Source organism: Primulina tabacum, chromosome 1 (genome assembly GCF_025594145.1).
Source record: "Primulina tabacum isolate GXHZ01 chromosome 1, ASM2559414v2, whole genome shotgun sequence".
Taxonomy (NCBI): Eukaryota; Viridiplantae; Streptophyta; class Magnoliopsida; order Lamiales; family Gesneriaceae; genus Primulina; species Primulina tabacum.
Genome location: NC_134550.1, coordinates 55359752 through 55478935, shown reverse-complemented (window position 1 = coordinate 55478935; position 119184 = coordinate 55359752). Strand labels below are relative to the sequence as shown.

General features: G+C 36.8%; 12 protein-coding genes and 3 long non-coding RNA genes across 17 annotated transcripts; 8 read left to right on the top strand and 7 right to left on the bottom strand.

Moving 5' to 3' along the window:
* The first annotated feature begins 5934 nt into the window (after window positions 1–5934).
* Window positions 5935–8291, top strand: LOC142519957 (malate synthase, glyoxysomal-like). Its single transcript, XM_075622960.1, has 4 exons — window positions 5935–6566; window positions 6655–6983; window positions 7069–7399; window positions 7520–8291. Exons 1-4 carry the CDS (start codon window positions 6168–6170, stop codon window positions 8174–8176), a joined length of 1716 nt encoding a protein of 571 aa, XP_075479075.1. The 5' UTR covers window positions 5935–6167; the 3' UTR covers window positions 8177–8291.
* A 350-nt stretch (window positions 8292–8641) lies between these two features.
* LOC142551526 (stemmadenine O-acetyltransferase-like) lies at window positions 8642–12292 on the bottom strand. Its single transcript, XM_075660808.1, has 2 exons — window positions 12187–12292; window positions 8642–11288 (listed from the first exon to the last, which is right to left on the bottom strand). Exon 2 carries the CDS (start codon window positions 10115–10117, stop codon window positions 8783–8785), a length of 1335 nt encoding a protein of 444 aa, XP_075516923.1. The 5' UTR covers window positions 10118–11288; window positions 12187–12292; the 3' UTR covers window positions 8642–8782.
* A 705-nt stretch (window positions 12293–12997) lies between these two features.
* LOC142551516 (elongator complex protein 3) lies at window positions 12998–17613 on the top strand. The gene is made up of 8 exons (XM_075660797.1): window positions 12998–13560; window positions 13715–13784; window positions 13878–14050; window positions 14608–14782; window positions 15446–15612; window positions 15727–15946; window positions 16027–16131; window positions 17054–17613. Exons 1-8 carry the CDS (start codon window positions 13091–13093, stop codon window positions 17363–17365), a joined length of 1692 nt encoding a protein of 563 aa, XP_075516912.1. The 5' UTR covers window positions 12998–13090; the 3' UTR covers window positions 17366–17613.
* A 6446-nt stretch (window positions 17614–24059) lies between these two features.
* LOC142551489 (MLO-like protein 10) lies at window positions 24060–33842 on the bottom strand. 3 transcript variants are annotated; one of them, XM_075660760.1, is made up of 17 exons: window positions 33475–33842; window positions 30433–30604; window positions 30054–30242; window positions 29233–29290; window positions 28935–29140; window positions 27581–27697; window positions 27051–27111; window positions 26836–26924; window positions 26594–26668; window positions 26424–26512; window positions 26111–26160; window positions 25940–25980; window positions 25695–25868; window positions 25214–25249; window positions 25062–25129; window positions 24876–24936; window positions 24060–24658 (listed from the first exon to the last, which is right to left on the bottom strand). In XM_075660760.1, the coding sequence occupies exons 3-17, from the start codon at window positions 30186–30188 to the stop codon at window positions 24257–24259; spliced, it is 1662 nt and encodes a 553-aa protein (XP_075516875.1). In that variant the 5' UTR covers window positions 30189–30242; window positions 30433–30604; window positions 33475–33842; the 3' UTR covers window positions 24060–24256. The 3 variants fall into 3 exon arrangements, with proteins under 3 accessions (XP_075516875.1, XP_075516883.1, XP_075516892.1); XM_075660768.1 differs by having other exon boundaries at window positions 30054–30239; XM_075660777.1 differs by having other exon boundaries at window positions 33581–33842.
* Window positions 30701–31313, top strand: LOC142551508 (uncharacterized). The gene is made up of 2 exons (XR_012821580.1): window positions 30701–30825; window positions 30868–31313. It is a non-coding gene; the product is annotated as an uncharacterized LOC142551508 (long non-coding RNA).
* Window positions 33843–36053: 2211 nt separating the features above from the next.
* LOC142551480 (lysine-specific demethylase REF6-like) lies at window positions 36054–44839 on the bottom strand. The gene is given in 9 exon segments (XM_075660748.1): window positions 36054–36953; window positions 37060–38001; window positions 38199–38852; window positions 39163–39782; window positions 41358–41508; window positions 41629–41696; window positions 41785–41863; window positions 43657–44116; window positions 44118–44839. Coding segments are annotated over 9 exon segments (3918 nt in total). The 5' UTR covers window positions 44499–44839; the 3' UTR covers window positions 36054–36390.
* A 757-nt stretch (window positions 44840–45596) lies between these two features.
* On the top strand, window positions 45597–49026 carry LOC142513635 (surfeit locus protein 1-like). Its single transcript, XM_075619734.1, has 4 exons — window positions 45597–46932; window positions 47697–47846; window positions 47947–48246; window positions 48745–49026. The coding sequence occupies exons 1-4, from the start codon at window positions 46700–46702 to the stop codon at window positions 48815–48817; spliced, it is 756 nt and encodes a 251-aa protein (XP_075475849.1). The 5' UTR covers window positions 45597–46699; the 3' UTR covers window positions 48818–49026.
* Window positions 49027–49289: 263 nt separating this feature from the next.
* LOC142551473 (uncharacterized protein At3g17950-like) lies at window positions 49290–50145 on the bottom strand. Its single transcript, XM_075660736.1, has 2 exons — window positions 49930–50145; window positions 49290–49847 (listed from the first exon to the last, which is right to left on the bottom strand). Exons 1-2 carry the CDS (start codon window positions 50011–50013, stop codon window positions 49374–49376), a joined length of 558 nt encoding a protein of 185 aa, XP_075516851.1. The 5' UTR covers window positions 50014–50145; the 3' UTR covers window positions 49290–49373.
* A 2521-nt stretch (window positions 50146–52666) lies between these two features.
* On the bottom strand, window positions 52667–54023 carry LOC142519946 (uncharacterized). The gene is made up of 3 exons (XR_012813836.1): window positions 53427–54023; window positions 53084–53247; window positions 52667–52820 (listed from the first exon to the last, which is right to left on the bottom strand). It is a non-coding gene; the product is annotated as an uncharacterized LOC142519946 (long non-coding RNA).
* A 3817-nt stretch (window positions 54024–57840) lies between these two features.
* On the top strand, window positions 57841–59006 carry LOC142519936 (uncharacterized). Its single transcript, XR_012813825.1, has 2 exons — window positions 57841–58435; window positions 58906–59006. It is a non-coding gene; the product is annotated as an uncharacterized LOC142519936 (long non-coding RNA).
* A 2823-nt stretch (window positions 59007–61829) lies between these two features.
* Window positions 61830–64309, top strand: LOC142551468 (small ribosomal subunit protein RACK1-like). Its single transcript, XM_075660726.1, has 3 exons — window positions 61830–62385; window positions 62672–63089; window positions 63981–64309. Exons 1-3 carry the CDS (start codon window positions 61916–61918, stop codon window positions 64080–64082), a joined length of 990 nt encoding a protein of 329 aa, XP_075516841.1. The 5' UTR covers window positions 61830–61915; the 3' UTR covers window positions 64083–64309.
* A 1897-nt stretch (window positions 64310–66206) lies between these two features.
* On the top strand, window positions 66207–68996 carry LOC142519928 (WUSCHEL-related homeobox 1-like). The gene is made up of 4 exons (XM_075622952.1): window positions 66207–66655; window positions 66763–67086; window positions 67293–67345; window positions 68523–68996. The coding sequence occupies exons 1-4, from the start codon at window positions 66484–66486 to the stop codon at window positions 68904–68906; spliced, it is 933 nt and encodes a 310-aa protein (XP_075479067.1). The 5' UTR covers window positions 66207–66483; the 3' UTR covers window positions 68907–68996.
* A 2026-nt stretch (window positions 68997–71022) lies between these two features.
* Window positions 71023–76172, bottom strand: LOC142551462 (phosphoethanolamine N-methyltransferase 1-like). The gene is made up of 12 exons (XM_075660713.1): window positions 75791–76172; window positions 75567–75682; window positions 74241–74378; window positions 74005–74142; window positions 73715–73858; window positions 73262–73372; window positions 72940–73081; window positions 72355–72635; window positions 71860–72021; window positions 71713–71766; window positions 71414–71488; window positions 71023–71315 (listed from the first exon to the last, which is right to left on the bottom strand). The coding sequence occupies exons 1-12, from the start codon at window positions 75798–75800 to the stop codon at window positions 71217–71219; spliced, it is 1470 nt and encodes a 489-aa protein (XP_075516828.1). The 5' UTR covers window positions 75801–76172; the 3' UTR covers window positions 71023–71216.
* Window positions 76173–76862: 690 nt separating this feature from the next.
* LOC142551453 (mitogen-activated protein kinase 9-like) lies at window positions 76863–83465 on the bottom strand. The gene is made up of 11 exons (XM_075660699.1): window positions 82980–83465; window positions 81884–82292; window positions 81653–81780; window positions 81499–81558; window positions 81224–81373; window positions 80920–81075; window positions 80697–80834; window positions 80524–80600; window positions 79456–79557; window positions 77822–78062; window positions 76863–77223 (listed from the first exon to the last, which is right to left on the bottom strand). Exons 1-11 carry the CDS (start codon window positions 83244–83246, stop codon window positions 77152–77154), a joined length of 1800 nt encoding a protein of 599 aa, XP_075516814.1. The 5' UTR covers window positions 83247–83465; the 3' UTR covers window positions 76863–77151.
* Window positions 83466–97050: 13585 nt separating this feature from the next.
* On the top strand, window positions 97051–118670 carry LOC142551445 (putative serine/threonine-protein kinase SIS8). Its single transcript, XM_075660686.1, has 13 exons — window positions 97051–98101; window positions 99261–99705; window positions 100582–100675; window positions 101038–102275; window positions 102367–102407; window positions 103193–103261; window positions 103795–103895; window positions 109345–109423; window positions 109521–109619; window positions 109693–109761; window positions 116016–116065; window positions 116159–116335; window positions 118118–118670. Exons 1-13 carry the CDS (start codon window positions 97631–97633, stop codon window positions 118203–118205), a joined length of 3021 nt encoding a protein of 1006 aa, XP_075516801.1. The 5' UTR covers window positions 97051–97630; the 3' UTR covers window positions 118206–118670.
* Window positions 118671–119184: the final 514 nt, after the last annotated feature.

Here is a 119184-nt window from a genome sequence, read left to right as displayed (position 1 = left end):
TGTTTCCAAAGAGAACACACACTCTCTTAATACAGGAGAACAAAACACCTCACAATATTATAGAACTAAGCACTCAAATGCTTATAAGATGAGAGAAAACTCGAAGAAGGGATGATTTCAGAATGAAGGGGGAGCTCTATTTATAGAGACTCTTGACCGTGTGAACACGCGTTAAAAACGCGTTATCTGAAATTCCACGAAGTTTCCTTGCCAACCCACGTTTTGCTTCATCTTCACATTATTCTGTCAATAATGCACCTATGGCCCCATTTGACTATTCTGCAGACATTTCTCCCATTTGGAGATTTGATTGAGAATCAAACACATCTCCACACATCCTTTCAATCTTGCCATTCCCTGCTGCTTACGTTTCTGCTAGGACCACTTGAGAATCTACACTACTCAAACTTTTCAATGTTTACTGGCTTTGTCAGAAAATCAGCTATGTTATCCTTTGTATGGATCTTCTGCATATCCACACTTCCTTCTTCTACTACTTCCCGCACAAAATGAAATTGGACTCCAATGTGTTTAGTCCTGGAATGAAAGGCTGGATTCCTTTGCGATGTGCAAGGCACTCTGACTGTCACAGAACAAAGAAACATTTTCTTGTTTGTGCCCGATCTCCTCCAATAACCTTTTAGTCCATATTGCCTCCTTGCAACCTTGAGTAGCTGCCATGTATTCTGCCTCTGTTGTAGATAACGCCACAACTGTCTATAGTTTTGAAACCCAGCTTACTGCTTTCCCTACAAGTGTAAACACATAACCAGTAGTAGATTTCCTCTTATCAGGATCACCTGCATAATCTGAATCGACATAGCCCCTGAGTGTAAAATCCGATCCTCCATAACATAATGCAGCATTCGAGGTACCCTTAATGTATCTAAGGATCCTCTTAACAGTGCTCCAATGCTGTCTTCCAGGATTCGCCATATACCGACTAACTGCTCCCACTGCTTGAGCAATGTCTGGTCTTGTACATATCATAGCGAACATCAAACTTCCCACTGCTGATGCATATGGTACTCGAGACATCTTCATCCTCTTTGCTTCACTGCTAGGAAACATTTCGGAGGATAACCTGAAGTTAACAGGAAGAGGGGTCGAAATTGGCTTACTATCTTGCATGTTGAAGCGTTGCAAGATTTTCTTCAAATAATTTTTCTGGGAAAGCCAAATCTGCCTGTTACTTCTATCTCGGTGAACTTGCATCCCTAGAATCTTGTTTGCTGGTCCCAAGTCCTTCATATCAAATTCTCTAGCCAACTGTGCCTTCAATCCTTGGACCTGATCTTTGTTGGGGCCTGCTACCAACATGTCGTCTACATACAACAGCAAAATAATATAATCATCATCAGACCTCTTGAAATACGTACAAGGGTCTGCACTCAGTCTGTTGTATCCAAGGCTCATGATATGGGAATCAAATCTCTTGTACCAACACCTCGGCGCCTGTTTGAGACCGTACAGAGATTTCTTCAACCTGCAAACCAAGTTCTCTTTGCCTTTTTCCGCAAAACCTTCTGGCTGGAGCATATAGATTTCTTCTTCAAGATCTCCATGAAGAAATGCTGTTTTCACATCTAGCTGTTCTAGATGTAGGTCAAACACCGCACACAATGCCAACACCACTCTGACTGTTGTAAGCCGAACCACAGAAGAAAATATCTCATTGAAGTCAATGCCTTCTTTCTGAGCATACCCTTTTACCACCAATCTAGCACGATACCGCTCCACTTGGTTATTGCCATCTCGCTTGATCTTATAGACCCATCTGTTACCGATGGCTTTCCTCCCTCGTGGTAGTGTAACAAGATCCCAAGTTTTATTCATGTGTAATGCCTCCAACTCTTCTTGCATTGCTATCATCCACAAGGATACATCCGAGCTTTGAGTAGCCTCGTGGAAACTCGATGGCTCACCATCCTCTGATAATAGACAATATGCAATGTTGCTTTCAGTGACATAATCTGAAAGCCAACCTGGTGATCTTCTGTCTCGAGTTGACTGCCTCACATTGGAAACCTCAGACTCAACATGCTCTTGTTCTTCGTGCTCTGGTACTGGTTCACAAGAAACCTGACCTTCATCCGTCTTATTTTCCACATGAAATACAGTAGTTTTTGAATTCAATGTGTCTTTGTCTCCCTTTACTTTATCTTCCTCGAAGATAACATCCCTGCTGATGACAAGCTTGTGGACAGTAGGATCCCACAAGCGAAATCCCTTTACTCCATCAGCATAACCCAAGAAGATACATTTTCTGGATTTCGAATCCAACTTCGATCTTTCTTGCTCATTGTACAGAACGTACACAGGACTTCCAAATGTAAGCAAATGAGAATAATCTGTCGGCTTCCCAGTCCACATCTCCATCGGAGTCTTCAGATCAATCGCCACTGAAGGAGAACGATTGATAATATAACAAGCGGTTTTGACTGCTTCCGCCCAAAATGACTTTTCTAGACCCGCAGTCCTCAACATAGCTCTTGTTCTGTCCAACAAGGTCCTGTTCATCCGCTCCGCCACTCCATTCTGTTGAGGTGTGTAAGCCGCCGTGAATTGTCTCTTGATGCCCTCATGTTGACAAAATGCATCAAACTCGTCACTCGTATATTCTCCTCCATTGTCAGTCCTCAGACACTTGATTTTCTTTTCAGAATCAAGTTCAACCCGCGCTTTGAATTCTTTGAAGACTTGAAGAACATCTGATTTCTTCTTGATTGGATACACCCAACATCTCCTAGAGAAATCATCAATGAACGAGATAAAGTATCTCGCTCCTCCTAGGGATACAACCGGTGCTTGCCAAACATCCGAATGAATCAGATCCAATATGCTTTTGCTCCTGGCAGTAGAAGTGCCAAACTTTAATCTGTGTTGTTTACTGGTAACACAATGCTCACAAAAGGGTAGTGACACTTTTGTAAGTCCCGGCAGCAGCTTCCGTTCTGAGAGAATTTTCAACCCTCGTTCTGACATATGCCCGAGCTTTCTATGCCATAACACCGTTAATTCTTCTCCTGAACCAATTGATGCAACAGCTAGTTCTGCCTCTTTGTGTGTTTTCCCCAAAAGTACATACAGATTTACAGCAACCTTTTCCGCCTTCATAACCACAAGCGCTCCCTTCACAATTTTCATGATCCCGTTCTCGATCCGAGTTTTGCACCCGATATCATCCAATTGCCCCAAGGACAAAAGATTTTTCGTCAGTCCCTTCACATGTCGTACCTCCTGTATGGTGCGAATGGTGCCATCAAACATTTTAATTTTGATAGTACCGACCCCAGCGATTTCCAAGACATGGTCATTTTCCATGAATACAGATCCTCCTGAGACTGGTTCATAATGATCAAACCATTCTCTCCGAGACGTCATGTGCCACGTCGCTCCTGAATCCATAATCCATGTATCACAAAATTTGTGCCTGCCTTCTGCAACAGTTGCTGCTTCGCTGAATAATATTTCACCACTGCCTGAAGTACTGGCCACATTTCCTTGAGAGCTTTTATCGATACTCGTACACTCTCTCTTGAAGTGCCCTTTACCGCCACATTTAAAGCAGTAAATATTTTTCTTCTTACTTCTTGACTTTGATCTACCTCGTCTTTGACTCCCACTGGAGTCACGGTCCATAAATCTTCCTCTTATCATCGGTAAAGCCTCTGCTTGCTTCGATGTTACCGACCTATCTTTCTTATTCTTGCGCCGACTTTCTTCTCCGAGAACCGCAGTTAAGATATCGTCGAATCTTAGAAAGCCCATCAGAATATTGTTGGTAATGTTGATGATAAGTTGATCGTATGAATCTGGTAGACTTTGAAGTAGAAGTTCCGCACGTTCATTTTCCCCTATTTTATGCCCCATGGAAGTGAGTTGGGCAAATAGAGTATTTAGTGTATTGATATGGTCGGTCATCGATGAAGATTCCGCCATCCGAAGAGTATAAAGCCTTCTCTTTAGGAAAATCATGTTGTGTAGCGACTGACCTCGTACATCTTTGTCAGAGTATCCCATATAACTTTGGCTGTTTTTATCTCAGAGATACTTGACAAAACTTCGTCAGCTATAGCCAAGTGTAAATTGGCAACAGCATTATCATTCATCTCGTTCCACTTTCCATCATCTGTAATCTCCACCGGTCTATCTCCAATAGCCGCCAAGCAATTCTCCTTTCTTAAAACTGCTTGTATCTTTATTTTCCACAGCATAAAATTGCTTCCGTTGAACTTTGTTATCTCATACCTTCCCGCCAGTATGTCTACAACAATTTAGTAGACTGGACAAAATTAATCCCGTCTTAAATAAAAAATCTCTTCTGATGTGGAAGATCAGTCTAGGCTGCAACCACAGAGCATACTTAGAATTTTAAGAAATTTTAAACCAAAGCTCTGATACCACTTGTTGGTCCCACGTACGGAATTTGAGATAATAAAACCCGAAAATAAAGAATAAAATGGACACCGAGATTTACGTGGAAAACCCCTAAAAATTATTAGGGTAAAAACCACGGGCAAGATGAAAAGATTTCCACTATAATATTTTGTGGTGTACAACTCACTCACTGTGTTTCCAAAGAGAACACACACTCTCTTAATACAGGAGAACAAAACACCTCACAATATTATAGAACTAAGCACTCAAATGCTTATAAGATGAGAGAAAAATCGAAGAAGGGATGATTTCAGAATGAAGGGGGAGCTCTATTTATAGAGACTCTTGACCGTGTGAACACGCGTTAAAAATACGTTATCTGAAATTCCACGAAATTTCCTTGCCAACCCACGTTTTGCTTCATCTTCACATTATTCTGTCAATAATGCATCTATGGCCCCATTTTACTATTCTGCAGACATAGTAGTCTATAGAACCTTAAGTATATCTAGAAGTTTAAAATTAAAATATTTTAATTTGGATAGTTTTTATTTAAAAAATATATATACATAATATTCAAATTAATAAGAAATAAAAAGGAAAATTAGAAGAAAAACTATAAAAACGTGACGAACTCATAAATGAATGAAATGTGAAACGAATGCTATTATTTTTTATTACAAAGGTTGGTTTTTTTCTCATTCATGATGATCGAATCCATATAATTTATGTATTTTGAATTCTCAACCTTGAGGAGCGCTAAATGATCCCACCCAGCAAAATACGGCTCACCCAGAAAAACCTTACAACGGGACAGAGCCTAGAGAATCAAGATTGGTCTCTTACTATCCCTTCTCTCTCTTTTTTGGTCCACCCCCCGGAGGGCATCAGTCCCTAGGTCCACTCTCCAGTGGATCATCTTTCGCTCACATTACTCTTAAATCACATAGTTTCGAAAGCAGGAGTATTGAATGAACTTATGAAAGCCTTTTTTTTTTCAAGTTTTTTGCTCAGAGAATTTTGTCAAATTTATTTTGTATCTTACGAGACAAGTGAGGTCAGCCAAATTGCAGTCCACTTTGTACGTTTGCTAAGAAGACCAATCAATCATTTTAGAAAAATGAAAGGAACTTCTCCAAAAGGAGGCAGTATGAACGAATGCTTGAAGCATGACACTGCCAACTCCCAGTTCTTTCTCTCTTTTTTTTTTAAAGTCATGATTAGAATGAAAGATCCGAAGCTGACTTAATTGAGTGAATTAGACTTTTCATTTTTTATGAAAAAGGGAAAGGGTTTTTTCAGCTTGTGCATAGGTTCATTTGAAAGATAAAATACGGTCCAGCTGATTTTCGAGTTGACCAATAATAGTCCGGAAAAAAACCCGTGACAGATCTAATATTTTCCTTCGTCGTTATGAATATTTTTTACCATGATATTTGTGATATTTACGTGGCCATACATGCTATGATTCGGAAACAACATATATGAATTCAAATAAGAGCCACTTGTCGTTGATAATCTTTTCTAAACCTCCTCTCCGAGGCAGGGCACATAGTTCAAAGCATACGCCCATACCACCTTCTTTTATTTTGCATCTATCCGCAATCTAGATCAACATTTTGCATCATCCGAAGCGCATAAATCCAAAAACATGTCCATTTTCAGGCCATAACGCATTTTTTACTTTTCGTATCTATCCCCCACCTCCTCAATATATCCTCGTTCCGCCACCTTCTCATGCGCATTTGCATCACACTCTAGAAATTTGAGGTGAAAGACCAAGAACAATGGTGGGTTTTGAAAGTAGTTATGTTGAAACATCTCCTTCGAAAGAAAGGAGGACTTTCGTGGGATACGATGAGCCCGAAGGAGTGGATATCAGGGGAAGGTACGACGCGGAGTTTGATAGGATTCTTACGAAGGACGCCATGCAATTTGTGGCTGATCTGCAGAGGGAGTTCAGGGGACATATTAAGTATGCGATGGAGTGTAGAAAGGACGCGAAGGTGAGGTATAATAGTGGGGCGTTGCCGGGTTTTGATCCGGCCACCAAGTACGTGAGGGAAGGGGGGTGGGTTTGCGCGCCGCCGCCGTCGGCGGTGGCTGATCGGAGGGTGGAGATTACGGGGCCCGTGGAGAGGAAGATGATCATCAATGCACTCAATTCTGGAGCCAAGGTTTTTATGGTGAGTTGAGTCACATCCAACTGTATGGATGATTATATGTTAAACCTTTGATTGATTTATTTATTTTTTAATTTTTTTTTATGGATAGGCTGATTTTGAAGATGCTCTGTCACCAAACTGGGAAAACCTTGTACGAGGGCACGTAAACTTGAAGGATGCTGTGAATGGGACCATAAGCTTCGACGACAAGGCCAGAAACAGAGTGTACAAGCTCAATGATCGAAACATAGCCAAGCTTTTCGTTCGACCCCGAGGCTGGCATCTCCCTGATTCTCACGTTTTTGTCGATGGAGAGCCTGTCACCGGTTGTCTACTTGATTTTGGCCTTTATTTCTTCCATAACTGGTCTGCGTTCCGTAGGAATCAAGGCGAAGGATTTGGACCCTTCTTCTATCTCCCAAAAATGGAACACTCCAGGTGAATGATACTCATTCCGACTCTATTTTAATGTCGTCCTTTTACTCAAGAAACCTTACATAATTGCATTTTTGTGTTGAGTCAGGGAAGCGAAAATATGGAACAGGGTGTTCGAGAGAGCTGAAAAAATGGCTGGAATCGAAAATGGCAGCATCAGAGCTACTGTTCTGATCGAAACACTCCCGGCGGTGTTTCAAATGGACGAGATTCTATACGAGCTGAGCGATCATTCGGCAGGCTTGAACTGCGGCAGATGGGATTACATCTTCAGCTACATCAAGACGTTTCAGGCTCACCCTGATCGCCTGCTGCCTGACCGAGTTCAAGTCGGCATGACACAACACTTCATGAGAAGTTACTCCGAGTTACTCATCCGAACATGTCACCGGCGGGGAGTCCATGCAATGGGAGGCATGGTATGTGTAAATTTCATGCTAGATCCCCGTGGATGCATCCTTTGGGCATTATTAACCGGATTATAATTGATTCGTCTGTATAGTAATTTGATTTATTGAAATTTGTGAACATAATATCAGGCCGCTCAGATCCCAATCCGAGAAGACCCAAAGGCAAACGAGGCTGCACTTGATTTAGTCAGAAAGGACAAGCTAAGAGAAGTGAAAGCAGGGCATGATGGAACATGGGCAGCTCACCCAGGCCTAATCCCGGCCATCATGGAAGTCTTCACCGACAACATGCGCAACAAAGCCAACCAAATTCACTCCATGAAACGTGAAGACGCAGCCCACATCACCGAGGCCGACCTCCTGCAAATCCCAAGAGGCGTCCGGACCATGGAAGGCCTCCGTCTCAACACCCGAGTGGGGATCCAATACATGGCCGCATGGCTCACGGGCACGGGATCCGTTCCACTCTACAATCTCATGGAGGACGCCGCCACGGCTGAGATAAGCCGAGTTCAGAACTGGCAGTGGCTGAAATACGGAGTGGAGTTGGACGGCGATGGGCTCGGCGTGAGGGTGAGCCGGGACCTATTCGGGAGGGTGGTGGAGGAGGAGATGGGGAGGATCGAGAGGGAAGTTGGGAAGGAGAAGTTCAAGAAGGGAATGTATGTCGAAGCTTGCAAGTTCTTCACAAGACAATGCATTTCACCTACTTTGGATGATTTCCTGACCCTTGATGCCTATAATCAAATTGTCATCCACCATCCCATGGGATCTTCCAAGCTTTAGATTACCTTCTTCATGTTCGTATTTGCACCACTCTCGTCTTCTTCCACGGATGTTGCGAGTTAATAATGTGTGTGTTTATTGATAATGAATCAATAATATCCTTGCATTTTTTCGATTTCAAAATGGAATATATAGTTTATTACTTTTTTGAATTGAAATACAAATTATCGAATTATTAAATAATAATCGTGATAGATGATCATCTCTTAAATAGTAATCGTGGTAAATTGATGAGTTTAACGAGGAAATATCACTTATTTTGAAAACCAAAAAAAGCATAAAACCCATACTAGTTTTAAGCAAACAAATAGTGTTACTGAGGAACTCGGATTATTCATGAAAAGCGATGAAGGTGAAGGAGTTGAACGGCAAAGCACTCCGAGTACCTCAATGAAGCTTTAGTTGGTACATAGGAGGAAAGATTTCACACATGTAAATGAAACTTGCAAAATATGTGATTTGGAATTATATGAGAATGGAAATATATGCATAAATTATGCACATACGTACAAATAATCAGTTCTCTGACATCTGCAAGAATAAAAACTTGATACATAAAAGATCTAGATCATATATAAAATAAAGCTCAGGTACTTGGTTAATTAATCAACCAGAAGAAGAGGATGAAAGATAACCAAGGAATTCCAATTTCTGATGAAGCCTCTGCATTTCTGGGCCAGCCATCACAAGCCATGCTTCAATTCCTCCATCAGATTTCACAGAATCAAGCAAAGTAATCACATTCTTGATACACGAACCACCAGTGCTCACCCAAACAGGATTCCCCCATCCAAAATCCGCAGCATGAAATGGAAATCTACAGTAACTGCTGAATCTGAAAATCTCGATATCCTCAAAACCCAAGAATTTACTGATCTCCACGAAGTTCTCCTTCGCAAGATGACAACCATTTTGACCCAACAACTCTGCCGTATAGCCTGTGTCGATTTTCCTGAATGCATCTCTCAGCTTTTGCACTAATTCAATCCAATCCGTTTGATCATCAACTGTGGCAACCGCCTTTGTCATTTGAAAAAGATTACCAAAAGAACATTCTGACAAGAATTGAATCCTTCCCCTTAAGTTAACAGGGTGAAAAGCGACAGATTTTCGAGGTTTCTCGACCCCTTTTGCCACCATGCAATGATACCACAGAAAACCAGATAGAACCTCGACCCTCGTAGGTTTTACTATGGAGGAGTTTTTTATAACTTTCTGTTTCAATTCATCTATTTCAGATGCAGTGAAAAGAAATCTCTTCGTGACGTACTTCACAACAGGTGGCTGCACCGATAGGTTTCTCGAATTTGGCTTGAAATCAGGAGCGTTTCTTGGTGGGAATAGCGTTGCTGCGTTGTACACAGGAGTCATTAAATCACTTTGACCCCCACAAGAAATGGCAGCCCATGATTTGATAAATGAACCAAGTGTAAAACCATCAGAAATCCTATGTGAAATGCATGTCCCAATAGAAAATCCACCACACTTGAAGAAACTAACTTGAATTGCTAATTGCTCTTCACAACTTGATATGGTTCCACTGGATTCGAACGGAACAAGCTTGTCTAGTGTATCATTTTCGGGGCATTTGGTCAACTCAAAAATCGAGCCATTGACGTATGCTTCTATATATAAAATCCCTTCATCGTTGCAACGAACTGAAGCCTGGTCACTAATCCTTCCAGCCAGTGGATAAAAATGGACTAAAGAATCCGACAAAGAAGTCCTTAGCCGGCTCGATATTTCGGATTGGGTGGTGTTCTTGTTGTCGTGGAAAGAGTAGTAAAGAATCAGAGCTATATAGGTATTTGGAATTCTTTCATCAATGAAAGAGAGATTGTAATCTTGGAGATGAAGTGGGGTCGGAGAAGAAGGCTTGATGAACTCTTTACAAACGATGTCAATCTTCATTTTCAATATTGGAAGAAGTGAAAAATTCATCGAGAGATCCAGATTACTTCAATATTTTACCAAATACAAATGATCGTACTACAAGAAATTAATTATTAATGCTACCAGCACCTTATTGGATCTCAGTAATATTCACAGGAAAAAGAATCCAATACCTTGTACATTAAATGACAAAAGCTTAGGACCACAACATGTCAGATAAACCGTGCAAAATGAAAAATATATTATTTTTTTTTATAAAAAAGTTGACGATTCACATTTCGAAATACAAATGCGGTTCATGGGTGTCATTTTTCATATGCAAACAACATAATTAAGAAAACAAATGATCAATATCTCGACTATATCATAAACAAAAAAATATCACAATCTTGAAGGGAAAAATATAAACCCACCATCTCTAAAGTCGATTCCTGCCATTTCAAAATAAAGCTAACTTGCTTCAATCAAGATATAAACCACGGCAGATTGACGATATACATATGTGCATATACTCGTGATTATACACATGAATCCAAGATCTGGACATCACAGAACGTAGACCAATTATAGAGATCGCGTAGCTAGTTTTGATGTAAAAAAAGATGGTTGTTGCTCTATCCAGTCTCCTCGTCTACGAGCACTAAATCGTCCTCAAACAATTGTTTGGACATTTACAATCAATCAAAGTAAGCAGATCGATATGTGGCATTTTTTTAACTAAACTGGCAAGAATTAGCAAAATTTTAACCAACTTGTGACAAGGAAACAAACAAGAGAGAACACTCAGGCACTCCAGAATTTCAGAAAACATGTCCAATATCGATCTGAGTAAAACCATTTTGCACAAGGCATTTTGATCTGTCTAAGATAATAAGATTATACCATCATGAAGTTCCGAAATATACATTTCACCATAAATCAAGAACTTGAGAACCATAAAGCTTTCGTATGACTGTAGGAGTCATTCCACCAACACTCAATGAACAACAAAAGCCTTCCTGGTTGCGAACAATCAGCACTGCTACCAAACTGGATACATTCCGCGAAGTTTCTGTTACAATTAGCAATATGCTTTCAGGTTGTTTTATAGTATTATGTATTGCAGGCTCAACAGTAGGGTAGATCCACATCAAAATCCTCCCAGTTATCATCTTCAGGATCGTCCTTCTTCTTTGGAACCTCAGCTTTGTCGTCTCTTGATGCCTTGGACTTTGGTTTCCTGGTTACCAAGAAACGATGTTTTAATATTCAGTAAATGAATGAAAAGTAAAGTAGATAAAATATGAATTAAGCGTTAAATTCAATGATAACAAATCAAGCATTTGGATTGTGGTCGCCTGGTTACCAAGAAATGATGTTTTAATATTCAGTAAATGAATGAGAAGTAAAGTAGATATAATATGAATTAGGCGTTTAAGTCAATTATAACAAATCAACCATAACTCTTACAAAGGTTGAAAGCACTGGAACACCTTAAAAAATATCAATAGTTGAGTCCATTTCGGCGTGTGATTTAGTTTACCAACCAATCTAACCAAAATACAGTATCCCAGAAAACAAAACCCAATACATTCCTTTGGCTGGTTTGAGACAGGACAAAGCCTAGAAAAAAATAAGTACCAAGTAAGCAGCAATAATCCAAGCATAGATGGTAAACTCAGTGAGAGCTCAATATTAAACCAAGTTAAAAGTTTATTAGAACCATTGAGCAGCTAGTGGCATACTAGGCTCACACACTTTTAATGAAAGCCAAAACCAAGTGTTTTAACAATGATCCAAACATGTGTCTCAATTCTTTAATGAGCACAAGATTGTTTAAGCCATCATTTTGAGCCCAAAATAAAAGTAAAAAGTTAGGAAATCTCGTCCTTCAACGACAATAGCTTCACAAGGTGGAGCAAAGGGATGGCCAGACTCCTCCTAGCCTTCTACCCCCATTAAAAACTTTTGCTTCAATTAGAAGTATGTGGTTTCTCTTATAAAATTCATGTAGATTTATTTTTGCTGTCTGTTTAAAACAGCCCCTGGTTCTGAGTTTTGCGTTAGTCCGCTAAAAGAACATCACAATACATGAATGCATGAATATCTTGTTTCAGTGACAATAAACGATTTAGAACTTCTGGTGACAATAATTAAGATAAGTCAGCTGTTATTTGGGCTTTTTCGGTGCTCATCATATTTTCACATCCCTGACTCCACAACTTGCTGAAGTGAACCATTTTCTTCACACGTCAATCCTTAAAATCAGCAATCAACACAACAAAACCCGTCAATCAGCAAATAAATTGCAGATATATGCATCACATCACTGACATCTTGTTCTCCAATAATCAGATAGAAAAACGGACCTTTTTCTGTTACGCCTGGCGGCCGCCCTGGCCTTTCTCTTCCTCTTCTCTTGAGTGGTTTCAAAAAACCTTCTCCGCTTAGATTCTTGTATAACACCCGCCTTAAGGACCTCCCTCAGGAACCTACCGATCAGACTCTCTTCAGGCTCACCACTACGTACTATCACCTGAACATTGTAGGCCGACTTAAAGAACAGGGTATTTGCGAATTCAAGTGCAGGAAAAGCAATGGATAAAGGACCGGGATTGTTTAAATGCTGAAAAGGGAATTCTTTGTCTTCTTGGTACTGGGTTTTGAGGGGATGCTTTAGCAGTCTTGTGTGGATCAAGAACTGAGTTTTGGGTTGGAGATATAGCGGGGGCGGCATGTGTTTTGATGGGTGGAGTGTTAGTAGTCGGGGGGATGGAGATGGGGATTTTTGCGTGGGGAGTGTGGTTGGGGGGAAGAAGAAGTTGGTGGAATGAAGTTTGGAGATCGCCATTGCTGTTTGCTTCACGGGCGGAACTGGAAAGGGGCCGAGGTTTTTGGAAATTATTTTTTATTGAGAATTTATTATTAGTAATAATAAAATAATAAGGTCTCGACTTTGATCGTAATAGCAAACAGTGCCCGCAAACTTCTATTATCATCAGCAGGGTTTTACCTTTACTAATTCCCAGCAGACACCGGAGCATGGCGGCGGCGGTCGTTGCCGAAACTCGAAAGCTCCCGCGGCCAGGTCGCGGCGGAGTAATAGCTCATGGACTATCAGAAGAAGAGGCCCGGGTCAAAGCAATCGCTGAAATAGTGTCCACCATGGTCGACCTCTCTCGCAAGGGCGAAAACGTCAACCTTAACGCCGTGAAGTCTGCCGTATGCCGTAGGTATGGCCTCTCTAAGGCTCCAAAGCTGGTAGAAATGATCGCGGCGTTACCAGAATCAGAAAAGGAAATGCTTCTGCCCAAATTGAAGGCGAAGCCGGTTCGAACGGCATCGGGAATTGCTGTCGTCGCTGTTATGTCGAAGCCTCATCGCTGCCCGCATATTGCGACGACGGGTAATATTTGTGTATATTGCCCCGGTGGCCCTGATTCGGATTTCGAATACAGTACGCAGAGTTACACTGGATATGAGCCCACTAGCATGAGAGCTATAAGGGCGAGGTAAGGTATTTTTATGTTTTTTTTTTGGGGTGTGCTTACAGTTTAGATGGCTATACCGAAGTTATTTGTGTGAAAATGTTCAAGTTTTGTCTAGGAGGTTTTTTCGTGTGGCTTGGATAGATTTTTCTGATTATTTTTTCTCTGGTGGTCATAGATATGAGCCTTATGTCCAGGCAAGAAGTAGGATAGATCAACTTAAGAGGTTGGGCCACAGTGTTGATAAGGTAACTTGGTTTTTATTTATCAACAACCTAAAGTTATTTCACCTGGTTAAAAAATTTCCTTATTTCATATTTTTATTTATGTTTCTTATGCAGGTTGAATTTATTTTGATGGGTGGTACATTTATGTCGTTGCCAGCAGATTATCGTGATTTTTTTATAAGGAATCTTCATGATGCTCTATCAGGGCACACTTCTTCCAATGTTGAAGAAGCAGTTTCCTACTCCGAGCACAGTTCCACAAAGTGTATTGGAATGACTATAGAAACGTAATTTGCACACTATTTTCTTCTTTCCTTCTCTTCTTAAGCCAAGTCCTTGTAGTTTGCCCTTGTGATATATTTGTTATTGGTGAATGCGGTTTGTGTTCAGTTACTGGGGTGCTTTGAAAACATGGGGTAAATGTTTGCATTGATTCTCACTCTCCGAAACCCCATATGTTTATATGTTATCAGGTTATTTTTCTGCACATTCGGAGAATAAGCACTAGAGATTCAGCGTATTTGTAGTTGGCCTGCGTTGGGGTAGATTTGACATCTGCTATTAGAAGTTTATATTTCGAATATGCTTAAGAATTTTCATCATCTAGATTTTAGAACGTCGTGACTTTTGTGCTCTCTCTTTATTAAGGCTTGGTTTTCGTTTTCATTTTGTGGCTAATTTCCAGGACATCCACACGCCTCAGTTCACCTATAGAAACCATGAGCACCGAACAAACGTTATTTTCAAACTATTTTTGTCATTTTTTAATTTTTGTGATTTTGATATTAGTCGACCAGATCAATTTGCAACCAATAACTCACTGTGATTTTATTTAAAAAAATAGAAGGCCAGACTACTGCCTTGGACCACATTTGAGGCAGATGCTGTCATATGGTTGTACAAGACTGGAGATTGGTGTGCAGAGTACATATGAAGATGTTGCCCGTGACACCAATAGGGGCCATACTGTTGCAGCTGTGGCTGATTGCTTTTGCTTGGCTAAGGATGCTGGTTTTAAGGTGTTCCTCTAAATTAAATTAAGTCATGTCTAATTAATTGTGTTCTATCCGCATAATTTTTACTTTCTATTTTTCGAGACCATTGCTGGCTGTGTTGCTTGTGTATAAGATGTGTCAGACTTGTTGACATAGTTATCATGTCATAATTCTGTGGACTCAGTCTTAATAGTTTGTTTTTTTGTCCTAGGAGAGCTTGAAAATGCCATTCTGAATTGATTTGTGCATTATATAAATTCCATTCACAAGCATCTCTGCTTTATAGGTTAAAAAAGCAGATCTTATAAGCTTTTCGAATGAATGAAAACCTATCAAGCCTAGACAATGAGGTAATTATCAGTATCCAGAATGTATGTTATCTTACTGTATTGAGAAAATAAGTCCTAATTTATTATTACTGTTATCACTATTATTTTGGTGATCTTATGGCTTTGGTGCCACTGTGTACTTAGGGCTAGCACAATTGAAGTCAGAATCACATGCATTGTGGTGTTCTTTCTCACAAATGGCTTAACCACTCTCGAGTATATTTCATCGGTTCCATGTCTTTTGTCCTGAAATAGTTCTACTGATTTCTATGACTCAGTGGTGTCAAGTATCTGGTAGTTCGCCTTCTAAGCTCCAGAATTTGATTTTTGTCAATGAATTCTCCTACCATATTTGTAGGTAGTGGCTCATATGATGCCTGATCTTCCAAATGTTGGGGTTGAGAGAGACATGGAAAGTTTTAGAGAGTTCTTTGATAGCCCATCCTTCAGGGCCGATGGGCTTAAAATTTATCCCACTCTAGTTATTCGCGGGACTGGTCTTTATGAGCTTTGGAAAACTGGCAGGTATGGTCAGTGAAAAGGTTTTCTTTTGACATAATTGCAGGTCCTGGAAAAAACTGTTTCTTCCAAAAAAAAAAAATTGCTAATCATGGTTGTGCATTTTCTGGTCAAATACAGGTACAGAAATTATCCACCTGAACAGCTTGTAGACATTGTAGCCCGAATCCTAGCATTGGTTCCTCCCTGGACTCGTGTATATAGAGTTCAAAGAGATATTCCCATGCCCCTAGTTACTTCAGGGGTCGAGAAGGGTAATCTTCGGGAGCTAGCTTTAGCTCGAATGGATGATTTGGGCTTGAAATGTCGAGATGTTCGGACACGTGAAGCTGGAATCCAGGCTAGTGAACATTTTTTTCCCTTTTGTTTGAGCATGATTTTATGCATTTGTAGCAAACTCAATTTGTAATATAAATTTAGGATATTCATCACAAGATAAAGCCAGAAGAAGTTGAATTAGTCCGCAGGGATTACACTGCAAATGGGGGTTGGGAAACTTTTCTTTCATATGAAGATACACGCCAGGTGCGTCAACTTTAATGCTTCTTTCTTCTCCTGACAAGTTGCGTTGCTTTTTATGTTCGGACATGTTTGATGGTGTGTTTCTCACTGTATTATCAGTTTATGTATCTATAATCTAGCATCTCTGGCCAAAATTCACAGTGCCTATACTTGGTATATTATATTTCTCACCCTTCATTTCAAGAACTTTACATAAATGGGTATATAATTGTATTTTTTTCAATCATCATTCTATAAATTGTTTGAATCTGTTGCAATCACACGCCATTTCCATAACGTCTGAGCAACTTGTTAGTTATGATATTTTCAGATTTGAAATTTGGATTGGTGGTAAGATGGGATGTGTTTCTAAATGGCTTTGCTGTTTTACGTTGCGGCACTGAAATCTTGTGTTTTCATGACATCGGTTTAAGGAATCAAAATGTTGTATAGTTATCAATTGCCCTTTGTTTCCTTTCCATTTGTTATTATTTTTATTTGCGGTCTGTATAAAAACCATTCAAGCATGCGAGTTATGAGCTTGTTTGTTTGGTTTTATTGGATATTTTATTTTTTTTATAATATTATTAGGAACTTGTATAGAACCAGCATGATTAGCTACGAACATTGTATGTCACGCCACTGAAATCTCGTGTTTTCATTAAATTGAATCAAGGAATCAAATGTTATCAAGCTATCAATTACCCTTTTTTCATCTCTGTACTATTGTTATTTTTATTTGCAATCTGTATCAAAACCGTTGAAGCATGCCAGTTAAGAGCTTGTTTGTTTGGTTTTATGGGATATTTTTATTTTTTCACAACCTTGTTAGGAACCTGCATAAAACCAGCATGGTTAGTTATGAACTTTGTTGTCATATTACATGCAATTTTTTTTTAATATTATAGAATTAAAGCTTCCCTACATTTTTGGTTCCTGATATCAGGACATACTCGTTGGGTTACTACGGTTGCGTAAATGTGGACGGAACGTAACTTGCCCGGAGCTCATGGGGAAGTGTTCTATTGTCCGTGAGTTACACGTTTATGGGACTGCAGTTCCTGTACATGGGCGAGATGCCGATAAACTGCAACACCAGGGTTATGGTACTTTACTAATGGAGGAAGCCGAACGGATTGCTCTTAGAGAGCACAGGTCGACGAAAATAGCTGTCATCTCTGGTGTTGGAACGCGACATTACTACAGAAAGTTGGGGTATGAACTTGAAGGACCTTACATGGTGAAATTTCTAACTTGATGTACATAACTCGCAAGCGACATTAATCTGTGGGATTGGAAGTATAATTTGGGTTATGTTGCTTGTTTCCAAACTACAGCTGCTCACTTTTAAGCCATATTTAAAGTTTTTATGTTCTGGAATCAAGTTTGAGTGTATCTCTGTTATGGTCATTCCATACCGATGAAAGGGCAATTTTGCTTGTGTGAATTTAAAATTCTATAAACTTTGGAATGGTGATGAAATGTTACAGAGTTTTTGTGTATTCAGATTTACTGTTTTTACGGATATAATCGTTACATGAATTTTATACCATGGAATGCAAAAATTGAAGTTAATAATTGCACGCACAATTTATGATAGTTTGTATGAGTAACGATTTTATTAAAATTTAATCCATAATAAAACATTTATCTTACCACATGAACTAAAGGAAATTTTGGAAAAAGCTTCTAACTTGACTTCACTGCCTAAGTTCTCCTTGACTCGGTTGGATAAAATTATTGTGAATTGTATATTTGGCGTCGACAATCATCTTTTCTTGAGTTAGTTTTTAAGATTAAGTTAGATTTAAATATCAATTTTAACATGATATCAAAGTCAGATATTACTGTTATATGTTAGACAGTCCAAGGCATGGTCGAGTTTCACTGTTATGTGTTGAACTGTTCATAGATATTTCGGTTAGATAAAATTATTGTGAGTTGTATATATAGAATCATCTCCCCTTGAGCTAATTTTTGGGGTTGGGTTAGATCCAAATCTCAATCTTAACATGATATCATAGTCAAATTTTACTGTTATGTGTTGGATTGCCCATAGCATTATTGTGTTTCACTGTTATGTGTTGAACTGCTCATAACATAATATCAGAATCCAAATTTCACCGATATATATTAGATTATCTATAGTTGGACTATATGTTCTGCTATATTTTTGTGACATTTTTTGTTAGGACAATTGAAGTACAAAGGATACGTTCTTCTCAGGTGAAGGAAGAAATTTAGCAACAATATTTTAAATTATTTGAAGCATCAAATTATATATAACAATAAAAACATGGAATTAATTTTACATAAATCAAATTGAATCAAGCAAACTGATTCTCGTGCTTATGTTATATATCCATATTCTTTGATGAAAAAGTCTCGTGAAAAATCTCACAAATTTTTATTCGTGAGATAGATCAACTACGTTTATATTTATAATAAAAATTTTTTAACTTAAATATTATTTTTTCGTGAGTTATTCAAATAAAATACTTGAATTACAAAATTGATCAATGAAACCGTCTCACACAAATTTCTCTTGTCTTTGATTTATTTGGAAAAAATCTGATTAATCAATATTTTTTTAAAACAAACGATAAATAGTGTAGTGGAATAATGTAATAACTCAATATTATAAGAGTGCCATTAAAATTCCTTAGCAAATTAATAAATCAAGATTGTCCGCGGGGGGAAGCCACCCGCCATGTTCAACGCCGGGAGAAGATACAGTGTCGGAAAAGAAACCTTTGAATTCCGACGATAAATAGCAGAAAATTTAACTGGGATAGAAAAAGCCTAATGGTATAAATGGAGAATCCCGAAAAAGACCCGTAGCATTACTCTCCTTTTAAAACCAGCGATGGATAATTCCATCAATTCAATGGACCAAACCCGAATCGACGGCTCAACACATAAATACATACATGGAAGGGGGTGTTTATGTAACAGCTTCGATGAAGGATACAAATAGCAATTCATTTATGTCGGCAGAATTTAATAGGTGTGGCCAACAAGTTGGCAAATTTGAATTGAACTGGAAAAAGAAACGTGCTGATGGAAATTTCGTGGAATTTCAGATAACGCGTTTTTAACGCGTGTTCACACGGTCAAGAGGCTCTATAAATAGAGCTCCCTCCTTCATTCTGAAATCATCCATTCTTCGAGTTTTCTCTCATCTTATAAGCATTTGAGTGCTTAGTTCTATAATATTTGTGAGGTGTTTTGTTCTCCTGTATTAAGAGAGTGCGTATTCTCTTTGGAAATACAGTGAGTGAGTTGTACACCACAAAATATTATAGTGAAATTCTTTTCATCTTGCCCGTGGTTTTTACCCTAATAATTTTTAGGGGTTTTCCACGTAAATCTCGGTGTCCAGTTTATTCTTTATTTTCGGATTTTATTATCTCAAATTCCGCACATGGGACCAACAAGTGGTATCAGAGCCTTGGTTTGAAATTTCTTAAAATTCTAAGTATGCTCTGTGGTTGCAGCCTAGACTGATCTTCCACATCAGAAAAGATTTTTTTGAGATTTTTTATTTAAGACGGGATTAATTTTGTCCAGTCTCCTAAATTGTTGTAGACATAATGGCGAGAAGGTACAAGATAGCAAAGTTCAACGGAAGCAATTTTATGCTGTGGAAAATAAAGATACAAGCAGTTTTAAGAAAGGAGAATTGCTTGGCGGCTATTGGAGATAGACCGGTGGAGATTACAGATGATGGAAAGTGGAACGAGATGAATGATAATGCTGTTGCCAATTTACACTTGGCTATAGCTGACGAAGTTTTGTCAAGTATCTCTGAGATAAAAACAGCAAAAGTTATCTGGGATACTCTGACAAAGATGTACGAGGTCAAGTCCCTACACAATATGATTTTTCTAAAGAGAAGGCTTTATACTCTTCGGATGGCGGAATCCTCATCGATGACCGCCATATCAATACACTAAATATTCTATTTGCCCAACTCACTTCCATGTGGCATAAAATAGGGGAAAATGAAGGTGCGGAGCTTCTACTTCAAAGTCTACCAAATTCATATGATCAACTTATCATCAACATTACCAACAATATTCTTATGGGCTTTCTAAGATTCGACGATGTCTTAACTGCAGTTCTCGGAGAAGAAAGCCGGCGCAAGAATAAGGAAGATAGGTTGGTTACCTCGAAGCAAGCAGAGGCTTTACCGATGATAAGAGGAAGATTCATGGACCGTGACTCCAGTGGGAGCCAAAGACAAGGTAGATCAAAGTCGAGAAGTAAGAAGAAAAATATTTATTCCTTTAAATGTGGCGGTAAAGGGCACTTCAAGAAAGAGTGTACGAGTATCAATAAAAGTTCTCAAGAAAATATGGCTAGTACTTCAGGCAGTGGTGAAATATTATTCAGCGAAGCGACGACAGTTGCAGAAGGCAGACACAAATTTTGTGAAACATGGATTATGGATTCAGGTGCGACGTGACACATGACGTCTCGGAGAGAATGATTTGATCATTATGAACCAGTCTCAGGAGGATCTGTATTCATGGAAAATGATCATGTCTTGGAAATCGCTGGAGTTGGTACTATCAAAATTAAAATGTTTGATGGCACCATTCGCACCATACAGGAGGTACGACATATGAAAGGACTGACGAAAAATCTTTTGTCCTTGGGGCAATTGGATGACATCGGGTGCAAAACTCATATCGAGAACGGGATCATGAAAATTGTGAAAGGCGCGCTTGTGGTTATGAAGGCGTAAAAGGTTGCTGCAAATCTGTATGTACTTTTGGGAGACACACACAAAGAGGCAGAACTAGCTGTTGCATCAATTGGTTCATGAGAAGAATTAACAGTGTAATGGCATAGAAAGCTCGGGCATATGTCAGAACGGGGGTTGAAAATTCTCTCAGAACGGAAGCTGCTGCCGGGACTTACAAAAGTGTTACTACCCTTTTGTGAGCAATGTGTTACCAGTAAACAACACAGATTAAAGTTTGGCACTTCTACTACCAGGAGCAAAAGCATATTGGAGCTGATTCATTCGGATGTTTGGCAAGCACCGGTTGTATCCCTAGGAGGAGCGAGATACTTTGTCTCGTTCATTGATGATTTCTCTAGGAGATGTTGGGTGTATCCAATCAAGAAGAAATCAGATGTTTTCCAAGTCTTCAAAGATTTTAAAGCGCGGGTTGAACTTGATTCTGAAAAGAAAATCAAGTGTTTGAGGACTGACAATGGAGGAGAATATACCAATGACGAATTTGATGCATATTGTCAACATGATGGCATCAAAAGGCAATTCACGACGGCTTACACACCTCAACAGAATGGAGTGGCGGAGCGGATGAACAGAACCTTGTTGGATAGAACAAGAGCTATGTTGAGGACTGCGGGTCTAGAAAAGTCATTTTGGGCGGAAGCAGTCAAAACCGCTTGTTATATTATCAATCGTTCTCCTTCAGTGGCGATTGATCTGAAGACTCCGATGGAGATGTGGACTGGGAAGCCGACAGATTATTCTCATTTGCTTACATTTGGAAGTCCGGTGTACGTTCTGTACAATGAGCAAGAAAGATCGAAGTTGGATTCGAAATCCAGAAAATGTATCTTCTTGGGTTATGCTGATGGAGTAAAGGGATTTCGCTTGTGGGATCCTACTGTCCACAAGCTTGTCATCAGCAGGGATGTTATCTTCGAGGAAGATAAAGTAAAGGGAGACAAAGGCACACCAAATTCAAAAACTACTATTTTTCAGGTGGAAAATAAGACGGACGAAGGTCAAGTTTCTTGTGAAGCGGTACCAGGGCACGAAGAACAAGAACATGTTGAGTTTGAGGTTTCTAATGTGAGGCAGTCAACTCGAGACAGAAGACCACCAGGTTGGCTTTCAGATTATGTCACTGAAAGTAACATTGCATATTGTCTATTATCAGAGGATGGTGAGCCATCGAGTTTCCACGAGGCTACTCAAAGCTCGAATGTATCTTTGTGGATGATAGCAATGCAAGAAGGGTTGGAGGCATTAGAAAGGAATAAAACTTGGGATCTTGTTACACTACCACGAGGGAGGAAATCCATTGGAAACAGATGGGTCTATAAGATCAAGCGTGATGGCAATAACCAAGTGGAGCGGTATCGTGCTAGATTGGTGGTAAAAGGGTATGCTCAAAAAGAAGGCACTGACTTCAATGAGATATTTTCCCCTGTGGTTCGGCTTGCAACAGTCAGAGTGGTGTTGGCATTGTGTGCGGTGTTTGACCTACATCTAGAACAGCTAGATGTGAAAACGGCTTTTCTTCATGGAGATCTTGAAGAAGAAATCTATATGCTCCAGCCAGAAGGTTTTGCGAAAAAAGGCAAAGAGAACTTGGTTTGCAGTTGAAGAAATCTCTGTACGGTCTCAAACAGGCGCCGAGGTGTTGGTACAAGAGATTTGATTTCCATATCATGAGCCTTGGATACAACAGATGAGTGCAGACCCTTGTACGTATTTCAAGAGGTCTGATGATGATTATATTATTTTGCTGTTGTATGTGGACGACATGTTGGTAGCAGGCCCCAACAAAGATCATGTCCAAGAATTGAAGGCACAGTTGGCTAGGGAATTTGATATGAAGGACTTGGGACCAGCAAACAAGATTCTAGGGATGCAAGTTCACCGAGATAGAAGTAACAGGCAGATTTGGCTTTCCCAGAAAAAATATTTGAAGAAAATCTTGCAACGCTTCAACATGCAAGATAATAAGCCAATTTCGACCCCTCTTCCTGTTAACTTCAGGTTATCCTCCGAAATGTGTCCTAGCAGTGAAGCAAAGAGGATGGAGATGTCTCGAGTACCGTATGCATCAGCAGTGGGAAGTTTGATGTTCTTTATGATCTGTACAAGACCGGATATTGCTCAAGCAGTGGGAGCAGTTAGTCGGTATATGGCGAATCCTGGACGAGAGCATTGGAGCACTGTTAAGAGGATCCTTAGATACATTAAGGGTACCTCGAATGCTGCATTATGTTATGGAGGATTGAATTTTACACTCAGGGGCTATGTCGATTCAGATTATGCAGGTGATCCTGATAAGAGGAAATCTACTACTGGTTATGTGTTTACGCTTGCAGGAGGAGCAGTAAGCTGGGTTTCAAAACTGCAGACAGTTGTGGCGTTATCTACAACAGAAGCGGAATATATGGCAGCTACTCAAGCTTGCAAGGAGTCAATATGGATTAAAAGGTTATTGGAGGAGATCGGACACAAACAAGAGAATGTTCCTTTGTTTTGTGACAGTCAGAGTGCCTTGCACATCGCAAGGAATCCAGCCTTTCATTCCAGGACGAAACACATTGGAGTACAATTTCACTTTGTGCGGGAAGTAGTAGAAGAAGGAAGCGTGGATATGCAGAAGATCCATACGAAGGATAACATAACTGATTTTCTGACCAAGCCAGTGAACACTGATAAATTTGAGTGGTGTAGATCCTCAAGTGGCCTAGCGGAAACGTAAGCAGCAGGGAATGACAAGATTGAAAGGATGTGTGGAGATGTGTTTGATTCTCAATCAAATCTCCAAGTGGGAGAAATGTCGGCAGAATTTAATAGGTGGAGCCAACAAGTTGGCAAATTTGAATTGAATTGGAAAAAGAAACGTGCTGAAGGAAATTTGGTGGAATTTCAGATAACGCGTTTTTAACGCGTGTTCACACGGTCAAGAGGCTCTATAAATAGAGCTCTCTCATTCATTCTGAAATCATCTCTTCTTCGAGTTTTCTCTCATCTTATAAGCATTTGAGTGCTTAGTTCTATAATATTTGTGAGGTGTTTTGTTCTCCTGTATTAAGAGAGTGCGTGTTCTCTTTGGAAACACAGTGAGTGAGTTGTACACCACAAAATATTATAGTGGAATTCTTTTCATCTTGCCCATGGTTTTTACTCTAATAATTTTTAGGGGTTTTCTACGTAAATCTCGGTGTCCAGTTTATTCTTTATTTTCGGATTTTATTATTTCAAATTCCGCACATGAGACCAACAATTTAAATTGTTTCTGTAAACTAAGAATATACCAGGTTATTGAAGCAAAATATAAGGCAAAGAAAGCCAACTGACACGACTGGCATAAGATACAGGGAAGAGAGTAAAAAACAAATCAAGGGATCAACTCTTTCTACATCATTTCTGCAAGGCCAGCTTCACAAATGAGGAGTCGTCTTCCTTTTTAGTTTCTTGTTCACCACGTATGCTTGTCTCATATTCTATATCATCACGATCAGTTCTTATGATCAAGCTGGATGTAGCAGTCATGTGCGACGATGGCTCCTCGATATCAGATATATCATTTTCTTCATGTCCAAGTGAATGAGTAGAGTGCCCAGTAGTTTTGAAACGTTGAAGTGTGGCACCTGTCGGGTGAAATGGAGATCCCATCAAAGATATGGGGCTTGCGTCACCTAGAGTTCGAGTAGGAGACCTTCCTTCTTGCCCTCTGTTCTTCTTTTTCACAGCCATATGCCACTTCTTGAGGGCCTTTGATGTTTGTTCATCAAAGATTGATTTCTTCATATTTGAACCCATCTGTGTATGTATGGCAATAAAATTGCCAATCAGTAAAGAGTAGAAAAACTCAAGGGCGAACCCAAAATTTCGTTCAAGGGGAGCGATGCCATTGATTTTAGAGAGAGGAAATTAATTTTTAGATTTCAACTTTTTGGTCGTTTCATAGGGCTGATCGCCACCCTCATTCCGCCCCTAAATAAGTTTAGAAATATCAGTATGTTTCTTGTGAAGGTACCTGAGCAATAAGGGCATAGAGTGGAAGTGTAATATAGCTGCATAAGCATAAAACAAAAACCCTGCAATATCATAACAAGATCTAATCAGAAAAAAAGGCGTTTCTTGTTCCAAATGCTAAATCTCGTATCTCATATATCATTCATATAATTCAAATGTGCCACAAATGATGCTGGATACGACTTACCCCAAAGCAATTTTGACAACTAGTAGGTTGATATTATCATGGAAGCAAGAATCTATTCCGTATTCGTACTGCACAAGACAAAATTCCTTTCATTAATTATGTTGTGCGGGATAATCTGGTGTTCAATGTACTAATTAGAAGAGAATCGTTACCCAAATCCAGAAGAAGTATGTTATTTGGAATGCATTCTGCACGGATGATTAAATTGATTAGCACGTTTATTTGCCTAATAAGATATGGATGGCAGGGATAAATCCAAATGAACAAACAAATGGTACACGGATAATTTTCAAAATTATCATACCCCTTAAACTTAGTTAAAGCATTCCCACTAAAATTTTGGCCATTATTTGAAACATCAGCGACGACGACAATTGAGATATTTTTCTGAATGACTATAACCCACTCTTGATCAATTTCTTTTTTCCCTTTTACCAATCAATATGGTGTCCGAACACAAGGTTCACCATCCATCAGAAATATAAGCCATTATAAACCGTGATAACAATGAGTTGCAAGTCGATTTTACTTGTATAACAGAATTTACACGAACCACCACATTGAAGTTAGACACTGGTAAAACATTGAGTTAGGCTATTCTCAGTATCTCTTACCTGAAAAAAAGAATGTTACCTGAAACAAGGAAAAGTGTATAAGATGCAACACCAACTGAGGCCGACCAAACCAGAAATATTTATCTGACCCTTGCACAAGAGGCATGCCCTGGACTACTGCGTGTCTATCTGTTATATCGAGGGCCATCCTAGTCAAAATAGCTTGTAGCTTCGTGCCAACAGCTAAGATTATCTGGAAAACAACATATGTTATGTTTCTTGTTCGTGTACCTAGAATTTATTTTTACAATGAAGGGATCTTACAATAAGAGGAATTAAGGATGCCCAAAACAGTGCCCTCCAACCTGACAAAGTACAAGAGAAAAATATAAAGGCTTAACAAATAACAAAATTGTCGGGTTCATATTGATGGAAATACTGCTGCAAATATTTCATTAGAGGACATAATATTGCAATGATTGAACAGTAACTTACCACTAACATTTAGGAGCAAGAATATGACAAATGATCCCCAAAGTACTGGACTGCCATCCAAAAATCATATAAACATGGGAGGAAGAAAAGAGTAAAATCAGCAACTTAAATTTGGGTTTGATTGAACAAAGAGTCGATTGGTCTAAAAAATAAAAGAAACAAATGATCTACACAGTAAAGGATTGCCATCTGAAAATCACACTAAAAAAAGTGGGAAAAATGTAAAATTAGCAATTTTGATTTGGGCGTAATTGAAAGAGTCTATCGGTCCAAAAATTCAAAGAAAACTAAGAATTTAGTCTATTGTAAGTACCTTACTCCCACAACAATCTTAAAGTCGTCCTCCAGTGACCTTTTGATATACTTTTGGAAGTTAAATTTGCTTCCTGGTGCCAAATGAACCTAAAAGGTTAAAAGGTAAATCCATAGTTAAAAGAGAAAAGAAGGAAATATAACTCATATAAAGGACATAAAATTACTCACAGTAATGAAGCCATTGCGAAGGGTCAAGTAGTCAGATTTGCCAACAGACCTAAAAAATTGACGACAAAAGCATCCCTGCACGAAAAAGATAAAATCACCAGGTTAGCGAGTATATGGGTAGCAGCCTCGAAGCAACAAATATGAAAAATTGTCGCATATGATTACCCATCTTTGTAACAGATATAACCACGTCAGTTTATGCAAAAATATAAAAGAAGAATCAAGTAGACAAAATGGCTCACAATATAAAAGAAAAATGGTATTCTGGTCCAGAAACTGGAGTGTGCCATCACAAAAGATGTCTCATGAGAAAGCCTGAACCTTGAAGGATCTGCCAGTTCCACAATTAAAGTTCTAATCTGTTAAGACTTAAGACCTTGTCTGTGGAGCGTTAAGGTAAAGACAAAATATTGAGTTATGTTATGGATAGAAAAATGTAACTGATGCATGAATATACCATTTGAAAATTCGTAATCATGAGATAAAGTTTCCTGCTCCCATTGTTTCCAGCCACGAATCTGGAAAGCATAATTTATTTGATATTTCTAACATAAATAAAGAAAATGACTACACTAATAGTAATATATTTAGTGGTGGGAAGACCATCCCATTGATTTTTTGTTCATCATCACAGATGATATCAAATGAGTTACAGAAGTGGATAAACGGTATTGGCAAACAAATAGTTTACGATGGTGATATGTAAAGCTCAAAATATAACTTCCACCAAAGTGTTAAATGGAATTCTCTTATGGAGAAATTTTTTTAAGAATACAAAAGTATATCTTGGTGGTCAGATAGGAGATTCAAACTACTAAAACTAGAGATGAATAAAACAACAAGACCCAAAGGTACTGAAGAAAGGTTTCCGGAAAAAGACGTAGTTAAAGTGACTGACATATTGCCTCGTGTATTCTCAAAATTTCATTTTTCATAGATGGATGAAATATATAAAAGCAAATAAATGATTAGAGGAACTAGAATCACCTTAAGTCTTCCGAGTGCCATTGTTACAGCACTGTAAGTCACATGCAAGACTGCTAAAAAGAATATCAGGATGTGTATCTGATGCAGTCCATCAACCGATATAAGCGAGACATGCCCCTGATTAAAAAGCAAAACCAGATTAGAATGATGTAAACTGAAGGTAGAGTCGTATAATGTTGAATAATTAGGAATTTTCTTCCTCCTTGAGAGAACATGAAATAGCGCAGGCTACAAAATATTAGCAGATCACAAAGACATAATCAGGATTGATTTGATGCTCTGGCTGGGGGATCCATGGAAGTTTTAATATTATTAGCTATTGCTAGAGTTTAAACCATATTCATCAAGACAGATGCTTAAAAAGGCCACCTTTAGTGATGAAATTTATGGTATTTATAAATTTTATGCCTCGTCTGCTCCTAATACATGCTAGACTTTCAATTTTAATACAGCTTTGCATATTTGTCTACATCCTTTTCAAGAAGAGAAAATGTGAAACATTTTCCTTTGAATGCAGGATACATTGCCAATCTGTGGAGTTCATGTATGTTTTTTTGGTTGGCATTAATGTGAAGTTTTCGCATAATATGTTGGAAAGCTTATGTCCACAGTTGCCAACACATTTGGTTGGTTCAGGTGTTTTAATTCAATTTTTAATAGTTCTCGACCAGAGTATTTTGATGATTGAACATTATGATAATTTTGACTTAGATAGAAACTCAGTTCCATTTTTGTTGTATAAATAGTGGGTTTGTCGTTTCTTACACTTGAATTTAGATTATTAAATTTAACGATTGTCTTGTTGAGAATGAGGAGATGAATGTGAAGTTGAATCGACTATCCAGTCGGTGCGGTTTATTTCAATTCTAAGATGTTGAAAATTCGAAGGTTTTTTATTATCTTGTTGAGAATGAGGAGATGAATGTGAAGTTGAATCGACTATCCAGTTGATGTGGTTTACTTCAATTATAAGTTGGTAAAAATCGAGGGTTTTTTAGATTAAATCAAAGCCATCGGTCAAGTCTTAGATTGAACAGAGTCGAATTTAGGTTCAAACATATCAGGTTTGTTCGAGCTCAATAAGTTAAATTTTACAATCTTTGAGCAAGCTCGAACATGTTTAATTACATTCAAACTTCAAATTAACACTAAAATAATGCTTGTATTTGACTCGATCTGATTTTTTCACCATAATTGTGAATAGAGATGTATAATACACATGTATAAGCAATTCAAAGATATGAGTGCATGCGTGCTCATTGTTAATGATAAATCCTATACAGGAGAAAAAGTCAATGTGAAAGCACAAATGGATATTTGGTGACCTCGGCCTCATAGAAAAGTAAATAATTACCTCCTTGCAAGAAGGCTCCTTTTTCCCAGCTAAGACTCTACGCTCATAAGACAAAAGCCTGCGATGGTTTCCTTCCTTGTTTTCATTTTGGTAACCCGCAGGACAAGGCAGCATGGTGTCAGCGACATTGATAGGTATGCAGATGTCAGCAATATAATACTGGGAGAATACTAGAATTAGGGAGATGAAACCAAGTATCATCAACTCTGCCAAAACAAAAAAAATTCAGAATCTAAAGCAAGGACATTTCATTGGAAAAAAAATAATAAGGTCAGATGAGATTCAAACAAAAACTCACCAGCTTTGACCTTCTCCAATGCCTCATAAAGAGCTTTCTTGTGCCTCTCAGTTAACCACTGCAGAACTTTCAGAATATCAAGTGGAGGAACGCAATTCACTCATACACGCCAGTAAAGCATGATTTAAATTGTAGTAGGATGAATAAAGAAAAATATTACAACTGAAATGGAGTTAATAAATGCTACAACGACCTAACAAGAGGACCCCAACTATTGAAATCACATAAAAGCTAACAAACGAAAGCAATATGGACAACTCATAAGAGCCAAACAAAAGGATATAAGAGCTATCTCAATTTCATATATTTAACTCGATTCCTTAAAGAATGTCTATCGAGACTTAAATATCAATTAGTAACACGCAGGAAGTTAAAAAATAAAGGACGTCACAAGGTCATGATGTGAGAAGAGGACTATGTTGATGACATGCAAGTAACAAACTTTTACCAAGATGAACAAAATAGATTAAAGATTGTGAATAGCAGATGATGAAAACCTCAGACCCTTTCTCCAAATTATCTATATCAACAGTAGAATAAGAATCCTGACAAAGAAAGAATATCAACTTATCAAATAATTGGTTGATAAGGCCAGAATCCATTAACTTAGGAATGATTCAAGGGAAAAATATGGAAAAAAAATCAGGATCTAAAACAATAGAAAACAAGTATTAACCATAAAAGAGATGACACACGGAAAAACAAACAAACAAACAAAATTTCACAAAGAAAGAGCAGGAAAATACTTTGGCATCCAAAATGTGAATGACAAAAGGACGGAATGTTCTAGGCAACAGCATAGGTGCTAACTAATTTAATACCGTTCCAACTTTGTGGAGTATCTTCTCCAAGGCAATAGAGATGAGAATAATCACAGCACAAACACCAGCAACAGCCCACGTTGACGTCTGATCAAGATTTCTTGATGAGCCTTCTTTGACTCCTCCACCAGCCATATATATTTGCAGAGGGACTAGGGACTGAAAATGCCCTTTTGACAGTAAACACTTCTGCACAGAATAAGCATATTTGAGGGCAGGAGATTTGGAGCTGAAGAAGCATAAGCTGCTAGTTGTCCAAAATTTTCAGAGAGCGGTTATATTCTAAACCGATGTCTTAAATACCAGTATACCTCAATCATCTGTATAATGTCAGTGCATGATTTTTTTAAAGATAAATAATTGTTTATGAATTTCTTACGCTGCAATGGAAATATATTCAATGCCACATCTATTAGAGAATTAGTAGCAAATGAACTTTCTTCCTTCGAAGAATTGGTCAAGTGTCAGAAGTCTACAGCCTTTCGAAACAATGCAGCTTCTCGTTACTTGATTTGACTGAATACCTAATGGCAGGATGTCTTGATATTATCCTGCATTGGAAAAGATAACATGATAATATAAGATATAGTTTCGGGTATGACTAACAAAGAATATCAGCATGGAATGAAAATCTCGACTGGGCTCACCCTTGCTTTTCAGTATACTTGACATTTTGTCATTGTACTAAAATTCAACAGTTTCAATCTGGACTTGCATAACATGTAAAATTTAAGATTCAATGACTCTATATCAAATTACAGGGAGAAAAAGTGTTGCAAGAAAAATCACAATCTGTTGTTAGCGAAAGCTAAAGAATGTCGACTTTGTGAAGGTTAGTAGACATTAGTTCAAGCTTTTTGCTAAACCAGCACTCTTAAAACAAATATTTTATATCTAATGCTACTCTTGAAAATAATCACCACTTTAACATCCTCTACCACCCAACCTTTTCCCTCTCTCACCAAAACTTTGTCCAATCTCCCTGGTTTGCAAAAACCCTAAAATATTAAAAAATACTTATTATATTCCTGTGCTAAAAAATGCAGATCGCCTTCATATATTGCATACACTTAAAAAAAAGGACCAGAGAAAACTCTTATTAATTAATAAAACTATCAATTCAACCATGAATATTTATAGATTCTAAATCTGAAAGCTGAAATTTGATGATAGAAGGTAAATGAACCAAATTTAAGTTGTATGAACCCTGAACAATGGACAGAATTCTTATAAATCATCGCTATCAACCAGGAATTTTTATACAAATAAATAAATTTATTAATATTAATAAATTCAAAAACTGCAACTGAAGGATAAGACATCCTTCTAACTGGATTTACAGAAAACATATTGATAGCACAATTTTGGGCACCTCGTCCAGAAATTTTTCTATTTTCAATTTTAAGTAAACCTTTAAGATTTCCTTTGTGATCCATCAAAAAGGTTAAATTTATAATTAGATAAGCTAACCAATGTAATCAGTCGCGCACAGCCAAAGGGGTTCAGTGCACTTATATTCACAGTCCCTGAGCTCTCAGAAATTAAAAATCAGACCAACATGATGCTGCATGGAGGGTGGGTCATCATTTCTTGAGGTTGAAACAGGAAAAAAGTGCAAAAGAAATGGTGGATCCTTGTGCATTAAACTTGGCTAGTAGGAATGATAAAATGGTAGGGAGAGACAGAGAGGATTTTCAAGAACTTGAACAATTAGAATCTTGGGTTCAATTCAAGATTCAGCCTGTTCTTGGCTTTCCATAATCTCTTAAAACTTTTAGCAACATTGTTAACAATGGCAGAGGCCAAATAGGATGAGAAAGTCAGTGGTGTGGTAAATAATATGACATATTTGTGATCACAAAGTAAAGTTTGGTTGGAAGTTATGTTATTAAGGGGTAATGCTACAAAACATTCTCATTTGGCATATATGTAATTCATCCTAGTAGGCACTTGCCTATACATCCTTTTACATTACAAATGGCATCTCAAATCAAGCTTCGCGACATCTCTTAAGGTCTAGAATTTGAAAATCCACGTAGTATTTCTATGAAGAAACATCTCTCTTATATAATGCACCTAGCCTAGTCTACATCACACTTTTTACAACTTATTATATTATTACCACAATTTGACTTCATAACCTTCTGCATCTGCTCACTAAAGTTCCTATCATTACATGAGATAGGTTGCTATAGTCCACCTTTGTGAGGCTAGCTTGAAACTATACTTGAGGTCAATCAAATTTTTATTAAAAATCTATTATATAGAATGTGAACATCTGAAAAATAATTTTCCACTTTATTTTAGCATAGTTCCCTCCATGGACTCCAACTGAACCATGATTTGAATGATCCAAGTAACAAGTTGAGTAAGGTCACATTTGTGATTACATCAGAAGTGACCATTAAAATGATGTGGTGATCTTTTGCAAAAGAATTTTTTTATGTTATCTAACAAAGTAAACCCAAAGCCTAGCAACCTTCTTCTCAAAAACCCACCCTGACTCGTCAATCAATAAAATATTTAAACCATACAAGTACTTCAAAATTCTAAATGCTGCAAACTTCCCCATATCAGCATAGATGGCACCTGATACGATTATATAATTCACCTGCATCTTTTACACCATACAACATTCACGACGACAGAGAAACAGCAACAGATATCAAGCGGATGCAGTCTCACATACAATGAAAACATACAAGACAGTCATTTCTACATATCAGTAGAGAATCTAACATCAATTAAACTAAATGTGATAGATCCAATGCACCATACCAAATCCTTGAACTGACTCTAAAAAAACTGAGTTAGAAGTTTTCTTCATAACTTAAATTTTTAGAAAAGTGAACATAAAATTTGAATATCTTTATTTGGGTTGGCAAACGCCCCAAGACACAACATTGGACCGCCCTTGCCTTTAAATCGTTTACTCCACCATTTAAATTCCAAAATTTGTTAATATTACCGGAGGATAATTAAAAGGTGACAATTTTTCATGATACCAAATCTCGCAATCCTTTTCGTCCAATCATTCACCCACGTTCCCAGCATCCACCACCCCCCACCCCTCGATCAACCAAAAATTCTTTCAATTCTGCTGCCGCATAAGACTCGCTGCAGCCACTGACATGATATGGACGATCAGATGATGGGTTCCTATCTACGCCAGAGGCTTTGCTACCAGCGCCAAAAAATCCAGCCGTTGCTTGATTATGGAAAACGCCCGTTGTGGCATATAAACAACATCTTTTCATCCATCATTTCGATTACAAAATCAAAAATAAAAAATTTGCATAGTTGACTGCACTACTCTGTGAAAACCAACTTCAGTGGCATTCCCACGTACTTCCATATCAAAATTCTGAACAAAGATTTCAACAGATCATTAAAATATAGCACAGAGAAGATAGAAATTTACATTCATCGTAGGAAGAGGAAGAAAGACGGGTGAAAAGGAGTTTCTTTTTTTCTTTTTGTCCGAACAAAAATGGAAGAAAGAAACGCGGAGTGTTTTGACTGCTCACGTAATAATATTATCATATCTTTGTCTAGATTCCGTCAATTCCATAGTCGGCAACTTCGGTTTCAACATCCTTGGAATTAATTCTACGTGCTTTGTCAAAAGCGTCGCAATCAAATTCACATTCCAGCCTGCAAACCCACTTCGATTAGCTGCCTATTACCATTAAAATCGAATCATATCAAGAAATAGACTTCAATTCCATAGTTAAAATCGAACAAGATTACTTATTTTTCGGTTCAAATTTCTAAGCTTGGGAATTTGTAAAGGAATGAAATATTAAATCCACTTTGAGTAGTAATAATTAAAGGTAATTAAATGTATTTGCTTTGTATTATAGATAAAATTCGCATATGCTTTTTTTCTCCCTGATTTTTTTTTAAAAAAAAACTAAATTATTTATCTTTTTTTATTATTTATTACAATTTGTGATCTTAAATTAACTTATTTTATTGCCTAAAGACATCCACAATAGTGAGTGTTATAACACTCATCAACTCATAAAAAATCGTAAAGTCCACTGTCACATACTTATTATAACAATATATCTCTTTCGCCCACATTTTTTTAACATTAAAACTCATTATTATGGATCTCACAATCTACTCAATCATCTTAAAAAAATTTCGTATTAAGTAAAAATATTTTAAAATATTTAAATCATTTTCTAGATGTTCCAACGGTTAGTTTCCAACGACTACTTTGCAATGACTAGTTTCCAACGACTACTTTACAATGACAATTTTGTAAAGATGATAATAATTGAAAATCATATTAATCGAAATGAGAAATACAATAATTAAAAATTACAATCACTCGAAAATACAATAATACTAGAAAATACATGTCGAGTAAATAGTTTAGATATTCCATCTCGACCTAATATCATGGCATAGATATTCATGTATGATAAGCTGCTCCTCTGTCATATGTGAGGTGTCTTTGTTCAAGATTTCGTACTCCTCCAATCTCAAGCGTTGATTCTTAGCTTCAGATTTGGACAAGGCAGGTTTTGGCTTAATCTCCTCTACTTCGAGTTGTATTTGTTTCAGATCGACTTCGGACTTCTTCACGCTGTGTATTCACTCAACTTTACGAAATTTTGTTGTAGTTTATTGTCAGATCTGGACATCAATGGATATTTTATAAAAAGGATTTCAAACTAACCTTTAACTAGTCGTTAAATTTTTTTTGGATTTTTTAAAATTTAATTCGAATTTAGTTTAAAATTTTAAAAAATAATAAAAAATTCCACAAAAACCGTTAGAAAAAAAAAATTAAAAAAATACTTAAAAAGATAAAATTTTAATTAAAAAAAAAGGAGTGTGACAATATGTGAGTATTTTATCTCGCCAAAATTTAATGGAATAACCGTCAGATTGGAAAATTTCAACTTAGCATAAAGACAATATTCTCGTGTGAGGTTCAACTTCCGACTTCGGACTTGAATCATCTATACAAACTCATATGTGTTTAACGAGGTTTGAAGCGATTATTTAAAATTGAGAGTAAAGTTCAGTTAATGAATAATAAATATAATAAATAATACATAAATACATCAGAAATAATATATTATATTAAATAAAATCAATAAATATTTGAAATAATTACATAAATACCACTCATCTAGCTTTTTGAGAAACAAAAATATTTTTATCAAATCTGTATAATACATTCGTCGGACAATTTATTTTGTCAATCAACAACATATCTAACGCATTTAGTCTATCTTGTGACGTTAATTGAAGATAAGTCTTCATTAACTTCAACTTCAATAAACTTCTTTCCGCTGATGCAACTGATACTGATATGATTAACAAAATCTTATAGACAGTATTTGAGAATAAATCATTAGTTTAAACGCTGTAGCAATTTTGCATAAATTTTTCATAAAATGATTGAAACACAGTATGAAATTGAAAAAACAAGAATAAAAAAGGTTTAATAGACTTTGATGATGGCATATGTTTCTTAAATTTGATCGATTAGTGGGATATATTAAAGAATGTTAGAAGAGAGATTGCAACTAATAAAGCATGAAATACTATATATATATCAAGTTGATTGACTATATGGATCGATTCCAAGAAAGCAACAAACTTTATCAAGTCATGAAATGAAAAAAGAAAAAAGAAAAAAAAAGGCTTTCCATTACATAAAAATAGTTCCATGATTATTGTCTTTGAGAAACAAAGATTATCTTCAAAGTTGACAATATATTACAAAGTTGTACTTATGCATTACATTTGGATCCCTCCTCAAATCTTATGGTATTTTTCATACTACCCACATGAGTGATAATATCATTATCCATTCATCACATGACATTAGTGCTAAGTAGATAAATCATGGTCATTCATTCAATCATGATATATGAATCAATACACGTGTCATATACTGAGTGAATGATAACACTATCCATAGATAACTGTCAAACCCTTGTTGATGTTTTCAATAAATCAAAATATTGTACACGAGAACTTAGACAATGAAACCCCCCCTAATATTGAAAGCATTAATAAGATTTGGGTCCAATACAAGAATGCAAAAGTACACTACAAAAGCAAGTATCTCGCATAGGCAAATATTAGCATGTTAACTTTCTGCTTTTTTTCAACCAATTCTCTCATTCACATTTAACCAATTGCTCGAGTTAATTTTCTGTCCAATAACGAACAATGAACAAACCATGATAATCTGTAACCCTGACGAAAAGTTCCAACATTAAGCTAACTGATCTACTAGACCTACATCAATCTGAGTCAGTTGAAATTGCTAATCAGCCATGTTAAGAAAAATTCATCTGTAAGATCATCATCTAGGTTTCTTTGGATTATGGCCTGTCTTCCGTTTGTGGCGACTGAAGTCCGACACGAACCGAAATGTCTGGCCACACCCTGACACGTTGCAAATATAGGGTCGAGCCCCCGTGTGAACTCTAATGTGTTCGGTCCTTGCCCATGCCCACTTAAATGACATCTTGCAGCCTTTCCAGGGACATTTCAGAGGACGGTCATCGAGATGAACACGTCGGTGCTGCACCAAATACTTGTGCGAAAAGAACTTTTTCTCACATCCCTTCACTGGGCAGATGTTTCTTTTGTGCATGGTCAGCTCGTGTTTCGATCCAAAACTCATGGTGCACCCCTCTACGTCACATAGATGTTCGTTTTCCTCATCTCTTGTTCTTGCTACCTTGTTAGGAGAAGTGGCAGAAGATTTCATGGTTGGACGTTTCTTTGTATTTGTATCTTTTCGCAGCTTCTTTACTGCTATTTTCGGTTTACTCGATCTGGGCTCTATATCTTTACGAGTCTTTGCAGCTCTTTTCCTTAGTCGTGTGCTGGGACCACCATCATCCTCATCTAACAATGAGTAAGTTGGACCATTTCCCGCTGTTCTCGTGATTTTTCTTATGCTCGCGAGTCACCATTAGCCTCGTTCCAAAATTACTCTTAGTTAGCTTGCAATAGATGCTTGGTGGGATTTCTTGTGGCGATTCATCCAAATTTTTGGAGTTATTTCTCTCTTCCTTCAATCTTTTAATTCCACGCTTACTCTTAATTTGCTTACAAAAGTTGCCAATTGGAATGTTTTCAAATGATTCATCAAACTTTTCATCCTCAGAACTCTCTTTCTCCACTCGCTTGGTTCTACTCTTACTCCTAATTTGAGTCCAACAGTTACTGAGTGGAAATTCTTCAGCAGATTCATCCAAATTTTTGGCCTCGGTAGTCTCTTTCTTCAATAGTTTAGTCCCACACTTATTTTTAACTTGCTTACGGCTTTTACTGAGTGCATGATCTTGAGGTGGTTCATCCACATTTTCCACCTCAAGAGTCGTGGCTTTCAAACGTGAGCTATTTTCCACCGTGCTTTTCCTCTTTCCTCTTCTTTTGCTGGTTTTAGAAGTTGTTTCAGCAGCTTGGTAGCAGTCCGACAGCTTCTCGAATCTCAGATCAGGCAAATCTACCAGGGCAGTAATCCCCTTTTCCTGCTCCATTTCTTCTAAATTCTGGTCAACTAACAGCGGATGAGCCTGACTAGACATCCACACTTTGCCGCACCATTTTCCGGCAACAACTATCTTTTTCTGCCTGCCTGATCCCTTTTCTTTAAATTCACTATTAGATGATGGACCATTAACTGGGATTCTGCGTCCAAAAGCACTATAAAGAACAGAGTTGTATGGCATCTGTTTACAGTAGAGAGGGGAGCGACTAAGATTCGCACTGTAGAAAAGGTTGATGCCCATTTTCACAGCCCAGTCTCCATTTCCATGTATGGCGTTTTCACTATCTAAAGCTAATTGTATCCTTTCTTTGTCGTCCTCATTGGCCTCCCTGAATGGAATTTCATTCCAGAGGTAGTCGTTTTCCAGTTCTTCTGCAACTTTTTTTGCTTGAGATTCTAATCTGGGATAGTCTGCAACAACAACAAAGATGCTCATGAAAAAAAATCTAGCCGGAAGCTAGTAATGTAGTTTCTAAAACACAAAGTATTGTCCACTGTGAATATCTTCAAATTCTGATTTTATTAAACATAGGGGTACCAAGTTTAAGAACAGGGAAATTTTGATAGGTCAAGAGTACTTCAAAGTTGTGAATGCAAAAGAATCTCACCAGGATGACAGACAAGGAAAACATGGGCTCCACCAATTGAATTAAGCTGTTTTTCCACTTCCATGGCATGATGAAGGCAGAATACGTGGAATCGAGAAGAGTCCTCATCAGATCTAGGGTAAAAGGATAAAGATGTTTCTATTGATACAGAACCAGTGCTCATTGTTGCTTTGCTCTCATGGGCCACAGGTTTACCATTTAGCACGTCAAGTATTCTTTGATGTCTAAACCTGTCAATTAATGAGTTTGAGTCAATCACTGCAGTGTCTCTGGTTTGAACTTCCGAGTCAGAACTTCGGTGATTTGTTTCATTGCATGTTTCTCTAGCTAGACCAAAATTTGTGTAGGAATCAGAATTGTGCAAATAAACTTCTTTTCCGCAACTGATATTTGAATTGGTATTCTCACAAGCATGTCCACTGTCCAAGTAGCTGCTTTCTCCAGTTCCCATGGCTTTGGCAAGAAACTCTTCTTCATCCTCATTCTCCTCGGAATCGGAGGAATTACCATATGCCAAAGCCAATAGGCCAAGAGAAGAAGGGCCTTTACTTGCCTCATTATTAGAATCCATTTCTAAGCTTTCATCATCCAAAGCTCGAACTCGATTACCAGTACATGGTGGGATATCAAGGAGTCCATATTTCTGCACCATCCCTACAAAAGAACACAAGAAGCTCACGACATAGGCCACAGATAGTCGCCAAAAGTCGCTCACTATTATTTGGTTTGGGATCATCAACAAAATAGGCACAATTTTATAATGGTTTTGTTTTTCCACCAAGTTATAAATATTGTTTACACAAAATAGAACTTCACTTGCATATCCACATAAACAGAAACAACACATGACAATGCAACACCAAGTGAAAAAATTGAGACAAAACATTAGATTTGCACGATTACTTTTACTGAAAAATAAAATAAAATAAATTATGTATTATAATAATTTAACCTGTTATATTACCTGAACAAGAATTCATTTGAGGGTTTGTAGCATCACTTATGGGATTGTGTTCGCTACAAGCTATACCCCCGTCATTAAATATGCTACAATCAGCTGACTTCAGGTACTGAGCAGTGGCCTTCGTGGGTTGAACTATAGCAACACATGTGAAACACAGAATTCCACAAGTGACACATGTAAACAATCCCTGCTCATATTGAGAAGCCTTCTTTACATCGGAATCAGTAAGCTCCGTATAATGCGTGTCATTACTACTACCTAAAGAAAAAGGGGTTTCCTTTACATCACAGAACCTCTCTTTAACCTGCATCCTGTCTAGAGTAAAATCATCATGAACATTACAGCTTGACGTTTTCGAGTCAACATTAGGACTGCATAATCCAGGGAACCTAAACTTTGTTGTAAAATGCAATCCATCTTGTGAATTTGGGGACGTTATGAGATTCAGAGAATTTTGAGGAAGAAGGACGATAGATGATCCTTTCCCAAGAATGTGAAGGATACTGTTATTCTGCATCATATCCCGGCAAAATAGCTCTTTGATCAATATTTCTCCTTCATCCTTGTTTTTCTCCTTTAATCGAGAACTCCGTGGTTTCATGGCAATGCTCTTTGGTACTCTACAGCAAAATAAATACAAATGCTGAAGAAAGATAATCCACGTGCCATATTTTAAAAGATGTCTTTATAACAAACGACATAACTATAATTGCTTATTGTAAGAATAGTGACCCTACATTTTTATAAGGACGATACTAGCTGGAGTATCTGACAGGACAAGCCATATATCATACAATAATAAGAAGACACAGAGCAACTCAAACATGAAAGACCAATTATTGTAAGAATGCAGTGTTCGCTTCAATTCTTTTACTGATGACTTAGAGCACATGGTTTCCATTATTGACAACCAAGTCGTAGTGCAACAATCTGTCGAAGCAGCATTACCAGAAGACAGTTTTAGAAGCGAGTCCATTATGGCCTGGTATGTTTAGTTACTTTTTTTGGTGGGGGAGCAAGCAAGAGGATGAGCATAATAATTGGAATCACCAGGGGAGAACATAGAATAGAACTGTACTCTAGCACGATAAATAGTAGATAGAACTGAATTGGAAAAATGTAGAGCAGCCAAGCAAAACAATGATGGCAAACTGATTTCAAGCAAATCTCAAGTAAGCACAACTAGAAGAATGTCCATCTAGCTCATTCAACATAAATATCCCAAATTAAATGAAGCATTCTCTATCAAATAAAGAGAGAACAGAGATAAATCTATTAGGTTGCTTTTTAGAATTTGAAATATATATTGTTAATTCAACATCTTGAACACAGCATAAATCTTTTTAACAATGAAAATTGAGGATTTTCAAATGCAATCTGAAGTTAAAACATATAATTTTGGTTTTGCAAAAAACATTAATATTGATTTGTAAAATCAACATGATTGATATAGAGGATTGTAAACCATTAAGGTATTCCATATGCAAAATTAAAATTTTAAAAACTACAAGAGTTGCAAAATTGGGAGGCTGTAACGACGGAGAGCGAATTCTATCAGTACAAGTGTTCGGTCCTGCAGGCATTCTAAGGGATAGCATACTATATCTAATTAAAAAACAACCACATGTTATCTAATATGGATGTTACGAAGTCTTGAATGATTATAAAATAAATATTCCTTTGCATACAAGCACAAATGAAAAATCTATACCTTGCAATTCACTCGAAATGCATCATCACTACATTTAAGGCATGCATAAAAGGCTTTCAGCCTTTAAGGGGCACCAAGGCTCGTGCTGTAAATTTGAGGCGCACACTTCGTTGAGAGGTTGCACCTTGACTTACATCTAGGTGCACCTCTCGAAAGATTTTTATAACCATAATTTGGAGTGAGAGAGTTAAAAAAATGCATTAATGGTGCATTTTGCAGAACACAACATTCAAAAACCCCAAATGACTGTCTTATCAATAAGTGTAGCAGTAAGGGATTAAGATTATAAGGGCTTCTTTTTCATCCAAATTTATTGATGAGCAAATGCACGGGTTTATGAGGTTCAAATTTAGAGTTCCAATTCATGAAAGTACCTAAACTCTTATCACTTAAGATGAATCAGGTTTTAACACAACATTATTTCTGGAAAATTGTATTTGGCTATTTCCTGATATGAATCAAAAGGACATGATAGAAAACAAACCTTGAACATAACGAAAGTGCTAGATCATACAGTAACTGGAAGTGAGAGACCATAGGAGGACAATTGATTGATGCCCTTCGAATTGCGGCCTCTTTAGCAAGCCTCAACCATTCAGGAGTAGCAATATTAGCTGCCTCTCCACAATTAAATCCTAAAATGATAGTATTGTGTAAAAATGAATAATTTTACATTTCAAGAATATAAATCTTTTGCAACTTCTCTTGACAGTTGAATTCAGAGATATCGAAATTGAAAAGTGTAAGTGTCTTACCATGACTGAACCCTGAGTGATAGGCTCTTGGAAAAGTCACGACAAATTCTCCAGCATTTTGCACCAACCTAACTCAAGATAGTATAAAAGTAAGGATTACATGTTCAGATGAAGAGCAAAAGAAAATAGGGACATGATAATGCAGCGAAGTGTCACCTGCAGCATGGAACACCAGCATTAAGAAGTACTTCAGGAGACATGACTGTTGTCTTCTCACCAAGTGTAGAAAATGTCACTGGATGAAAAGATATAATGATAAATATACACATTAAATAGATAAAGACAAAAATTCAGGGGCAACCAAACAATGAGAAGTGTCATGAATAAACACACACACACACACACACACACATACAAAAACTGCTCTGAATATAACAGAAGGCGTTAAGCCTCCAGTTGTGTGTGTGTGTGTGTGCGCGATCGCGCGCGCGCGTGCATATATACATAAAATCTCATCTATAACCCGCTCAAAGAAGCATTTGTTGTTCCTCACAACTAGAATAACCCCTAAATTTGGATCTTCTTTCTTTGGGGGTGGTGTGGACTGTGGAGGGGTAAAATGAATAGGCTAGTAAATTCCATCTAAAATGTGATAATAATCTACAAACCGAAATCAGCATTCCAAAATATTCCTTGAAGAATATCTGTTTCCAGAATCCATCAGCTTTAAACATCACATGCGAAAACTGTATGGTGCGTAACACGGTTTGGCCTTTAGAGATAGGGTTGACACATCAGGTTTTCAAACAGTAAATAGCACCAAAATGCACAAGCAGTAAACATCCATTTCTGTATTTTGCTTGATACACGTTAATTTTGGTTACAAATACAAAATCTCCTCGATACGTCCTGCAATCTGATGAGTCCATGTTATGCCAGTTCCTGGATTCAAATAACAACTACAAACAGAAGACAAGAATGAAGAACAAAGGTACATTCAAGAACTGAAATATAGAAATAATACTGATAGTGTTTTCCCAGAGACAAAACAGAATAACAAATGAACGGAATGAATAACTAACTCCTCTCCCTCACTCTTTTATTCCCCCTTCCCACGTGATACTTCCTAAATGGGACTCCGAGTGTAAACAAATCTTATCTTGGGCCTTAGATTATCTTCCAGGCCCCTAACAATAATTACCAGATCTTCTCTGGGAAAACACTATCAATATTATTTCTATATTTCAGTTCTTGAATTTACCTTTGTTCTTCATTCTTGTCTTCTGTTTGGAGTTGTTATTTGAATCCAGGAACCAGCATAACAAATTAACGGAATGAATAACTAACACCCCTCCCTCACTCTCTTATTCCCTCTTCCCACGTGATACTTCCTAAATGGGCTTCCTAGTGTAAACAAATCTTATCTTGGGCCTTTAATTGTCTTCCAGGCCCCTAGTAGTCCATAACTCACAAGAGGATCAATTATAATAGTTGGAGATGTTGGAAACCATAGACAGCTTATTCCAGTACCGAAATCACAATTTTGTGTAAGCACCACTTTGATCAATAGATTAAGAGAAGTCAATCAATTGTCCTCTTTCATGATAATATGTTAAAAATGGATATATGTTGCCGAAAGAACAGAAACTTATGATATTGAAGTTATCTATTGCCAGTCAAACGAGGGGAATCACTTCCAAAGTAAAGGCCAAAAAGAAAACTGCTTTCTATTTTCAGCCATAAACTAATATTTAACATCTTTTCCAACACAGCTTCAGAACTAACAAATAATTAGTAAGCATATTTATCAATCATAGGTTGTGGGGGATGATGCATCAGTTACCAGCACTAATATAGATATGGAAACACGGTTTGGACATTTGAATGAAATTCAGCTCGAGAAAGGCTTCGCTGCTCAATTCAACAATCATGTAAGATTCTAAAAAGGGGATTTTGAAATTTGGAAATACTCCATGAGCTCACAACAATGTAAAACAGAGCATCCCATTAAAAATGGCATGCAAATTTTCTTCAAAAAATCTGATATTCACATTAATCTCAATTTTTATGCGTCAACTATAAACTTACCAAGTGGATTGATTTCTCCACCGTAACCATGTTCCCTGATCACTTCCTCAAAAGCAAAAGCTGCCTCATGTGGCACACCATACCATGTCTTTCCGGCACCCATATGTAAATAATTCAAACTATGAAAATCATGATCCTCTACATGCCACGCAAACCAGCTAAACATCATTGCAACATAAACCATAGGCGAAGTCACTCCCGGAATCTCCTCCTTCATGAACCTCAATAAAGACACGCTCGCCCTGGACACTCCCCTCATGTTCCAATCGGTCTCTCCCACAGTCACCACACCCTCACTCTTCTTGACATTACTCCTCCTTGTCACAAATGCCGATCCTGGCATGTCATTTGCGTACTCCACCGAGAAGGGCTTATCTACAGTGGCATTCCAAAAAAGGGTCTCCATTTCCAATGCATTTAAATCCTTTTTTGCATACTTTTTCAAGTAACTCTTTTCAAAAGCTCTTAGCCTTTGCCTCAAACTCCGACAGAGTATACTTCTCACCGCTCAACCACACCGATTTCTTCACGGGGCGGTGCTTCCTCGGGCAGAACCCGATTTGCTGTTGCCGTGTGGTAAAAGTAGAGCCCGGATTCAACTCTTTTGCCCGAGCTAGAAGAGACCTGTTAAAATTAGCAATAACAGTTTTCTTGGAACCTGCAGGCACAGGGGGGACAATTTTGCAAATACCATATTTAGCGGCCTCTTTTTCAATCTTGAAAATGTACCCAATTGGATCTTGAAACTCAGCTAAAGTGGGGTGATACTCTAGCGCCACCGGCATAGATTTTAACCATGGAGGAACCTCAAAACTTGCACCACAGTTCACTTCAGCCGCCATTAGTGAGTAAAACAAACAACTAATAAAATTACGAAATCATATCAACGAACCAATAAGGATACAGAAACAACGGTGCAGCAAAAATTTGAATATGCATGTCACCAAATGTGAGATCTGGGGGGTTCACAAGGGAAGCATTAAGAAGTATAGAATGCTGAAATTAGTCGAAGAATGGATTTTGAGATTCCCTCTCTCTCTATTCTATCATTTTTCTGCTATTTTGTTGGGTTTAACGGGGGAATATATAATTTTTTTTTTGGGTGTTGTTCTTCTCTCCTCTGTTTTTTGGTAAGAAACGAACAGAGGAGAGGAGAAAAGGTTAATGCGAGTGTGGACTGTGCAGTGGTGGTTTAGTTCAAGGTTGGGCAAATGACTGTGACTTTGGATACAATTACTGTTCTGCCATTGTATTTCTTTATTATTTGTGGGTTTTTTTTTTTACTAAAATTCTAAAAAGTTAATTTTTAACTTGTAACTGGACTTTTCTGAATATTCGTCTATTTTTAAAAAAATCTTAAAAATAATTGAGTTTGAGTTCGAAATTTTGTTTAAATTTATATTATTATCAGATGAACTTTGAGTCATCGAATTTATCTTCAAATTTCAGCATTATATATTTTTTTGTGTGTAGAAAAATCATGTTTGTTTGAGTTTTTAGTAAATTAAATAAATTTTGTATTACATATCTATACTATTTTATTAAGTTTGAAACACTTAGAGTAAATAATTTTGATGTCTTGGTCTGTTTTAATAATTATATATATTAATAAAATGTTAAAATTTTAGTGCAAGTTATATGTAGTTTAGCGGTTAGAGTCTTTGTTCTTAAGGGTTTAGGTTAAAGTTCTATTTCTATTGAGATCATTTTTTTATTTTTCAATTTATATAGCAAAATTACAGTTTAATTTCTTATTATTTTTTATAATTATATTTTGATCCTCATTTATATATAAATTAAATGAATTATAAAAAATATTATACAACCACGCAACACATAATTTAGTATATTAGTATATATTATACATCCAATCTTTAGGTACATATAATATGTAGTGGTTAAAAAGTTTTTTTTTTTTAATATGCGACATACTACGGTAAAATAAATAAAAACTTCTTTTAAGAAAAAGGTGGAAAATATTATTTTTATTTATGAAAAATGAAATATTTGAGAAAAAAATAACTAATTATAAATATTTTATTAGATTTTTAATTTTATTTATTTATTTATTCTTATTTTTTCCATTTTCAAAAATCATTAAACCCTGTGTCCAGTTACACGCCAAACCTCCACCAGCTGCACTGATCCAGCGTTCTTCTAGTGCCCAAAAAGAACGAAGATGTTCCGGATGTCATCGTCGCCATCTCCGCTATGTCAGCACCTTTCATAGAAAGGAATCTCCGGCGGCGGGTGCGTCCAGTAGTCAAACTCAAGTGGGCACCACAACTATCCCTGTATTCCACTTCCGCCCCAGCTATTTCTGTGCCTGATGTAGAGCAAAGTTGAATAATGATATTCCACCTAAGATTCGATATTTTTCCTGTTTTTGCATCTGGGGTTTATGGGTTTTTCCGGGAGTGGTTGATATCATGAGAAAATTGGTTCTTTTTTATTATGGGACGGGAAATGATCTCCTGTTCTGCAATGGTGTTCATTGATTTATGGATTTGCAGAGAAAAGAGGGAGGTCAACATGGTCGAAGCTGCTTCTTTTTATACCAGGTGCCATTAAATTTGGCCTTGGCACTTGGCAGATCTTCAGAAGACATGAAAAGTTAGCTTTTGTTTCTTTTTCATTTATGGATCGTGCTATCTTACCTGCGGATATATGTTCCACAGAAGTGTTGGATTGTTTTCACTGAATGAGCATGTTTTCTGCTGTTTTAAAATATTGTCCAATTTGGAAGATATTTGGGAGTGTGGTAGTAACAAACTGCAAACTGTGATTATTTTTTAGTTAACGGACAAAATTGTGAGAATAGTGAACTGTTATTGCTCATTACTTTGTCACGTAGTTATTTCATATTTGACAATCATCGTGGAACCTAACCAAACTGTCTGTTGATTTTGATGAATGCGACAAATTTCGTTGCATTTGGATTTTTAAGGAAAAATAAATAATCACTACATAACTCAAATGGATATGGGCCTTGGTTGAAATCTGGTCCCTCCCACTCCCTCTTGTTTTGTATGTACAGATAAAAATGCTAGAGTTTGGGCAAAGTAGACTTGGAATTGAACCACTTAAAGGCAATCAAATTTCGTCTTCCATTGGCAACACTGATTCTTTGGAGTTCGGGAGAATACAGTGTAGAGGAGCTTTTGATGACAAGAAGTCAGTATATGTTGGTCCAAGTTCAAGGAGCATTTCTAGACTCACTGAAAACGGATACTACCTTATAACACCCCTCATTCCGGTTCTTGGTGATCTTGAAAGGCAAAATGTTGGAGAGAATATTCAAATAAGCAAGCCAATAAATATTATCCGATGTTATCCACCTTCCAGCTTTGCTATTTAATTATGTTAAGTAATGTAAGTTTTAAAAGAAGATTTGCATTGTGATGCAGAATTTGGTCTCCAAACCATGATCTGTTTGCTGGACAAAATTTTTAGTTAACATTTAAAACATCTTGACAATGTTTGCATGTATTTGCATAAAGCTTTTTCTTTCTCCTACTAACACAATAGTTCTTTTGTAATTCAACTAGTCATCACTCAAAAATCCTTTACCGTTATGCTTTAACTTTTAACTCAATATTTCATATTTAAGACTCTAAAATACCCCATAAACCAATAAATTAGCTTGATATACGAGAGTGTGACATCACCAAAACAATACATTTTTTCATGACGTGACATCTGCAATAAAAAATATATCATTTAAAAGTTAAAATCAAGCATATATTCCAAAACGCATTTTCTCGCAATGTTTTCTGAAAACATTAAAAAACAGTTCTTTATTACCACGCATTCCGATGATAAGGGGCAATATTTTTTTAGTTCACAAGTGTTTTGTGCTGTTATCACTAAAGATTTCCTTATTGTTCTTATGACTATGATAGTGGCAATCCTTGATTTCTACTATATTCGTTATAAATTATCCAGGGTTGTTTGATGTATCAATATACATTGTCAATTATTTTCATGGTTTCTTGAGAATACAGGTAAGTTTCTTGAAAATATCCTTGAATTTCTTGCAGTCTGCAATCACCGGTGTTAGTCAATAGAGGGTGGGTGCCGCGTAGTTGGAGAGACAAGGCGTTAGATGTTTCAGAGGATGATAGCCTGTCAAGTAATTCATCCACCCCAACTCGACATTGCAAAAAATTCTTGGTGGCAGTTTTGGTCTAACAAACCAAAAAAACTTGAGGTTGTAAATTTTGTTTCTCTGTGTTTTGACGAGTTTTAATGGATGACTTAACTATGAAATAAAATTACAATGTATTAAAGCCGACAAGAGCATGATGCATCTGTCGTCTCTGTAGAAGTCCTTAGTGCTATACGTGGTAGTGAGAAGCCAAGTATATTTGTGACACCAAATGATCCCTGGTACGGTGGTACCTCTCAGTGGTTTTATGTTGATGTTCCAGCAATTGCTCGAGCTTGTGGGCTTTCTGAGAAAGCACTCTATATGGAAGCTATCAATGACAATATCAAAGCGATCAGCCCGTACCCTGTTCCAAAGCATGCCAATGCGCTTAGCCGTAGCTCAGTTATGCCACAAGACCATCTTAATTATACATTAACTTGGTATGTATCATTCTGTTTCCCTTTTGTAAGTCATTCACTCAAATTTGCACCCTTTTGTACTCGGTACATCTTTTATCAAATGAACTTGATTTGACTTTCTCTTAGTATTTTTCTCATTAAAATCCCAAATTTTCCAATATATGAAAAACTTTTATCTTCCCATTATTTCTTGGTGCCAATAGTAATATTCATATTTTAGTAGTATTATGGTTTATGTCGGAGAACTTATTTTCAGAATGTATTTCATATTCCACGCAAGTGCCCAGGGTGAAAAGACTTCGTTGCTGCTATTTTGCAGTAGCAGCATTACATATTTGGATGGGGGTGGTGTTTTCTTTCATGTAGGCTGTTACATGTACGAGTCGATTTTAGGACATGTGCTGTTACTTCTTTGAATTTCGAATTTTTTCCGATGGGCTTTATCTTGATTTCTTTTTCAGTTCTAATCCCCATTTTAGTCTCTTCACTAGTGATAATAAAAATGCTTATCTGGTGCAGGTACTCACTTTCAGCTGCAGTAACATACACGGCTATCAAGAGACTCAAACCGAGAAAGAGTAGGAGATATTGATTCCTCCCTCCCATCCATCAAATTTTGTCTTGCAGTCTTGCGCATGCCACCAGGGAAGTAAACCTTATTCTTCTTTTTACAAGCTTCAATGTTCTCTTCACAACACGTAAAAGTTGACGAGGTTCGATGATTCTTGAGCTACGTTTTTGTTACAATATGCGGATGCAAGTGTCTGTAATCAATAAAAATATCATGCCTCGTTTCCTGGACGCAAATAGAGGCCAATGTTAACACTACCACCTCCATGTATTCTTGGCTTCCATTTTATTCCCATGATTTGTCGCATACTACACGAAAATATGGGTTAATTGCATTAGGCACAATGTGAGAAAGTCTACAAAGCATAACCACCCCTAGAAAAGAATATTAGCAGATTAAAATTTTCTCCGATGTTTGGTAAGGGTAATGCATGTCAAGTCAAGATGAGAAAAAATATTTATCTCAAAAATCAAAGATAAAATTAAAAAAAAAATGAAAAGAAAAGAAAATGGACCCATATGGTAAATGTTGAAAAAAAAAAGGACGGGCAAAAGATGATAGCCCACTGATCATTATCCTAAAACACGCTGCACAGACTGCACCACCGATCCACCGCCACCAACGCCGAGAATCTACATACCCCCGACGGCGGAGTCGGCGGGGACTCTTCCACGACTTCCGCTGGGGGTAGGACCCTCCCCTCAGCAAACAAAGCCCGCCCATTACGCGGCTGTCCTAGAACAATCCCTTCTTCCAGCTCCACCGCTACACTGCCCGACTCTCCAAACCTCCTCTCCACTTCCAGATACTCCCCCAAAGACGCCCTTCTGGCGGCGTCACCCTCTTCCCCACACAACATCCACCACCTCCGCCTCTTCCGCACCACAACCCCTCCCCTGACTTTCTCCGGTTTCCTGCTCCTCCGGCCTACAGTCACCGCGGAGATGGAATTCTCCCGCTGGGACGCGGCCCTGAAGGTGATGGCCTGGAGTGTCACGCCCATAAGGGTGCCCAGTGTGGTACTTCCATCATGGAAGAATGATCCTGTTGACTGTAAAAAAACACACCTTTCATTTTCAAGATAATTTGCGGGATTTTACTGGAAAGATCAAAAGAGTGAACAATATTTCTACCTCGGTGTCGAGATCAGAAGAAGACAGCGAAGAAGCGGAGGGGGAGGAGGGTGGTGGCACCATATCATTCGCCGGATCTAACATCAGTGCGTCACTCTGTGTGAGTGAAAATGGTGTTTTGTCGGTAGAAATAGAGGAAACAGCAACTATATCATGGCTACAAAGTGAAATCCAACGTAGAACAAGTTTTTTATTATTATTATTTTATTTTTATAATTTCGAAATTAATCGTAGTTTGCAAATCACTGCTCAATTAAATTATATTGGACAAATCACAAAATCGTTTTATAAAATGTTGATAAAAAGATCGACACACTTCTTTTAATAGAGAATAAATTTTTATTTCAATGTAAGATGAACATCTTTGATTCATCATTTGTTCGTACTAGTCGATAGTTGTATTTTTAATATACATTATCCATTTATTATTTGTCAGAAGTATTTATAATTTTTTGTAAACGGATTTTTTCTCCTACTATTAAATACATATATATAAGTTTTTTTGCACATCTTTTAGGTTAAAATTTACCATTGATTTATATTGTTCTTATTAATTATAAATTGAAGAAGGCTCCACTCCACACACCTAAAGTGAAAATGAAACTTTCCACCTAAGTAAGGTGAACAATAATTCTGTGAAATGTTGAATGGAAAGCAAATGGACCACTCGATGTCGACAATTGAGATTTGATATCTAACAAATTTTATAGTTGGTTGGAAGCAGTGTTTTCAAAATCGATCGGACCAGTTCACACATTTTAATTTTTTTTAAAAAATTCATTTTTTAATGTTTTTATGTCTAAATTTAAAAAAAAAATTGTTATATATATATATATGATTATTTTGATTTTGAACTTTATTAAAAATATTATTTTAGTAATGTTAGTTTTTTAGTTTTATTTTTTATTAGCAACTTGTGTGAGACGATCTCACGGATCTTATTTTATGAGACAAATCTCTTATTTGGGTCATCCATAAAAAAGTATTATTTTTTATGCTAAGAATATTACTTTTATTGTGAATATCGCCAGGGTTGAATCGTCTCACAGATAAAGATTCGTGAGACTATCTGACAAGAGACATGCTATTTTTTAATTTAAAATTTATATATTTATATTTTATTATATGTATTGTTTAGATTTTAAACTTAAATAAATATTTTTATTATTATTTATATATATACACATTTAAAATATTTAAAATATATTATTTACTATATTATATTGTCGCTAGATCCAATGACTTGAGCTTGTAGGGTCCAATAAATCTACGGTTGTTATGTATGCATTTTTGTGAAGCTATTTGATTGACTTAATATTTAATTTAAAAATTAATATTTTTGATATAAAAAATAATATTTTTTATCAATTAAATCAGATAAAAAATATGTCTCACGAAATTGAATCAACCTTGTTACACCCTCCCTCTTTTGCTTATATATTTATCTTAAATGAAACCGTCTTTATTTATTTTTCCGATAACACGTTCTTTAATTATATACTCCTGAATAAATATCTTTTTTAGGTTTAGAGAATTTTAAACATGCTATTTTCTATCGGATGATAAAGTTTAAAATAAGCATATATTTCTAACCTATAGTTTATGTAAAAAAGACATATTAAAATAAGATTGTTTATTATATTTAAATGAAAAATATTATAATATATGTAAATTTGTGTGACAAATATTAATTTTTATATCAAAAATATTATTTTTCATGTGAGATTTATCATCTTTTATCTCATGTGTTATTCGTCATTCATCCATGAGCCAAAATATTGGGATTACAAACAAAGATATTTTATCTTCATTTAATTGAATAGATATCATAAAACCTATTTAAAAAATATTTCAATTTATGTATGACAATCATATCTCAATAAAAACATTTATTATATCATCCGTAAAATAAAAAAATATTTTGGAATTTTTCTATCTTAATGTAATTTATAGACGAATATTATTTCATATAAATTCGAGAATGTTTTACGATCACGCATGAAAAAACTATCTTGTCATTTTCATGCCGAACACATTGATAAAGCTTATATGATCTAAAACTATCATACCTTAAACATGACCAATAGCCTGAGTAAATTTTTTACCACGATCTCTCAGTGTCTGAGAGACACGTTTGACAGAAATCAGAAGCAACAAACACACTCAAGGCTTCAACAGAAAGCTACCACTACCGGAAAAGAAAAAGAAAAAAGAAAAAAAAGCTAGCGACAGTTTTAACCGTCGTTAAAACCGTCGCTTAACTCTTTAGGCGATGGTTTTAGCGACGGTTTGGTGGTCCATAGCCGGAGGTCACTTCGCCTTCTATCAACGACGGTTTCTCAATAACCGTTACAAATTAGCGACGATTTTGTTGAAAAATACCTTCCCTAATTAGCGACTGTTTAGTTAAACCGTCGCTTATATTAGCGATGTTTACATATAAACCGTCGCTAATTTAAGCGACGGTTATATATATGCCGTCGCTAATTTAAGCGACGGTTTAACTTAACCATCGCTGAATGAAAGCGACAAAATTGTCGCTATATTAAGGGACGGTTTTTAATCAAAGCGACGGTTGATCTTTTTTTTTTAATTTTCTTAAATACGTAGTGATATAAAATTATATTTTGTCCAGTATAATTGAAAAAAATTAACAACAAAATTTGAGAAACGTAATCATATTAGTGATCTACAAATAATAATACAAGTGTTTTCTCTGTCAGAAAGAAGAATTTTAAGTAAACTTAACAAGGTTGAGTTACTTGAGTAAGCAGCATCAGAGAATAATGATTTACACAAAGCCAAATGATTTTTGAACCTTCAGTACGAAGAGTGAACCGTCCAAGTTGAGGAAAATGGGAAAATTTCTCGATACATATCAAGTCATTCACCTGAGAGGCAAAAATGTAGCAACATAAATTATGTCAATCCCCTAAACACAAAATTCAGCAAGATTAGGAAATATGAAAACACATCAGATAGCACATACATCATAGAACAATCACCTTTTTTTAAGCATGTACATCTCATAAATTAATAGATCAGTTCGACTCAGATCATACAAACTTTAGAAAGAAACTAATACATTTCTCAATTATAAACTAACAGCACATACAAGTATTATTACAAACGAAAAATGCGAAACTATGTTAACCTGAATCTGGCATACAACAACTGCAACATTCTTCACGAAGAGATGTTTCATTTTCTTCTTCTTTTTTTAGTTTTGGGATCAATCTGTTGCATCAAGTCAACAATTCAATCCTCCACAACTGCATGGATGAGCAAAACAGCCTTGTATCCAGCAGTAAAAATTGCCTAGCACGAGAAGCATACCTCTTTAGATATGACGACTTATATATCGGAGTAAATAAATGGATAGAAAAGTAAGTAAATGAATGAACAACAAATATGCACATGAATAAGCAGAAGAATATGCACATGAAAAGATTAATAGTAAAGAAACATAGATAAATAGATCAAAGAAAAAACTACACATTGTCGAGCAGCTCCAGAATCTGCAACTGGGCAACAAATTCAGAAGCAACAGCTATATTTGCTTCGATGTAAACACAATCAAATAATTTGGTCAAAAATAAATAACTCACAAGCTTGAGAATTGAGCAACCAAATTCAGTACATGGAGCCAAAACTTCCACCATTGAACTCATTCAGACATCTGAATGAAAATGTGAGACTAATAATTATCAACACTAATAGAATCGCTATCATTGAACTCGGAGAGGAACACTGTCTATGTTCTGAGAGTCTGTCTCCATTAACTAGTAAATAATGACAATGAAAATTTCTAAAAGAGCCACCTCATCGATATTTAGAAACTTTGTACTAAATTCTCTGTAGAAAGCTCTTGATATGCATGTCATATTTGTAATTTTCAAACCGAAAAAGGGAAGAAGAGATTAAAGCACAACACAGAGTAAAGACTATGAATGATCAACCAATGAGAACTTCAATTCAGCATAATAATACATTTGATTCCGATGGGACAAGTTGCAACATCCCAATAGAGCAACAATGCAACAGATCCCCACAATTTGTGTAGCGCAAAATCACAACACGGGTATAATACGCAAAAGGATGAGTACTGAACAAAATTCCGGATAATCTACCTACTTTACCTACCAGTGCCGCATAAGACAAAACAAGAACGCATCATCTTTGTCCAAGTAACGCAACCACATAAGTGGAGCCACATTCCACCCATCGCAGACTCAATTCCTCCAATTCGATTCGATTGGAAACTGAATGGAGCGATTAGTCACCCTTAGTTTTAAATTTTATTTTTATTTTTCTTCATTTTGAGAATATTTTGAATTTTAAAATCAAGAAAATTTGTTGATAAATAAACCATTAGGAGTTAGCATGCTACGGTTACCTAGGGTTCTTTTGTAGTTGTACATGTCTTGATGAGAAAAACAACTAACGGGATAATTAACATGCTACCTATCTGTTTTGCATGAAATTGCGGGGCGTGTCAGACAAGTGATCGTGCCAAAGTTGTGAAATAATCTGACTTCTTTAATCAAAAGTTGTGGATCTTGATTTTGTCGTATGTTCTAACTCCTTAGAAATGACTCCAAAAATGAAAACATTAAATGATGAATATGATGAAATTACAGGAGGAATCAATTAACAACATCAAATCTAATTATGTTGCTATTAACTTGATCAATGTTTGACAAGGAAGATTGATAAACATATGGAATATTTAGAAGACTTTGCTACTGGAACTAGAAGTTGAAATAATAACAGACATAAAATTGACATAGAATTCTGCAGAGCTGTAGCTCATTGTGTTGATTTCTCGATGTCTCTTCTGATTCTTTTCCTTGCTTTGTGTCACATTCTGCATGTTAGTTTAGACTGTATTCCACGATCTTCCATGTTGGTAGTGGCTTTGACTCGTCACATCATGCTTTTCTTGGGCCAACTCTGTAAGGCCCGAGAATTTGGTTATCATAATCGGACATGTTTTGCTGATAATTAAGGTGATTATAGACGCATTGTATCGGACCGGGAAAGACGAGAAAATATATGAAATGTGTGCGAGGAAAGTACCCTCGCGCATATGCGCGACACTGATGCGCGCATATGCGCGAGGCAGGCAGAGGACCTCGCGCGGCGCGCATATGCGCGAGATAGGGCGCGCATATGCGCGAGAAGGTGCATAGTCAATTGTTATGTCCAGAGAACCTCGCGCATATGCTGCGACGATGGTACGCGCATATGCGCGAGATGTTGAAAGGAAGATTGTCGAAACCAGTAGGTCTCGCGCATATGCGCCGATTGAGGTCGCACATATGCGCGAGACGTGTTGTGTTAAGGTGAAGACATTTGCCCTTGCCATGCATATATGATGTGTTGTCTCTCATTTCATCACCATTTTCAGCAGGCAGACCGAGAGGATTTCTCTTGACAAGTTCATGGTTTCTTACATCTTAGAACTTAGATTGTGCAACATCTAATCATCCAAACTTCAATCCAAGTATAGATTCTTGCTCCTCTCATCAAGGGCTATCTAAGGATGTAAGTATTGTTACATTTCAGCATGAATTGAAGTTGAGATGTTGGGGAAATCAGATTTTGATTCATATTATGTGTTCTTATGATGATTGGGAACTTATATTCGCAACCGGATCGAGAAACGGATACATTATGCGGTTATTATTATTTTCAGCATGTATTGTGATTGAGAATATGCAGATTTCGACATGGTACATTGTATTCTTGAGGACTTTGACTTGTTAAGATGGATATGTGAGTTATTGTTATTGATTGATGTTATTTGAGTTGATCGGTATCGAGAAACTACGCCGTTATGCCGTCGAAATGTATCGAGATTGATTATTGATTAGTATATGTATTGGCTTGAGTTGTAGATTGATATTGTATATCTCAACATTGCCATTTCAGATTGGTATAGACAAGCTTCGACAGATATAGACTTCGATCTCGACAAAGATTATACGACAAGAAGGTATAATTCATGTTGATTCGGGAAGATACAACTCGAATTAGATTTGATTTGAGTTTCCCAAAATCACATACTAGATTGTTTATATTTTGAGCTATTTGTGCTTTGTTTATAGATTTATATTCAAGCATTTAAAATAGGAGAGTCATTAGCAGATTTGCTAAGTTTCTAGATGTTCGGTGGTATCGACGCATAGGAGTAGATTTACTCCGATTGTAGACATTCGATACAGACAGGACCGAAGTCTAGGAATAAGACGTACCGCCACCACGATTGGGAGAGTAGGTGGGAGACTTGTTACGTCTTATTCATACCGGGATCCCTAGAGTTAGATACGAGTCGAGTCCAAGATATGAATCGATTTAAGTTACTTGACTTGTATTGTTTATGTTTCATAGACTATGGGACATATGGTTATTGAATTTATTCATGATAGTATGCTTCATGATTTATCTTGTGTCTATGCATGTATACATGTTTTATACTGGGATTTGTTCTCACCGGAGTTTCCGGCTGTTGTTGTGTCTGTATGTATGCATAACAACAGGGGGGACATGATCAGGGTCCAGAAGAACTTGACGAGATGAGAGATCGAGATAGCGTGGTGATTTCGGGCGTAGAAGATTACTAGTGATTTTACATATGATCTGTAGTTTGTTTTGAACACTAGTTTGTATGAATGTACTGAAACAAGACATGTATTTATGTTTGTTGAAATAAAATAGAGCAAGATCTTGTACTTGATTTATATACACTTGATTTAATGTTAAAAGCAAAATTTTGACCCACATTTTCTAGCAAAAATCCAATTAATCCCAAAAAGAATTGAGTTAGAGCCCGGGTCCCCACAAACTGCAACTCTCATGAGCTTTCATCTGGTGGGCTTTTGCTTATGGGCTTCCAAGATTTGGGCTAAACAATATCTAAGCAGACTTTGAGGCATTGATTATATGGATGGAGTTAGATCAATCCTATTTAATCTTTGACATATCTTGTCCATGTCCCTTTTCATTGACTATTACATTTTTAATAGACAATTTTCTAGGTGAGCATGCAAGAATAGTAAAATTAGTTTCGACTAGAAGACATAGTGTTGTGATAAGATTTAAAATCGATAATTATATCATGTGGATCAAAACCAAATTGTTATATATAACATTCATTAATCGAGGAATGTTACAAAAAGTGAATGTGCAAAAAAGTTGGATCCATGAACAATCGGAATGAATTCAATCACATGTCATGGTTGGAAATGCAATTGATAAGATACAAGTATATATCTCGACTATGTTTATCGAGCAATACATTCAAGAGACACGGTTTCTTGCATAAATATCAATACATGTAAAAATAACTTTGTCAAAATCATTTTGATTCAACAAAGAGAGGGATGATGTTATTATATCTTGTTAACACATACAACCACACACATATACATGGTAAAAACCCAAATGAATAAAAGAGATGTCTTGATAAAATCAAAATGAATCAAGGATCAAGACTAGACCGGGCTTGTAGTCCAGTGATCTCATCATCTGTCGGATTAGCCGGTTCCCCAGATTCGATCTCCTCCTCGCGTGAATTGTAATAAAAAAAAGAAAAGAAAAAAATCAAGGATCAAGACATATTGTGGCTAGTTATCCCATGCATGCATAGGAACTATATACGAACCGCACCAATTAAACACAACTGCAGCAACCGGACAATGGAATACAGTTGGAATGGGCATTGACAGCACATACACTTTCCCCATTCCATAATGTTGGACAGACTATTTAATGGTAATTTTTGGGTGTCCCTCCCCTCTCCCAGTCAAAGCTAGCTAGGCCTAACTTTACAATTAATAAATAATTATAAAGCTCTCTCCTTTTCTTGTACACACGCATGTGATTTTCAAGCAAAGGGAATCTAATCAATTAGCCCTATTCCTACCTCTTCCCAATTTTCGCCAAACTTTTCAGTCCTATGCAAAGAGTTCTTTTTTAAAATATTTAAAATAATATAGAACATACACATAAAGATATCTACGCAAATATATTTTTTATTTAAAATAATATAAAATATAAATACGCAATTAAACAACTTATTGCGTCATCTGGTTGATATAAACTTGTATAAGTAGGGAGATGGTTGAGTTCTATATCAACTGATTGCCCGCATGCCTACCCCTTCCCACTTGCTATTTTTCTCTCCACTCAAGAGGCTCTCGCCCACCCTATCTTATCAGCAATCTCTTTCCTTTATATATAGTCCTTGCATCTTTAACTGGTCTTTCTTCTTGTGGTAGCTAGGGTTTCGTCTTCTTGGATGACTTTGGATACGCCAAGCGTCCATAGATAGTCACTGGTGTAGCTGTTTCCAAGTTTAAACTCTTGTCTTTTCAGGCACAAATTTTCATTTGCTCATGGGATCTGTCCTATGGGTCTTTCTCATGAATATCTTCACGGCCCTAGCTAGATCTGGTTTATACGCACTAATTTCACCCAAAACATGTGATTTTCTTGCATTCATGTATGGATGATTCTTCTAGCTAGTTTTTTGTTTTCTTTTCTTTCTTGGAGATTAAAGTTGAAGAGCGGAGCTCCTTGAAGTCCAATAGAGGATTTTTCCGGGAAGATTAAGCTGCTGACCTATGGATCCCTCAGCCCTATCCATTATCCGAGATGTTGACTTTGGATGGGTTTGTGGTTTGCATATGTCAGGAGCTTGAATCCACCCATTTTCGATCCTTCTTTGGATTGAAGGGAGCTCTACACTTCTAGCTTCCCCTCTACTCCTGAATCCGGTTTGATTTTCCAAGATCCGCTAGCTTTGAAATATATGGTGTCAGATAAATTTTGGTAATTGTTTCTTGTTCTTTAATTGATCATCTTTCTTGTTTGGTTATGTGATATTATATATATATATATATATATACACACACACACACTCACACACCCGTGGATCTCGCTAACTGCATCTTTTCCTGATTCTGCATGCAGACGAAGGATGAAATGGCTAGCTGATGCAAGTAGAGTTGTGAATCTATCTCTAGATTTGCTTTACCATTTTTGGTCTCTGAAGAAAGCAGCGTTCTGTTGAAGCTAATTTACTCGACCATTGGATTCTATTCTTTTCATATATATTTATTTATAAATGTTAATTAATTCAAATTTAGGAAGATTTATTTATCAGTAAGGACGGGTTGGATCGGTATCGAATCGACGCTATACTTTGTTATTACCCAAAGATTGGTTGTATTGCATTACATCATACAATGTAGGTAACTCCGAAAGGATGAATGGACCACATTCACCCGATGTAGGGTAACAGCATTGAGTCATTTGTTTATTATGTGGTGAAAATACAGCCAATATACTTAATTATGGGGTGGGGGGATCTGTTGTAGGGGTCGTTCGATAATGGGGTGGACATATGAATGGTTGGATTCCACTTGAGGGGAAAAAAAAAAAAAAATTGGGCCAGAAAAATTTCATGTTCCCCTGCTGGCAGTGCCTGCACGGGTAGGATGGAACTGCCAGCAAGAGTAGGATGGAATAATCCCTGTTGTAGGGCTTATTTTTTACAAGATGGTAGATCGATCATCTCATTTAGAAACAAAAAATGATAGATTTATAAGTATTTTTTAATTTACATTGATATATCATCTTATACAAAGGAGTACAACTCCCGATGTAGTACTCATCTTAATTGCAGAGTCATACTACACATACAACGAGATTTGTATAACACAAAAATTTAATACAATTTTTTCTTTTATTGTCTCATGTAAACTCAATACAAAATATGACAAGATAATATCAAAATCTCATGATGTAATTGTTGTAAATGATATATTTGTTTTATTTTTAGTATTTCTTGATTATATATGATATTTAGAGAAAAAAAAATATGTTCGTAATTGAAGAAGGTAAAATGCAAAGAATGATATATATTGATTTATCTGGTTTATCTATAATGAACATGAGTAGGATGTTATTGTTTGAATTGTTTACACGTGCAATTAGAAAAACAATTTTAACCTTAATTGCGATAAATATTATGTATCCAATGACTTAATTGTGAGACCCTTAGTGTAATTAGGAAAATAAAATATAATTGATTTCATAATTAATTTTCTTACCATACAAAAAACCTCCTCAAGTCAATCCATATTTTACGTAGAAAAAACATAAACAAAACTCCTTTTTTAAATAGAACAACTCTTCTAAATTGAAAATAATTTTGTGTTAATTGTTTAGTATTATTTGATCAAATTAAAAATAATAATAATACAGTATTCACGTGTACATCTTTTATTAATATATATTATGTGTGCCTGGTTATTCTTTTAGAAATTTAAAAGCTAAAATAAATAAAAAAAAGTCCAAATTCATGAATCATCATGAAAACATTTTATCTCTCTTATTTGTTTCGATTTTAGTATTTTATGGTTTTTTGTGAACGTTACGGTTTAAATTTTTTTGAACTAAGAATGTTACTCTTCTTTTTAATAATCAGGAAAAAAACAACGGTATAACTAATAGTGTAAATAAACCGAGCCGGTTAGAGAGCTTTTCGAACCGGTTCGAAAAATATTTGATTCATATTCGAGCTTATCGAATTCATATCGAACTCGAACATGTTCGAACTTTTTTCAAGTCCAACTCGAAACCAAATTATTTTGTCGATAGTTCGTAATGTGCTCGAGCTTTAATGATTTATTATAATATAATTATATATTAAATAAATAAATTTCGAGTTTTGTGAGTATTTTTTTTAACAATAATTCAAATAGTTCGCGAACATGTTCGAATCTTTCGAGGCAAATTTGAATTCAAGCTTTAATTCGAACTGAATTCGAGCCAAGTGTTTTAAAATTTTCGTACTTCGAATCGAGCTCGAACTCGATCAGAACCAATTCGTGTCTTCAAATTTTCGTCGTATTCGACTCGATTCGGTTCGTTTAGACATCTAGGTATAACTTATGAATAATAATAAAATATTAAAATTAAATGTTTTGATACTATAAAAGATATACGAGTAGGTATCTTGTGAGACAGTCTCACAAATCTTTATATGTGAAACGAGTCAATCCCTACCGATATTCACAATAAAAAGTAATACTATCAGCATAAAAAGTAAAACTTTTTTATAGATGACCCAAATAAAATATCGTATAACAAAATACGATTCATGAAACCGTTTCACACGGATTTTTGCCAACATATACAATGTACCTACGAGAAAGAAAAAATCATGTGACATTTCATGTTTTAGTAATGATTGATTGTTATATGTTGGGCTTTTATTGGTGTAACAATCTTTTAAAATATATTGAATCGGAAAAAAAATTAAAATTTGATATACGTAACTATTAATTATTAATGTAATAATAAAGAATGCTATCTGAATTATTATAGGATAATTCTTCCCCACTTTTGAGATCTACAAAGAGTTTTTTCAAAAAAATTTATTTAAGGATTTGATTTGATTCCTGATTATGCTTTCTTGCGAACTTTGCATATAAAACTCAACTATATTTTCGTCCTATATATAATATCCATATTATATTTCGTTTTTATTCAATACAAAATCATAATAACTTATTTTAGTAAATCTATATTTTATCTATAACTACAATATCCTAATAAAAATAAATATTTATATTTATCTATATTTTAAAATTTTAAATGATCTTATAATATAAAAAATTATCATTTTAAAAATTTTAATTTTAATATAATCTCTATGTGCTGTACGTCCGAAACTCGCCCAGGCATGTTTGCTTAAAAAAAATGTGATCCCGTTGGGCCATTTTTCTATTACCATTGGGCCGATTTTGGGTCCAACTCGAGTTCAAGTTCCAAACCCCTGAAACCCAATGTTGCCAAAAACCCTAATTTTCCCGACTGATATATGCAAACGCACAGATTCACCACACTATCCTCGTCCCCGCCTCCTGCAAACGCCATCTCGCATTTTTGCTAAGCAACCAGTGCGGCGGCGAGTATGGCGCAAGAACAGTTGATCCTCCGTGGCACGATGCGAGCCCACACCGACTGGGTCACGGCCATCGCCACGCCAGTGGATAACACCGACATGATCGTCTCCTCTTCCCGTGACAAGTCCCTCATTATCTGGTCCCTTACTAAGGAGGACAAGACATATGGTGTGGCACGCCGCCGCCTCACGGGACACGGTCACTTCGTTGAGGACGTTGTTCTCTCGTCCGATGGCCAGTTCGCCCTCTCTGGGTCCTGGGATGGAGAGCTCCGTCTGTGGGACTTGCAGACTGGGAACACTGCTCGCCGCTTTGTGGGTCATACTAAAGACGTCTTGTCTGTTGCTTTCTCCATCGATAACCGCCAAATCGTCTCGGCTTCCAGGGATAAGACGATTAAGCTTTGGAATACGCTCGGGGAATGCAAGTATACGATTCAAGATCAGGATTCCCACTCCGATTGGGTTTCTTGTGTTAGGTATGGTTACAAGTGGTGTGTATTTTGTTGATTATAACTGGTAAATTTATTTTATTCAGTTGCTGTGGGATCGATCATGTGGAATATTTATGTCTTTTCAATGGATCGGTTTTGGTTAAATTTGCGTTCTTTGAGCGATTTTGATACATTTCCATTTCCTTGCCATGGGAATCGTGAATTTAAATTCCAGAAGCATGATTGAAATTCTTAGATTGTTGTTAACTTTAAATCTTAACGATACAAACAGTATTCTAATTCCCGTAGCCTTTATCTTGTTGTGTTCAAGATTTTCTCCGAATGCCCTCCAGCCCGTGATTGTTTCTGGATCTTGGGATAAAAATGTGAAGATTTGGAGCTTATCTAATTGTAAGCTGAGGTCAACACTTAGTGGCCATAGTGGATACGTAAACACTGTAGCAGTGTCTCCTGATGGGAGTTTGTGCGCGAGTGGTGGGAAAGATGGGGTGATTTTGCTCTGGGATTTGGCGGAAGGGAAGCGTTTGTATTCATTGGAGGCTGGATCGGTTATTCATGCTCTGTGCTTCAGCCCGAATAGGTACTGGTTATGTGCTGCAACAGAGAGTAGCATCAAGATTTGGGATTTGGAGAGCAAGAGTGTTGTTGTGGATCTTAAGGTTGATTTGAAACAGGAGAGTGAGATGACTGCTGAGGGGACTGATCAAACCTCTGCTTGTAAAAACAAGGTACACATGAACTCCCTGCATATTAGTTTCATTGTTGCACTTTGTGCCATTTTTGGTTGTATTTCTTTAGTATTTTAGTGTTTTTTTGTCTTCTGTGTTGCTCTTTGTGCCATTTTGTATTTGTAATTCTTGACTTTGGTTCACTTGCTTAGTGATTCAACTATTTCTTTTCTTAGTGATTAATGATGCCATTACTTTCGCTATCTAATTATTACGGAGTTGTGAAATCAAGCCCTGTGGAAACTAATTTAGGCTGAGAAGAGCGTAAGGAAGATAATACTTGAAATTTTGTCGACCATTGATACCTAGTTTATATCTGCACATTTTTGCATGATTAGTTCCATTAAAAATCCTTAATTCCATGTCAAGTCGATCATTGCCTTATAGGTCATCACCTGGTCGTGGATTTTGTATAGGAACTTGTCAATGGAGACTATGCTTTGTGAGGTCTAGCATGTTGAATTTTTGTGGTTTTACATTTTCCTACTTTGTTGGAGGTTAAAAGTCCTTAATTCTATGTCAAGTTGCATTATAGGTCGTCATCTGGTCGTGGATTTTGTATAGGAACCTGTCACTGGGGACTATGCTTTGTGTGGTATTGCGATCAGTGTCTTTAGCCGTCCTCGTATGGGTTGAGAAGGTGGATTGATTAAGTGGATCATAATTATAATAACTTAGACTAAAGGCTATCTTGGTACTGCAAAAACGAAACTGGGATTATTGTCTTGGTTGTTGCAACAGTTTTTTACTGGAACATTCTTTTCACGCGTCCTTTGTAAAACATGTTTGTTAAACATGCCATAAGAACGCAGAAAAGCAAAAATATATATTTGAGAAACAGATGGATGGGATGTGTTAATGATGTCTGATATTGTCCATGGTCTGATGTAGATCAATTTCTGCACTTGCCTCAATTGGAGTGTTGATGGAAGCACACTTTTCAGCGGTTACACGGATGGGGTCATTCGAGTTTGGGGTATTGGACGTTACTGATAGAGGACGAACTGAAGTTGATATTTTGTATCCCTGGAAGGGATTCAATGAAATCTTTGTTGCCATGGTGTTTGATGTCTACTGTTAAATTTGAGTTTTTTTATTGGTAGATAGTATATTTGCTAATTGTCGGCATCATGTCATTTACTTATTCTGTATAAGCAAGACTTCCGAATTTTTGCAATTTTTACCTTCCAAGAGTGGTGATGTGGGTTAAAAATTCATTTCGATCAAATCTTCATCCATACTTATACTAAACACTTGAAATTCGCCTTAACAATTAACTACGACCAATTTTTTTACATTAAGAATTATTGTTTCATAACTTTTTAAAACAACAATCGAGTAGAACACACACAAAATCACAAATAGTACATTCAGTAAAAAATAAATATAGTTAGGGGAGGGGCATGCAGGTGGAAAATGTTAAAGATGGTGGGGTAGAGCACGGATGGATAGTGGGATCTTATATATACATGGATAAATCTTAGCCATCCATCCTATCATGGAGGCAATACCCACATAGGTAGGATGAAATAAACCATTACAATATTAATGAGATCTTACCTATGTGGGCACTACCTTCACTTCATTATAAAAGGTAAGATCTTGCCACACATACAATTTCAAAAAAAAAAGTGGGTCCTATATATACATGGGCAAATCTTAGTCATCCATCCTATCATGGAGGCAATACCCACATAGGTAGGATGAAATAAACCATTACAATATTAATGAGATCTTACCTATGTGGGCACTACCCTCACTTCATTATATAGGGTAAGATCTTGCAACACATACAATTTCAAAAAAAAAAGTGGGTCCTATATATACATGGGCAAATCTTAGTCATCCATCCTATCATGGAGGCAATACCCACATAGGTAGGATGAAATAAACCATTACAATATTAATGAGATCTTATCTATGTGGGCACTACCCTCACTTCATTTTAACGGGTAAGATCTTGGCACACATACAATTTAAAAAAAAAAGTGGGACCTATATATACATGGACAAATGTTAGCCATCCATCCTATCATGAAGGCAATACCCACATAGGTAAGATGAAATAAACCGTATTTATGTTAGCACGAAAAGGTGTTACATTGTTTGCATCATTTAATTGTCGAACAACCATTTTTTCACACCAAAATTGACACAAGCCTCATTTCATCACCCTCCCCAACATCATTTTTATTTTAGAGTTAAGTTCCGTTGAACCGCACTTCATGATTAAAAGTCGGAAAATAAATTTTTTTTATCACTCATATTACACGTATTCGTCTATTAGATATATAATATCGCACACGATTTCTTAATTTTTATGTGTCGTCTGATCAACCGGACAAATTGATAGATTTATATTCTTTAATTTTAATAAACAAACAAATTTTTTTCTGACTCTGCCATGGAAATATACATATGTACAAATAATAGAAGATTTGGTTTTTTGAATTTTAATATACATATATATATATATAAAAGAATAAGGGATTGAAATGGGGACAAAAAGTGTGGTTTGTGTGGAAAGAGCAGTTGGGATCGAGAATAAGTATGAAAGGCACGAGAGAGACAGAGTCAGAGACAGACAGAAGAACAATAAATGCGGTGATGAGCCTTATGATAACCCTCATCATCGTCACGTCGTTTTTCCTTCACTATTATCCATGCACTCCCCCTCCCACAATTCCAAGCCTTTCTTTTAAAAAATATTCAATAAAATGAAAATTACATATTTATATATGATAAATGAGGGAGAGATATTTTTTTAATCATGTTTTCGATTAATTTACGGTTCGGTCTATTAGTATGTAAATTTTTTTAATTTTAATAATTTTTCATCTGATTGATTGTTGATGTAAGACTTGAGAAAGGATAATATGTTCCGCGAAAACATTGATGATACTGACATCATTGTCAGCATTTCAGTAAAAAAAACTAAAACTAGGGAAAAAAGATATAAATTGGTGGACTAAAACTATGAATTGATCGATGATACGATAAAAAATGAAATTTCCCGATTAATAATTAATAATATTACATTTGATTCGTTGACTGCCACTTCCCCCTCTAGCCTTGGTCAACTTAATGAATTTAAACAAAAGAACACCCCTACTCCTCCTTTGTTTCCCTCTCTTTGTGGGTTTTGTTCAATCTCTTTCTCTGAAATCCATATAATCTTTTTTTTGCCTAGCTAGCTTACCTACTACGTTGCTTCTCCATATGAAACCCTACTTTATGATCTTATAATTAAACTTGCATACAAATTTCCAATTACTTTTCTTGAGTTTTGATCATGGATAATTGCTAGTATTAATTTGCACTGGTTGATCATGGAACCACAGTGGCACTGAAAGCAAAGAACAATATTCTTGGTTTTCCATAACCAACTTGTTCGATGTGGATGATGGGATATAATGATGGGGGAGACTTCACCACCCTTCAAGATTCATTCAGTGGTCGAAAGCTCCGAACCCTTATGCCGAGACCAGCCGCCGCCACCGCTAACTCTCCTCGTTTAAACCTCGTCCACGGCGCTGACTTTCTTTCCCTGAATCATCATCATCTTGGCAAGTCATCAATTCTCAGTCTTTCATTAATTGTTTGTTAACACGTGATATATGTAGGTTAAATGTTTATTGAGTAACTATTTTTTGTTTATTTCTTGTTGAAGCAGTGATTTCTACGGAGCAAAATAAGAGAGAGTTAAGTAGTACACAACAAGTTGCGGTGAGTTCAAGATGGAATCCAACTCCGGAGCAACTTCGAACCCTTGAAGAACTATACAGAAGGGGCACTCGGACGCCTTCTGCCGAACAAATCCAACACATCACCGCGAAGCTCCGTCGATACGGCAAGATTGAGGGGAAAAACGTGTTCTATTGGTTTCAGAATCACAAGGCTAGAGAAAGGCAGAAATGGCGCCGGCAGCTCGAATCTCCCACTGGTAAACAACCCCCCCACACCAACATGGAAAATGGCGAGAAGAAAGAATCGGAAGGTAAACTTCTTCAAAGAAATACATAGCCCGCAACTCAGTTTCAATAAGTTGGTTGGCACTTATTTCTGGGCGTTACTAATCAATATCCAACCAACCAGTATAAACCTTCACGATTAGATTCTTTCGATTTCGGACCTCTTGGATAATTGTTTCCATTTCCAAGAAGTTCTTGACTTGTAATATAAAGTTGAAATATTTTTGGGCAGGTGAAGAGACCAAAAACTGGGCACCTCCCACAAAATCTACTACAAATACAGAGGTCTGTTTTCTGCTGCTATCTTTTACCCTTTGTCTTACTTGATGTTCCCTTTTTTTGCAATTCAGATTTCTAAAAAAGCTATCCCATTCTCCCACTAATCAGATCAGAATAATTAAGCACATGATTGATTATTACATTCAACTTTTGGTGGTTTCAGGTAATAATAATGATTACTATTCTAACATTTTAAAAGAAAACAATGTCGTTTTTTGTTTAGTCATTGATTTTGGATTAAAAAGAAGCGTCAAAGGCTGCATGCATACCTTCCTTCCTGTCGAGGGGCTGCTGCGCTATTGTTATGAAACATTGCTAGGGTTTTTGGGTGTCGTGCTCATTCATTGCAATATTCGAATTTTGAAATGGCCAACATTTACATACATATATACATATACATCATATGCATGTATGTGTGTGTATAGGGCCAAATGACACTTTCACCCCTCTGCATGAAAAAACTTTGGGTTGTATACTTATCAAGTTAAAAGGCATATAAAATGAAGACAACCGACTTTTCATAAATGTGTATATATAAAGCCTACACACATTATTTTAGTAGGCATTGGGTCACTAAATTAATTAATTGCCTGTCAATGTTGTTATTTAAAATATCTAAAATTCACAAGGGTTCAATTATTTCAAAGTTTTAGTAAATTTGGTCCAATCATTGTAGGACCGAATGCTTACCGCTTTACCAAGAGCTATAGCTAGTGGTAATGGTGCAACTTAAATCTTTTAAACAACACAGCAGCTCAAGCACCACGGTTCGATCGCTCTACCAAGCAGGGACAATTATTTCATCCAACAATCTCCCTCTCAATAATTGTCTCTCAATAATTGCACTCCTTGCAGGCAATGAGAATCGAACATGTGACCTTGGCTCTGATACTTCTACGAAATATATATATATATTTATATATATATATATATATATATGTATATGTATTAACTATGTATAAATTTCTTGTGGAAATTACATTTTAATTTTTATAATTTACACGTTTTTCATTCTTTGTCATATTATCGACAATTCCAGTCTCGGTCTGCTTACTACTATTTTTTTATTTTATCTGGCGTGATGTAAACCACTTGAGCACTCCCCATATTTTCTCATATTTCATTGATAGCAATGCTAATCGATAAATAGTTAATATATTGACTTAATGCAATGAATTATCAGAAAACTTCAAGAAATGGGTCAGCGAAGGTGACAGAGACAGAATGTAAAACAGATGGATGGTTACAGTTCGATAGTGATGACACAGAATCACAGAAGAGGAGGACCCTTCTCCAGAGGAATGCCACGTGGCATACTATGCATTTGTCTCCTTCATCTCCCACGCTACCTGATGCAGCCACCCTCGTCTCCGCTGACGCCCGAGATCCTCCCCACCCGGCCGCCACCGGCATTGGTGTAGGAGAGGCACGAACCCTTCAGTTGTTCCCTGTCGGAGGTGATAAGAAGGATATTGAAGATGATTTATCTGGTGCAGCCATTGATACTGCTGACATTACTGCTGCTACGCCTTTCCAATTTTTTGAATTTCTTCCTTTAAAGAATTGAATTTATATTTAAAAAGAGTATTGCATGCTTCTTTTTCTTTTTTCTTTTTTAATGTTATAAAATATAATTAATTAGCCTATCAATGTAATGCAAGGAAAATGGCTTTTGTATCTTTCTGCAGTTTTGTTTTGTTTTGTTTTTATTATTATTTTTGGGTTGGTTTTGATGCATCAAGGCAATCAGATTATTCCACAGTAATTTGGAGAAAGGAGAATATAATGTTAATTATACTTTTTCTGTCAAACTCTTTCATTCTTACGATATCAAATTATTTGAGAAAGACATATTCTTGAAAAATCAACTTACTAAAAAATTGAAAATGAAGTAAAATTTTAAATTTGGGAGAAAATTTTGGACATGCATGGGAATGAAAAAGGATGGCATTGAAACGAATGTTTGGGTAAATTAATGAAAAGTGAGGCAGGGCGTAGTGTTTTTGACAGAAGCAATCGCAGACCTATTATTTAACAAGATTTGTCGCAAGTTTTTAAATATTTTTCAGGGACTGGTTGGGGGTATCCCAATGAGAATCTGACATCCGGTTTAATGAAAGTCTAAAATAATAATAATAAATATATTTAAATCTTTATCCTAAATAGTAATGGAAATGCTGGACAGTGGTGAAATATTTGTGAAGATTTTTGCAAATAATAATATTGTAATTTGTAACAAATTTGAACGTACTGTTTTAAGTTTGAAATTTAGGACCAGAATTTTGTTTTCAAAATAGAGGACGGATTTTGCTCCAATCAGTCTTCATATCTGGTCTTTTTTTGGACATTATTCTAAATATCACGGTAGGAATGGAGCATAGGTTTTTTTGCTGGATGACATAAATTAGGAAAATGTTATCCTCCAAAATTACATAATAATCTTTTTTTTATTTTTTTAAATTTATGTTTTGGTTCATTTTATTTTTTTATTCACCACCCCATATGTTAGCATGACAGTTAACAAGCATGCTCAATTTGAAAAAATTTTTGTGAGTAATTTTTATTGATCATTTGTAAGAGGAGTACAATAATTCATAATATTAGTATTTTTAAAAATAATTAATGTGTTGTTATTTCATGAATTATATGTTTTGTTTATTGATATCATTTTGGAAGATAAATGATGATGGAAAATAGAAGATTTTAATTCGAGATATTATTAGTTTGTAATCCATTTTAAAATAGTTGGTGAATTGTTAATTTATTATAATAATATTCTTCTCCCGTTCTCAATATACATACTTAATTTATTTTATTTTTATTTTATCTTTCTCGTCTCAAATACATGATCTAACATCTACTTTTTTTTACCAAGTGTTGAATATATGTGTAACATTTTTTTTAATGAATTAAATAAAAAATAGGTCTCTTGTAAAACTGTCTCACGAATCTTTATCTTTGAGATGAATCGACGCTACCAATATTCACAATAAAAAGTGATACTTTTAACATAAAAAATAATATTTTTCATTGATAACCCAAATAAGATATTCGTCTCAATAAATACGACCCATGAGAACGTCTCCCACAAGTTTTTACCTAAATTTTAAAACAAAATAGATAATTTATTTGTAAAATTTGTTTTTATAATGATATTATTAACTTAAAAAATCTATTATGAGATTGTATACATCATGAACCAATGAAAAATTGTGAATCTTATGATCGTCTCTCTACTCTGTCCTTGCAAAACATGACCGATGCAATTGGCAAAGTTAGAACTTGAAAAAGGTAATTGTCGTTGTCTAACGAATCTTCATCGGATTGCACGCAATTGTTTGTGCGAGCAACACAACTATTTTGCCAGCAGTTTCCAAAAGGGAAGACAAGGGGTTCCAGTTCTTGTAATTTCTTGAATTTGGGGCCTCCAAAACATGTTTTTTGGTTAAAGAAACTGGATGGATACAACACCAACTTCCCTGCATCCCCTCCGAAGAGTTTCGAATGAAAACGGCGGTCAGGGAAGAGGCGATGAACGGAGATGTCGGACAAATCTACTGCTATCCGAGTAGAGAGATTCATGTTCAGAGGCGCGTACGCCTACGTTTGATGAGTGTTATCGTTCGCGATGTTTATCTTGCGTACATTAAATAATATTTAATACAATGTAGCACCGGCATAAGTTATCCGAATGTGGAGGCACGGAATTACTATTACATACTTAAACACAACAGAAAGTGTTTATTTCAGACCGAAATGTTCACGATTTGCGTTATTTTTATTGAACACAAATAAGAGACTCGTAAAGGAAATAGAATACTGAAGAAAGATTTCACTCTCTTTTTTTAATGAAATTATGCATTTTGAAAAAAAGATCTCACTTTTTCTTGGCAATGAAGAGCCCCCACATCTGCTCCCCAGAAGAGCTCCTCACAAGCTTAGCCTTCCAACCTCCAACTATTTCATTGTAGTCTTCCTGCAGACGAGAATCGGGCAGCAGAAACACTAAGTGAACGGGCAAAAATCTAGGAATGAATTACAAGGTACGGCAAGTGCAAAGGGATAAAAACATACTTCGGAAAAGTCATTCGTAAATGCTTCCTTATCCTTCTCCACAGCATTCAATTCCTTCTCAAGAACTTTGACAAACTAGAAACCAAGAGAGTACGAAGTTTAACTATGATTAAGGTTTGAGATAAAAATATTGATATGCAAGGAAACGAGGTATGAAGCACTAGAGTTTGCTCCCAACAACAATAAATTTGAAAAATAGAAAGCGTTATTGTACTTCCAGAAAGAAAAAAAGAAGTTTCAGAAAAAAATTGAAAAAGGAAAAATAATGAGAAATAAAGAACGAGGAGATCAATGAGCACCTGATCAGTTCGGTCCTCAGCAACAACCTCATCAAAGCCGGCGTCACGAAGCATCTTCAATTAAAAGAAAAAATACAGCAATGACTTCTGTTAGATTATTATATTATAACTTGTGAAGACAATGAATATCGCTGCCTTTAGACACACCTGGCCATAAGCTTTAATATCATGTAGATCATATCCCCTTTGCTCAATATACTGAGAAAATTCAGCAGATGGAGACCCAGTACTTCGGCAATAGTCACTGATGAGGACTTTGCCTCCTGGCTTCAACCACTTGTAGAATGATCGAAATAATGCAAGTTTGCTCTAAACAAAACAACATTTATACAGCAGATTTAGAAATAACAGAGCCTGGAACTTCATACGTAAAATTCAATATTTACAAAATTCAAAATGATATAATACCTGTAAATCACTCCAAACTTTCAATCAAATTGGTCTTAGAATCTCTTATTTTAACCATGTTTCAAGTAATTAGGTGAATCAATGAAAAGTGAGGCAGGGTGTAGTGCTTTTGACAGAAGTAATCACAGATCATTTATTTGACAAAAATTTTCACAAGTTTAGATTTATTTAAATGAAGCATATCATATTGATAAGAATGATATGGCTTACAAAAGTTCAGAGTAAGAATGTTACTTGAATGTGAAGAATTGTGTCACGGCTATAGATCACATCAAAGGAGCCATCAGGATATTGTTTTGTGGTGCAGTCAGCAACCTCGAATTCAACAGAACATTTGAGACCAATGGCACGCTCAAGAGCAAAAGAAACCATATTGACAGAGAGGTCAATGCCAACAACATGAACATCATACTTATCAGCCATGTAAAAATCACCTCCTCCAATGCCACAACCCACGTCTAAGACTTTCTGACCAGGCTGGAGATTCAATCTAGATACAAATTCTTTTGTGGTATCTGCTCATAAACAGAAGATCGGTCTATGAAACTATAAATAGCATTTAATTCTAATCTTCCAAGTATTCATTCAAGAATTTTTGGCAACAATGTGATAATTTATCATAATGGCAATAAGTACAGGAAAATATCATATCCTTTCAATGTTGTTTTAAAAGATTGGCGATGAAAGAACGAACACAACAGATTATATACACAGTAAGAGGTACACACTCTAGATCCTCAATGCTAAAAATATTATCAAGTTTAATTTCCGCGCACAAAACAACCAGCTGGTTAGGAAATTTTGGTAGAGGAAACATACCAATCCCTCCAGTGCTCACGAAACCATGTCCAAAGACACGCTCGTAGCGTAATATGCCACTGTATTTATATTGGACAGTATCCAAGAACTTCTGGAATCCCCTGTCAGTGTCTGAGCTAATCTTCTGCCAAATCCAGCAAATCTGCCAAATGCAAATATACATTAAACATCAATTTCTATTCTTACGTATTTTCATTTCTATAAACAAGGAGCAATCTTTGTGAACAGGTCCTGAGAGTGGCAAAGGATGGAATTCCAACACGTATCAATTTCTGGATTTAACACTGTGGTACCACAAAAGGATTCGGAGGCAATAACAAACCTGATTTTGATTCTTTTTGTTTTTGACATAAGCTCCAATGCACTTGCAACCAATAAGAGCAAATTCAAACAAGTTCCCAGAATCATCATACAAATGACTTTCTTTAAACACCTGCAAGACCGATACATTTGGGAAACAATATCATGCTTGAATCAAGAAATCAGCTCAACAGTGCTGAGCCCAATTTCCAAAATAATATTCAGCATACAGTCATAAACATGCTCCTTCGAATGATTATTTTCCGGTCAACTGTTGAGCCAAATCAGACATAAAGGCATGGACCACAAGTCAATTTGGGACAAATACTCCATTAGTTTCCTCATGAAATTTTGTGACAAAGATGGCAGCAAAAGCACAGCAGGTTCAAGTCATATAGGAATGCAAAACTATAAGAGTTCATGATGATATATCAACTGTTGGTTACGAACAAACAAATGTAGATAAGACTGAAACCTTGGTATAAAATCTTGGTTCACGGTAATGAGTAGGGTTATTCTTTCTCTTGTGGTCTCCAGACCGATGGAAACATGATTCTCTGAAAAATATATAGCCACCGACTTTTAACCATTTGATCATTCTCTCAGCAAGACCCTCAACCTGCAAAAGAAAAGAACAGAGCAAGTTCCAAATAAAATTCAAACAGAAAATGAAGCCACAAATTTAATGATAAATATTCCAAAAATAAACAAAATTCAGAAAGGATACTGTGAAAGTCCCAAAGAAACGTGGGCTAAAAATATTACCTCCTTGTCTGAGAGATACATCAGCAGCCAGTTTGAAAATATTAAGTCTAAAGATTGTTCTGAGAAGTTCAGTTCTGGGGAAGTCACATCAGCACATATAAACTCGACATTCTTATGATGTCCGTTCACGCTTTCGTTCTATAAACAAAGAATTAAAATCTTACTTCCAATATAACTAAGAGAAATATTTGAAAGTAGAAGTACAAAAAATTAAGGTTTTGCACAAGGTTACATACCTTTTTTATGACACTTTCAATGAAGTCAAGTGCAACAAGTTGACCAGCCTTATTAACTAACTCACCAGTGAAACGACCAATACCAGCACCCAATTCCAGAACTGACTTTCCCTCGTACGGTGGAAGAAGAGAAAGTACCTGATAAGAATTACAAGCAAGATGAGTTTGGAATTACAATTTCCTAGTCTAATGGAAAAGTATGACAACTCAGTTTACAGGAACTCAGATGAGTTCGTATTTAGCAAGATTAAACATAATCTTTTGGAAGGAAATATCTGTAGATTATATGTAAATTGATATGGTAAAAGTAAAACATAAAATCGTGACGATGAAAAGGCTAACTATAATTCTACAAGATAAATAACTTCAACTAAAAGAAAACTCTCAGGTTTGCATTTCTGAAGCATGCAGAGATAATGTGAGTATGGGAACTTATTAATACATAAATATGACAAAGCATGGTAATTGCTTAGCCTAAGAGGCAAATATAAATCATATAATAAGAATCACTACCAGATCTAAGAGGCAAGAACTAGACTGGATGTGTAAATTGCACAGTCAACATTCAGACTTCATGGCAAAGTACCATTTGGTGCCATAAAGTTTTTGGCATTGTTGAAAGAGGCTGAATGTAACCCGTTAGCATTGTTACTTTATATTTATTGGTCTTGGAGAAACCAAAAGGCTGTAAGACACCCCCCTAAGCTAATTTTTAGAACCAGTAAACTTTTACACATTTAAATTTAAATTTCATTATTCTTGCCGTTCAAAAAATTTCAAAGCAAAAGCTAATGCAATTAAAAAAGAACAGGAAGATTTGAGATTTAGAGCAAAACAGACCAATTATGACAAGAACAACGCATATGAATAACCCACTAAAATAAGACCACTCTGACATGTAGCACCTGTTTCATAACTAAAGACGCAAAGTATCATTATTACATCAACTCCAAACTGCATAAGGATACTCGTAAGATAAATATTTATGCATGAAAAATAATTTATATACACCCAATTTTAGTTCCAATAATCCAAACAGAGCCATTGAGCTGAAAATGCTAGCAACAAGGATATCCTTTAGAAAAACAAATAAAAAGATTGTAACTTTGAACTATCCTGCATCAAAACTCAAGAAAAAAAAGCACATAAGAACTTATGTCGGCAAAGAGTTTGCTTAAAATAATAAAATTCATAAATTTGATGCGTGTCCGTTCCCCTGATACAAAAACAACAAACATCGCAATATCTAATCCGCTACACGTATCATACGCATTTTACAAAAATTGTATCAAATGAGAGTTGGACTTCCAAAAAAATACATCAAACCTCTGGTCTCTCTTCTTTGTCGAGATCAGACGCTTTGGAATCAAGCATCATAGCCTCCACAGTCAGATCCACGGAGTGCTCGATCCAATAACTCTTTTGCATCTCACGCTCTTGCTCTGTAGTTTCAAATCGCAAAACAAGCAGGAATTTCTCTTAATATCAAACAAACCCAATGCATCAAACCCCTAAAACATCTAAAAATCTTGGAGTTCGTAAACATCTACCTGTAGCCATGATTATGACAATATGTAGCAGTACTAGCTCCAATTAATGCAGACGAGATATTCAGTAATCGGGATTTTCTTCTTATCCAGATGGGATCAGAAATAAACGGTAAATGGAGGCTAAAACCCCTCAATGGCAACGCGTGATCTCGAAAATGACCTTGATCTTCGGTTATGAGATCTCCCTTTTTGATGCATCCGCTAAAGTTGCTTGATTAATGGGATTTACAGATACAACGGGAGAAGGAGCAGATCATAGAAAAAGGAAGATCGGGTAGAGAGACCGATGGGCAGCGTTTCAAGATCGAGCATTTATTATTTTATCATGAATTACTATTTTGCATGCTGAGTCATGAATTACTTCTGTATTTCACCTTTTGTACGTGTTGAGACGATGATACGTGGGAGAAAACCAAGTAAAATGACTAGGTTTTTCTTTTGCTGCGTTGGGTGTCGGATTTTTCTTAGCGTAAGCCTCTTTTGAGATGTTTTACTGATTTTTACCTGTGAGACAAGTCAACTCTACCGATACTCACAATAAAAAGTAATATTTTTAGCATAAAAAATAATATTTTTAGCATAAAAAATAATATTTTTTCATGAATGACCCAAATAAGAGATCTGTCTCACAAAATACGACCCGGGAGATCGTCTCCCACAAATTTTTACAGATTTTTTATAATTAAACCCGACAAATTTCATAATATTTTTATAATTTATTTTCAATATATCTTTGTCAGTGTAACTAACTTCGAACTAACGATTTGAAGTCGAGATAAGATAAAATTTAAAAAAAAAATCTTGAGACGATTTTTTGTTTTGTTAAAATCATTGATTATATAATCTGCTCAATTAATAAATATTATATCTTTTATGATTCAGATGGTCATGCATTAATTTAATTTTTCTTAAAAAAAAATTTCCTGGTCTTGCAATATTTAACATGGAAAAACGTTACATGTTTTATGTCTATTCAGAACATCAATATTTTCATAATAAACAAAGGTCAGTGCAAAGAAATAGATGTTACTAGATTGTATGTATACACGCAATATTATAAACCAAAATCCCAGAGCTAAATTACTTGTATAACCTTTACTCATATGATCTTAAGTGGCAACAATGTCTGCTTCTCAAATCATTGTATCCAAATATTTAATTTCGAGCATATATATTCTCCTGCCTAACATACAAATTTTCATCACCCTTTGTTGCAACAACATTCAACCTGATGCTAGTATAACCACCTGAAACAAAGCAAGTATCTTCAATGGCTAATACAAGAATCATGTTGATCCATGGAACAGTGCTGAAAAACAACCAAGGGCAATGCATTCGGAAGGTAGATATGACTTTGAATATCAAGCATGGAGAGCAGCAACTCTCTCGGACAACCCATCAATCTCTTCGTTTTGCTCTGTAATCGGCTCTCCCTGTCAAAAAAATAAAAAGGCTGGTAACGTAAATATACAATGCATCGAAAGCCAAAAAAAAAGTGCAATCTGCATGCAACATTTTGTTTAAATTTGTAGATTCTGATGCATGCAAATGATTTATTTTCACATGCTGATGTTCACTAAGCAGTAGAGCGACAGTGAGGAGGCCGGTACAGCCACATAAAACATTGGCATTTCCTTGTGTTTCTTCATATTGTAGCAGGAAAAAGAAACACGGAAACCATTATCAAAATGCCTCAATTAATCAAGAACTCGGGGAAAAGAGGTTTCCATTTCAATGTCCTGCTGATCAATGAAATTTGTTAATGCTTCCACCCAACACAAGAAATCCTCAAGGAAATGCTTTATGTGCAGCTCTTTCATTCTAATTAATTAAATCATGGGAATGTGGGGCAGACGAGGCAATCTCCTAAAACAAAATAAGCAACAAGTTTGAAGTGACTTTTGTCCCCTAAAGCAATTTTACTTGGATATATTATAAATGACAATGTTCCTCTCCCTACAGTATAAAGATTTAGGCCCCGTCCTGTCAAATTACCTGTATTGAGTACCAGAGAAACCCAAAGAAAATTACCTCTGTCTCTCTTTTGTCTCTGGCCCCGATACATTTAGATGCACTGATACTAGCACTCTTTAACAAACTCCGAGCACTGTAGTTTGATTTATTCTGGCCATTTTGAACAACTCCATTTACATTTACTGGTTCTTCATCTTCCCTTGGAGGACTGTGAAGAGTTGTAGCCACGGAAGCGGAGGTTCTCTTTTCAAAATTGTTAACTTCAACAGCGTCATCTTTGGGTGCAGGGACACGCTCTCTGAAGGCATGGTTAAAAATCAATAAGCATGCTAGATAAAAGTAGACATCTAGCATGATGAACAAGAAAAAACGCCAATCAAATTGCAAAATCAATGGTTTGACCATTGTCATTGTAATGCTCCATTTCATAGCGTAATTTAACCGAGGAAGGTTCAAGCAAAAGGACTACTCAATCAAAACTAGTTTCATAGCATATTCGTTACATATCATGCATCAACTTGAAAATATACCGAACCATTGTTGAATATCCTGAAAAAAGAAGTTGGTAGAAGGTAGAACACAATTAGAAGTATCTCCTAAAACTGTAAGTTATCATGTTCGTTGCGTATAAGAAAAAACAAGCCAATAAAAATATCTTCCTCAATATTTTTGCAAGAAAATCCGACACGCAATCGAAATGTCAAGGTTATTACATAACTTTGACATGATGGGTAGATACTTGTTTTTATAGCCAATACATGCAAGGAATTAGGGGTGCAAGTGAGTTAAACTACTCGTGAGCAGCTACATCAAAACTTGACTCGAGCTTGATGTGATCGAGCTCAAGTCGAGATTTAGTTGTGGCTACTCGAGTGGCTAGCGCTCGAGTAACTACATATATATTTTTTAATTTAGAGGATACAAAAATTTGAGAGATATTTTTATCCTAAAACTTTAAACCCTAAATATTTTTGTCAATATGCTACAAAGAATTTCAAACTTTTCGATCATGAGCTCGAGTACCTCAACATTTACACGACAAGCCCGAGTTTGACATTGATCACTCGATTGAGTTCGTGCTCGAGCAGATAGAATTTAAATCGAGTCGAGCTCGAGTAGTATGATACTCGACTCGACTCGTGTGCACCCTACTCTGAACTATCACATTTTTTCACTATCATTTGTAACATGATTAATGAAAACCTTCTTGAGGCAGGACACTCACAAACCACGTAGGGTCAATATTTTGACTTTGGAAAAGATTAACTACGTGTACTTGGCATGACCACTAACAAAATATTCATGTCATTTTAAAATTAAAATCACATTTCAATAAAAACATAAATAACTAACAAGAAATAACAAATTAGAATTTTTTATTCAACATCAAAACTTGTAAATACATAGTTTATAGGCAAAACCATCATCTTTGCTGACCAATGGAACTACCAAAATTCTATAATCGAATTAACAGACTACATTTGTATTACATATTACCATCATATCATGCAATGTCAACTGCCAAATAACCAATTATCTAACTGTGTATAATTAGGAAGCTACTAGCATCAAACCAAATTTTTTTACTGGAAAGGATGCAAAGGAGCATGATAGAACTTAAATGTTCAATAGGTTTGATAAGACATGTATCACCTGTAAGGATGATATTTGATTACTAATAACCCACATACCTCGGTAATGAAGCATGTTGTCGTAGGAGAGGAGATCCTCTTTCACCTTTTCCATAATGTTCCTCAAGATGGGCAAACTGTCTCTTGAACCGATCAATACCACTGAGGAATATTAAACAGAAAATTAACCTCATCAAGAATCTCATTGTACAGATATGCCAGACACGGCACTCAATTTCCACAATACCAATCAAAAGAAAAAGGTCCATGCACCAATCTTACAAGAAAACTATCAGTACCCAATTCAACGAAGAGAAAAATGTTAGGACGAGGGGGTTCGCTCTAAGTAAAATTGTTTCAATACATATTATATGATTATATTTGATCACTACGATTATAACAAACCGAAAAAGTTCCCGGTGGACCTCCAGAGGCGTGTATTCATCTAACAACACAAAAACGTGCAGCAATAGGATAGACTACCTTCCCAAAGCATGACCTAACAAATAGAGAGTGTTTGCCTAGTTGGCAGGGATGAACAATTAATGGAAGTGAACAACGAGCTAGAGACATGCTTATCAATTAGCCCGATGGTGTGTTATCCCCAGGGCCTGTTTAGCGTAAGAAATATCTATAGAGATATTCCAAACTCACCGTTAGACACACTATAATTGACTCTGCTCCCTTTTATCGGACAATAGAAGGCAATGTAAAAATTACATCACTGATTTACGGGGGGATTAAATGTCATAAATTGCCATTTTCTATTATACAAATGTTTAACAGATTTGGCAATTGAAACCCCAACGAGCACCTCGCAGGGTCAACTCAATTTATTCATGATTCATCAAACTTTCCAAAGGTAGTGGAGCAGAACACAGGAATGAGAGCTATTCGTTGCTGGTGCGACAATTGAGAGATATAGAAAAGGTCTGTGACTAATTTACTATCGGCATCTTTTCCATCTATTAATGCAAATACAACTATGGGATTGTGTTGCATCTGCTTGACAGATGTCAGGGAGGCATTAGAAATCATATGGCAAACCTTAGGTATACACATTTGATTTACTTCAAAGATAACTTCTAGCCAAAAAAGAGATCATTCAAAATCAATTACTGGACAAACCTTGGGTACATAAAGCCACTAGTCTGATCTCCACCACGTAGATATTCCTGAAGCATCTGAGGGTGATACTCTAGAATCTGTTTGCTTAAGATAAAAGTAGTCAAGATGAATACAAGTTCATATGTACACCAAATTATGCAATCAGAAAATTTGTACTATGTTGGAAGGCCTACCTCTCGATAAATTAACTCTCTAACATCATCTTTTGTCAACTTTCTCCTTTCAAACTCAAACTCAAGCTTTGATATGGGTTGAGTTGATGGCTCACGTTCAACATTTGCCAACCCACGAAAATAAGGATCTGCCAATGCCTGCAAACATAAACGTTCAAAAATGTTTTAATGAGGTACAGTAAAGACTTTGATACGAAAACCAACAGGAGGCCATTAAAATTACTTCTTCAGCACTTGGTCTATCTTTAGGATCAAAAGCAATGAGCCGTTCCAGTATGCGCAGGGCAAAAGGATCAACATTGGGAAATTTCTGCACAAATGGTACAGGCTGTTTCTTTCGCATGTTGTTGAGATATCTCCTTGCCTTTTCATTTCTGATCTGCCATTTTAATTACAACAAAAATTATATTCAGAAGTGATTCCACAATGGCAAACACCAAACAGTTTAAACAACAATGTTCTTTTCAGAAATATGGATTATAAACTAAACAAAAGAAAATAACACGTTGCAGAACCAAATATCTAACCCTTGCAATAGATTCAGGAGGAGGAGTGCCAAGCAAATCTGTTATCAAATCTAATTGGTGGACCACATTTTTTCCAGGGAACAATGGCTTTCCAGAAAGCATCTCAGCAAATATGCATCCAATGCTCCAAATATCAATAGCTGGAGTGTACTGCAGACAAGAAAGTTACACAATCATTGCATGTTGAAAGCACAAATTCATGTTACTAACATAAATAGCACAACAATTATGAAGGAAAAATATGCATTCGGACATGAGCAAAAATATCTGCTTACTTTGGAAAAAAATGAACCACATAGCTCGGGTGCTCTATACCACCGAGTTGCAACATAGTCCTTCAACATATGAATAACAAAATAATAAGGTTAGGAAATGAAACACCGTATTTAGATTAATATGCTATGATATTTTCACCGGGATCAAACTTACAGTCCAGAATATGGCTGATGGGGCATCATTAAATGAGACACGGGCTAAACCAAAATCACAAATCTTCAATTTGCAGTCAGCGTTTGCAAGTATATTTTTAGGCTTTAAATCTCGGTGAAACACATTTGCTGTACAAAAAAATACATATCGATTACATGGAGGGAAGTTCCTCACATAGTTGACGAAATTAGAGATAAGGAAGCTTTATGAGTAATTTTAGAAAATATCAACCTGTGTGGGTATATTTTAAGCCACGTAGGAGTTGGTATAGAAAAAATTGATAATGCTCCGGAGTTAAATCATCATTTGCCTTGATTACTTGGTGAAGGTCAGATTCCATTAGTTCAAAAACAACATAGATATCTTGAAATTCTCTCCGAGAGGGGGGAAGCATTATATGCTTTATTTCAACAATATCCGGATGATGAAGCAGCCGAAGGAGCTTGATTTCTCTAAGGATTCGAGTAGCATCAGAAACATGCTCAAATACATCATTTATCTTTTTAATTGCAACTTTTTCTCCGGTATGGGTGTCGATAGCAGAAGCTACAACACCATAACTACCTTTGCCTATAACTTCTTGAACCTGATATCTACTTGCCTCGCCATACTCTGTGAAGAAATCTTTTTCCAGTGCAGTCTGCCAAAAATAAAGATAAAATCAATATCACAACAAAGATAACAATCAGAAGCTAAGACGAGTGCTTACTTTTACCGCATAACTACTTTCACCAATGAAAAATTCAAAAAGAAAAAAAATCACAAAATTGTGATTAAAATATCTAGGTCCGTATTCTGATAATTCAAGATCTATTCCAATTCATCAAAGAAGAAAGAACATGAAAAAAAAGAGAGTGAGTTTTGAATAATACTACACCATGCTTCATAGAGTGTGACAGCAACTTTGTTTGATGCAATACAATTTTCACCGACCACACCACTGAATAACAGGGCACCAATATGAAAAGTTTCTTTCTACTATCTTTCTTAGAATTTCTAGACAAGATGTTCAATTTTTCCCCAGATTATATCCTATCAGAGATTCAGAATAGACAAAGCGGGAAAAAGGGTGGCCAGGTACAGCAAACTGAAAAAATTATATTTACGGACGATCAACCCGAGTAATTTAGACAAGACAAAACTGCAAAAAACCAATGTCCACAAACGTTATGCAAATCATACGACAATACGTTCAGCCCTCTCAAAACCAATAACCCATAAATTAAGACGCCACTGCAATAAAAAATATCCAAGAAAATACATGCCGATCTACGCCATTAAATCTCAAGAAGCAGAATAATAAGTCCCACAAAAGGGGAAAAACAACCTTTTTCTGGGGATCCATTGGTGAACTGGGAATAGGGAAGTAAACCCTCTTAGGAACTTTGATTCGATCAAGTCCTGAGATATCAAATTCTTGAATAGCATTAATCCCTTCTTCTTGTTTTTGTTTTTCTAGAGAATCGTTCGGAGCAACTGTATGCGGGTTTCTCTCATAGTTGCCAATCTTGGAAGAAGAATGAGAAGAGACAAACGATGAGCGACGCTGAAACAGGTTACGAATTCCATCCACAAATGCCCCACCACCTCCCATATAACTAACTAACTGTAAACAGCACCAAAGAATTAAGTCCACTGCTTCGATTCCCCCTTGTTTCTCGATCAGATTCGTGATTCTAATCCACTCACCCTCAGTAATGCCCGCGGTCTCTCTCTGCCTGCGAGTGGATTTTTTTTGGGGGCGCGTGCTGCTGCCTTTTCAGAGCAATTAACGGAAGGCTGTATTCAATGTTCCACGCTAGACTTGGCAACGGATGGCATGGTATTTATTACAAGTGGATATTTAGGAAAATGAATCTTTGACATGTGATCTCTTAAGTTTATTTGAAATATATTATAAAATATTATTTTTTGACATGTGATCTCTTGAATTTATCTGAAATATATTATAAATTAATTTTTTTTTGAAAATAATAATTGATTAGAGTTAGATAATAAAATATATGTGATAAGTTATTTCTTGTGTTTATAAATAATTAAGCTGCAAAGTTTTATAATTAATGAGACCAGATTTTGGTAGACTGTCCTAACACATATTAGCGTGTTTTGATAATCGGTTTTGGTAACTCGATCTATTTATTTTATGTGATTGCTTGCTATTTTGGTAGATTAAAACATTATCAATTCAATTTATCTATTTTATATGACGAGCATGTTTTGACAACTTTGAATTTGATTGTGAGTATTATTTCATATTTTAAATTTAAATATAGCCTAAAATTATTGAAAGAAAATTTTTTATGTTATAAATCTTATAGGAAAAATGGTGACAAAGTATATAATAAATAAAAGTATAAAAGAGTTGTCGGATATAGAGTTGTCGGATGGATCAGCTCGTCAAAATCCACCATCTGATGGGGTGGGCTAGAAATTCACAACATATTTCAACTCAAGGTAATATTTATAGGTTAGGCGAGACAGTCAAACAAAACATAAATAAATAAATATACATATCATTTAAAAAAATTCACAGATTTCGTTATAAAATACATATATCATCATAATAAAAAAAAAAAACTATAATTTTTTCTCTTTCTCAACTCACGAGCCAACCCAAGCTCACCCCAACCCGCCTGGACCCATGACTGTTCGGGACGGCTTGTTAAGGTACGCTTTTAAATAAGTTGATAAAATTTCAACGCAACTCATTTATATTGTTTGACGAGACGGGTATAATACTTTTACCAATTTTTATTCAATAAGTTCAAATTATAAACTAGTTTAAGTATTTATGATGATATTCTAAAAATTTTTATGTATCAAATATGTTCAAAAATAATTATTTACAATGTTTTCGTAGCACCTTTTGTTTTGTAACTATAATAACAAAAAGTTCTTATACCACCAAGACAATTTAACAAGTTTAGTATTATAAACAAACACCCTATAAAAAAATGCAATCCAAGCTATAATTTTCCAAAAAAAAAAAGGACTATAATATAATAATACATACTAAATAAGGCAATGGAAATGTAGGTTATACAATTGACATTCCAATTTATTATTTAAAAAATCTATTATTGTTGATATTATTAAATATTTGGCATTGACACTTGGAAAATTTAATTTTTAAGACATCAATTATGATTTTTTTAGTACATCATCATCGTTTGGAGAACCAAGAAAGAATCTCTTATACCCGAAAATTAATATGATCTCAATATAATTTTTTGTATATTATATATAAAATATTTTTCTACTATTTTTAGTTCAAAACGGAGAAAAAAAAAGGAAAGCTGGTTTTAAATAAGTAAAAGAATAATATATATAAGAACGTGTGTTGCGTATTTTCTGCTCGCAAGCGCACGATTGTTAAGTTTTGATATATGAGAGTAAAATATCATTTTCACGAGTAGTGTATTAATAAATGTATATCAGTGCTTGTAATTAAAATAGTCACGACTTTATTTAGAAGAATCAATAAAAGGTTTGGTCTACTTGACACGAAATAATTGCAAATAAATAGTAATCGAATCACCGAATTGAGAAATATCAATGATATAAAATATCTAGATGAGTGATTTCACTAAGTTTTCACAATAATTATTCTCGATCGCATTTATATTCATGAAGTTCATTCATTTAATGGGCAAAACACTTAATTATTCTATTCCCTCTTTTTCAAGTGATGTATAAATTATATCATTCAAACTTCGATTTAAAACATTCCTAATAAAAATATAAGTTTCAATGATATATGCAAACGACGATCTTACATAGGCCTCGCGAAAGTTATACGCTTTTCGAACGATATAAACATTCAACGATGTGTCTATAATGATCTATAATACTAGTCTCACTCCCGAGTTGTAGAATTAATCAGACAACAAACAATTTATGGCCAATAAACTGAAGTCGAATAAAAAGAAATAATCACAATTAAATCAAAATGAAATTCAATCATACAAACAACCGAGTCAAAATTATCGCATCAACAAAGCTACGTCATCATCTAGAATGACAAAGTTAGTTCATAATGAAATCTAAACAAAACCAGCGCATGTTCGATAGTTTAGATATCACAACATAGGAAATAAAAAGGCGAAAGATTTAGATGATAAATCATAAATGGCGTCTCTATCTCAAATTTGTCGTTCTTCGTATTCGTGATCAATCCTTGCGCTCTAGATCGTCTCCAAGTGTGTGCTATTGTTCTCTCCCGTGAATTCTCTCCAAAAACGGTCGTCCCATTCTGAAAACCTATTTTTTTTATGCATCATTCGGCCCGTGAGTTAAAGCCCATTTGTTGATTCATGCAGACACTAGCACCATAGCGCTGCCTAGGTGCCCGCTGGGTCGAAGGCTGGCACCGCGACGCTGATGGTGTGGCACTGCGGCGGCTATTGTTCAGCAGTGTAGGTGATGTGGTGTTTGTGATTCGAATATCCTCGCGCTGTTGTGCTGCAGTGTGGCACCTAGGCGCTTCTTTCCCTACTTGAGGCCTCAGCGCTATAGCGCTTGATACTTGGCGCTATCAAGCGCTGCGGCTCTTATCCACCAATATTTCACGCTAAAAAACATCTCTAATTGTCATCAACCATTCAATAGTGGTTTATCTCCTGCACGACACAAAAACATCAAATACCAAGCGTAATTATATCCGAAACTAACATAATTCAAATGAATTATCATATAAATTAAGTGCAATTCTTGCACTTATCAATGTGGAACTAAAAATTGATAAATAAATAATGATTTGAATCTGATCAGGCATGGTGCGAATGATGGGAAGGAGATTTAGGAAACGTTGTTGTCTCGAGCTTTCAATGATGCGTGCAAGTAAGGTTCCACGTACCGAATGGTCTTTGATGCATGGAAGTGAGTTGGGAGCCATAAGACCATTGTTCAAGTGTCAAATGATGAGGAGAACAACACCCAAGACCAGAAGCATCCGCGCTAGAGAGGTAAAATGTCGCGCCCGAGCGCTACAGTCACTGTCCAGATGGCGATTTTCCATAACCCTCCGTGTCTGGGCGGTAAAATTTCACACTCGAACCTACCGCCTCGCGGAAAATTTGATCTTGACCTAATTTAAAGTCCTAAATTATTTGAGAACTTATTATTTGATGTATTTTAGATTTGTAAATAATATATACTTGAAATTTGATCATTGTAAAAATTAGATTGAGTTTTAATACATTTTTTTGAGGTTTTATCTCAAATTCAAAGCTTGACTTTGTATACACCTTTGTGTGTTTCTCAAATCAAACTTATCAAAGTCTAACACTTTGTGACGTTTGTCGATTATTCTTCACGTGGGTTTTCAAATACGAGTTCTTTGAATATTCGTTTGAGATCGATTGTTATCTTCGTGAATATTTGTAGTAGGCTTTTCGTAGCTTAGAGGTGAATATCACAAACCATTACTTGTGTTTGATAGATATTACCCTGAATATGTTGGACACGTACACAAAACCGCAGCAATAGAAACAGCAAGTCGAGGCAAGGAATTTCCTTTCTCCGCAAGACGAAATTGCCCGTATCAAAGTGCTATACGTTGCAAGCAATCAGTCACCAAGATACAACGACTTCAATCAAGAGAACGCAGCACTACAAACTCTTGAACACAGCGAACACCAAAATATGTAGAGCTTTGAAGTATTTTTCGAAAATGATGCAGCAATATGAGAAGAGGAGATGAAGCAAAAAATTCAGCAGCCTTGGACAATGGTTGGAGGGATTATTTATAGATGATCATCGGTTGCGTTGAGGAGACACGTCTCTCCAGATCGGATGCTTCGAAGAGACACAATTATAGTCAAGGGATACATTGGTTGGGCCAAAAACAGCCAAGAACTGATGCCATCATAGCCAAGGGACGCGCATTTTTCCAGAACCAGTGCTGCACGCGCAGCAGCGCGACAACACGCGCGGCCACGCGCAGTGTTCTGTCTGCGCGCAGCAAGGCGCGCGCGCCCGCGCGAGAAGCTACGCGGCCGCACGCCTTGTTCTGTCCGAGTGCTTGAATTCCAGCGACAGGCGCGCATCCGCGCGGGATGTGGCGCACCTGCGCGCCCAGCTCTATCCGAGTGCGTGCACCATGCACACTGTTGTGCATTCTTGTTGAGTAAAATTTAAATTCCAAATAAATTTGGTCTAAAAAGATTAACAATGGTCAAAGACCTCACCTCACCTCACCGCACCTGAGTCGAGCCGGGCGAGCGGGCGCGTCTGTTTAATACACCGAGACATAGCCTACTAGCGTCTTCCCCCGTCTAAAAACTTCTGGTACCCCTTGGGGCTAAACCCCTAGCTTAAACTAGAAGTTTATAAGGGAGACTTCATATTGTTATTTCCTCAATGTGGGACAACAACTATGTGGGGCCCTTAGCTCCTAATCGTTATTATAATGCAATCTGATTAGGGTTAAGTAATTACAACGGAAAACTGAGTTTAAATTTTCTTTACAATGAGCCCAAATCATTTTATTTGAATACTAAAAATAGTATTTCATCTCACGTCATAAACATGCCCACACGTAATCAAAACCAATCATATACAAACAACTCATATCCTCGAGACATGCCCCGGTATATAGATACATATACATATATACTGGGAACAAGACATAAACCATAAAACCTCAGCCCAAGCTGTGGCTCCCTCCAGAAGTACCCTCTCCGGTCTCCTGATATCCTGGAGTACCTGCCATTGTCCACACACAAAGACAACAACAGCCCCCCTTGGGGGTGAGCAAAGCTCCGTATGGAACAACCAATCATATATACCACAGATCTCTAAACAATGATATATGGTATGCAATGCATGTATGTCGTGGAGGTATCAGGTCAAATGCCCATCCACTGAGCACATGTCAGAATCAAACGAGTCGCTATCAAATCAATGCTCGAGCTGGCACACCGGCCTCAATAAGGGATACTCGTATGATAGCGTCGACAAAGCGCCATCAAATCCCAAATCTCATATCCAATCATCGGGGCCACAATTGTCTATGCTTTACGGGTCATATAATACCAACATAGAGGGTATCCAAGGATCATAACGCAACGTGCATGTCATGTATCGATGTATGCATCAAATGATGTGTGTTAACAAAACATTTATTTTATACATCGATATCTCAATGTCATGTATGCGACATCAATCAACAAATAAGGCATATAGACACATAATCTCATTCCAATCAATCCAATCAAACCGACATATATCATATAATACAGATACATGTCGTATGTTACCCGGTCGCAACATACCTCAATTCTTCGTTTCCAGTTGATGTAAGCCAGAAGATATCGGTATAATACTTTATCTACATCAATAACATACTCATTTCAATCAATAACATACTCCAAATAATTAATATGAGTTTCAAATATCATTTGAAACTTCAAAAATTCATATCAAATCCAAATCATATCATAATTCAATTCCGACTTCGAATATGAGTTTATTGTCGGTTATTCTACTACATATAGGAAATTCAACTTCAAATACATGCTATTCCAGCACTTTGATATTTAAAGTTGCTGGAACTAGAAGAAAATTACCTCAATCAGAAGCCTTGAACGCGAAGATCACAAATATATAATTTGTTTCGCGTTTAGACAGCGTCTCGAAATCGATTTGGACGATAGAAAATGAAAATCTCTCGTGTCTCTCTCAAGATTATCGAATACGAAATGATAAGAAAGAAGAAAAGAACTTAATCTTATCATCACCGCTTCGGCGCTCGGGCGGTAGAATTCTCGCGCCCGAGCGCGAGACATTCTGCCCCCGACTCAAATATGTACCGCGCTTGGGCGGTCACAAACTACCGCTTGGGCGCGGCATGTTCTGTCCAAACATACATTTCACATTTCCTGGCGCTCGGACGGTCATTTTCTATCGCTCCGGGTGCCACATATTCTGTACAAATATGACTTTTGTACTATATTGGCGTCCGGCTTCTCCACTCGAGCTCTTAGAACGTCAACTCATATTCAATATTCATTTTCTCAATTTCATTGTCATAATATACATCAAATATATAATCACATGACAATTTCATAAATTATCGATAATCACAAAGGATTTACGATAATACGATACACGGTCCTTACATTTCTCCCCCTCTTAAAAGATTTCGTCCTCGAAATCTAAAACATTTCTATATACATAACATTGGCAAACATATAATATGTCACCAGTTATAGTACATATCAAAACTAAAATCAGTAAACGAATCAGTATACATCGAATACAATGGAACAGATGGACTAGCATCAAATAAATGCGGATATGTATCTCGCATTTTGCTTTCCAACTCCCACGTCGACTCTTCAACACCATGTCGTGTCCATTGCACTCGTACTAGAGGAATCGATTTATTTCGCAATATCTTTTCTTTTCGATCCATAATGCGAACATGTTGTTCAACATAGGAAAGAGAATGATCAAGTTCAACCTCATCAGGTGCAAGCACATGTGATGGATCCGGTTCATATTTCCTCAACATAGAAACATGAAACACATCGTGAATGGCAGATAGAGCTGGTGGTAATGCCAATGGATACGCAAGATCACCAACTCGATCTAGAATCTCGTATGGACCAACATATCGAGGAGATAATTTCCCTCGCATGCCAAATTGAACAGTACCTCTAAAGGGAGATATTTTCAAAAACACTCTGTCATATTTCTGGAATTCTAAGGGTCGTCTTCGTTTATTCGCATAACTCGTTTGACGATCTTGAGCAGCTTTCATCCGCTGCCGAATCAACTGAACCTTATCATTCATTTCCTGTATCATTTCAGGTCCAGTCAATTGTTTATCACCAATCTCATCCCAGAATAACGGTGATCTACATCGTCTCCCATATAGAGCTTCAAACGGTGCCATACCGATACTCGTCTGGAAGCTATTATTATAAGAAAATTCAACTAATGGTAATGCATCTTGCCATCCCATTCTGAAGTCCATCACAACAGCACGCAACATATCCTCCAACGTTTGAATCGTACGCTCAGTCTGGCCATCAGTTTGAGGATGATAAGCAGTACTCATAGCCAAACGCGTACCCATCGCTTCTTGAAAACTACCCCAGAATTTAGAAGCAAACCTGGGATCACGATCAAATACAATCGAGACTGGCACACCATGCAGTCTCACAATATTCTCAATGTATAAACGGGCCATTCTTTATAAGGATAAGTCCGTTCATACGGAATGAAATGCGTAGATTTCGAAAGCCGATCAATAATGACCCAAATAGCATCACAGCCCTTGGGCGAACGAGGTAAATGAGTCACAAAATCCACTAGCAATATGTTCCCAATTCCACTTTGGGATTTCAAGACTATGGAGCAGTCCTCCAGGTTTCATTCTCTCGGCTTTCACTTGCTGGCAAACAAGACATTTCGAAATAAATTCAGCAATGTCCTTCTTCATACGTCTCCACCAGAATTGAGGTCTCAATGTCAAATACATCTTCCGGCCTCCAGGGTGAATACTGTATTTGCTACAATGTGCTTCTCGAAGAAGGGCATATCTCAAATCAGAATCATTAGGAACTACCAGCCGACCATTGAGTCGTAAAGAACAATCAGAAGAAATCTGAAATCCAGACTGATGTCATGCAGATACAAGTTCTTTCGACTTTTGGATCTGAGCATCACTTCGTTGGGCCTTTCGTATTTTAGCTATCAAGTTCGGCTCAATTTGCAATGCAGAGACAGTGACAGAATTCCAATTCGAGTGAAAAGTCCAGCCAGAAGTACATATATCCTCGTGTACTTTGGCGACACAAACAGAAGCTAGAACAGAATCATAAACTTTCCGACTAAGAGCATCCGCAATAACATTCACCGATCCAAGGTGATATTGAATCTCACAATCAAAATCCTTCAGGAGATCCATTCACCTGCGTTGCCTCATATTCAAATCAAATTGAGAAAAGAGATATTAAGACTCTTATGATCTGAATAGATAACAAACTTTTCTCCGTACAAGTAATGGCGCTAGATCTTCAAAGCAAACACAATGGCAGCCAATTCGAGATCATGAACAGGATAACGTGTTTCATGAGATTTCAATTGACGAGACGCATAAGCAACCACTTTGCCATGTTGCATCAAAACACAGCCCAAACCTTTACCAGATGCATCTGTGCACACAACAAATCCTCCGGTACCTGAGGGAATAGTAAGCACATGTTATGTGGTCAATCTCATCTTCAATTCAAGAAAACTAGCTTCACATTCATCTGACCAAATGAATCGCTGATTCTTCTGTGTCAGTTGAGTAATAGGTTTAGCTATCTTCGAAATCCCTTCAATAAAACGACGATAATATCCAGCTAAACCCATGAAGCTACGGATCTCAGGAACATTCGTAGGTCTCGGCCAATTCAATACGGCTTCAACCTTAGCAGGATCAACAGATATGCCATGTCTCGAAATGACGTGGCCTAAAAATACCACTGTCCATCCAAAATTCACATTTGGACAATTTTCATATAAATGACTAGTACGAAGAGTTTGAAGTACCAGTCTCAGATGTTCAGCATGCTCCTTTTTCGATTTCGAATACACAAGAATATAATCGATAAACACAATAACGAACCGGTCAAGATAATCTCGGAAGACACGATTCATTAAATCCATAAAAATAGCAGGAGCATTTGTAAGACCGAAAGGCATAACCAGAAATTCATAATGGCCATACCTCGTACGAAAAGCAGTTTTGGGCACATCTTCGTCTCGAACTCGTACTTGATGATACCCAGAACGAAGATCAATCTTTGAGTATACAGAAGTACCCTGAAGCTGATCAAATAAATCATCAATACGAGGAAGTGGGTACTTGTTTTTCACAGTAGCCCGATTCAGTTGCCTATAATCGATACACATTCGCATCGTACCATCCTTCTTTCGAACAAATAAAACTGGAGCTCCCCAATGTGATGCACTCGGTCGAATATATCCCTTATCGAGAAGATCCTGTAATTGTTCTTTCAATTCTTTCAATTCAAATGATGCCATGCGATAGGGAGCTTTCGAAATAGGCGCAGTTCCCGGTACAAGAGCAATACTAAACTCAACTTCTCGATGAGGAGGAAAATCAGGAATCTCATCGGGAAATACATCCGGGAATTCTTTCGCAACAGGAATCTCAGATAAAGAAGACTCCTTCTTCGAAATATCAATAGCGTAGATAAGATAACCCTCATCTCCGCTAGTCAACAATCGGGACATTTCCAAGGAAGATACCAATGGAATTTTGGCTTGGGAACCCTTGCCATAAAAATTCAACTTGGGTCCATCAATCGGTTGAAATCGAACCACTCCATGACAACAATCAACAGTAGCTCGATTTGTCGTCAAGATATCCATACCAACAATACAATCAAAGTCGTGCATTGGGAGGACAATCAAATTCAGAAATACCACATTATCCTCATATATCAATACACAATTATGCACAACTTTCTTAGACAAAATAATCTTCCCTGCTGGCGTGGCTATCGACAAAGTATCATACAACGGGGTACACTCAATATCGTGAGATGCAACAAATGCATGAGATATGAATGAATGAGATGCTCCTGTATCAAATAAAACACGTGCAGGATAATCGCAAAGCGTGCACCTGCAATCACGCCTCCAGGAGCTTCTCTCGCCTGATCCTCAGTCATGGCATACACTCTCACTTGAGGAGGAACTTGGTCACTCTGACCACCTGGTCCTCGATATCGTGGGACACTCGACTGCTGAAAGGATGGAACAGGAACAGTAGGTCTCATCATAGTACTAGTGCCACCTCTAAATCCTGACTGGGGTTGAGCAGAAGTTGTACCCCTGTTCGGACATACTCGAGAGAAATGGCCTTCCTGCCCACACTGATAACAAGTACCAAACATACCTCGACACTGCTCGATAGTATGTTTACTTCCACAATGACTACAGTAGGGAGCAACCACAGGACTCCCTCGCTGTGATCCACTCGAACTCGAAGAAGACGAAGAAACAGAGCCAGTCTTCTTGAACTTCTTACCCCTCGGCCGCAAAGTAGGCTGGTGAGCTGACATTGGAGGTGGAGGAGTATACTGTGGACCTCCTCTCCTAAGTCCAGCCTCGGCTGCCTTGGCTCGTTCCACTGCCTCTGCGTAGCTGGTAGGCAATCCAGAAACAACATAATTATATAAAGCAGGATGTAATCCATTTACAAACCTGTTATATTTTGTCCCTCGCATTCCCAGCTACGTGAGGTGCATACTTCAACAAAGTAGAAAACTTTGAAGCATACTCTGCAATAGTCATCGTTCCCTACTGCAGATTATTAAATTCATTCTCCTGAGCAGTATAATAAGAAGGAGGGGAATACTGCTCCAAAAACTGGGCCTTGAAGACATCCCATGTGACTTCAATCCCGGCCTCTTTCAATCCAATCTCAGCGGATTCCCACCAAGATTTAGCTCTGTCTTTCAACTGATAGAGAGCAAGTTTCAGTCTCCGAGCCTTGGAATATTCAACAATATTAAACAAGTGCTCGATATCCTTCAACCAGGCTTCAGCTCTTTCAGCACTCTCAGTGCCAAAGAACCTCGGTGGTTTTAGATCCTGGAATCGAGCCATCACTACATCCATGGACAATCCTTCAAATTGCCCAACAATCCTCTCAGTACTGCTACTCGCAGTTTCATTTGTGGGCTCCATCTACAATATCAATTTCATAATACTATCATCTCACATCATCAATCTCATCAAGTACTTACTCAAATCAAATCAAGTAAGAACAAGTAATACAAATAGATCAAACACATACGCACAATTCATTTGTGCCTATTCAAGTGTACACAAAACTCAATCGAGCATTCCCAGCTATGCTCTGATACCATCTAGTGCGGGGCCCTTAGCTTCTAATCGTTATTACAATGCAATCTGATTAGAGTTAAGTAATTACAACGGAAAACGAGTTTAAATTTTCTTTACAATGAGCCCAAATCATTTTATTTGAATACTAAAAATAGTATTTCATCTCACGTCATAAACATGCCCACACGTAATCAAAACCAATCATATACAAACAACTCATATCCTCGGGACATGCCCCGATATATAGATACATATACATATATACTGGGAACAAGACATAAACCATAAAACCTCAGCCCAAGCTGTGGCTCCCTCCAGAAGTACACTCTCCGGTCTCCTGATATCCTGGAGTACCTGCCATTGTCCACACACAAAGACAACAACAACCCCTCTTGAGGGTGAGCAAAGCTCCGTATGGAACAACCAATCATATATACCACAGATCTCTAAACAATGATATATGTTATGCAATGCATGTATGTCGTGGAGGTATCAGGTCAAATGCCCATCCACTGAGCACATGTCAGAATCAAACGAATCTCTATCAAATCAATGCTCGAGCTGGCACACCGACCTCAATAAAGGATACTCGTATGATAGCGTCGACAAAGCGCCATCAAATCCCAAATCTCATATCCAATCATCGGGGCCACAATTGTCTATGCTTTACGGGTCATATAATACCAACATAGCAATTATGTTCACAAACCCCAGAATCCAATCAAATCATATCAGGGTATCCAAGGATCATAGCTCAACGTGCATGTCATGTATCGATATATGCATCAAATGATGTGTGTTAACAAAACATTTATTTTATACATCGATATCTCAATCTCAATGTCATGTATGGCACATCAATCAACAAATAAGGCATATAGACACATAATCTCATTCCAATCAATCCAATCAAACCGACATATATCATATAATACAGATACATGTCGTATGTTATCCGGTCGCAACATACCTCAATTCTTCGTTTTCAGTTGATGTAGCCTGAAGATATCGGTATAATATTTTATCTACATCAATAACATACTCATTCCAATCAATAACATACTCCATATCATTAATATGAGTTTCAAATATCATTTGAAACTTCAAAAATTCATTTCAAATCCAAATCATATCATAATTCAATTCCGACTTCGAAAATGAGTTTATTGTCGGTTATTCTACTACATATAGGAAATTCAACTTCAAATACATGCTATTCCAGCACTTTGATATTTAAAGTTGCTGGAACTAGAAGAAAATTACCTCAATCAGAAGCCTTCAACGCGAAGATCACAAATATATAATTTGTTTCGCGTTTAGACAGCGTCTCGAAGTCGATTTGGACGATAGAAAATGAAAATCTCTCGTGTCTCTCTCAAGATTATCGAATACGAAATGATAAGAAAGAAGAAAAGAACTTAATCTTATCATCACCGCTTCGGCGCTCGGGCAGTAGAATTATCGCGCCCGAGCGCGAGACATTCTGCGCCCGATTCAAATATGTACCGCGCTCGGGCGGTCACAAACTACCGCTCGGGTGCGGCATGTTCTGTCCAAACATACATTTCACATTTCCTGGCGCTCGGGCGGTCATTTTCTACCGCCCGGGCGCCACATGTTCTGTACAAATATGACTTTTGTACTATATTGGCGTGCGGCTTCTCCACTCGAGCTCTTACAACGTCAACTCATATTCAATATTCATTTTCTCAATTTCATTGTCATAATATACATCAAATATATAATCACATGACAATTTCATAAATTATCGATAATCACAAAGATTTACGATAATACGATACACGGTCCTTACAAACTACCACTCCTTTTTCTATTCACAACTCTTCTTATTCATTTATCCAACAACTTGTTTCAAAAAGATCGAGACAACACAACTTTCTTTGTTTATCGAATCGAGGGCGTGACTCCGTTTTCGAGTGCGTTTTCTTTTCGTGATTGAAGAATCACATCAAATAATATAAAATATGATTTTCAATGAAATATTTTGATTTAGAGTACAACAATTAATAATATTCCTCTATACTAGAAATTATTGTTTTATATGAATATTGGATACATCATTGTGCATTACAATAAGACTGTGTTTACTTTTATAATAGGAGATAATTTATAAGATGATTATTAAAACAATTGGACAAGAAACATAGTGATTATGAATAAATAATAATGTGTTTAACTTAATTGATTAAAATAATGATTAAATAGTGTTTTTGTTATTTAGCGATGATAGAAAAGAGTTTTTCATTTTTTTCCATATATATAGATCATAGATTATTTATTTTTACTAAAATTAAGACCTAAAAATCATGTCCAAATTCAATTATTAACGGGATTTTGAGTTTAACAAAATTTTTAAAATAAACACTGAATTAATAACCTTATCCCATGTTTATCTTGTAAAAATTGCATAAATGATAAATAATAATAATTTGTTTGGTGATTAATACGTCAAGAGGCGCGTTTTATAATCCCACTTGGTTGGTTTCGACGCGTAGTTGCCTTGCTCTTTTTGCAAAACCAACCAATTACTACAAGTTTCTTTCTTTCTATATTTTACTCTCTGTCTACCTCAGCACTCCACTTTCCTTGCTTCTCTACATCAGGACCATTACTTGTATGAACTGTTTCCCTTTGACTATCTAGTTGTTTGCCCGCTCGATGAGTTCAATCTCAACACTCAAGCTTGACTACAGAAAAGGAGCAGTCTTTATGCCGTCGTAGTCCGTTTAACCCACATAGGTGTTTCGTTTGTTCGTCAGGTTGGAGGAACTGTGGTGCTTCTTGTTTATTTGATTTGGGTTTCATTCTACTGTGAGAAGGGCGTCTCGAAAGGGTGTTTTCTTGAAGTTGGACTTCTGGGTTTTCTTTCAAAGAACTCAATTTGAGTGGTTTCTTCGTTTATTGGGATTTATGGGTTGCTTTTAGACTTGTGGGTATTGACTTGAGGTGTTCTATGTTTGCATTTGTTTTTGTTCCGAATTGTTCGTTGATGATAGTGATTCATGATTGGAGTGAGACAATGGAGAGGATTATGGTTAGATTCTTTCATCTTTAGCATTGACCACTGTGGCTTATTGAGAAGAGATGAAAAATTTTCTGAAGAAACTTCACATAGGTTCCAATCATTCTGAAGATGCAGAGGGTTCTTCCTCATTATCAAAGGGTAATAATCGGTTGCTTGATGTTTCACCAACTGAAAAGTCTGAGAACAAACCCTTTTCAGCAATTTCAGAATGGTTGAATTCCGTTACGCATAGGCGTAGTTCTAGTCCTCCCTCCTATTCCGATGTTCCAAGAATTGAAAGAAGGGTAGAAACTTTTGATTCTGTGGATAGTAGTAGCTTGGATGCTGCTTTAGATGCAGTGAGGCACGATTCCGAGTTTGGCAACTCGAGGGATCCTGATGTAGAGGAGGAGTATCAGATTCAGTTGGCCTTGGAATTGAGTGCAAGGGAGGACCCTGAGGCTGTTCAAATTGAAGCTGTAAAGCAGATTAGTTTGGGTTCTTGTCCTCCTGAAAATACACCTGCTGAAGTCGCTGCTTACCGTTATTGGGTAGTTGTTTTAATTTCATGTTGGTTTTCGTTCGTTTGGCCTATTATTACTTGGGCATTGATATTTTGTCAAATGGCATAGTAGGATCATCTTATAAATAAATAACTCAGTACATGGTTGCATCTTGCTTGATTTCCAAGTTGATTTAAATATTTATATTTCCATATCCCACTTCTGCTGTGATTCAAAAGCTAAATGCATGTGTAGTTTGATGATTGGCCATGCAATTTGTAAGGACCCCTTGGCCACTACCCCTTTTGGACCGAGCCAAAGCTTCCCAATCCCTGATGGTAATCCATACCATGAGCCCTTGCTCATATAACTCTCCACCCCTGACAGCAGATTACGTGCCCCTAAGTCTCGAAACCAAGACCTCTAGGGCAAGTACTTGGATGGGTTTGAGGTTTGGGGACACGTACTCCTCTGTCAGGGGTGGAGAGTTCTGTGAGTAAAGACTCGTGGGCTACCATGAGAGAAGCTTTGGCTCGGTCCAAGCAGACCCAAAAGAAGTAGTGACCATTAGGTCCTTACACAATGTTTTGATAATGACTTATGAATTTCAATAAATTTTTGAAAAGTCGAGTGGTTTTATACTGTTGTTGTAAACCATTCGTTACAACCCCCAATTCAGTCATCTCACCAGTTGTTCCTCACCTATTTTCTGCCATCTTTGATTCACCTTGCCATTTAAAACAATCAAATAAATCATTGACCTATTGTGCTGAAGTTTGATCATCAAATAAAACAAGACCATAAAGCATCATTTCATGGTGGAGGGTGTCCTTTTCTTCACTGGAATGTTGGCCACCTTGTATCTAGAAGCGTGTGAAACAAGCACATCCATTTGATGCTGAGGGAAAGTTGCAATAAAATATGCATGTCTAACAGAGTAATCGGACCAAAAAATTATCAATTATTTTCGTTATCTTTACCCAAGCTTGCACATGATGTTTCAGCTTGAGGGGGTTGTTGGAAATCAAATCTCTCAACTATATCTGCCAATAAATCCATGGTTTTTAGGGATGAAAGTCAGCTGACCTCATTCTTCTGTATTCTGCTTTCGTTTTTGGCATATGAGAATGAAAATTATTTCATATCCATGATGCTCTTTATTTCCTTTCTAATATATCTTATATTCTAGATTTAACGTGATTCACAGAATTACAATGCTCTTAGCTACGATGACAAGATTCTGGATGGTTTCTTTGACCTACATGGCATTTTGGTTGGATCCACTTCATCAAGAATACCTTCCCTCATTGATCTACAAGGAATGCCAGTGTCCGATGATACACATTGGGAAGCTATTCTTGTCAATAGAGCGGCAGACACCAAGTTGTTGAGTTTTGAGCAGCAAGCATTGGACATGGCTTTTCAACTGAAGCCCGATTCTGTAAATTTTGTTACCCTCGGTATGGTGCAGAATCTTGCTACTTCAGTTTCTGATCATATGGGAGGCCCTGTTAGTGATCCTGAAAAGATGTTGACTGCATGGAGAAATCATAGTTATAGTTTGAAAGCGAACCAAGGGAGCATGGTTATACCTCTTGGTTCTCTAACAATTGGACTGGCTCGTCATCGGGCATTGCTTTTCAAGGTACTGAACTCCTGTATCGAGAATATTGTTCACTAAACACGAGAAAGGAGAATATTTTCATTGTCAAGGTTAAAATTATAAGTGCAGGATGGTATATGCATCCTTCCATGAATTTTCATTTTTTTCGAAGCCAAAATAAAATTCGACGACGGGTCATTTTTGCATCTGTGGTTTCTCATGTTATGTCTATGTCAAATTGTTCTGAAACTACCAACTTTCTGCATCTTAGTTTTCATAACTCCAGAATTTTCTTCATCCTAAACTGATTTCTCTTTAATTTCCCCTGCTCTTAAACAGTCTTTGAATAGTTAGTAGCCTTCAGAAGTTAAAATTTTAACTTCTTGCTTCTAATACTATTTTCTCGTTTCCTTTACCTGTTGATCAGAAGAGAATGCATTAGAAAGAGGTTTTACCTGCCAACTTCATCTGAGCACTATACCAATATAATTATGAGACTTGAAACTGAAAGTTGGCTTATTCTTTCTGATAACTTTATTCATTTGAAAAACTTGAATCTCACCTTTTCTTTATCCCACACCTAGGAAGTTAAGTTTTATTTCTTCACCTTCTATTGTACTCATTCTCCTTCTTCGGAAGCAATTGAATGGATAGTCTTTCGTTATTCTCATTTTTTGCTGCATGCAGAACTTAATGGTATAATTTCTTCACCCGCTTTGTATCATAATCCAGCTTATATCGATGAGCTGCTAAATGCCTACTTTAGGTGTTACATTCTCGAGATGAACTAACATGTTTCGGTGTGTTAAATAGTTTCCATAGGCTAACCTGCATTATATGCTAAAAATCTGTCCTTGAGGATTGCTTATGTTCTGAATTGTTCTTTCCATTTTATATCTATTTGGTTTTTCTTATAGATTCTGGCCTGATAGTTTGGACATTCCTTGTTGCTTGGTGAAAGGACAAGAATTTACAGGTTCTGATGAGGTAGCAATGAACATCGTAAAAATTGGTGGAAGGCAAGTCGCAGTTGATATATTTCCACTGGTGCTATTTTTTAACTGAAATGTTGGTCTGTGATGTTTTTTCTTCTCTTGTCCTGCTCTTTTTTCTTTGGAGAATTTGAGTTTAGCACTATAATCATAATTTCTGCAGATGATGCATCCTTGGCTCCAATTTGCCACCATATTCATTAAAATGGTCTGTTTTGATAAACTAATTTTAATTATCTATTTGCCTATGATATTAGTTTTGATGATTGTTGATTTTGCTACTCTGTCGAGAATAATTGTAAAACAATTCTTTCTTCTAGCCTTGTGCTGTTTCAGTTCAGTTACTTCTCCTGCATCTCTATTTCTAATGAAAAAGTGATATGGTTTAGGGAATATATTGTTGATTTAATGGCGGACCCTGGTACTCTCATTCCATCTGATGCCTTCGGGGCCCATATAGACCGTAAAGACATTTTTCATGTGGCATCATCCAGTGGCGGGGTAACTAGTTCATTAGAAGATCAACCTGAATTTTCAGCAATGCATGAGATATCCAATTTTGGAGAGAATGATTTTACGGAAAAAGAATCTATGGACAGAGGCGATATTTTATCCTTGGATGTCAAAGGAAAGCAAATGAAAAGTCGGGAAGGGAAACATGGTGGTGCTGACAGGTCAAAAATTCCGTTTGCAGTAGAGACAGGACAGGAGATCCATAGCAGGACTAATCATCCTTTTCCTCATGCAAGATCTCCTTCTTGGACCGAAGGCATTAGCTCTCCAGCTGCCCGACGAATGAAAGTGAATGATGTTTCACAGTTAATGGTTGATGCCGCCAAAGATAATCCGATGCTAGCTCAGAAGCTCCATGATGTTCTACTCGAAAGTGGTGTTGTTGCACCTCAAAACTTGTTCACTCAAATGTACCCTGAGAAATTAGATTTTCCACCAGTGGATATCGAGCCTGTGACACAAGAAAAGGATAAAAAAGTAATTGGTGAGAAACATAGAACTAAGGGTTATAATATCCTCGATCCTGCTTTCCTTCCCCCACTGCCTCATCATGGTTATCGTTCTAAAGGCACTTTGGATAAACCTTTGGAGCATCAGTCAAATCTGAAAGAAGCATTTGGACATTGTGCTTCATCAGAATATGAAGTAGACCTTTCAAAGTACAAAAACAATGTCCCTGTTGCTGCAGCAGTGGCCGCCGCCGCTGCAGTTGCGTCATCAATGGTCGTTGCTGTGGCAAATGCAAACAATGATCCAAAGCTTCAACTTCCTGTTGCGACTGCAGCTACAGTCACAGCTGCAGCTGTGGTTGCAACAACTGCAGCTGTTAGTAAGCAGTATGAAATCTTGGAAAAGGGCATTCATTCAGCAGATAGTCCTGTTGCCATTTTTAAGTCAGTTGAGTGTATAAGAAATGAAGGGGATGCAAATGCCACTGCTTCTGAAGAAGGAAGCGGTAAACAAGAGCACGAGGGTCGGTTAACTTCAGAGGGTGAAAAAATATCAGATAGGTCAGTGGGTAATGAAAGTTCTAAATCTGATTCAACACTTGATGATGTGGCTGATTTTGAAATTCCATGGGAGGACATCACCTTGGGTGAGCGTATCGGGCTTGGTATTAATCTTATTACACTCAGAAATGATGAATTTGTCTGCCAAATGGTTTTTACTTAGAGCAATAACTCTAGAATTTTACTTTATTGTAGGATCTTATGGTGAGGTATATCGTGGAGACTGGCATGGAACTGTGAGTTTCTTAAAATCAAAATTAAATTATGTAAAAACGTGAAAACCACGTGCATAAACTGTATGACTTGCTTTAATTGACCAGGGAATATATACCACTAACAAATTTCTTGACTTTTTCATGTTTTTGCAAATTGAAGTTCTTACGAGAAGTGTCTTAATGTCTGTTTTCTATTAATCCGAATATTTCAAACCCAAAATTCTGATAGTTAGAAAACTTTTGCATGTCTCAAGAAGCTTTTTTCCTTCTTTTTAGCAACCCTTGGCAGTTATTAGGTGTTTTATTAACTATGCTATATGAGTTGGTTTCCTCACACTTGTTTGTTAATGAATTTAGTCATCATTGTTCCAAAATTAAGCATTCATGATTGGGAATCAGAAAATTTTATGGGTTTCCTCCATATTCTGCATCAATAGGGAAAAATATGAATAGGAATTTGATATACTTACTGTGCTAATATTCGTTGATTTTATAGACAATATTTATGTTTGCTGTTCACACAGGCTGAACCTTTATTTTTGTATATCTGTAAAATAAATAAAACATCAGGGTGTGTGATGTGCACAAAGTCTTTTTCAATTTTTGGGTCTTAGTGTTACAAGATCACCCCTCTCAAACACTTGAATTATTATGTTTCATGTACTGGGATCAAAAGATGACATGCTGCCAGTAACTTATACAATTGTTGTTTTTTGTATTTGTGGCTGTGGTTATGGCTATAAGTCTATATCTGCTTCAGCTTGTGATTGGATGAAGAATAATTATACCTCGATTCCAACTTTTAGGAAGTTGCTGTCAAAAGGTTTCTCGACCAAGATAAAATCGGTGAATCTCTAGAGGAATTAAAAAGTGAGGTACAACCACTCTGTTTTCTTGCTTGGTACATCACTCATGTTGGCATTCTGGGCCAGATATACCATTGATCTGTTGTAGATCCTTCCACACTTTTGCTTTATTTTTGGACTCTGGATAACTGTGTAGAATGTTCTGTTTAACCAGAATTACAAGTCTTAAGCGAGTTATATTGAAACATTAATATTTTCCTCTCTTTTTAATGGTACAAAAATTGGTCTAAAGAAGCCTTTAAAATTACTTTGGTTAATCTTACGGATCTCTTATGCGTTGATACATGAGAGGTGTTTCATTAATGGTCAATTGTGTTCCATATATAGTAACTCTGGCCCTTGATTGAGTAGCAACATTCCATACCCTTGCAATAATGTTTTGGCGGTCAACTGTAAACTTGTTGGCACTTCCACAGTATTTTTTTAGGATACTTACACAGTATTTTAGTTCAGCACTTTCAGAAATTCCCAACATTTTGTAAAATTTGACAAATCATTTTGCATGTTATTATATGCTCACATTATTTGGGTCATTTTGCTAGGTCCTATTAATGAAAAGAATGAGACATCCAAATGTAGTTCTCTTCATGGGAGCGGTTACTCGCCCACCTAATCTTTCAATTGTTACTGAATTTCTTCCTAGGTATGCCAAAATCCTTTGACTTTTGTGATCCATATGGTCTGTTTATTGGCTTGTGATGAATATTCGAAAGAAAATGTAGGAGAAAGACTGAAATTGCTTTTTTATTTCATATATGATTTGGATTTTAATACACTATTAGATTGAAGAAGCGTACAATACCAGATATCGTAAATAAGGAAATAATTATAATCCTAAAATTACTTCAATAAAATAAAATCATGACATATTTAATCTAATCAAATAATGTGTAATTTATCGACACTCCCTCACAAGTTGGTACAAAGATGTTTATCATACACAACTTGCTAACTTGTGTTTCAAAGAGTTGTCTTGAAAGACCCTTGGTCAAAACATCCGCAACTTGTAGTGTGGTTGGAACAAATGAAGTGCAAATTGTTCCGTCTTCCAGCTTCTTTTTTATAAAGTGTTTATCAATTTCAATGTGTTTCGTTCAATCTTGTAGACATGGATTATTAACAATTTTGATCGCTGTTTTGCTATCACAATATAGCTTCATAAGAAAGCTTATTGGTATCTGTAGTTCGACCAAAACTCTCTTTAACCAAAGAATCTCACATACTCCTTGAGTCAGTGCTTTAAACTCAGCCTCTGCACTGCTTCTGGCTACAACACTTCGCTGCTTACTTCTCCAGGTTACTACGTTGCCCCACACAAATGTGTAGTACACTGAAGTTGACCTTCAATCAGTAACTGAGCCTGCCCAGTCTGCATTTGTATATACTTCAATGTCTCTTTTCTCATTATTTCTGAAAAAAGTCCATTCCAGGTCTTCCTTTTAAATACATTAGGATTCGGTACACTGCATCAAGATGTTCTTCGTAGGGAGAATGCATGAATTGGCTAACCATGCTTACTGCGAAAGCAATGTTTGGGCGAGCATGAGACAAGTAAATTAGCCTCCCAACAAGTCTTTGATATCTTGCTGAGTCTACCGGAGTGCTAGTTTTTATATCTCCCAACTTTGCATTAACTTCAATTGGAGTATCTGTTGTTTTGCACTCACTCATTCCAATTTTCTTTTAGAAGTCAAGAATATAGTTTCTCTGAGACACCATAATACCTTTCCTTGATCTTGCTATTTCTATACTGAGAAAGTACCTTAGCTGACCCAAGTCCTTAATATAGAGTTCCTTGGCTAGATTTGCTTTCAATTTACTCATCTGTTCTATACCATCTCAAGTCAAGATTATGTCATCGACATAAACAATCAACACAAAGATCTTGTCTTTCTTAGATGTTTTTGTGAATAAAGTATGATCAGATTGTCCTTGGGTGTAGCCCTGACCTTTTACAAAATTTGTGAACCCCTCGAACCATGCTCTGGGCGATTGTTTCTAGTCCATAGAGATATTTTTTTTCAGTTTACACATTTTTGATCAAAACTCATCACAAAATCCCGGGGGTGACTCCATGTAGACCTCTTCCTCTAACTCACCATTTAGGAATGCATTCTTCACATCTAATTGATTTAGTGGCCAATCGAGATTTGCAGCAACTAATAACAAGGCTCGAACCATGTTCAGTTTAGCCATTGGAGAGAATGTTTCAGAATAGTCTACTCCGTAGACTTGCCGTAAAGCCTTTAGCAACCAAACGAGTCTTATATCGTTCTAGAGAACCATCAGAGTTGTACTTTATGGTGAAAACCCACTTACATCCAACAATTAATTTACCGTGAGGTAGATCAACCTTCTCCCAAGTAGAATTCTTCTGTAGGGCTATTTCCTCAAAAATTGTTTCTTTCCACTCATGTGTCTTTAGAGCTTTTTGAATATTATTTAGAATGCTAACAGTGTCGAGTTGTGATAAAAAAACACAATAGAAAGGACACAAATTTTTATAAGATACAAAATTCGAAAGTGGGTGTTGTGTGCATGATCGAACTCCTTTCCTTGGGGCAATATGAGGATCAACTTGACTTGAGGAATTTAACTCAGACATACCTTGGGTTCTATTTTCAGGGATCTTTGAGTAATCATTGCTAGTCTCATGATTTTGCATGTGATCAGATTCTTGGCTTTGTAGATGGATGATGTCTTCTTTTCTTTGAGCCCGACCTTCCCTTCTATAAACAAGACCTTTGAACTGATTGTTACTCTTTTCTATCATGTCATTATTTTGAAATGACACAGGTTTAGTTTCGTCCTCAAAATAACAGGTTAAGTCCGGCTCCTTTAAACATTCATCTTCCCATTATTCTCCCCCTGAAGATGAGAATCGTAGTAAGATTGTCGTTGAAAAAATGTGACATGTATGGATAGCAATTTTTTTAAAAAAATTGGATCAAAACATTTGCATCTTTTTTTATTTGTTGGGTACCCAACAAAGATGCATTTATAAGATTTTGGATCAAGTTTATAACGTCTTGGGTCATGATTGTGAACGAAGACAATGTTACCAAAAATTTTCAGGGGAATATCTGTGAAGAGCCGAGAGCTAGGGAAACAATTTTGAAAGGTTTTTTTCGGAGTTTGAAAATTCATTATCCTTGTTGGTAATCTATTTATTAATTAATTAGTTGTTAGAATCGCACACCCCAAATATACTTTGGAACTTAGTATGAAAACTTAAAGCCCTTGCAACTTCGAGGAGATGCTTATTTTCCGTTCAGTTACTCCATTTTGTTGAGGAATGTGAATACAAGAACTTTGATGAACAATTCCCTTCTCAGCAAAAAAGTTCTTTAGCAATTGATTGAAATATTCTCTCATTGTCACTGGAAAAATTTTACTATGTGTTTGAAATTGTGTTTGAATCATGTTACAAAAATTTATGAACATATTTCCAACATCGGACTTATCTTTAAAAAAAAAACCCAAGTCATTCTAGTATGATCATCTATAAATGTGATAAACCACCGGTTTACTGACAATGTTACTACCCTAGAGGGACCCCAAACATCACTATGTATCAAACTAAATCGTGCTGGTTTTTTATATGATTGTAATGGAAACATTGAGCGATGATGTTTGGTTAATTCACAAGATTCACATCTAACCGATACAACATGTAACAATTGTCTTAAAGATTGAATGTTTAGATGCCCTAAACAACAATGTCATAACACAATCTCACTGTCATGAGAAGCAGAAATCGAGTTGAAACAGGTCTTAAGGTCTTGTTTGACGAAGATTGATCCAGCATTGAAGATGTAGAGGACATTGTCCTGTCTAGCATTGTCAATCATCTTCTCCGAGGCTAAATCCTGAAATTCACAATGAGAAGACAAAAAAACTGCACGACAGTTAAGGTCAAAGGTAAGTTTGCTGACAGTTAACAAATTATATGATAAATGGGGAACATGTAAAACGTCTCTAAGGACAAGGAAAGGAGAAACAACGACAATTCCTTTCCCTGCGATAGTAGCAAATGATCCATCAGCAATTTTAACCCTTTTATTCCTTGTGCACGTGTGTATGAAGAGAAAAATTGTGTCATATGATCGGTGGCACCTGAATCTAATATCCAGGAACCATTTGAGTTTGTGCTGGCAATAGAAGCTATAGAGGATATACCTGTCTGAGCTAAAGAGCAAGAAGATTCAAGATTTCGAACAGTTTGAGATTGAAGCATTTTATACAGGTGCTCTATTTGATCCTTTGTGAAAGGAATAGATTCAGAGGCTGATGATTGCTGTCCAGAATCAATACCACTTGTTTGAAGGACTCATACGTCACCATTAGTAGCTTTAAAGCTGCTGCCTGACTTCTTTTATAATTTGCTGGTTTTCCAGCGTGTCTTCACAGTGTCACATTTTCTTGTGGCACCTTCCACACCAGATTTTTAGCTCATCTCCTTCAAAACTGGTCCTTTTGGTGAAAAGGGCAGATCCCTCACTATCCACTGTCTTTGGTTGTTCAATTCCTTTCAGCATCACTTGGCGTCGAGCCTCCTCTCAACGGACTTCTGAAAAAACTTATCTAATGACAAGAAGAGGTTTTCTCCCAAGTATCCGTCCCCGTACTTCATCTCGCTCTTTATTTAAACATGCCAAAAACACAAACACCCTGCTTCTCTCTGTCTTCTTTTTGTATTGAATACCATCATTGGTGTTTTCCCAATCCTCTTCAAATAAATCTAGTCCCTGCCATACAGTCATCATTTCATTGTAATGGGCAGTAACATCTCGGTTTATTATCCCCATTTGAATATTTAATTTGAACAGTTGAGAACGATTCTCCATATCAGAATAGGTTTCACATACAACTTCTCATACATCACTGGCTGTTGGTAAGAACATGAAGGCATGCCAATGATCGGGTCCATCGAGTTGAGAAATAGGCAGTCACCAACGAATTTTTCAAGAGCCGTTGTTTGTATTTCTGATCATCCGAAGTTGGTGGCTTTATTTCTTCCATTCAAATGTCCTAGTTTCCCTTTACAACCAATCACCATGCGTGCGGATTGAGCCCACTCAAGGTAATTTTTTCCATTGAATCTATGTATGGTGATTTGGAGGGAATCAGACGTTGAGATAATTGGATTTGGTCGGTTTCCTCCTTCCAAGGATGGTGCACTGTCGCCGGTGGTTGACCCAGACGATTTTGAGTCTGCGCCGACCATAGCGGCTTTGAAATTCATGACCGATAGCCGGTCTCTGATACCATGTGAATAATGCACCAAAAGAAAATGAAGGAGTAAGACTGAAATTGCCTTTTTATTTCATATATGATTTAGATCTTAATGCACTGTTAAATAGAAGAAGCATACAATACCAAATATCATAAATAAGGAAATAATTATAATCCTAAAATTTCTTCAATAAAATAAAATCATGACATATGTAATCTAACCGAATCATTTCTAATTTATCGACAATTATATATATTGACATTCAACTTTCTCTCTGAAATTTTTGATAAATATTATAATATTGATCCTTTCCCTATGCTCTTTCTAGGGTACGTACTAAAATGTGCTCATCAATATTTCCAAATTGAGGCCTTGAAATTTAAATGGAAAAGTAATTTCTTATAACGACAGAAAATCTCGAATCTTATTATACAGATATATTCAGATTGAATGTGTCTTAAATACTCAGCTTTACTTTTGGTATTTTTATGTTTCCTTGAAGTTTTCTTGGGACATTTCTGGTAACTCTTGTAAAACAAGTCCGTGCTAAGATGCTGGAACTTGCCTTAATACATTGAATTGAATTAGGAAATTATAAAACTTTCCCATTATATTAATTTAGGCATATACCAGTTAACAGTTTATCCTTGATGGTGGTGCTCGGCATTGATTAATTCTGCTATCGGGATTACTTCATGGATAACTTACTCCGGAAACATGCATACGCTGCGTATATGTGTGTATGCATGCATGTCTAGATAGATAGATATAGATAGATGTAAAATTGTTGTTTTGAGTAAACAAGTTTCAACATGTTACATTTTGTGCTTAAATTGAAGCAGCTTTCTGTTTCTAGAGGTAGTTTGTACAGATTAATTCATCGTCCAAACAATCAGCTAGATGAAAGAAGACGGTTGCGAATGGCCCTTGATGCGGTGTGCTTCTGTTTTGGTCTTTTAGTTCTCTGTCATGTGTTAACTTGTACTCGGTGGATACATTTACTGATGCCAAAGCAATTAATGTAATATACAGGCACGAGGATTAAATTATCTGCATACTTGCACCCCGCTGATAGTTCATCGTGATTTAAAGTCGCCAAACCTTCTTGTTGATAAGAACTGGGTTGTCAAGGTAACATTCTTATAACTGAGAAATGATGAATTGATATTTTTCAACCACGTCCATCATGCATTTTTTCCCCAAGGTATGTGATTTTGGACTATCAAGAATGAAACACAACACGTATCTTTCTTCAAGGTCCACGGCTGGGACGGTAAGTTGGATTTCATGTTTCAATATTGTAATTCTTAGTCTTATTCAGCAGTTGATGAAATCTTGTCTTCTTTTCCCTGTCAAGTTATTTGTTCTGGAGGGATTCTTGCTGCTCTATGTTGACGATCTGTTTAATGCCTGATGTAATTTTTTATCTTCTCAATGATCTAACATGCTGCTGTGCTTCATATATTTTTCCACTCATTAATTGACAACGTACCCAATCATTTAAATGGCTATTTTTGTGAATATCAACCATTTTGTAGAAGCTAGCGTTTTTTTGCATCATAAATGTCCTTTTCATTTTCATCTTGGTTATCTGTGTTATTTGTCTGACGCCATTGCCTTCATGCTACAGCATGATGATCCAATCATGCAACTGGGTAACTTTTGCTTGTACCTTGTTGTTGACGCAGTCTAGAGAAATCTTAGGCTAATTGTTAGAATAATTGCAATAGTTTAGGTCTAGAGAAATCTTAGGCTAGAATAATTGCAATAGTTTAGGTCTAGAGAAATCTTAGGCTAATTGTTAGAGTGATTGCAATATTTTAGGATGTGATTAATTAGTTTTATTCTTTCCTTTTTTATCTCTTGTAACCTACAATATAAATAGATAAGTCTGTATCCTAATTTTTTTTTATGAATGAATCAAAAATTATCATCTCCTGTTCTAGTGCTTTTATGGTATCAGAGCAATAAAAGCCTTTTTTGAATATTTTTTCATCTATGAAAAAATCAGAGATGCAACCTGTTCTCAGTGCCTCTGATAACTCCCTTCCATTCCAAATTACCAGCTTTAAACTCAGTGGCCGGAACTACTTACAGTGGTCTCGTTCCGTCCAACTCATTATCCGCGGGAAAGGACGATTTGGATACCTTGATGGTTCCATTTCGACACCAAACCAATCTGATCCTTCGTTTGCAGCGTGGGATATTCAGAATTCCATGGTTATGGCCTGGCTTCTTCACTCTATGGACGACTCCATTGCAGAGATCTACCTCCATTACCCAACAGCAAAGGCTATTTGGTACGCTGTTGCCTTAGCCTACTCAGATCTTGAAGACTCGAATCAGATGTTCGACCTCCGGACTCGCTCTCGTAATCTGCGACAAGACGATGGTACTGTAACTCAGTACTTCGTTTCGCTAACAAAACTGTGGCAAGAACTCGATCTCTTCACTCAACCTGAGTGGACCGATGCTGCCAACCGTGAGATCTACCAAAAATTGCTCGCCAAAGAAAGAACCTATGACTTCCTCACCGGCCTACATCCATCCCTGGATGATGCTCGTGGACGGATTCTGAGTATCAAGCCATTACCGAGCCTTGATACCATTTTCTCCGAAGTCCGTCGAGAAGAACAGAGGAAACGAATTATGCTCGGTGAAGCTACCATACCCGTTGCCACCAATCATGATGCCTCTGCCATGGCTGCTCGAGGATCCCGCAAACCGCAGCTGTGGTGTGAACATTGCAACCGACCTCATCATACTAAAGCCACATGTTGGAAGCTCCACGGCAAGCCAGCTGACTGGGTGCCACGCAGCCAGCGTAACGCCGAGTCCACCAAGCCAGCCGTACCGGTGAAAGTCGACAACAACACACCATCATCCGCTGCAACATTCTCTCAAGCACAACTCAATCAACTTGGCCAGTTCCTTTCCACCTCGACTTCACTGATGGCGCACGGTACTTCTTCCTCTGTTACCGACCCTGGTAACTCTGGTGAGTGTTGGATTATTGATTCAGGTGCATCCGAACACATGTCCGGAGTTCGCACCCTTTTCTCATCATATCAACCATGCCAAAGATCTAGATCAGTAACTTTGGCAGATGGTTCAATTTCTCCTGTTCTTGGTATTGGCACTGTTTCGTTGAGTCCCCGTATGATATTACAGAATGTCTTGTTTGTCCCTCAATTGACTTACAACTTGCTGTCGATCAGCAAACTCACCCTTGACTCCGATTGTATTGCCAATTTTTCACCTAAGTTGTGTATTTTTCAGGATCGGGCCTCGGGGAAGACGATTGGGCGTGCTGCTGAGGTGTCGGGTTTATATCACTTTCTACGAGCTGATTCTACTGTTCGGTGCTGCCAAGTGGTCCATGATTCTACACATCAATCTCGTCCCCAACAAATAATGTTACTTCATCAACGCCTTGGTCACCCAAGTTTTTCTTATTTAAAACATTTGTTTCCTTCGTTGTTTCACTCTTGTGATAGGTTTGTATGCGAAGTATGTCAGATAGCTAAACATACTCGCATACCTTTTCCCATTCATCTTTATCATGAATCTAGGCCATTCTCTCTCATACACAGTGATTTGTGGGGTCCGTCTCGAGTCGCTTCAATTTCTAATAAAAAATGGTTTATTACATTTATTGATGATCACTCTCGTGTCTGTTGGATTTTTCTCCTTCCTAACAAATCTGAAGTTTTGAAAATTTTTGAACAGTTCTACAATATGATCCTTACTCAATTTAACTTTAAAATACAAATCCTTCGGTCTGACAATGGCACCGAGTATTTCAATTCATCACTCAATGAATTTTCTTCAAAACATGGTATTATTCATCACAGTTCATGTGTTGATACCCCTCAACAAAATGGGGTTTCCGAAAGGAAAAATCGACACCTTTTAGAGGTCGCTCGCGCCCTTCTTTTCACAAACAATGTTCCAAAAATCTATTGGGGGATGCTATTTTAACCGCATGTTACCTAATCAACAGACTTCTGTCTCGGGTGTTAAAATTCCAAACACCATTAAATACCCTCAGAAAATCATTCCCAAAGTCCAAAATATTCACTGATCTTCCTCTACGTACGTTTGGATGTTCGGCGTTTGTTCATATTCATGATAATTCTAGGTCTAAGTTGGATCCTCGTAGCCACAAATGTATGTTTGTTGGTTATTCTTCTACACAAAAGGGTTATCGATGTTATTCTCCATCCAAAAGAAAATATTTTATTTCACGGGATGTCACATTTCTTGAATCGCAATCGTTCTATCCCCCTACTCCGAATCCAATTCTCATCTCCCCTCATAATTATGCTCCCGATCCTACTTCCTCGCCTAGAACCAAAAATTTTTTTTGGGAATATTTATGGGAACCGAATCCAATACAAGAGTCACAAATCCCACCTCCATCCCAACTTAACACTCAAATCCCACAAAATCAGGAATCTCCCTCTTCCTTAGAGCCATAATTATTTTTGGGATTTCCGTCCACCTTGGAGCCACATTTAATTCCAGAAAATCCGCAGCCTTCACCCAGTATACCACAAAATCCGCCTACTACTCCTGCTCCAAATCCAATTCCACCTTCAAGTCCACCCGCTGAAATTTCTGTAACACCAACTCATCCTCCTCGTGGAACCACTGACCGCTTTGCAGCAACTTACAGCAGACGCAAGCACAAGAATATCGAACCTGCACCTTCTGCATCGCCCCCGTCAAACCCAGCGCCCGATCCGGATACCACCGAATTGGCAAATTTGGATATCCCGATCGCCCACCGCAAAGGTACTCGGATATGTACTCAACATCCTATTTCACATTTTTTGGGGCATTCTAAGTTGTCGCAGCCGCTACAAGCCCTGGTCACTAACCTGTCACATTCCACCGTTCCCTCAACCATTGATGACGCCCTTCGCGATGACAAGTGGCGTACAGCATTATTTGCCGAGATCAAAGCCCTCGAAAAAAATGGGACATGGGAGATTGTTCCGAAACCCGATGGCAAGAAACCGGTTGGTTGTAGATGGCTGTTCACCATCAAGTGCAATAGTGATGGGAGCGTTGACAGATATAAAGCGCGACTTGTGGCTAAGGGATACACGCAGACCTATGGTATCGACTACCTAGAGACATTTGCACCAGTAGCCAAAATCAACACTATCCGAGTGTTGCTTTCTCTCGCAGCAAACTTGGATTGGCCACTTCACCAACTCGATGTCAAGAACGCGTTTCTCAACGGCGATCTCGTTGAGGAGGTGTACATGGATCTACCACCCGGTTTTCACAATCAGGGAAGTAACGACAAGGTTTGCCGGCTAAAGAAAGCTCTCTACGGTTTGAAACAGTCTCCGAAAGCTTGGTTCGACAGATTTTCCACCACTGTTCATCTTCTCGGGTACAAACAGGCTCATTGTGATCATACATTGTTCTATCATCGGGTCAAGGATAAGATTGCTATTCTTATTGTATATGTTGATGATATTATAATCACCGGGAATGACGTGGCTGAAATAGAGCGAATTAAGAAGAAATTGGCCACTTCTTTTGAAATGAAAGACCTCGGTCACTTGAGATACTTTCTCGGAATGGAGGTAGCTAGAAGCAAGGCTGGAATCTGTGTTTCACAGCGACAGTACGTCATTAACTTACTCAATGATACCGGATTGATGGGTTGTAGACCGGCCGATACCCCCATGGATCCTAACATCAAACTCGAGGCGAAACCAGATGATACACCTGTCGACAGGGGGAGATTTCAACGGTTAGTCGGCAGATTGATATACCTCTCGCACACCCGGCCGGATATTTCCTTCCCCGTGAGTTGCATTAGTCAATTTATCCACTCACCATACCAATGTCATCTTGATGCTGCAATCAGGATATTACGGTACTTGGCACTCCGGGCCGTGGTCTCATGTTCAGAAAGCAAGAAAAGAGGTGTGTTGAAGTCTTTGTTGATGCCGATTGGGCTGGATGCCCAAATGATCGACGCTCCACGTCTGGTTATTGCTCCTTTGTCTTTGGAAATCTGGTTACTTGGCGCAGCAAGAAGCAATCAGTTGTTGCACGAAGTAGCGCGGAGGCAGAACTTTGATCAGCGGCTCTTGGAATTTGTGAAGCTCTTTGGATCAAACTGTTATTGGAAGAACTGAGAATAGAGAAAAAGAGCCCTATGCTTATCCTATGCGACAACAAAGCTGCCATAGCTATTACTCACAACCCGATTCAACATGATCGTACCAAACACGTCGGCATTTCATAAAGGAGAAGATTGATAAGGGGATACTTGAAGTGTCCTATATTCCTACGTCGCAACAAACTGCTGATATCTTAACAAAGGCTTTGTTCAAGCCTATGTTCGAAAGACTGATTGACAAGCTTGGGATGTACAACATTTACCATCCAGCTTGAGGGGGAGTGTTGACGCAGTCTAGAGAAATCTTAGGCTAATTGTTAGAATAATTGCAATAGTTTAGGTCTAGAGAAATCTTAGGCTAGAATAATTGCAATAGTTTAGGTCTAGAGAAATCTTAGGCTAATTGTTAGAGTGATTGCAATATTTTAGGATGTGATTAATTAGTTTTATTCTTTCCTTTTTGATCTCTTGTAACCTACAATATAAATAGATAAGTCTGTATCTTAATTTTTTTTTATGAATGAATCAAAAATTATCATCTCCTGTTCTAGTGCTTTTACTTGTGATTAGCCACCATTTTGTGGAAGATAATTCATTGATGTTGGTCCATCAGGCCTTTGGAGATCTTTGATGGCAAGTTTTTCCTTGGGAAAAAGTGGTTTGCTGGGAACTTTGTTCAAGAAAACATTCAAAATTAATTTACCAATATCAGTTGTAGGAGATGATAGTATACACTCGCTCTGTTTAAATTGTTGCACTCTACATCCAAAAGATCTTGAATTTTATGAGGTTTGTGTTTCTCTTAGAAATAAAAGATAGCAGTGGTTCATACATCTTGCATTATCCATTCCTTTTCTCCGAGTATAATATCAGTTTGGCTACTTGGTGTTTTATTTGTGAAACCAAACCTGTGTGAAATCATATGAATATTTATATTAGCTTATTTTCCGTATCTGTTAAAATATTCTTAGTTCATTTTTTTCCCTGCTGCTTGACATCCTCTAATTTTTTTGTTATTTGGAGCAGATCCACTGTTAGACTTCCTTTCTTCTCACGATAATATGCTGACTTTATTTATGAGAAGAAAACTGAAATTTGTCTATGGATGGCTTTTCGAATGGAATTTTTTTCTTTGTCTCAATACAAAAAACTTGCTGTGCTGGTGTTGCTTCATTATTGAATTAATTAAGGGTTTAAAGGGAACTTTCTAGCACATATTTCGCTGCTTTCACAAAATGCCTCTGTTCTGTTACCTATTTGCTCGATTCAGCTTTGGAAGTAGAAATTCATCTCACAACTTTTGATTGTTAGTGGTGGTTTCTATAAATGCAACTGTGAGCAACAGCTCTGATGATCTTCTGGTGATCCTCTTTCTTCAGGCAGAATGGATGGCACCAGAAATTCTAAGAAATGAACCATCAAATGAGAAGTATGTCCACTCTTAGTTAGTCATGTGGTCATAAAAATAACAGATCATTAAATAAATCTCGATTTGATTTGATGGTTGGTTGACTCGGTGCAGATGCGATGTTTATAGTTTTGGTGTCATATTGTGGGAGCTTTTCACTTTGCGGCAACCTTGGGGAGGAATGAACCCTATGCAAGTTGTTGGCGCTGTTGGTTTTCAGCATCGACGTCTTGAAATACCAGATAACATGGATCCAGTTGTAGCGGATATAATCAGGAAATGCTGGCAAACGTGAGTGATTTTTCTTTCAGTTTGCTTCTTTTACATTTCATCATTACTGTATTGGTCGTGGTTGCTTCATATTATTTGCCTTAAGAGTTGCTCGAGAGTTAACTACTCTGATGGTAATAGCTGACCAAACATGGACCTACCTGTGACCCAGGCTTTTCTTTTTACTAAGGATAACCCCCCTCTCCCTACCTTGTTTGGAAAGGTATATTACTAATATCTCAGCCTCTAACAGACTTTCTTTGATGAACCCTATTGGGATTTTAAACCACACAAAACACAGAACATTTTCATTACAACTGCGACTGCACTTGCTCTGTTGCCTTAAAGTGGAATATAATGACAAATAGACAGTTGAAAATTTTGAAACACAATCCTACTAAACAATCCTCTAGAATTCTGCGTTATTAAGAAACTTGAAGGGGAAAACTGGTCATGATGAATTGTGGAAGAATATTATCTAATATAAAAAAATAAGTTATTGTGATTCATTAGATGTAACTAGGATTTCTCCCAGTTATGTTAGCATGTCGGATTCATTTGATTAACTGTAGATATAGTTATTTTAATCTACAACATAGCTTGTGTATTCTGCGTTATTAAGAAACTTGAAGGGGAAAACTGGTCATGATGAATTGTCGAAGAATATTATCTAATATAAAAAATAAGTTATTGTGATTCATTAGATGTAACTAGGATTTTTCCCTGTTATATTACTATATTAGCATGTCAGATTCATTTGATTAAATGTCGATCTAGTTATTTTAGTCTACAAAATAGCTTGTGTATTGCCATTTCCATGTCAAGAAAACATCAATAACACGTGCTTCCTCCAATTTTTCCTATTTTTCATATGGTATTAGAGTCATAAAGGTTCTGAAGAAAATACAGAGGCTTAAAGATTACCATCACTATGCCGTGAAGAAAGATTGGAATTAACGTTTCCTTGTCTTAAGCTTAATGTTAAACCCATTATCAAGTTTTATGCTAAAGTGTTTATATATTTTAATGTTGGAGCAGTTTCGACTTGCTTGGTGTCTTCATAACTTCCATTTTGATTATCACTAGCTTATATACTCTTAAGCGACTTTAATATCTAAGATGTGCATCACAAAACATCAGTTGGTGGTGTGGAATAGTGATTACCATACAAGATTATCATACCACTTATCTCTACTGGGATATTGACTACTATATGATATATACATCATATTAGTATAGATGTGTAAAGTAGAGTGTCCTTATTTTCATGACCAAGCAATATGGATCTTTGTCAGCCTTTTACGTATGTTCAAACCAATAGAATGAAGTTTGTAGAGCAACTGAAAATATGAAGTAATAATCTGCACTTAAGGCGTATGAGCCTCAACGAAGTATACACTTTTCACAAAGCGATTTGCATCCATGACAAATGATCATTTGATGTTTTAATGTATGTCCAAATTTGCAAGTAATCATGCTTTATACGTCAGCTCAAGGGCTTGTCAAAATTTGTAATTCTACTTTGGAAGATATATTTGTCCAGACTTGGCCAATTTTAATTTGTTTACATTTTAAATTTTTTTTTAAAATTGCTCGTGTTATCTGAATTTTGCCTCGTTTACTTACTGTGTTGGAAGTAGTTCTTACTTGAAAATGCATTGCCATCTATAGATGTGAGGGGTTATCATTGCAAAGGATACTTCTTCATCTAAAGCAGCGAAATCACAATTTTACATTAATAGTTTTGGCACTGTTGGAATTGTTTATTAAGTGAAACTAACTATCCCATTTCTAAAATTGTAGAGATCCGAAGTTAAGACCATCGTTTACCGAAATCATGGCTTTACTTAAGCCTCTTCAAAAGACTATTACCAGCAAGCAGGGGACCTGAAAATGCTCAGTCTTATCGACGTTTCGATGATCAATCTTTTTTGTTTTAAAGAGCTACAGTTGAAGCACCAAGTGACGAAACTCAACCAAAAGCCTCACAATTAAGGCGTTTGGTGAATTGCTCTTGATGATCGGTGTTGGAAGAGCAAAATGGGAGATGCCAAAAAGAAAAAGGAAAATATTGGCAGAAACACAACACATTTGATCTTGTTTTATTCCCTTCTTAATATTTTTCCCTTTTGAAGATCCCTTCTGTATTCTTGGCCATGCCATGCCACCTTCCACAAAATTGTGCAGTTGGTTGTATGTTTGTGTTCATATGAAAATGATGCATTTCAGGTTTAGTCTCTTGTATCCCTCGATGGTAAGAACTACAGTAGGACCCGAAGGGAATAAGGTTGTATTTGGTTGCTTTGGTTGGAACATAGCAGAAGTCAAAAGAGAACAAGGTTATATTTGGTTGCTTAACTATACTACATAGTTTGAGATCCCTATATATACTAAATACTTTTGGTCTCTATTATCACACATTTTCTCCCAAAATATCTTTGGTATTAAATTGAATTAGAACAGAACATTATTCTAATATAATTATATTTCGCATAATTAATTTATATATATATAAGTATATTTTGTATTTAAATTAAATTTACTTGTGTGTATTATATGCCGAAATTTATTTACTGATTTGGACTAGGCAGGCATCCTTTTAGTAGGTGTAGATCAACAGTTTATTTTAGAAATTTGTTTACCACTTCCCAACATTTTATACATTTAAATTTAATCTAATACGACTATTGATTATATAATAGCTAATTTTCAGTTGTCTTTACCACATTCATTTTTAAGTTCTAAGCTTAATAAGAGGCGATATTTTCTCAAAGACGTTGTCAAATTTAAGTAACATTTGGCAGCATCTCATAGAATTCACCGACAAAAGTTGAGTCGGTCTATATTTGAAGTTAAAAATAATATTTTTG

Excerpts from the sequence above, each read along its gene's own strand:
- LOC142551516 (XM_075660797.1), top strand. The coding sequence starts at position 13,091 with ATGGCGGCGGCGGTCGTTGCCGAAACTCGAAAGCTCCCGCGGCCAGGT. Across the intron at positions 13,785-13,877 it reads TGGGCCACAGTGTTGATAAG|GTTGAATTTATTTTGATGGG; the intron begins GTAACTTGGTTT and ends TTTCTTATGCAG. Across the intron at positions 16,132-17,053 it reads CATATGAAGATACACGCCAG|GACATACTCGTTGGGTTACT; the intron begins GTGCGTCAACTT and ends TCCTGATATCAG.
- LOC142513635 (XM_075619734.1), top strand. The coding sequence starts at position 46,700 with ATGCTAGAGTTTGGGCAAAGTAGACTTGGAATTGAACCACTTAAAGGC. Across the intron at positions 47,847-47,946 it reads TTGGTGGCAGTTTTGGTCTA|CCGACAAGAGCATGATGCAT; the intron begins ACAAACCAAAAA and ends AATGTATTAAAG. Across the intron at positions 48,247-48,744 it reads CTTAATTATACATTAACTTG|GTACTCACTTTCAGCTGCAG; the intron begins GTATGTATCATT and ends TATCTGGTGCAG.
- LOC142551473 (XM_075660736.1), bottom strand. The coding sequence starts at position 50,013 with ATGTTAGATCCGGCGAATGATATGGTGCCACCACCCTCCTCCCCCTCC. Across the intron at positions 49,848-49,929 it reads CTTCTGATCTCGACACCGAG|TCAACAGGATCATTCTTCCA; the intron begins GTAGAAATATTG and ends GTTTTTTTACAG.
- LOC142519928 (XM_075622952.1), top strand. The coding sequence starts at position 66,484 with ATGTGGATGATGGGATATAATGATGGGGGAGACTTCACCACCCTTCAA. Across the intron at positions 66,656-66,762 it reads CCTGAATCATCATCATCTTG|TGATTTCTACGGAGCAAAAT; the intron begins GCAAGTCATCAA and ends TTGTTGAAGCAG. Across the intron at positions 67,346-68,522 it reads AATCTACTACAAATACAGAG|AAAACTTCAAGAAATGGGTC; the intron begins GTCTGTTTTCTG and ends ATGAATTATCAG.
- LOC142551445 (XM_075660686.1), top strand. The coding sequence starts at position 97,631 with ATGAAAAATTTTCTGAAGAAACTTCACATAGGTTCCAATCATTCTGAA. Across the intron at positions 102,276-102,366 it reads GGGTGAGCGTATCGGGCTTG|GATCTTATGGTGAGGTATAT; the intron begins GTATTAATCTTA and ends ACTTTATTGTAG. Across the intron at positions 109,620-109,692 it reads ATAAGAACTGGGTTGTCAAG|GTATGTGATTTTGGACTATC; the intron begins GTAACATTCTTA and ends TTTTTCCCCAAG.
- LOC142551462 (XM_075660713.1), bottom strand. Across the intron at positions 73,373-73,714 it reads AACCAAGATTTTATACCAAG|GTGTTTAAAGAAAGTCATTT; the intron begins GTTTCAGTCTTA and ends TCGGTCTTGCAG. Across the intron at positions 72,636-72,939 it reads CGTGAGCACTGGAGGGATTG|ATACCACAAAAGAATTTGTA; the intron begins GTATGTTTCCTC and ends GTTTATGAGCAG.
- LOC142519957 (XM_075622960.1), top strand. The coding sequence starts at position 6,168 with ATGGTGGGTTTTGAAAGTAGTTATGTTGAAACATCTCCTTCGAAAGAA. Across the intron at positions 6,567-6,654 it reads CTGGAGCCAAGGTTTTTATG|GCTGATTTTGAAGATGCTCT; the intron begins GTGAGTTGAGTC and ends TTTTATGGATAG. Across the intron at positions 6,984-7,068 it reads CCAAAAATGGAACACTCCAG|GGAAGCGAAAATATGGAACA; the intron begins GTGAATGATACT and ends GTGTTGAGTCAG.
- LOC142551453 (XM_075660699.1), bottom strand. The coding sequence starts at position 83,246 with ATGGGAGGTGGTGGGGCATTTGTGGATGGAATTCGTAACCTGTTTCAG. Across the intron at positions 80,835-80,919 it reads ATAGACCAAGTGCTGAAGAA|GCATTGGCAGATCCTTATTT; the intron begins GTAATTTTAATG and ends TTATGTTTGCAG. Across the intron at positions 79,558-80,523 it reads AGTGGCTTTATGTACCCAAG|TGGTATTGATCGGTTCAAGA; the intron begins GTTTGTCCAGTA and ends AATATTCCTCAG.
- LOC142551489 (XM_075660760.1), bottom strand. The coding sequence starts at position 30,188 with ATGGCTGGTGGAGGAGTCAAAGAAGGCTCATCAAGAAATCTTGATCAG. Across the intron at positions 29,141-29,232 it reads ATTGGAGAAGGTCAAAGCTG|AGTTGATGATACTTGGTTTC; the intron begins GTGAGTTTTTGT and ends TTGTTTTGGCAG. Across the intron at positions 25,130-25,213 it reads CATACTTCTTCTGGATTTGG|TACGAATACGGAATAGATTC; the intron begins GTAACGATTCTC and ends TGTCTTGTGCAG.
- LOC142551468 (XM_075660726.1), top strand. The coding sequence starts at position 61,916 with ATGGCGCAAGAACAGTTGATCCTCCGTGGCACGATGCGAGCCCACACC. Across the intron at positions 62,386-62,671 it reads GATTGGGTTTCTTGTGTTAG|ATTTTCTCCGAATGCCCTCC; the intron begins GTATGGTTACAA and ends GTTGTGTTCAAG. Across the intron at positions 63,090-63,980 it reads CCTCTGCTTGTAAAAACAAG|ATCAATTTCTGCACTTGCCT; the intron begins GTACACATGAAC and ends GGTCTGATGTAG.
- LOC142551526 (XM_075660808.1), bottom strand. The coding sequence starts at position 10,117 with ATGAATTTTTCACTTCTTCCAATATTGAAAATGAAGATTGACATCGTT.